Raw genomic sequence first — 113,319 nt, forward strand, 5'->3', positions numbered from 1 at the left:
TGATGGCTCTCAGTCTGAAGCTTTTGTTCCAAGACCTTACTCACTGTGTTCTTAACTCTTTCATACTAGACTGTTCTATTCTGGCTGAAGTGCCAATAAATAGACCCACCACTCTCCCATCCTATCTCTGTTACTGCCATGAGCTCTCCTCTGTTCTTCCACAGAGCTGTGTCATTTTAGCCTGCCATGCACAAGGTGCTCAGTGAGTTTTCCTTCATGTGAGTTCTCAAAACTCCTCTTTCTAGTGACAAATCCCAAATCTCTTTGTTTGCCTTGGCCGTCCCTCCTTTCCTATGCTGCAGTTGTTTTTCTGTGGTACCGATATCTTCAAAGCTCTAAACCAACTTTTTTTTTTTTTTTTTAACCTATCCATTCATTTCCCCTTGATTTGGACATCATCAAGATCTCAGTTCTCTCTTCTGTGTAGCTGTTTTGTTTTTGTTCCAATATTATCTTGTTTGTAACAACGCTGACTGTATTATTGGCTGGTGGCAAAGGAGGATGACACTTAGAACACTTACAAAGCAAAACTCGCAGCAATCAGAGGCCAGGTCATGTGCACCTATTTGCTTTACATATCAGTGTATAAACTTCCTCATTTAGATTGCAAAATCCATAGGCAAAGGCAGTTCCTCTGTGTACATTTAATAGTTTTTCTTCTAAAAAGAGACTATGAACAGAAACTATGATAAACCTGAAGAATGAAATGCTGAAAATAGGACTGATTTTATGTTTCAGGTGGGTGATCCTTCAAAAGAGGGAGGAGGAATACCACTCATCTCAGAACACTGCAGTAAGACTCTAGAGAAAGAACTGTATCTATTTCCTAGCTCAGCCATGGCAAGAATGACCTCAGGTGTTGTTATTAAATTTCCCCATGACTTAGCCTTCTATGCCTAAAGGATGATTGCTCTCTTTTTGACTTGCAAGGCTGTTCTGAGATGTTTTGATCCTACAGAGATGAGTCAGAGGAACACCTATGTAAAGTTTATTTTATTATAAGAGATGTAGTTACTGGTGAAATGTTAAAAGGCCAAAATCATGAACATTTCAAAAGTACCAAGCCCTCTGGAAAGAAGGGTGAAATTTTGTATGGAGTCTGTTTCTTGAAACCAGGGTCTTGTGGTTTAAGAAGTGAGGAGTTTGCACATATGTTTCTTCTGCTGCTTGTGATCCACAAGGATCATTTGCCTAAGTGGAGGAGGCTGGGTGGGTGTCTGTACAAAGAAGTTTGTTGTTCCATATCTCAGCTGAATAAAGCCTTTTCACCTAACAAAAGAGGCAGCACTGACATTTGGTGACTTATCAGTGCATTTCATGTTGACATGCAGACCCACAGGTACACAGCCAAGCAGGCACTGCTTTGTTTCTGCAGTCCTTAACTGGTGCAGCTGGTGCATCTTTTGAAGGTGAGGTAGAATAGCACAATGGCCAGGGCTTGGTTTCAGTAAAAGTTTCTGCACAAACCTAGGGAAATAATTTTCTTTTATTGTTCGTTTCCTCATTGGTAAAAATGAGTCTAGCAGTTCTCAACCTTGTATCCACAACACCTGGCACACTGTAGTTGAAAAAGGTTATATCGTTCATGATTCATGTACGTGTGTATCATCACAGTTCACTGTTTGAATGCTGTCTTTTCAGAGCCCCCTGAGACCTGTTCACATTTCACTGTGAACCATGAACATCTGACCCATATTTCAAACTGCCTCTGAAGCTGGCCCCTTTGGAGATGGACAGGCTGGGGCCCCTCAGAAGGATTTAGCTGCATGCTCTGTAAAGTGGCTCTGAAGGATCTCGGGATGGAGGTTCATGCTGGCTTTTGTCTTAGTCCATCTCTCCATCCTCAGAAAGGCGTCCGCAGCCAGAAGGTAGGAAACATGGGCCTGTGCTAGATCCCAGACTGCCTTCTCCAGCAGTGTGGGGAGAGGAGGCTGCTCGCATCCTGCCATCCCAGCAGCATCTCCCAGTCGCAGCTGCTGGATGATAAACAGCGGCCCCAGGTTTTGCTGCGAGAATTGTCCCTCATTATTACCACTCAGTGCCATCGTGTCCAGCCATGAAGGGCCACAAGATGACATGAGAGAGGTCAGACGAGGGGTGTATAAAGAGGCCTGGCAATCACCAGAAAATACGGGACGGCTAAAAAGAGAACAACTACCCAAATGATGATGCCAGAGGCTCTGTGGGGATGGGGCTGAAAGCGGCTGGGTTCACACTAAGTTTTCCCGAAGGTCACTCTGCAATATGGTAACTCCCAGCTCGGCTGTCAGTGCCCATAAAGGCAACTCTCCTCACAGATGGGGGGGGCGATGGGGGATGAGAGGGGGAAGGGAAGGAGGTTTGTTTAGAAGCATTAGCGTACCCCTCCCCCGGCCCCATTAGTGGCCCTTATTAAACCAACGCTGACAAAGAGCAAAGATGCCCTCTTAATGGAGAGTCTCCGATAATTACTCTGCTCTGCCGCTTCTTTTGGGGTCTGAATGGCCTTTGAATAATGTTTCTTTTGCTGTGGTTGCAGACAATACCCTCACAGACTGCTTTAAGCAGTGCCAATCCCATTAGCAGAAGAATAGCAGAGCTTTCTGGTTGTGTGGGTGTGTGTGCTCTCAGGAAGAGCAACGGGGCTCGCAGTGGGAACAGGGCTACGTTGCCCACTGCTTCGCTGCCTCTCCTGCCCTCCACGGCCCAAGAAAGCAAAGTGGGGAGGTGCTGGGCAAAACTCTATCACGGGAAGAATCTGCCTATTTAAGCAGCGCCTGAGACAGGGCTTGTAAGAGCCATGCAGCCCCTCACCTCAGCAGCACACAGACGGGCATGTCTGCTCACCAAAAGAAGGAAGAGCTGGGAGGCTCTACAGGACTGAAGAAGGGTCTTCAGCCTTTCTTCATCTTCCCCAGGCACAGCTCTCTCCTCTTGCACCCACACAAGACTGATGGATGCCCAACGGTCTCCAAAATGAGAATCAAGCTGTGCTGCTGCTTTACTGCAGGAAACGAGGTGACATCCCTCTGCATTCAGTTGAATATAGAGCATGAAAATGGTTATACCACCCAATTTTGGGAGCGTCAATTTTGTGCTGCACACCCCATGCACAAACCTAATTAGTGTGTTCAGTAAGTAGCTATCAACCAAACTTGGAGGAGTTGGAATAACTCTACCTGAGCCTTTCTCTTTCATCTCCCGTTCTGCATGATAAGTGAAAATAGTGTATTGCTAGGCTGGCTGCAGTGTTTAATTTAATCATCTGATGATATTTATTTTCACAAACATGGACTCAAGGAACAATTATCAGAAAGGCTTCATCTTGTGCTGAATGTGCCAGTTACAGCCTTTCTGAGAGGTAATAGCTTCTATGTTGAGAGTCAGTAATTAAAACGTGTGAAAAAGGCCTCTTCTTCACAGGCATTAGGAAAGACAGTGAGTCTAATGCTCAGCTGGTGTAAAATAGCAAGTCTGTCAATGGCCGCTATAAACTGGCATTGCTCCTTCCACATTATGCCAGCAAAGGATGTGCCCAAAGGGTTCTTGAGACTTTCCCAATATGAGGAAGGTGTCTTGATTCTTATCAGTAGGAGCAAAACTCAAAAATACATGGTACAATGATCTGATCTTTGGAAGATGATTCTGCGGTACTCATGGGAGATCACAGAATCACAGAATCTTAAGGGTTGGAAGGGACCTTAAAAGATCTAGTCCAATCCCTCTGACTAGAGCAGGACCACCTAGAGTAGGTCACACAGGAACTCCAGGTGGGTTTTGAATGTCCCCAGAGGAGACTCAGCAGCCCATATTGATGTAGAGCTTTATACTAACATGTGCTAATAAACCTTATACTAACTTATCGCAATAGTATAAAGCTTATTTTTCAGACAGGACAAAATTCACACAAGCTGTAAAAGGTCGCGCTTATCTCCTCACACAATACCTCCGGGGTCCTCCAACTTCCTTGAGGGCAGAAACCGGTTCTGCGAGGGGCCAAGCGATATCTGAAGATCAGGGGTGAGAAAGCCTCAGGACTTATCAGCCTTCATCTCCCAAGGCCCCAAAGACCATCACCGGCCATCACCGGCCATCACCGGGAGACATCACGCAAATGAAAGGAAGGAAAGACCTAATTTACATGCGAAAACGGGGACAGGTTGTGTCTTTGTCTAGGCGGATAATCTCATTATATGATTTTGTAACTTTGTAACAAATATAAGCCAAGCAAGTTGCCGAATCGGGTGCGCACGTTTGAGGTGGAGCGATCCCCCGTGCGCCCAGCGCCGAATAAACATACCTTCTTTATAACTCTTTGAGTTACTGAGTTTGATTCCGCAAGTCAATATGGGCAGCCCGTTCCAGTGTTCAGATCTAAAGAAGGGCACTGAGTGCTGCAAACTCTCCTACAAGGAAAGCAGCTAAATTCTAGCACTAACAGAATGTAATTTTCTGCCTCTTTTCATGTTAACTCTCTAGACTTCCAGAACCATAGTCTAAAATATAAGAAAAAAGTTGACATTGAGACATTCCAAGTAGAAAACTATTTCCTCTGTGTCTTCATCATATTAGCGTATAGGGCTAATTGTATGTTTACTCATACAATTTTACCACCAGATGCTCTATGCACTCTGTTCAGTTTTGGGCCGTATACTGATGGTTGGTGAACATGGGGGACAAAGCTGGAAATCAAGCTATGTGGAAGTTTCTATTCGATAGTCACCACCATGTCTTTAATCAGTATATCCTGCTTGAAACAGCTTAAACAATGAAAATTGCAAAATATGGAATTTGCATTCTTAAATAGCAATAACTAACATTTTTTTCAAGTTTTGTATTTCTTATGAATTAGAATGTGTTGCCTTGCAGCTTTGATGGGTATCATTGGTCATTTATTCTTTTCCACTGGCACATAGACTGAAGAAAGAGAATTCTCTACCAGACTAGAGGAATAAAATGTAGTCACTTGTGCTCTGATTCAGTTGTTTTAAGCAGTGACAGTGGAATATGTGATGGATCACAGATATAATAATGTGATTTAGAAAGGGGATGGTATCTCTTCCTCCTGTCAATACAATGGTGACTTTTTTTATTAAGTCCTTCTCAGTCAGAATGGAAAGCTAAAAACTTGAACCCAAACTGTTCCCTAGCTGACAGTGTAAGAAAGGCGCATGTTAATAGCATTTTGCCTAGGAAATTAAAAGTGTCACCATCCTGGCACATTTACAAAGGGTTTCCAGCAGATAAGAACAGAGTTGGGAATATCTAGAGCTGAGGAAAGTGCTCTTTAGGAGGCTGAGGACAAAATGAAGAGACCAGCATCAGCCTGTGTGTTCCCCTTTTTTCTTGGGGAATAGTGCACAAGGCAGTGCTGTGAGGATTGGGGCTTGGGGGTGGTTGGGCCTTAGGCTGGGCACAGAGCCCTGGCAGGACGTGCCTTTCCCATCTCCTGCACAGGAAAGTGCTGAGGATTAATGCAAACCACTGCAATGCCCAAATGTGTTTGGCAGTTGGTGTCCCAAGGAGCCCCATGGGACATGCTTGGGCTGCAGGAAGGAGAGGGGTCAGGAATAGTACCAGCCTGCACTGAATACCTGGCACTTGACTGCTGAGACAACTGGGATGGTTTTAGGTTTGTGGCACATTATTACCATCTTTCCAGAGTGATGGCTGCCAAGTGTCTCTGGGATTCTGTTTTTGAGCAGAAAGGTGATTGTTTTTCAATGAGGCCTCTCTGCTGTTCTCCCTTAAAAAGAAATTATATCCATGCCCTTCTGCAGCCTGAAATCGCCTTTCCACTACAGGTGGCAAACGATAAATGCACTACTTCCTAGAAAACTATCTAAGGATGACTGGCATGTTAAACACAGGTCTTAAACTACTCTTCACCACAGCAGTGAAATCCGAACCAGGGCAGGGAGGGATTTTTACACTTCTCTTTGAGTGCAGGGCAGGTTGCCTACCTTGCTGTCCTCCCGACATTAGTGTCCCCACAGGTGAGGGACCAGCATGCCCTGTGACTCCCATACGAGTATGCTGGGCCTGAGAGGGTAACTCATAGTTCACAGCTGGCAAAGAGCTACCCAGGAGCCCTAGAGAGCCTTTTTTCTTCTGAGGAACTAGAGAGATAAATGTCTCAGTACTGTGTGAGAAAAGGCTGGATGGCAATAAATAACATGGCAAAGTGGTGATACTGCTTCATCCTTTGAGGGATCATGGTGCCTACAATTAATTAGAATAAAAAGATCAAGCTTTTGACTGTCACCCAGCGTAGAAGCCATTAATCTTTAGAAATAGGACTTGAAATGTATGGTGCTCTAGTAATATCTTATTTGTAAAGGTCAAGATTAATTTTCAGTCAGATAAACTGGTATTTTTGTGTGTCAAAGGCTGTCATTCATCCTTGCTCCCACTGAAATGAGATAACCCATATGAGCACAACATAGTTAATTGTGTCAGTTGCATTTTGCAGTATATAACCAAATGGTTGGGGCATGAGGATGAGAAGAAAAACTGCTGATGGAAGTGAACCTAACACCTATCTTTTTTTGTACTGGATTGTGAATCCTCCTTATGGGCTCAGTTCAGCACCACATTTTCGTGCTGCTCCATTTCAGCACTACCTTTGTCTCTGCTGTTCAGCAGCTCTGCTGACTCCTCTGGGACACATCAGTGCAACAGCACAGCGTCCACGGTTTTAGCCATGTTTGCGGTGCTGCTGAAGGGCTGGTCTGTGCATGCCGGGCCTCCACGCTCAGGTACATCCCTAATCTGCACGTGGGTATTGTTCACCATGAGGTTACTTTTACAAGAGGTGTATTGCTGGGTGGGATGCCACGTTGCATACCAATGAAATAAGCTGTTTGTAATTGTCTTATAAAGTTGTCTTTTATTTGGGTAATAGGTTGTGCCAGAGATCTTTGTGCTGTCCTGTGGTGATATAATTTCAGTGCCGTGCTGTTCCCTGCAGACTTTGCACCTCGGTAAGCACACGTGCACGTGGGACTGGTGACAATCTCAGGATCTGCATTTTCCATCTTTCCTAAAGGCAAGTTTCAGCTCCCTGAGAATCTCAGCTGATTTAATCACGGAAAGGTGCAATTTTACCCCTTATGTTTATACGGGAAAACCTGAAGATTGTTCTGTTGCCGTTCTTTTAAGGGGATATAAGGAGCTGGCGGGTCCCTGTGACAGCCGGTGGCCGCCGAGCCACTCTGCCGCTGTTACTAGCGCCGGCGCAAGGCCGGAGGGGCCCCGCGGCTGCCGGCGCCGCACGACCGAGCCTGGCCGGGCCTCCCGGCTGAGCGGGCGGCGGCGGCAGGAACCTTGTTGCCGCGGCGCCGTTTCCCGCGGCGGCAGGGACAGCTTTGCGGCAGGACGCGGTCCCGCCGCCCGGCTGCAGCGCGGCGGCGAGGAGGGGTCGGGGCGGGCCAGGGAGCACAGGCGGAGCGCTGCCCGCGGGCGCCAGGTAAATACTCCCGTTGGGCTGTGGTCGGTGTGGGGTTTGAACGGTCTGCGAGGGTGCCGTGCCGTGCCGTGCCGTGCCGTGCCGCCCGCTGAGCGGGTACGCGGGCTGTGTTCCAGGACTCGGGCGCGGCTGTGCGTGCCTTTAGAGCAAAAACACGTCTGGAAAGACGTATCCATCTGGAAAGACACGTTTCTGTGTGCGCAGAAAGGCCCTGTGCTTTTGTTTCACCTCGCACCCACAGCCGTTCACGATCTCTGTAGGGATTTGAACAGCTCCCTGTCGGTAGAATCAAACTCCAGTATTTGTAGGCACAAGTGTACAACATCATTTATTTTAATAGCCCAGAGGATGCCATAATTCTGTGGTCTTCTTACATTGCAGTAAAATTGCCATTTTTATGGAGCAGGCTTCCAAACAGCCAGTGGACTTATGCCTTCTGGAATCAAAGAGGCCTGACAGGAGAGTACCTGTTGTGTGGGAATGCGTGCTAGCTGGGCTGGCAGCAGCAATGCTGGCAAGCACTAGCATTGCAAGGTAAGGTAAGAGAAGCTACTGAGAGAAGATTTGTGTAAGGAATCATGACTTGCTCCCAGTCTGTTTCATGTTGTGCAAATACATGCTTTCAGCCCCACTTCTGGAAAGATTTACAGACAAATCTGATTTTAGGCACCACATAATCTTCCTAAGTGACTACAAAAACTTACAGTATGTAAGAATAAGAAAGCCTCTGAATCTTAGCAGGACCGATACCTGTACACTTTAAGTAACAGTAGTTTTTATCTTTCCTATTTGGGATTAAAAAAAACCCCAGAAATCTAAAATGTGAAACAGAGCACTACGTAGTGGAATGAAGGTAGCTAACTATGTTATTTGTGCAGAACCTGCAGTCACATTATGTGTTAACATTTCAGCTTCATTGGATGTATTTCTGGTTTTAGTTAGGCTCTGCTGACATCTTCTGTAATAAAGTTATAGTTCAGTTTAGGAAACAGTACGTGTTTGTGCTGAGTAGTCACACTGCCTGCAAGGATGACCTGTTGTGGCAGGGCTGCCAGGACCTGGGTTGCTGTGGTAGCTTGCTGAGCTTTGGCGTTGCTTGAATCATTGCTTCTTTTCCTTCTTCTGCTCCTCTTTCCCTGATAATCAGTGTGGTAGACCACTGAGGTCTTTTCTGTTTGAAAGATAAGAGAAGGGTTTAGTTTGAGATTTGAATTGAGTTTGGTTTTAAACACTGTATTTCCATCAATGTCAGCATTCAACCACAAATAGTTATGGGAAATCCGTGTCTCACTGTAGAGAGAGTTGTACTGTCCCAGCTAGGCAATTTGAATACCACAGTTCCAGAGGAGCTGGCTGCAGTTGCTAATCAGGCCAGCTCAGAAAGCTGTGTGCTGGACAGATTTGGATGTCAAATGTATTTTTTTAATGGCTGTGCCATGATCTCGGGGAAGAAGTGTCTCCCACATTCTTGAGGGAGATGCTGTGTTTGTTACCCACTTTCCAGCCTCTGGGGCAGTGGCAGCTCATATTCTCAGTTGTGGGGTTATGCTGGGCTGTGCTGGAGCCTGATCATTGCTTCCAGCTTGGTGTGTCTCGGAGAAACTACCCTGCAGAACTCAGTGAAAATTGTGTAGTCCGGCGTAGATGGCAAAAGATTCAGTTATTATATTGCTATTTATACCAGCTAGTGCTTCATATAGAAAGGTCCCAAAGCGTCTTCTGAGTCCAAGTTATAACGAGATAAATGGCTCCATCTGACAACCTTCCTTCTGTATATCTTTCATTGCTTAAATGCAGCCACCTCAGGGTTCTGCAGGACATTGTTGCACACAACAGCTGAAAGCTCTGCAGCCTGATTTCCAGCAGTCTCTGTAAATAAGTCCTGGAGGAGCAACATCTCCAAGAACAAACTGAAAATGTCTTAATTTCTGATCTCCTTAAAAAGAAAAAAAAAAAAGTCAAGCTTTTAAGGGCTGTCTGACTCTTCCCTTCAGTGCAGTTCTAGAAAGCATGGAGCAGAGAGGTACTTGTAAAACATCAGTTTACATTAACCAGAAATTTTATTAAGAAAGGTTTTGTCTCACCTGGCATATACAAAGTTCCCCCATACCCTAGCAGGAGGCAAGCTGGTATGTTCTGGCAGATACAATTTAGAAATGTTAGACTGAGTCATGTTGTTTGTTGTTTCTTGAGTGTCCAGTCATGTACTGGGGGAGGTTTGTATTGCCCCTGTTCCCTGACAGTCTCTGTGCTCTTTATGCTGAACTCAGAAAGTAACAGGCTGTTTTCTGGTGTCAGTGTGCCTGTCAGAACAGACAGGAGTTCTTGTGGTCAGGGGCAGCGTGTAAAATCCAAGTTATACAGCCTGTCCACACAAAGCAAATGAACTCAAGCACAGAAATCATTCCCCCTCTCTTGGGTTTTTATTTGAGACTACCGGTATATTTAAGACCACACATCTGTGTGTCTGGCCAAATCACTGCACAGCTTTGTTCCATTTGTCCACACAGATGTTGTGCCTGAAGTGTGGGTTTGAGACATTTGCATCCAAAAGATCTATAGGGGTGGAGCTGGGACTCAGGAGAACCTCTGTGCCCTACACCCTGACATCCTTCCCTGGGAGGTCAGCCAGCCAGCAGGCAGCCTGTGCAAAGGAGTAGTCTTAGTCTGGATGTTAGTCCTGTGTAAGGACTGGAAAGGTGCCCACGTGCTGATGGGTTTGTCTGGCTGCAGCCTGGGTTGTCACCGTCAGCTTAAATGTCACCATCAACTGACTCCCCTCTGGTTAGTCTTCTTTGCTTTCTCTCCCTTTCCTTGCCAAGGGTCCTTTATCCTTTCCAGTGAGCCAGTCCAGTGGCTGAGATTTTAAATAGTTACTCATCCACGGGAAGTGATACAACTACTTGTTACTAGTGATATTCCCCAGCGGGAGGGATGTTTGTCAGATGGCTGCAAAGCGAAGGAATAGGTGATAAAGATCTCAGGAGAGCTATACTGCAGTCTCCAGAAAATGAAGAGCTTTCTGTGATCCGTCTTCCTCCAGTGCTGGAACCTCCTTTCCTCCAGTCCTGGATCCTCCTCACACTCTGGACTCACTTTGTTCTAGTGCAGCAGGCTGTTGTGTGCTTTTCAGCTTAGAGTTTCATGCATTTTAATTACTGTTTTCAAAGTGCAGTTAAAATTAAAAGTAATGTATACTATAAGCACTGTTTATCATTCATTACTGTGTGCTCATCACTGGATGAGCTGTTCTGTAGCTGTGATGTGTAAGTTCCCCACACAGGGGGGATGCCTGGGGAGCTTCCTTGTTAGAAGTATTGGGTCATATGAGCAGCTGGGGAAAACCTATGCATCACAGAGCGAGACTCATGTATCTTTACTAAGGCTCTGCTTCCCCTCACAGAACATGGCATTCTTCTTTCCGTAGCATGGAAGAGATCATTGCTGTCTTTTAGCTTAACTGCAATTAGGCACCAAGGTATTTGCTCTTGCTCCTCATCTCTCCCTGGGTCTAGCAGATGGGTTGTGGGAGCTCTTCAGTGATAAATGTTGTCAGTCGATTGCATCTGTAAGAGCAATGAGATTATAGCCAACAGATGGGTTTGCAACATGGAAATGGTTATGCTTACATTCATGGTTATCATTGCTAGCGCCTGTCCCTATGGCCAAGCATTCCTGAGCAGAAAGCCTGTTTCTCCAGTTTTCCTGAGCTTTCCCTGAATATTGTCTGTGGTTTTTTTGCAGGAATATAGATCAGAAGGTGTTTATGGGAGACTGAAAATTGTAAACAATTCATTTATCAGTTACATGTTGGGGCTTTAAAAATATGATCTAAAGAAAATTATCCAGGCCATGTTGAGTTCACTGTCTTATGTCAGCCTCTTTGAAACTGCGATCCTGTGTTCCATATGAAAAGTTTCTTGTAGTTTTATCTTCTTTGTTAGGATGAATCTAACAAGCTTGTGTGCTGTGTTGCTCACCAACATACACAGCAGTATGTCATCTGGGGCTTTGGAATCACTTGGGAAGAAGGCTTGCCTTGTGATGAGGGAAGAAAATACAGCCAAGACAAGAAAATGTGACTGTGCACAGGGACAGCATCCCAGCTGACATTTGCTCCATGCAGTTGTCCCTTGTGACATTTCTAGTTACTGGTTGCCTCTCCAAATTGAATGTGAGAGGCGAGCAGGAGTGCAGCTTGCAATTGCTGCTCAGGGAACGGGCATGGGATTTGTAGCTGCAAAGGACACAAGGATTTTTTGCCCGGACTGCTTTTTGATTACATGTGGATGCCACACAATACAGTGAGTCTCACTGGGGACATTGTATGCTAAGGCTTCAGTCACAGCAGCTATGATTCTGTGCTTCCTATACCGCTGAGGGAGACAAAACTTCTGGCTGGGGCATTGACCTAAATGCAGTTGTGCTTTGAAGGAGCTTAAGGTCATAACAAGATGGAGAATGTTTTCTGGGTAAGCCTTGCTATTCTGAAAATAAGCAGCATCTGTCTAGTTGCGGCAAGGGGAATGCTGGAAAGAGGACACTCCAAAATACTTTGCATTGGGCTGCCACTGTCAGTTCTGTAACTTTTTCTGCAAGCATTCTGTACCAGCAATGTATAGAAGTGCACAGGCAATGGTAAAGACTTTGTGTGTGACAGTCAGCCATCCTTTCTCTTCTGCCCATTCAGGGTACCCATCTGACAGATACAGCTCAACTTCTTAACTAAGAGGTAGTACCTAAGTTGTCAGCTTCTTCGCTTTGTTTCCTGCACAGCAGAGCCTGGTTTTCAGGGGCTATCATTGACCTAAGTGCATCCCGTTTAGATTCTGGGCTGATATCACCCACAGAGCTAGTCAGAAATCATAGCAGCAAAACCCACAGGCTGTAGTTGTTCAAGGTGCCACTAGAAGATGTTTAGGTCACAGGGAGAAAAGCTCATTAGGACCTAGCTGCTCTCTTCTGTTTAAAGAGACTCTACACCCATCTTTTCTTCAGATGACTCGTTGTCACAGCCCGTAAACCGGATTGTAATGGTCCTTGTTGGCATTGGAGTTTCAGCCCACAATTGCGATGCAGCGCAAGATAAAGAGTTGGTTCCCAGAGCAGGTTCCAGGGAGCTCAGAAGGGGGTAGGGCAAGCTCTACAGTGTCTGAGGCATCCCTGCTCTCTATCTGCTTACAGGTGACTTATAAAACTCCTCTTATGCTCTTGAGATAAAATTTTCAGAAACACATAAGTCTTTGCCATGAATTTGAGCCTAAAAGTCATTAAGAATCAGGGACCCTTGGGGGAGTTCTGATGTTATTACTCAGCTTTTGTTATCTTTTCCTGACTGAGAGTTCTTGTCATTTAAGAATTTCCTCCTGAACACATTGTTTGTGAACATCATTGATTAATCCTTTCTAATTATGTCTCCAAATGCAATAGAAAAGGAGAAGTCCTGGTTTATCTGTTGTGTTTCACTTATTGTTTTGTACATCTCTGTTACCTGTGTACTGAAGAGGAGGTCCTGTAAGCACCAAGACCTACAAGACTGCTTATCAAGTTGTGTGATGCCTCCTATTCCTCCTTTCTGCTTTCCCCATCTATTTCCCAGTGTGTTCAGATCCATCGCACACTATTTGTGCTGTGGCTGATTTGAAGAGACCCTTGTGGCAGCACTGGCCTCCTGGGAAGGATAAGGGACCAAGTTTTGCGTGCTTCTCCCTAAGCCAGAGGGTGCGTTTGGGCCTGTTTCCTGTCCAGTGTCAAACAACAGTTCAAGAACTGTGTCTTTAAGAACACTATTACTTTGTTACATCTGAAATTACCAGTATAGTTCAAAATAAAGAAGAAGAGTAACTGACACATAGGCAGGATGGTGGCACAGACCCTATTTCCTTAGGAAACCAAACTGAAAGGTGCTTTTTTTATATGTATACTTTTTGTGTGAATCGATGAGCTAAATGGATCTTTTCAGTCCTTGGTTCCTAAGCACATGCTGGCTCTAGCTTTCTCTCCTGCCTGAGCTAGAGTGAACAGTCCTGAATGTAACATGTAAGCTGTGAGTACACAGCGAGTGCCCATTGTGGTGGTGTGTATCATCCACATGACTGCTTTTTACCCCTGCCTTCTCCATCTTTTTTTGTCATGCAGTGCCTAGGTGTTTTCCCTGGGCATCCAGCAATATGTGTCAGGAGGTTAAATGGTCTCTTCCAGTGGAAGTTCCTGGGCATTTGCCCTCCATGATTTTTCTGTGCTTTCAGACTGTGCTGTCACCTAGGTTAAGTCCTTGTGGCTTCTTTAAGGGAAGCTGACTAAGCTAAACTTTTGTGTTTCAGGAGGCATGGCCAGCAATCCTTGCTGTTTACTGTAGCCATATGAATAATGTGGCCACTGTAGAGCTCGTCAGAGTAAAGACATTAGTCATGTTGTAAGTGCACATTAATTATCTGACTGCTGCACATTCGTGGATGAAGGCTCTGCGCTAGACAGACGCACAGAAATACATATTTTTCAGCTCCTGCCAGCCCTTGTGTCCAGCAGTTTTTGCCAAGTAAATTGTGCCATGTCCTTTCACCTTTTTTTTTCAGTAAGACTAGTTCCTAGGGACCTGGATGAACTGTTAGGTTTCTGCTTCCTGTAACAAATCCTCACTTACAGTTAGCTATAAATTTGGCACTCTTTAGTAGTTTGCACTGATGCTTCTCTGTTCCTCTCGTATTCATTGCATGTGGCTGAATGTCTTGGGAAAATTTCAGGTGTCTCCAAGAAACAAATACTTAAGGCAGTGCATTTTATAGTAATTTAAAAGGAGTTATTCCTCTCCTATTGTTTGCGTATTTTTTCCCTTTCACCTGAAGGAAGTGATTTCCCCTGCTTTCCCTCCTGGAGGTGATTGTGATGGAGCTGTTAACTGCTGTATCAAAGCTTGCTTTCCTTCAGCATCAAATCTGTGCAGAAGTCTGAATTAAATTTTTATTGAGTACTGCTGGCAGAAAATGCCAAATTGTGTTTGTAGAGGACATGTGATTGCAGAATCTCAGCACTAGTGAGAATTACTGGCACAACTCTTTCTTTGATCTAAGTTGGTTCTTGGCAACATAGGAACGAATGAGCCTGCCACCATTGAAGTCACCTTTCACATCTTTATTAAGCAGGGCAAACAGTAGTTGGGAAGGTATGAGTGCTGCAATTTGTGAACTATGTGATGCAGGGGCCTATCATCTTCTCATGACCTTGTGATTCAGCATCTTGCTGGATATGAGGTCACTTTGTGGTTTGAAATCACTACACTTGACTGCATGACACTAGATAGCTCCAGTCTCACAGGATCCAGAGAAACATGCAGCCATGTGAAGCCTCCATAATTTCAAAATTAACCTATTAAATGTAATTGTCATTTTTTTTCCCCCTTGCTTTCCACCTTTCTTAATGTTTTTAAATAAGGAACAGTGCAACATTGCATCTACCGCTACTGAAACGATTCAGTTGCATGTCACAAGCCCTTCTGGAGTGATTGTTGCTCCAGTCCCTTGAGTGAGAGCAAGGTTGTATGCACTGCCAACCCCTGTGAAGCATCATCTTTGAATGGGCCACCTGTAGCTTTCACTATTGGCTTATGATTGTGTTAGTACTGAGTATGTTCAACAAAATATCATTCTTGCTTTAAAGACATGCTGTAGAAGAGTGTAGAATAAGTAAACAGATTGCACCACATTGTGTCCTTTAGCCTGAAGCTCTCAAGCTCTAAGGTACCAGGGAGCAGAACCCTGTTCTGGGCTTGCTGGCAAGATTGAACTTCAAGACTGAACTCCATGCTGCATTAATCTGACAATACAAGTGTGCCCAGGGTTACTTTATTTCCCGCTGCTGTCAGTTGGCTCAATTGCACAGCTTTGCAAAGCGTCTGTTTCCATACCATCCTGATTCAAAACCACTCCAAATCACTGTCTTCAGTGTCTCTGCATTTACTTGCTGAAGCTGATCCTAGTCTACAGTGAGGTTAGTGAAGTGAATCCCTGCAAAGAAATAAGGAAGAGAAAGATCCCAGTGTAAACCCTTGATGTTTCCAGAGTTGTGTATGTGAGTATTTATTGCTTTGGTTATTTACTGGAGTGTGTTTGCAGAGTTCGTGATCTGAACCACTGATCTGTTAGGAGGAAGGGTGAGCTACTGCTTTTGAACATGACTGTGTCATGGCTGGCCATAATTGAGGCAGGGGTGAGAAGATTCCAGAGGATGATGGCAGAGGGTTCTTGGTTTGTGCTACATGATTTTGTGCTCTCTTTTTGGGAGCTGCTGGCCTCCGTCCTCTGGATCACTATAGGGAAGGGTGCCTTTTTAAACGACTTTGCTATTGGAAGTTAGGCAAATAGACTGTTCTGGATTTAAAAAAAAAACACCCAACCTTAAATAGAAGTATTATCTGTGTTTGATGCTTTTTAATAGATGTTTTTTCCTGCTAAGTGTAAATCTTCATGGGTCCTGGTAGCACTTCAGCAGTATTCACAAACTAATGAGCTGCTAATTATCAGCCCTGCCCAGGCTAAGTAGTTCTGAGTGTATTAACCCAGGCAGAGCTTTGAGCTAATGGAGCTTTGCTGCTTCTAGGACTTGAACTGATGTGGTCAAAATCGCCAGAAAGCTCTCTGACTTCAGGCTGTTTTGCATGTACTTGCTGTAGGTCCTGTGATTTCTCCTCACAGCCATGAGAGCTGTTCTCCTGCCAGCACAAGTGCCCAGTCTCCAGCTTCCAAGAACTTGTACACATTTGACTGATTTCCCCCATGTAAACATAACTACCATGCACTTTCCTTAGGCATGACAGTACCGTGGATGGAGCTTCAGGAGGAAGAGGTTAGAATGTAGCAGGCTTAATGCGACAGAAGGCAGCAGTAACACACCCCCTTATTGCACCACAGGGAATAACTCACCTCCTTTCTTCCTCCTCTCAGGTGTGAACTCAGCTGCATCAATACAGCTCTTCGGTAGTTCTGGCCTTGGCTACTCTTAAATTTTGCCCGATGAATCAATGGCTTGGAAGTAATAATCTGCAGATTTGTGGTGATGCAGGATATGGTTTACTTTGTTCTGCTGGCAGGATGCATTGTCTTTCTGAGGCCTAGGTTGTCACATGGTTTCACTTAAATTCCCAGTGGTTTTCTAGAGAGAAATTCTATGTGCAGTGCCCTGCAGCAGCCTAGTAACATTGATCAAATATCATGGTTCTGTTTGTGCAGGCAAGCAGGCGAAGTAGCTGCTGTAAAACTCACCTTGGTCTCCTCAAATTTGGAGTACAAGCAGTCTGGGAAAAAAAAGGCAAACTGTTTGAGACTGATTGGCCTATTTTACTTCTGTTTTCTCAACTTTTTCTTACTACCTCAAGAGAACCCGTACTAAGCATTCCCTAGCTGGCTGTGTTTGTGATGTTAGTCAGTATTCCCTCTTGGTGCAGCTTTCCAAAACTTGGTTATTAAATGGAATCACCTTGGTTCCCCTTTATCTGGTGCCCTATCCTCTTGCTCCGAACAACAGAAACCCCAAAGAGGTTCATCATGCATAATAATGTTGGTGCCAAATGAGGGAGACGGTAAAATAAAGGGGCCTATGGAAGAAGTGATGTGGTTAAACATGCTTATCTGGGAAAACGACCTTACTGATGTGATGTTTTGCTTTGCTTTACAGGAACTATACATCACCATGAGCTTATTTCATAGAGAGGCTGTAGCACACTTGATCGGGAGATGTTAAGTCTCCCATCTGAAGAAGCCTTGGTTTGATTCTTTTCTACCGCTAAGGTTAGAGAATGTATTTGCTCCACCACTTCTAAGTTTATGGTGTGTGAGGGACAGAGGTGAAAAGTTCTTTCTCTGGATATTGATGTGGTATCTTCTTAAGGCATCGTGACATCCCAGGCCTACTGGCAGCACAGGATATGGAGGCTCTTGAAGTTGATGATGTTAGCCCTGCCTTGGAAGTGACTGAAGACTTTTTCAATAGTTTTGATACTAAGCTTGAAAAGATTGCAGAGCCTTCTGAGGTGTACTGTGTTCAGGAGGTCCCTGAACTGGTGGGACACGAGGTATTTGATCAGATAACAGAGACCAGGAATCTAAGGAACGTCACCTCCGTAGCCAAAAGTAGCCTCATCTGGGATCACTGCAAAAATGGCCTCTTGGAAACCAAAGCTCAGACAACATTCCCTGCCAAAAACCAGTGTGTGGTGCAGAGGGGAACAGCTGCTGAAAACCTTGCTTGGGCAGGGGAAGGGGAGACTCCAGCTTTTAACGTCTTCAACATCTGCCAGCAGAGGAGAGACAGGCCTCGCTCAGTGAATGACATCCTGGTGCAGAATGAGGAAGCCTCCACGTTCAGGCCAGGACACAGCAGGTCACGCTCTGACATCAGCCATGTAAACTGGAGAGTGATCTTCACAGACACCTCTCTGCAGCAGCCACCTGCGCCTGGTCAGGACAATAACTGCACTCTGCTGTCTTACCTGGCGTTAGCCAAGGGAGAAGACATCCAGGGAAACACAGGTTTGTGCTGATGCTTTATTGTTTCTGTTGATATGAGGACTTTCTGATTTGTTTTTAATAGTTATCTTGAAAGCGGAGCTGCATGTTGAAAAACAAACAAACAAAACCCCCAAAAAACAAGTGTGTGGTAGCCCTTAGGAGGACAGAAATCAACGCAACTTTGTTGTCTTTTAATATAGCTCTGCCTGTTTGGCTGCTTGAGAAAAAGTTCTTAAACTCATGTTGACTTCTGTTCCTTTTATAATTTGAAAAACTAAACTTCTTTTACTTTTGACTTCTATTTCATTCAGTTTGACTCAGAAAAAAATCATTTAATTGTTGTATATTTCTAACCATTTCCTTACCAGCTATTAAGAAGAGGGTATACAAAGCTTTTCTGTGAGGTCTGAGATCTCTGCTCTGTGTCTTTAAGAAATGCTAGCTATTTGATCCATAAACAATTGACAAAACCTCAAGCATGCAATTTGTGCATGTCAGTATTAAGGCATCTCTGCTAGCTTTGTACAGGGTACAGGAAGTCTTGTTATCAGACTGAGGCAGGCTTCTCCAGTGAGCTCTATGAAGCCGTGTTTCAGCAAGTGGTACTTTTTCCCCTCTCAGGACCTGCACTGGAAAAGATTGTGCTCTTGGCTTCAAAAGTACTGACCCAGTGTCTCCATCTCCATGATTTGTTTTGTAGATGCCAGAAGTGGACTAATCACTTGTGGAAAAGAAAAGGAGTTTGTCCCACAAAGATTTTATAACCTAAATAAGGGCACAATTTAACAAAGGAATTTAAAAATCAAAGGATTGTGAGAGCATATGTGTGTGTATGGTGGAATGAGTCTGATTACAAATAGGTAGCCCATTTAGGGTTAAAACAAGACTTTTGGGTTAGATTTTACAGATAAATCGTGTACTCTTGAGCATGAAAAGCAGATGCCTAAATGTTTGTGTTTGTCTCTATTTACATACATAAATATATACAACTGTTGCTGTATCCAGAGGCAAGTCTATAGAAAGACTTCAGTGTCAGAATGACTTGATAAAAAATCTTCTGTGATATAACCATGAGAGGAAAAGACAAAAAGCATACTCTGTGCAGTTGGGTCAAACCATGGGATGCCTTAAGCTTGGTGTGTCCAGGATTCAGGCACACTATCATAGTGTGCCCAAGGTATGCTGCTTTGGTAGTAGCAGTGGAGTTCAGTTGTACTCTTTCCAGACGCTCAGCAGGCACTTGCACTGCTTAAATGAGTTAATCCAATGAAGTTTTTCCCCATGTAGAAAATGTGATCAAAATGTGTTAGAATGTGATATACTCTTTATCATTATGATTTCACATTAAATGGTTTGTAGCTACAAGTTACAGCTGTGAAGACCTCACAGCTGTGAAGACCTCAGATCTGTAGTTTTGTGAAGTACAGCAATATTAGCATTCTTAAGAAAACCAGAATTAGAGAGATTTCCAGAAAGAAAGCTGTTTTCAGACTGTCTGCAATAGAACCAGGTATCATATAGCCCATTTGTTCCACAGTTTCCCTATGGTCCGAGGAACAAGGCCCATTGCTGTGCTTAGTGCTGCTGTCAGCATAGATATCTTCAAAAAGGCTTTTTACAGAAGAGACTTGGTATGGTCAAGTGCCGGGATCTTGAGGTGAACCGAACAAAGGAAGGAAATGAATTTGTAAGATTGGCTGAACAACCTCCCCCAGCACTCATCTGTAGCCCAGTAGGAGTCAGTGCCTCTGAGGTGCTCAGCACACTTTTTCTGTTGCATTTTGCAAAAGTACAAGGCATTGTACCTTTCTTTTTTTTTTTTTTGGAGAGGTCCAAGCACTGACAAATAGTGCTTGCTGTGTGCTCTGCAAGAGTCTTTCTGCATGGGCTGTTTGAAGGCAGGGGAACTTTCTTTGAGGAAGGAGAACTTCCATGGTCTGAAAATACTCTCTTTTAACCTGTTTCCTTAACCTATTCTATTCAGCTGCGGTACAGGTTTTAGGAGGTGGCCATGGTATTTCTTCCCTTGGTATTTACAAGAATCTGCCATATAGTTTACTGCTACTGTGAGCTGAGCTTAGAAGAGAAAAGCAAAGGCAAGAAAGTAGGTGTTGCAGATATGTTTATCTGGTACTGTTAATTATTCTCCACAAAAGACAAAAAAAATGTGGTTTAAGGTTGGCTAAAAGCTGCTGCAGTGGGTCGTAGTTAAGGGGTCATAGTGGCTGCAGCCTGTGGAGACATCCCTTTCTGGGGCTTTAGCACAAGTTAAACAAATGTGTATGAAAGTGGGAACAACTTCAGCCTCTCCAGCCAGTCTCCTGTGCGGTGAAGGACTTCCCTCTGGAGCCTGCAGAGGTCTCACAGTGCTCTGAGGCTGGGGTGAGTTGCTGCACAGATTAACTCTTCACAATATTTTTCCCTGATCTTCACAGTAAATTTATTACTATGAGCTTATCTGTTCCTGCTGCTTGCTTTTTTATAATACAAATAAATTGAAACTGGATCCTTTCCATGTGCTGTGAAAGAAAAGGATCTGAAATGAAGCTGTGCCTTTTAGGCAGAACAGCTAGTGTGCTAGAAGTGAGCGCTGTTTGTGCTACGTAGCAGTGTCAAGTGGTTAAGTGCAGCTAGCAAAGACAGAAGTTGTAAGCAAATTCAAGGCAAGCTTTTGTATTTCTGGCAAACAAAGGGAGAATGCTGCTTCTGTAATGCATAGTGAAAGCTTGCTTAGATTATTAAAACAATGTGTGAGCAGTTATCTTCGATAGTCATGGGTACGTTTTCCTTCAAACACAGCCACTCCCGAGAGTGTGGGTGCTATAGTAGTTTTCCTGGGTAGTTGTTTTGTTTGCCTGCTGTGTCTGTGAGCTTGAGGAACTCCAGAGCAGCCATTGTGCTGAGCACCTGCACACTGACAAACTGTCTGCTGTAGAAGGCTGGCATCTTGTGCTTCTCTCCAACAAGCAGCTATGGAGGTACTCTGCCAGTTGTGTTGATTTTGGCAGTATGTTCTATCAGGAAGCTGAGCCCACAGGGTGCTGGCAGCATTGTGGCATGGCATCAGAGAAAGGTGATGGCCTTAAAACCAGCCAACAGGCCCAAATTCTACTGTCTGGTTGAGGCCAGGATTTCACCCCCTTCTTTTGACTGACTGGTTAAAAAAAAATCTCCCTCCCTCACATTGTTTTTAATCTAGCCAGGAGTGTAGCCATTGTTTGAGACAGTGTTGAAGGTATGATCTTGTACTCAGAATTTTTGCAGGGGATGTTTCAAGAGAGGCTTGAGCCCTCTTCTTATAGTTCTTTTACACATACTACATACTTTTCTAGTGTTTTTGTAGAAATACATCTAAATCTGTATTCATGAGCAACATACCACTGATTCACAGGCTGGGAACTGAGGATTCTTGAGTTCTGAGGAGTCATTTTACAGTGCTGCTTTCCCTGATTCTGGCAACCACACAGACTTCATGTCAGGGTGTTTTCTTTGTTTGCCAAATATCCTCACCTTCAGCAGCAGTAGTGGTGGCTGATACTGGCTCTCTGCCTGTGATGTTAGCTCGTGATGAGCAGGTTTGTGCTGGTGAGTCACAGAGCAGTGGACAGTGGTGCCATCAGTTACCACTGTTGTTGTCCTGCTCAGGGAAGAGCTGCAAAGACAACTGGAATGGGAAGGTGTGGCAAGTGTGAGAGCTACTGGACAGGAAATCCTGAGAGTTGTGAAATACAGAAGGTTTGACATGCAGCCTTCACACTTCTCCTGTGATGGCCAGCTAAAACCTAGCTCCTAACCCATCTACTAAGGAGGTTTCTGAAGCCTGATTGCCATTTATGATTTTGTAAAACATGCTTGTGCACTTTTTTTTGTCTGTAGTACGTAGAAGCTACACAGAGAGAGCAGTCTAACAGGCCATTAATTGCCATTGGCATGACAGAACATTGTAGATCTGTGGTGTGCAGAAGATACTGGTGCTGCCATATGAGAGGCAGATGTGCAGAAATAACACTTCTGCACTTTCCCATCCAGAGAGCAGGAAGCCTCAAACCACTTGGAAATAATCCCAGAGGTATCAAGCCATGCTCTCCTCATGACTAGTTATTTTCAGTATTAAAAGGCAGTCAAGAAAGAGGTAGCTGTACTGCAGAGATTTGGGGCATTTCAAGGTTTGAGGAGGCAAAAATGTTATTAAAGGTAGAATGCAAGTTGGATGGCCTCCACTGTGAGGATCTAGCAGTGCCAGGTGCTCTCTGTGCATCTAGCAAGAGATAACCCTTTCTCCCAGGAGATTACAGCTTAAATACACCATATGCAGTAAGGATGATGGGGGAGGTGGAGACAAAGAGACATGAGGTGCTTTGCCTGAGATAAAGAGTATGGATCAACTGATTTAAACTCATCTGCGGGATGATGCTTCCCCACTAGCCCCCTTGACTAATTCGGGCAATGTAGCACTTGTTCCCTGCCAACTCGCTCCTGATTGCTCCTTGGGCTTGGACACCCTCCGAGCTGGAAGGGGCATGGGGGGCTGGCAGAGAGCAGCAGCAGCGGAGGGGGCTAGGCTGGGCAGTGGGCAGCTGCCTCCTCCACTCCTTGCCTGGGAGGCTGTGGGAGGGTGCAGAGTGATGGAGAGGGGAGTGCAGTAGGAGGCAATGGGAGGGGCTCACGTAGATGGATAAATTCACAGTGCAGGAGGCTTACAGTAAACAGCACTAATGAGTTTGGTTGTGAAGCTGTTTTGGTTGGGAGAATTGTTTTTATGGAGATTTTTGCTCTGGAGTTACGACACAAATCTAATGAACAGAGTTTTCATCTCCTGGGGCAGTGCTGATTGCTTCCAGTGATGTGAAGACTTTCATAACTGAATTTTCAGGTTAGTTGCTATCATTTCCTTAGTGGTGTCAGCTAACTCTCCTAATGTGAACTGACCCTATTTTTGTAGCTTTGACAGTCACTTTATACCCTTTCTTCCATCTTTTTAAAGCTAAATTAAATGAATTTATTAAAAAATCAGCAAGTACGTATTTGTTTTGTATTCTCACTTCTCTTGCAAGTGTCACCATTTTATGCATCTTCTAGCTGGTAGTAGGTAACCATCTCTTTCGACTCTTTATACTTCTGTCTCTGCCAGAGTCGAGTCCTGTTCTAGGTTGGTCTTACACTTTGAGTCCAACCTCATTATCCACTGCTCCCTTCACAGAGGTGCTGTCAGCATGCACAAGGTGCTGGTGGTCTGCTCAGCAAACATTATATAAGTGTTGAACTTGCTGCAGAGGAGCAAAAAGGATTGGATGAAGTGGCTGGGCAGCCGGGATCCTTGAGAGTTCAGCAGAGTTTCTTGTATGTTTCTCATACAATGCCACACCTGAAGGGAAAGACACAAATAGCAATTTGTTCAAGTTCTTGGTCCAACTGTTTAGGCAGTTTATTCAGTGGGGAGCTTATTTTTGGTGAACAGCTAAGCCAACCTCACTAGCAATGCATAAATCTAAAAGTAAGAGTTTGTAATTTTGACATTTCAGGTTTTGCTTTCCCTAAGCACAAGGAAGATTAAAAAGAGTGAATGTCCTTCTGGTGGGGAGAGATGCTGTTTCTCTATATAAATGTAATGCAAACTGCTACCTAGCTACAGGTCCCATTGCTGTAGTGGTTCCTTGATAAGAAGTGGCTCTTGGAGAAGACGACAGATTTGGCACCATGACAGGCATCTGCTGGAAATGTGTGGCTAAATATCAATGCCATTATTTCACGACAAAGCAGAATCAAATATACTTGCCTGAAAGAGATATACCTGCAGAGTCAGATGGGAAAATAGATGTGAAGAAAAGACTATATTTTTAAGTAGGAGGGAAGTGGACATTGTGGATCTGAGTCACACCGCCTGAAGCACAGTTTGTCCTTGATCTAGCAAACCCCACCAAGCATGCGATTGGCCCAGCCTTATTTGAGAGTCTTTTAGGTCCCCAAGGCATCTGCTAAGTTCTCTGGAAGTCAGAGAGGAGGACTGTTGACAAAACCCTGTAATTGTGCTCATCTCTAAGCATTAGAGACTCCAGAGTGGAGTGCCACCTAAAGGGACAGACCCCTCAGAAACTAGTCATCTCTGCTTCTGCCGTTTTCCAAGTTTTCATCAGAAATGCTTTGGTGGTGGAAAGCAGGGTAGGTTTTCCTGCCATACCAGCACGGACATGAGTACCGTCAGTTGTTCAGGAGCATATATCTTCTGGACATCTGAGACAACATTTGGGCTCCCTTTCCTGCTGGTATTGGTTGCACCAACTCACGAGTGTGGAGAAGGGTAGGAGTGTGCTGGGTTCATGGTTCCTAGCCAGGATGAGTAGGCACTTCCCAAAGGAGAGGAGAGATACTGAGGAAGACATTGCCCTGTTCCCAGCTACTGAATCTCTCTTTGTTTCTCTCAGCCTTCTTCCCCCTCTTCCCTTGAAATTATAACTCCAAGTGACTCAGACATAGGCCATTTATTGTGATTATTTCCGGTTTTTTTTTCACCCTTCCTCAATTTACTCTCCACATCTTTGCTGGGGAGAAAGGAGTTGCAGTTTCTGCTTGTGAGTGGAGAAATGGTAGCATTTGCTCTCTGAGTGGAACACTGCATGTCAAGGAGGTAAATTAGCAGAGGATTGTAAGAGATGTGTGTGTGTTATGTGTAGCATATAGATTCATCTCATCTCTGCCAGCATCTAGTGCCCTGACCTATGCAGTACAAGGCATTTGAATTTTAATCAAGTTGGCTGCTGAGTCTGTCCCAGTTAGAGCAAGAAACAGTAGAACTGATTCATAGGAGCTTGAAGGGGAGTGAGGTGAAGAAGGGAGAGGGGTTGCTTCTGTGAAAAGCAGGGAAAGATAGCTTTCTGTAACTCAACAAAAGATGAGCAAACCTGTGTGCAGATGAAGGAGGGGGTGGCTGGGGGAAGGTTACGAGTTGTCTTATTAAGGAGAAGCTTAAACTATCATCTGTACTTGATGGAGGTGAGAGAGATTGCAGTTGTAGCTGCAGAAGAGCTGCCTCCCTGATTGGATTAATAGAAAGGGAAGGTGACTCTAGAACGGCTGCTCGTTATCTGCACTACAAAGGGATTAGTGTGGGTTTGAGAGAAATTAATGGCTTTTGAGTTAGCGCAGAAATACTAATGAATGTCAGGGCCAGAGATGTATGGGGAACAAAATTGGTTCTTTTTTAGAGTGTGTGTATGAGTGTGTGTTAGCTATCCATTTGGGCAACAAAAGTGTGCTTTTTCTGTACCATTTTGAGTTTTAGACTAGGTTTTCAGTTTTCATATTTAGCTGAAACATTCGAGTAGCTTATTTGTCTGCAAAGTACAGTTATATTGATTTCTTTTCCACCTTTTGAGACCTAGTGCCAAAGCAGCAATTTAAAAATTGTTATTATGATTTTAGTCATACGTGCAGGAAATGTTTGTAGGTAAAGTGTAGAGTACTTTGAATGTGGTGTTAAACACAAGCTTAGTTCTGAGTATGTGCAAGATGTGAGGAAGTTGAGGCTGAACTGGCAAGAAATGCTTCCTTTTTTGTTAATGTGTGTGGGAGGTAGCATTCTTGTGCCATTTTTAACCCCATGAGGTTTGCTTGCTCACATTAAGTGTATAAAACAATTAATTCCCGTTCATTAAGTTTAACTGCAACTTGTCTGCTTAATCCTTATAAATCCTTAAAGCTGGTCTTCACTAAAGAGCTAGCCATAGCTTTTACACTCTTGCTATCCTGAGTCCTCCTGCCCATACAAAAAACTCTTCCAACCAACTACAGAAGTGCTTTCAGCCAAGAATGGAAGCATCTCCTTAGACTGTAAGTTACAGGTCAAGTTCTGCTTTCTCACTAATTGCTATCAGGACAGTAACTCAGTTCCTCAAATACGCTCAGTTCCTGACTCTCCTTGTGCCCTGGGAGGACGGAGAGATGCACCCATGAGCAAGGGGTGGTGAGAGCAGCTTGGCTAGTGATCCTGGCTGTGTTAGCTGGAAAGCCCAGTACAGATCAGGATGCGGTAACATCTACATAGGCTTATTCTTGCCCCGTTTCCAAGCTTTGTTAAGACCAGATGCTTCTGTTCTCTTAGCTCTGTGTTGAAGGCCTAGGTATACTCAGAGGTGATTGTGTCTAAAACTTGTTACAGTGTGGCCTGTTACCATGAGAAATAACTAGTTAAGGGAGACACTGAAACTATTTTTTGCCTCTAGCTCTTTATCCCTCTTTCAAAAGTTATCAGCGTGAGGGCAGAAATCACAAGTGAAAGAGCTCCTGTACTACCCTGGTTTGTAACACTACATGTTAATGTTAATTGACGCTGATTTTGTTTTGACCTAATTGTGCTGGGCAGTGGATGAGGAGCTGTTCCCAGATGGCTACCTTGCTCCTGCTTCAGGAACAGCAGTCTCCCAGGGAAATGGGACAACTGGAAGCAGAAAACTTTTCACTTGTATCTGTTAAATCTGCCAGTGTTTGTAAGTCAAGACCCATCACAGGTACCCTTACTGGAAAGGTGAAGTACAAGTCAATTGGGATCAAGAATTTGTTCCACAGGTCTGGGTTGTTTTGCGGTGCCAAGTGTTAATGTTGATGTTAGAGGATAAGAGTAAAAGCCACTGAATTTATGCAGGAACCAGTAAAAATTGCATAGAGCCACATGTCTAGCCCAAGGTGAAAATACAACATTTGCATGTATTAATGGTGACTGAAGTGGTGCAAATCAGATTGGAATGAATTTTGCACTGAAACCTTTTTTTTTTTTTTTTTTTAAACTCAGAAATGCTTTAGTTAATTCCGTTTAAATCCATACCATTTTGGTGCTTGGACTGACTTGTATGTGGTTGGTTTTCTGGGAATGAAGAAAGTTCCCCTTGGTTTCACCTTGGACTGAGGTTTGTGAAAGGGTTTGTGAAAGGGTCTGCACTGAAGCACTTGAAGTGCTGAGGTGTTTAGATGGATGTGTTTGAGTCTTCACAGCCTCTTACTTCTCATTTTTGCACATGTCTGATGGTCCTGAGCCTCATCCTCATAAATCAGCAGAGCTCCTCTGTAGTAATCAGTGTTGTGCAAAAAATTCTGGTCCCAGTCGTGCTGAAATGTGGTAAGAAACTGTCGTTGGACACAGTTCTTCATTCCATATTGTACTCTTCAGGACTAGGTTCTGGGAGACTTTGCAGTGTTTTGTTGCTCTGTCAGTGTTCTTCTGGCTAATTTCAGGGAAATTGCTTTCTTCTTCTCTTCCTGTGTTTCTTGATCTCCTTTTTGTAAAGTGTTTTGGTACTTCTGGGTAAAAAAGTACTGTTTCTTCACTGCCTCCAATCTAGAGTTAGTGTTTATTTTTGATCATAATAAACTATTGGGTGAAGGCTATAGTGGTGGTCCTACCCTTGAGGTATATCATTTGTGGGTAGGAGAGATGGATAAGCCAGAATGATGTAGCAATTTGACACAATCATTTAAAAAGAATTAATGGTAACATTCTAATTTTGTTTCCTCCAGAACATAAGCCAATGTTTCCAAATATTCTGAAGAAGGGATACTTAGAAATTAGAAGAGACAATGACAGCTGCTGGCAAACCTGTTACGCTGAACTCTCCTTGTACAAACTGTACTTGTTTTGCTTGGACAGCAGTGGCAACCAGAATCTTCCCACCGTGTATCCGCTCCTGCATTTTCAAAGGGTCACTGTTAGCGGTTGCATTGAAACCAGGGTGGTGGACACTGTCCTGTCAGACAACTCGCAGCTACAGCTCAAGGCAGAGTCTGCATGGGAGGCTTTGGACTGGGGGCAGAAACTCTGGCAAGCAGTGCGTGCTTCTGTGCCCACTTTCACAAGACAGCAGGAGAAGCTGGAGAATGTGCCAAAGCCTGAAAATAATAGTGACCTTTCTCAAACCAATGGATTGTTGGAGAAGCCTATGGAACTCTTCCTAGCCATGAATTTGACTGAAAACACTAAAGAGTACCAAAATATTCTCAAGTCAGGGACTCTTTATAGGTTAACTGTCCAGAATAACTGGAAAGCATTTACTTTTGTCTTGAACAGGTCTTATCTCATGGCATTTCAACTGGGTAGGCTTGATGAAGATCCTCTGCTGAGCTACAATGTCAATGTCTGCTTCTCGGTCCAGACAGATACTCAGGATGGCTGTGACTCTTGCTTTCAGGTCATTTTTCCTCAAGATGTCCTTCGCCTGCGTGCAGAGACCCGTCAGAGGGCCCAGGAGTGGATGGAGGCACTGAGAACAGCAGCCAATGCTACTAGAAGTTTAACTCAGAACCCACAGGTCACACTTAGGAACAAACCTGGAGATCAACCCTTTAGAAATGATCTTCATAAAAGTAAACGCCAGTCTGTGACCACCAGCTTCCTGAGCATCCTGACCACGCTATCTCTAGAGAGAGGGCTCACAGCTCAAAGTTTCAAGTGTGCAGGTAAGCAACCAAGCTGCAGCATCTATACTCTCTCTCCTGCTGCAGGGAAAGAAAGTCGCTTGGAAGAATGTGTGTTTTAGCAGCACACAGCCATTCCCTGCCTCTCACTGTGGCCATGTTCGTTTTGGTGTGTTAGCCTTTTTTTGCTCTCTGTAAAAGGTGGAGAAAAGCCTGTGGTGTATTCAGGGGTTCACCTGCATTTGATAAGCAGTGCTGAAATGTTAGATCCTGCACATATGGGCCCCTATATGGGCCAAGGCTACCTTACAGGGTGGCTGAGCCACTTTCTTGATTCAGGATGCTGGAAAAATGGTTCAGAATTAAAGAGATTTGAATTCTGGATATGACGCAACTTTCCACGTTTGAGCACTTTTGTTTCCTTTTATTACAGTGTCTCCTCTAAGTTGTTTTTGGAACTCAGTTTCAGCTCTGGGCCTTCTGGGGAGATTCCTGAAAACATGTGCTTCACTGAAACACATCATTTGGGGACATGTGCTCTAGCACTGAGGTTCAGGCACGGGCTCATCTACTCGGTTCTTCCCTTGAGGCAGGGATGAAAACATGACCCTAAGCATCTGCATCTAATTGTAAATTTCAGTTCATTTGACTTCTGTCTCTAGTCCTAAGCAAGATCATTATTTTATCCAGTTTGGGAATGATGTGAAAATAGAGAGGACTCATGTACATGCAATTCATTGTCCTTTTACTTTGGCAAGGACACCTTTGTGGAGCAAATTTGCACACTTTGTGCCAAAATACTCTCTGGCTACCCTTAGTTGCTCAGAAATTATCAGTTACATCAGAAACAGCTTTTCTGAAGGATTTCCCTCTTTTGTTATGGGAGCTGTGAAGGTGCTGCCTCCTCTACACTCCGCTCTGAGATGGGGAAGTCAAATAAGTATCCACAAGATGGATCCAGCCCAGTGTGTTACCCAGCAGATAGCCTTGTGAAACTCAAGAGGACAGCAGAATTAACAGTTTTATTTTAATATTGTTACACACAACATAAAAAATTTATTCCTTTCTCTTATTTTTTTTAATTCAAAATTCAGGAGAAGAAAATTTTGAAATTTTGCTTCACCCTCTGACTGAGATCCAGGAGAGTTTCAAGTGAACATTTCTGGTGACCTCCTGAAAAGCAGGATCATGCCCTGGGATGGCAACAAAACACATCTCCAACGTGAAATAGATTTTAATCTTGCATTATATAATATGGGAGCAGACTTTTATGTGGAAATAGGTGGGTTTCCTCTCCCAAACATGGGGTGATTCCTCTGCACTCACTCATGTATTCCCCACAGAAGTAAGGTGCTCTGACTGTATGGGGCTTGCATGGATTCTTTTCCTGTTACATATGTGACATTGCCAGGACTCCTGTGGTCTCTTTGTAGTTTGAAAAACTAAACTATTGTGCAGAGAAATGTGGCTTGTGGAGACTCTGTGAGAAGCAGCCTCTGGGATTCCCTGCACCAGAGGATGAGTGCACAGCAGTTACTGTAGGAGCAGACCCTTTGTTGTGTGCCTCAGACCTTTAGAAGCCAGTCTTTGAGAGCTGGCTGAAACTTAGAGCTGTTACTATGGCACAAAGAAATGAATAGTTGTAAATATAACTGAGAGAAACTGGGGAAACTTGCCTGTCTCAGAAAAGTTTGTGCTAGGGAGACTTCGGAGGTACACCAGCAAGCTGACACTCTCCTTGTACCTTGCTCCCTGCAGGCAGTTTGTGCTGTTCCCTGGAATGGGCTGCTGTTTAACCTAAGGGGCCTGCTGTTGGTAATTACAGCTTGCAGGCATTGAGAGGGCGTTTTCCCCAGAGCTGCTGGGAAGGCTAAGCTTGGAAAAAGATGAAGAAGGGGGAGGAAGAAAAGTTTTGCTGTGAATTCTTCAGCCATTTAGTGCAAATTCCTGTAATTACCGTCTTTGCAGTCCTGTCCCAGTGGCACATAATACAGCAGAAGCCTTTCCTAATTGAGACCTTACAGGAGGTCCAAATCCCTCCTTTGTTTGGCCTGACAAATTAGTGCCAGAAAGTGGCAAGGTCTGAGTGGGAATCAAAGGCAAACAACACAAAGATGGAACTTAGGCTACAGTAATAACCCTCTCTAGTCCTGCAGGAGTGGGAGGGAAGGAACAGTAATGACCAATGAAAAATGAAGGGGTTTTTTGTTATAAATTCCCTTGACATGACAGCACCTCAGGGCTGCTTTATTTATTTAGGAAAAGTGATTAAATAGTAATGCAACAGGGCAGACTATTGTGTCTTGAGCTACCCCCCTTCCTACAGACCCCTGCTGCTTTGGCTAATTGATTGACAATGAACCTCTGAAAAAGAAGGTTGTTGGGAGGATCTGATGGGGACAGGGTTTTTTTTTTTTCATTTTCTCTTTACAGACTTTGTGGGGTTCCTCTCCCCGATTTTTTTCCCCCATTTGAAATGCCCTCTGCATCCCTCTTTCCTTTTCTCAGAAAAAGCTTTTTAAGGGATTACTCCCAGTGAAGCAGCTGACTGTCATAAACAGATAGGGAAGGATGTGAATGTCTGTGCCTTGCTATTGACAAGTTTGTCTTGGAGTCTGACTAGCACCTTTCAACTCTTCATATACACCAAGGCAGTGGTGTCAGATGTAGTCATGGGGCAGCAGGGACAAACTGTTGATACACTGGAGTCAGAAGGGCAGCTTGAAAAAAGTTTCTTTTGCTTGATCAGCAGATACAAAAGCTTTTCCACACAGTTCTAACTGTCTTACTATGGAAGGCAGGGCATTATTTCTCATAAATTCCAAAAATGAACAAGTATGCCACTGATTAACAATGGAGTGCCAAGTTTTTTATAAACACTTTTACCTTTCATGCCATTCTTCGTATTTTTGGCTTGGAACAGCAATATATTTTGGAACTAGTTAACTAGAAACTGCTAGCATTCAAATGGCAGCATTCTCTGTCATTTGCATGTTCATATAACTGCAGGCTTGATCTTCCTTGTTACTGGGTACAACAGTGTTCCCATGGCAAGTGTTTGGGGCATTTGTGACTTTTGATCTGCTCAGATGAGACTTTGGAGAGACCTGATGATCTGTTGGGGGAGTGTGTGGTGTTATTTTTTGTCTTTATTTGACCTGGAATCAAGAGAAATCTCCAAACTCTTAATGTTACAGTTCATCATCTAGGATGATGTGACTACTGTCAAAACACGTTTGGCAAGTGCAGCATCTTTCAGACCATGGTAGCTAGCTGATAGTGCTCCAGTGGCTGTCCTGTCTCCCTCTTGGGCTGTCTATGGGCTCCTGGGGAAACGCAGGCATTTCTCCTGGAGGAATGTGCCCTCATGGCCAAGAACGCCAATGACGTCCTGGGATGCATCAAGAAGAGTGTAGCCAGCAGGTCGAGGGAAGTTCTGCTCCCCCTCTACTCTGCCCTGGTGAGGCCTCATCTGGAGTCCCGTGTCCAGTTCTGGGCTCCTCAGCTCAAGAAGGACAGAGAATTCCTGGAGAGAGTCCAGAGCAGAGCCACCAAGATGATCAGGGGACAGGAACATCTTCCTTATGAGGAAAGGCTGTGAGAGCTGGGACTGTTTAGTCTGGAGAAGACGAGACTGAGGGGGGATCTCATTAATATTTACAAATACCTAAAGGGTGGGTGTCAGGAGGTTGGAGCATCCCTTTTTTCTATAGTAGACAGCAACAGGACAAGGGGTAATTGGATGAAGCTGGAACACAAAAAATTCCATTTAAACATAAGAAAAAACTATTTCACTGTGAGGATGAGGGAGCCCTGGCACCGGCTGCCTAGGGAGGATGTGGAGTCTCCTTCCTTGGAGGTCTTCAAGACCCGCCTGGGCATGTTCCTATGCGACCTGAGCTAGATGGACCTGTTTCTGCAGGGGGATTGGACTAGATGATCTCTAAAGGTCCCTTCCAACCCTACTATAAAAAAAAAAAAAAAAAAAAAAAAATCTCCTGGAGGTCTGTAAGGAGCCTGTGTCCTCAGATGCCCTTCACTATTGCTATTCCATTGGCATGTGCCTTCATGTTTCCATAGAGGAGGAAGACGCCTCCTGTTTTTGCATAGCTCATGGGGTTTTTGTCCCCTCTTCATCCTTTTTTTTTTATTCTATCCCTGTCCTTCATTAACACAAGCATTTTTTCAGAGAAGTCAGTTGTGTCTGCCAGCTTGGACAGCAAATCCTAATGGATGTGGGAGTTTCAGCCCTCTGCAAAGTGTGCACTACACCCCTTTAGTTGTCAGAGTGGCTTTCCTTGATTCTCTTGTGGGGCGCCTTCTGTCTTTTCCTCTCTGCTTTCTCCATGTCATTTCAGTTGCCAAAAGGATAAATACTGCTATTAGGGCTCCATTGACTTGGCTGTCTGAGCTGAATATTAGATGCAGAGAGGCCAAGGTTAGTAAATGGGCTTTATCCTGAGCTTGCAACTCTGACAAATTTCACAGCAGGTGGAAAGCTTTTGGCTTTCAAGAAGTCATTCTGCCTCTAGTGCTGTGATCCCGTGTGTAGATGGAGGACAGTCCAGCGCAACGTGTGTCTGCTCTAGCTCACTGCTGAAACCAGCCTCCCTACTGCAGTAAATGTCAAGTTCCCTTCTTTTTCCACATCAAAGAAAAGAAAATGTTTCACTAATAGCTTGCAAGTCAGCAAATGTGGTTTTAAAAAAAGTAAAAAAAAAATTAACCAGGTGTGATGTTGACTTTATTCAACTTCTCAAAAAGCCATATAGTTAAAACTTCTCAAAGCCAGATAGCTGAAAAGCATGGGTGCCTCTTCCTTCAGTTTAGCAAATACTTGGTGAACTGTTATCATAACCCAGCACCTATTTGTAGCATGTCACTGAAATAAAAATACTAGGAGACAAATCTTAGCAAACATAGCACAATGATAACATACCAGAAGATCTTTTGGAGGATTGTCAGCACTCTTGTAACATCTTTAGTCCCAAATAACATTTGTTTTCACCTGTCCTGGGCTTTTAGAGTTGTGCTAAGTTCTGTATATGAATTGTGCTTGGTTTCATTTCAATTATCTTGTTGTTCTAAGACTTGAGCAGCTCTTTGCCTTCCCTGTATTTGAGACTGTAAAATCCCCTGAGAATGTGTTTTGCACTGTAAAGGTTTTATTGTTTAAGTATCTTCACTTTAAACAACAGTCGTCCACTCTTGTGTGTGACTTTCAGGCCCTGTTTCTATTGATTCAAAAGTAAAACTTGCACTGCTAACAGTGATATTTCTAAACTTTTTTTCTTTGGTAGCCAAAACCAGATGAGGAGAAAAAACCCCATCGTTCATGTCTAAATTAGTATTTGGAAAATATACCATGTCAGAACAAGACCACTGACTTGTTGGGAAGAGCAGGGAGGTTTCCAGACAAGGGTGACTTGAATTTGTGTAGCAAGGAGCACTTCATTTGCAGTGGACCTACATTGTTTCAAAACACAAGGTCCACTGTGCTTTGGGCAGCTCTTGTTTGAGGAATGATTGGAAGATACTATGTATCTCTTTTACTTGCTTGAGTTGATTAAACTTATCAGTGATCAGTTACAGTCACAGAAACCATTTAATCTTTAGCCATAAGGTGAGTGAGCTCTTCAGTCCAGTTTAGATGGTTTGACTTGGGGAAGTGGCAGTGAAAACTTTTACCCTTGTCTAAGTTGGTAGAAGTTAAGTCCTTCACCTTCCAGGGATTTGGCTGGCACCTTCTTAGAGATTTTTTTTTCCCCACCACAAATAAAATATTTATGCTTATTTCTTTTACTGTTATGAGCTCAATTCTGCTGTCTGTGAGCATGACTCTACTCACAGCATAGGCTCTGTGTTTGTCTATGCTTTGTTTCTTCCTGGCTGATGGGTGCTAGGTACTAGTTCCACTGCTCCCAAAATGTTCTTGATTGCTTGGGGATTTGTGTGATTCATTTATTGTGTGAAGCTAGTCTTGGTGAATCTTTTGGCATAAAGTTCAAAGAACAGAGTGTCAGAACCAGGGAGTCCAAACATCCACCTTTGTTGGAATGGAAAGAACTACATCTGGACAAAAGGAAGTGTTTCAAGACCCAAAAGCTCCAACAGATATGTCCTTCTCCCTCTTCTCTGGAGAACCCAGAGGTTTGTCATGAATTACATGACAAGAGGCAGCTTTATTTGTTGAGCTAGCATCTTTAAACCAGTCAAGCCAGCTTTTACTAATGAAGGCCTTGCTTTCACAGAAAGGCACAGGGAGAATATATCTGCACAATGCTCAATACTTTTTCTGCAATTGCAGCTAATACCAGGTCCTTGAGCTGTTTTGGGACATGACAATTAAGTTTCTTAAGAAAACAAAGCTTATATTATACTGCTGTTCACTCACGGTTTTACCTTGGCCTCATAAGATTTGAATCTACCTCACTTTTCTCACAAAATTTGCTGGAGAAGAAGAGGTGGCAATGAAGTTTGAATCTCAGAAGTTTCAGGGAAGCTGGCATCATAGCAAGACTCGCTTAGCGTGGCCCTGGAAAGAAACCCATCACGTGCACTGTGCGTTTATCCAGCATCAGAGCATCCACGCATGTGTGCAGCCCTGAGGAACCCTACAGAAAGAAAAGGAGTGTGTGTAGATCAGAACGGGGAAATGTAAAAGAAAACCAGAGGCCACCTGGTGGGAAAGTTTCAGGTTCTGAGTCTGTCCTGCAGTATCAGTAGACTGTGATACATACCTGCGCTGTGTAAATCTGAATAGTGCATATGCTGTGGAAGTGCTGTGCAACCAAGAAGAATTCAGCCAAATAACATTGGCAAAAATATATAACCACACTGTAGTTCTTCATGTTAAAAAAGGAGGTAAAAAACTAGCTATGTATTCAAGCAGAAACAGAGATGATTATTTCTAGGTATGTTGACACCTGCTGTATCAAAGAAATGAAACTTAGCAAACCAGGTAGCCTTCAGTGTAAATCATGAGTAAGTGGTGCGGGGGTAAGTGGTCTTCAAACAAACTGCAGAGCAGTAATGAAAATGAAGTTGAGATGCTTTTTGCTAAAGGACCTGGCTACAGCTGAGGATATTCACATACAAATGTCACACAAATGTCTGTCCTGCTCTTTGGTCTCTTCTGTACCTTCTCAGGATATAAACCCAAGCATGAGTGTAATCAATTGGAATACCATTATTAATTATGCTTAAATTATCTACTTAACTCCTAGCTGACAGACTTCAAGAATTGTCCCAGAGGGTGTGTTCAGTCCTCACCTCCAACTAAAGAGTCAGTAAATTACCAAGTCATTCCAGAGGAGCTCCCATTCCCTTCTATTAGACAACACTTCAGAGTCTCAGCAAAGCACCACATTGCAGAGAATAATCCTGTAAGGGCATGGGAGGAAATAATAGCAAATTAGCTTGAGGTGCATGGTTTTCTTCCTTAGTGATGTTGCCCTGAGAGGGGGAAGAAAGGAACTGAAAGGATGCAATAGGAAAATGCAAACTGGCCACGCATTGAAGAGTTGACAAACTGTAACTGTGAGAGAAGTGTGTCTTCATAGCTGTTTGTAATTCCCCCAGAGCAAGTCCTCTGAGAAGAATGGCATCTCGGCCCTTCTCAGCATTTAACACAGAAGCCAAAAGAATCTATTTTCTGATGAAATTCAAGTGGAGACATCCAGTCAAATAAAAAGCTAATTTCCAAACACATAGTTTTGTTGTGGCCATTTGACACAGTATTTTTTTTTGTCCTGGTATATTGATGAAGTGTTATTCTTGACACCAAGCTTACACTTTGACTTTTTGTTTTTTCAGTGTTATATTTGCAGACTTAACTACTACTGGTTTTACTGGGAAGGCAGAATTTAGCTGTGTAACCTGCAGCATTCTTCTATGCTATCTTCTACACAGGATAAGCATAATACAAACATGCAGAATGTTACGTGTGCATGCGTACATACCATCACCTGGCCTGTTTCCACCAGTGAATTTTTTATCAATTGTTCATCTTCTTGGAGATGGTCACAACTCTGTGTGTTCGTCATCAGCATAAAGGGTGTTGTTTACTTCACCTACCACTAGCAGTCTAAAATATTGGATGTCCACATTAATCCAGTCCTTACTGATTGGAAAAAAGCTTGGATGCCTACGGGATGACTCATCTCGTGTTTTGGAGAGATGCTCTGCAGCAGGATGGGTCACTCTGCAGTGGCTTGTCTTCCCAGCCCTGGCTAGCCTGCACGCCTAGACTGGATTGGCTCAGTAAGCGGAGCTGGATTACACGTGACAGGAAAGATGGGGATTTGCTTTGTATCTTTAAAAGACACTAACAAAGACAGGAAGACTGTTGATTTAGGGCTTAGTCCTGGGCTCCAGCAAATAGGCAAGGTTTGCATTGGCTCAAAATGGTTGGCCCATCCTTTGGAATCTGTTTTTAAAAAAAACAGAAGTGAATCTGGAGGTTGGAGACTAGTGAACCCTTTATTTCTGGAGAAACTGATCCAACATGAAACTAAGGTGGAATTTGTAGATTGCTGACATAAATAGTGCGGGATTTATATGTTACTTAGATAATTATAACTGGATAAGGTCAAATGCATGCGACTTCAACAAAGAATATTTTTTACCTTTAATTCATTCATGTTTTGGTGTTTTTTTTTTTTTAAGTTGATAAGAAGCTCACAAAAAAGTAGGCAAGGTGAGTAAAGTGTCAGATTTTGCTTGGAGGTTTATGAGGTTTTGATTTTTTCTTTGGAAAGAGAATTTATTTGGAAAAAAAGTAATACTGGGAAAAGGACAAAGTGTAGTTGAAACTCAGACCTGGGTAGGTGTGACAAGTGAGCTGGATTGTTAGTATGTCTTCCTCTGAAGTCTGTGTTTTATCATAGTGGAGTGAATTGGAATAGATGATGTGAAACACAAGGCCACCAACTAAAGTAATTCTCACCACCTCTTTCTGTTTGTGCTGAACAGGTAGAGCAGTGTCATATGTCTCATCTAACACTCTGAAGGTTGTTTCTGTGCTCCTGATTAGTCTGCTTTATGGCTTATTAAACTGAAAGCCTTTTGAAATCTCTGGGTCATTTTCTTTTCTTCATATTGTATGTTGTTTCTAAATGAGTAAGCTTCTAAACTAATCTGTGACAGATTTAATTATGGTACACAATCACGAGGGAGTTGGCTTTTTCCTGATACTGAGCAAGGAACTTTATTGAATAAGTAAAACAGTTGTGTACTTAATTCTAGTTTGGTCTGTTTCAAGGTGGAGCTACTTCAATCTTTTCTGAAAGGATTATCTGGATAAAAGGAAGAGTTGTGTATGTCTTTCTTGACCATAAGAGTCAACATCTTGAAAGTGGCAGAAATGTTGATTTCCACACTTTGCAGAAGAGGAGTTGTCTTTGTCTTGGATTCCTCCTTCATTTTATTCTCACCATACCTTACAAGAAGAGAAATATGTTATGACTTTTTAACCCTATCTTCCTCTACTTTCTTCCCGAAGTCTTATCACTTGGAGATGAGCCTCTTGATGTTGGTATCTGTACTCTGCTCACAGGCATGTTGTTGAGAGAGGTTCATCTGTGCCCAGTAATACTTTCTTGCTGCTATTTTTTCTAACCCCTATTTTCTTTGCTTGATTCCAAGGTTGTTTTGTTATATTTTCTGTGATGAAAGGTTTGGAATTACTTCTTCCCTCACTTTGTTAACAGTATACCTACAGCTACTCTTCCTTCTGTAGCTTGCTCTATAACGTTCTTTAGGTAGGGATGATTTGGAGTAATAGTAAATATCACAGTATTCTTTTTGCTCTAGGCTCAGGGTTTGTCAGACCTTTGTACAGATTTTATCTGGATAATACTCTGTGTGAGCATTAGGAATAGATGAGAGAGGCTTGGTGAAAGTTGTACTGCTTTTTCCCCCATCATGTGGAAGGTGCTTTCTCTAGCTGTAGGCAAGTAAGTGTTTTTCTGCAAACATTAAATGGTCCCTTCCCCCATCCTGAACTATTTGTCAAGTTGTGTTGTCAGTCTCTGAGGTGGTGAGCTGCGTCTGACCGTCTTGCAGGGAAGAGTGCTCAAGAGTTTAAGGCCAGGAATCAGTATTCGCTTTGCTTCTGGTAAACATGATGAGAAGTTTAAGTACCCGAAAGTCCAGGTGCAGGATTTCCAAGGGCATTAAGCCACAAGCTATTCCTTCCTCCTCTTCTTTCTCTCTCACTCTTGCTCTATTTTTTTCCATCTTAAAAAAACAAAGTAGCGTAAGTGGTCTATGGCACAGAGATATGTTTGTCACACTACATCACTTTGAACTGTGTAACATCAAAGAAAATCAGTGCTTTGATAACTGGATTTGAAAAGATCTTAGAAATAGGCATCATTATGAATCACAACAGATAGGAATGGAAAAGATGGTGATTTTCAAACAGCAAACTTTGTAAAGTAAAATGTAAGGTAGGTGCCAGTGCCACATGCACATCTAAAATACCACAGCCTTACAACATTTTGTAGCTTTGCAGAATATTATTTACTTGAGGATATGAAGAGGAATGAACAATACTCCCTGTAAAAATGTGTTTCTGAGGAACAAGGAAACAAATGTCTCAAAGAAAGGCTGGAATAAGGAAGAAAGCAAAGCGTGCTGCTTTGAGAACTGGAGAAAGGCCAATGTCACGCCAGTCTTCAAAAAGGGCAAGAAGAATGACCCAGGAAACTACAGGCCGGTGAGCCTCACCTCCATCCCTGGAAAGATGATGGAACAACTCAACCTGAATGTATGGAGGATAAGATGGACACTGAACATATGAAGGATAAGATGGTTATCAGGGGGAGTCAACATGGATTCACCAAGAGGAAATCCTGTTTGACCAGCCTGATATCCTTCTGTGAGTGCATAACCGGCTGGCTAGATGAGGAGAGAGCAATAAATGTCATCTGCCTTGACTTCAGCAAGACTTTTGACACTGTCTCCGATAACATCCTCATCAGAAAGCTCAAGCAGTGTGGCTTGGATGAGTGGACAGTGAGGTGGATCGAGAGCTGGCTGAATGACAGAACTCAGAGGGTGATGATCAATGGCACAGAATCGAGTTGGAGGGCCATGGCCAATGGAGTTACACAGGGATTGGTTCTGGGGCCAGTCTTGTTCAACATCTTCCATCAAGGACCTGGATGAGGGGACAGAGTGTACCCTCAGCAAGTTCCCTGATGACACCAAACTGGGAGGACCGGCTGATTCCCCAGAAGGCTGTGCTGCCATTCAGCAGGATCTCGACTGGCTTGAGAGTTGGGCAGAGAGGAACCTCATGAGGTTCAACAAGGACAAGGGCAGAGTCCTGCATCTGGTGAAGAACAACCCTATGCACCAGGACAGGCTGGGGATTGACCTGCTGGAGAGCAGCTCTGCAGAGAGAGACGTGGGAGTGCTGGTTGATAATAAGCTAAATATGAGCGAGCAATGTGTCCTCGTGGCCAAGAAGGCCAATGGCATCCTGGGATGCATCAAGAAGAGTGTGGCCAGCAGGTCAAGGGAGGTTCTTCTCCCTCTCTGCTCTGCCCTAGTAAGGCCTCATCTGGAGTACCGTGTCCAGTTCTGAGCTCCTCAGCTCAAGAGGGACAGAGAACTTCTGGAGAGAGTCCAGCTCAGGGCTACCAAGATGATCAGGGTACTGGAGCATCTTTCATACGAGGAAAGGCTGTGGGAACTGGGGCTGTTTAGTCTGGAGAAGAGGAGATTGAGGGATGATCATATTAACATTTATAAATATCTAAAGGGTGGGTGTCAGGAGGTTAGGACATCCCTTTTTTCTATAGCAGACAGTAACAGGACAAGGGGTAGTGGGATGAAGTTGGAACACAAAAAGTTCCACTTAAACATAAGAAAAAGCTATTTCACTGTTCAGGTGAGGGAGCCCTGGCACCGGCTGCCCAGAGGGGTTGTGGAGTCTCCTTCCTTGGAGGTCTTCAAGACCCGCCTGGGCATGTTCCTGTGCGACCTGATCTAGGTGACCCTGCTGCTGCAGGGGGGTTGGACTAGATGATCTCTAAAGGTCCCTTCCAACCCCTAGCATTCTATGAGTCTATGCTTGGGTAGGAACTTCTTCCACTTTCTCATGTATATAAAATCACCCTTCCTTATGGGGAAGGCATCCAAGATTGCTTGCTGCAACCTTACTCCAAAAACCATCAGTTAGTATGGGCTGGACATAGGGATGAGAAGGGAAGCCTCTCCAACACTTCTGTGCTTTGTCATTCCTCTCCCGAGGAAACACTTTCCATGAGATGGAATGAGTTACTGGCTGCAGGAGGTTGCAAGGAATTAGGCTTAAAATGGTGACTTCTCAACTGCAAATATTTTAGCTTAGGATGATGACGTTTCAAATTGGAGTTCAGCTTATTCTTTCCTTTAGTGTAATGGATAGGAATTAGGGCACTAGCACACACTAATAGCCTATGGAGTGGCAGGGATTGCACAATGGCAGGTGAAATCAGTGTGTCCTCTCCCATCCTCATTCCCCTGTCAAGTGAGTGTTGGCCAGTTGCAGGGTTTCTTTTTCATTGTGCAGGGGTTGTTCTTTGTTGCGCGAGACAGGAGTGACCAGACACCAATATGATTTGCATCAACTCCATTTTATTGTCACATAATCATCACTTATATACCTTTTCCAAATGCTGTATACGTGCTACAAATTATGACACTTAGTTAATACTAAGGATCACACACTATGCATAAGGCCTCAAAGTTTCATTTTTGTAACAACTTAGACACCAACCTCATTGTGTAAAAACACCATCCTTATTGTACTTAAAATATCAGCCCTATTCTACTTAAAATATCACCCCATCTGTTCGGCCTTAAGTTAGTTTTCTCTAACACTAGACTATGGTTATGCTTACCTTACATTTACTTAACTTTATACTATTGTTAGTTACATATGTTACAATTTGTTAGTCAGGTGCAAGCAATCATACAATGCTAAATTGAATGCTCTGTTCAGTCTTCTAACAGTGCTTAGTTTAATGTCCTGTCCTATCTTCTTGCTTTGACCTTGTTTCTGTTACAATCTGCTGTTTTGGTTTTCCCCTTGCTCAAGCTTCCTACCACATAGGCATTCCTTTCTGTCCTTTTCTGTTGCAGAAGGCAATTCAAAGACAAACTGCTGACTTTCTCTGTTTCTGACTGACTCCATAACATTCATTATAGCCCAGGCCCCAACAGCCAGTGTGGAATGTTTATAAAGGTTTGGATGGCATTGAGTTAGGAAACTTCAGTCTCATACAGATGCAGCTTTACCACTAGTACTTCATTAGCTGATCTGATCACGTTGAGCTGGGAAATACTGCAGGTCATTTAGCAGGCTCTGTTCTATCCAATATGAGTTGATGGCTGTATGTAATGAAAGCTAAATGTGCAGCCAATTGAGGTGTAAAAATGGATGCTTCAATACATTTCAGTGAGAGCAAAATCAGAAGCAACTACTTCTCTGTTTCCTTTACAGAGGGGCAAGATTTACCTCTGTTGCGTTTTTAAAAACTTGGACTCCATCGCAGCAGTGGGAATATCTTCTGCAAGCATCTTCCAGGGCTACTAATCAGACAAATGTCATGTCAGGTAAACAGGACTGGTATTTCCTGTCTCATCAGCTCTTCAAAACCTTCAACTTTATGTGTGAATGCATTTGAAAAACTGAAAGAATAGCTGTGCATGTACTACACAGCATTGATACTGAGCATGCTTCCAGGTATGCCTACTGACTTCATCCATAACAGCACAGTGGAGCAGGACTGCACAGAAATTCTTTTAACTGACTAGTTGTGAAACTGCTTTTTTTAAAAAAAGGAAAGAATGAGAAAGGAAAGATGGGAAAATATGTGCTTTGCACTGAGGGAAATATGAAGTTGTTGCCATGTGAGTACTGATCCCAAGCCACAGTCATAGGTCATCTTTTTTTGTAACACACTCCTGAACTACTTCAATTGACTTTACCCTTACAGAAGGCATACTTTCATTCTTTCTACCCTAAAAATACTGTTTTGCAAAAAAATTGCCACTATTTACCATACAAAAGAAAATATCTCTACAATGATAATAGTGCTTAGGTTTTCTGTTTGATTATTAGCTATGATGAGATTGCATTTTTGCACTACGTATGTTGAGTTATACCACTTAACATATTTGTTTATACTTATGCTCTGATCATATGAACAGTAAAGGAGGAGAAATTAACCTGTCTCTTTCATCGACTGACCTGTTTATATATTTGACTTTTTTAAGAACCTGTATATCCTCACTGTTAAAAAAAAATAAAAGGGAGAGGCGAAAACAGGATGTGTCTTACACTGACTCACTTGATTGTGTGTACTGCCAAGAATGAGAGGCCAAATGACTCTGAAAGGTGGAAGAGGAGGAAGTAAACTAATGGTGTTGGTTGGGTTATTCCAGTTATTCTAATGCAAGCAGAGGGGACATCGCCTAATGGGGAGAAGGAGTTTGATTTATGCCTAGAGTAGTTGAGCTGCAATCTTTGCTCCAATCTGGATAACGTCTACTTGGAAAAAAAGATGCCTTCAGTGGAAAGACTTACATAATTACTCTAAACAAAATCAGTTATACTGATAAAACCACTCAATGAGTTGGCTACTGCCTGAAAAACTCTGTTTAACCAGTATACTTGCCATAAAAGTGATGTACAAGGATTTACTAATCAGCTTTACTAACCAGGTCCAGCAGAGCATACAGTACATGCTGGAGTGGAGCTCCGGTGGTAATTGTGTCTATAGCTGTATATGTCATATGACACTAGCATTTGAAGGAGAAGCAGAAATATTGTCATGTGTGCCGTGTCAAAGAGGTGTTAATAACAACTACAGACATCTCATTGTATCTCATCCAAATATTTCTAGCCTCGTTTACTGAGAAGGTTGTGTAATGTGACTGTGCTGTCTGTCTTCAACCCTCCACTCTGTATTATATGAACCTGTTGGCTTGTTTTAGATGCAGTTGAAGGAAAGACAGAAGTGTCAAATAGATTGAGTTTCTATGTGTTTTGTGAAAGCAGATGGTCAGGTGAAGGAGAGCTCTGTATTAGTTCTTTCCAACTAAAGCAGCAGCTTTTGAATACATTGTTTTACCCCATGAATTCCACACAAGAGAGCATGGGAAGAGGCAAGAGATCCAGCTGTGAAAGAAGTATCAGGCAGACCTCAGACCTTGTAAGACACAGGGTGATCTAATCATAAGGGAAAAAAAAAAAAACTGCAGGAAACTGAGTGGTGTCACTGATGCTAGTCAAGGACTACTCATTCTCAATGTGACTGCTCCTTCCAGTTATTGCTCATGGTCTGACTGTGGTTTGTCTTGGCTGTGCTAATTTTGTGGCCTAATCCTACCTGCCAAGTCAGCATCTCTCTTAGCTGGCAGCAGGAGCTGACTTGTGCTCCTCCAGGCAGCCAATTCCCATTCTGCTATGGGAAAATGGGAGCTGTCTGGAGCAAGCATACAGTACTTCTGTCGTCTGGTATTCCCTGTCTAAGCTTCAGATCATGGTTTTCAGGTAGCTATGCCTTTTAAATGCTCAGTTGGTCTTCTCAAAGTTGGTCTTCTGCCTTTGTTTCTTGAGAAGTGCCAAGTTCAGAGTGCTCTCTGAACTCATAGATGCCCAAGTTAGTGTATGCTTGCTCAGTGCTAGTTAAAGAATACTGATATTTATTCTTCTATTTTTTAAGGAATTAGAAATGATTCATTGGTAAAATAAGTATCTGAAATTCAAAAAGGGTCTCAGATGGGAGAATAATTACTTTTCTTACTGCACCTTGAGTATGTACCTATGGCATGGTGTACAAACCCAGACTTTTTCCCCTCTCTCTTCTTCAGGCTGTCAGCGCTCCATAGGCTTGTCCAATGGGAAAGCCAAAGTGTGCAGCTACAGTGGATGGTATTACTGCAGCACCTGCCATGTGGATGACAGCTTCCTCATCCCTGCACGGCTAGTTCATAATTGGGACACTTCTAAATACAAGGTAATCTTCCTGCAGATTGGCTTGCTAGCAAGTGAAATTAGTTGCTCCTTAGACAGGAATGCAGATAATTGCAACAGGTTTAAGGTTATAGGCATTGTCTGCTAATATTGTATTCTTTGTCCCTCTTGCCAGAATGACCCACACGCTCTCAACGAGACAGATGTTTATTTTTTTCTCACAGTCTCCTCAGCCAGGCCTAAGGCATTCCTCCACAGGAGCAGCCATGCTCCTCCTTCTTGGTAGCATCTTTTCCAGCATCGTCTATCTGGTTGTTCAAGAGACAGAGAGGGACAGAACACTGAAACCTCTCTTTTAGCCCTAATCTTTGCAGTTATTGGGCCCTTGAGGAACACCTGTTTCATGAGGGACTGTGGATTAACACTGTTTGGTGACAGATGCTAAATTGTGGAAGCCAGCACAGGAAACTGTCATACTCACAGAATCACAGAATCTTGGGTTGAAAAGGACCTCGAAAGGTCATCTAGTCCAACCGTAACTCAAACATGGTGTTTGCAAGGTCCAGTATGTCCTGTCTCTTTGCAGGAACATAGAGGAAACTAGAAGGACATTGCTATAGACTTCTTTGGACCAGACAGCCAAAATTAACATAAAGAGAAAATTACAAAGTTGTTCACTTGCCACATAAGCAGCTATTCTAAAACTCCTGTGCTCTGCTGTTTGCTGTTGCTTCAGTGGCCAGTTGCTAGTTAGGGGCAACTGATTACATGCCTCAAAGCATTATGACAGCAAACATGGTAGCAGTGTTGTTTTACCATCTCAGAGAGCATATACTGAAACAATAACAAACTCGTAAGGAATCCAGACCATGCTAGAGTTCAGACCTAGCAGCTACTGTTAGGAGAGGCTGTTTGATGTTTTGTGTCTGCGAATATTATTATTATGGGCTATTTGAAAAGGAAAAAAAAAAAACCCAACCAGTAAAAGCTCTATTAGAGGAAAAGCAGCTGTCTTGAAGTAGAAAATTTATTAGATGAGGGGATTATTAAAAGGTAGCCAGAGCCTGCCATCAGGAAAATTATAGTCTTATGCCATGAAATGCAAGATTCGTAAGTTACAAAGCTCCTATATTTGGAGGCAAAACTCTTTTCTTTTCCTAGAAATTAGGAATAAATATTTAAGAGTTCTTAATTTGGATGCATTTACCACGGACTGAACTTGCTCTCCCATGGTAGTGTAGGTAGCCCTGATATGGGCCAAGTGGATGGTAAGGCAAAGACCTCATATCAAGCTGCCAGTAATACTGCCAAGAAAATAAAAATTTGGTTTTTAAACCTGCAAAGGTACAAACTATGCTCTATGCTCTGTTTCCTGTGGTCTCGGTACAGGCAGCTGTGGCACAAAAAGAAATGGGACTTTCATGCTTAAGTGTTCATTGAAAAGATCATCTACTGTAATCTCACCATAATAGGGAGAATCATAGAATCATAGAATGGTAGGAGTTGGAAGGGACCTTTAGAGATCCCTGGGCGGGTGCAGGAGGTTCCTCCCCAGTTTGTCTCTTTCTCAGAGTGGTTTGCCTTCCTTATCTCCGCCCAGTGTGCAGATGAAGGGCACTTATCATTGCGTTCCCTGTCCTGCCCTGTTTCCCAGCTAGAGAAGTCATCAGTTTGCACTTTTTGTAGATGGACAGAACAGCTATGAGGTGGCTTGGGAGTATAAGCAAATTGTATGCAGATACTTCACTAGTCTTTATGCCAAAGTGCTCAGAGAGATGGATTTAAGAAAGGAACACTGTCCCTTAGGTAGAAAAATGCTGCAGCAACCTCAGCTATTAGAGCAGATCCTAAGGGAGGAAGGGTGAAGACAACATCATGAGCTGCAGTGGCAATATGACAGTTGAGCTGAGATCACTGACTGGATCTCCTGAACTCTATCCTGCTCACGTATAGCATTAAAATAACAAGTAGTTGTTGTTACTTTTATGAAATCTTTGGGGTTTTCCCCTTTCTGTTCAATTCTGCATACATGTGCTTTTGTTTCTGTCTCTGCTATAGTTCCTTGGGAACTAAAGCAGTACTTCTCTGAGGTAAAGCACACATTGCCTGCACTTATACATCAACATCTCCTTTCTGCATTCAGAAATATAATCTGCTGTTTGTTTCTTTTATATAGTCTGCAAGGCATCTTAGTGCTGGCCACTGCACTTACTAGTTATAATGAAACTGCATGATTCCTTAGTAGTGTATTGATTAAATGTGCTGATTTGGCAAAGACAGGTATCTTGTCCCACTTCCTTGAGGTGATCATGGTAGTAAGCTCATTTTCAAACTAAGATCACTTAATTTGTCAGCATTTCACCTTCCATAATTGGCCAGTGTGTCCACACAAAGCTGTACAGCAACATCCCAAAATAAAGCTAAACAACAGGGCTTCTCCTAACTGTACAGCCCTGCCCCTCACAGGTAGCACAGCAATGCCTGAGCGGTGGGTGACTTGCTCCTGGACAGACACACAGCATACCCCAGAAGAGTCCTGCAGGACATAAGCACATACTACATTTGATGGTTAGAACTGAAATAGGGCTTCAATAGGGCTTCGGTCTTCAAAAGCTTCTGTGTTTCACACAGTCCAAAATGTGCCTGTTGGTCCAACAAATGGAAGCAAAGTGAATGAAGAGTTTGAAAACCTGCACTCTTTCCCATTGCCACCTTTTCCCTGCCTCTGCCAGGGATATTTTGGGGTCTGTTCTATCTATCCCTCAAACCAATCACCAAGGTACTCTAGGACATGAACTTTTATGATGATACAATGTAGTCAGACATATTTCTCTTTTATGTTTCATCTGAGCAGCTACTGTAAACTAAACCATTGCATCAATTAACTAAGTTTTGCAAATGGCTCTAGAGGTTGTTTTCTGCTTGTGGCAAGACAGATAATAAAAAAAAAAAAAGAAGTGGCAGAAATCTGTAAAGTTGTCTCATCTCATACGTCTCATCTTGAAAAAGAACAATGCACTTAACACCTGAAAGCACATAGGTAGGAAAAGCAAAATCTCCTTAACTGCAGTAAAAGTTTTTTGAAGGGACTTGGCAGTTAGACATGTTTCTTCTGTCATAACCAAAGCATCAGTTCAGTCACCAGGTTCACATTCCTTGTCTGCTTACTGTTTTCATATTTGTGTTTTTCACATGTTTGTCTCTTTTCCCTTCTCACAATCTTGTGAGCATCCTTTCTTCCTTTTACTTAGGCTAACTGCTTTCCCCGTTTGCACACAAAAAACAGTGAGTATTGCAGTTTGGTTCGGGTGGCTCCCAGCCTGTGCAGTATGCCAGACAAACAGCAGGAAATGAGCTCCCTGTGCCAAAAGGCTTCAAGGGAGGAAGGATTCTGATAAATTGAATGCTGACCTGTAAGTTTGCAGCTTGTAGAAAAGAAAGGTCTGGAAGTGTTCTCCGCTATTCTTGTATGACATTTAAAGCTAAAACCCTGTTACACTTTGCATCTTCTCATTCCTCTGGCTTATTTAATAGGATTGTCTAGTCTGCCCGTTAAAACTGGGGAACTGTGAGTATGCGAGTAGATGTACTAGAATGTTGGGTGGTAGCAAGCTGAATTATTGTGACTGCTGGCCTCTTCCCATTAGAACACTGCATTTCAACTCCTTGTGATTTTTGCTATGGTTGGCAATGTGAGTGAAAGTTTTCCATGACCTGTGTGCCTGTGTCAGATGTGCAAAGTTTTCTGCTGCCTACCTGTCAGCCAGTGATGCTGGGCAAAGCTACTTTTCCTGCAATCAACACTACACAGGTGTGTCACATCAGCAAGGAAAGAGAAAGGTTTGCTTTGCTCCTCCTTCAAAGGCTGCATTCAGAACATGCAGCACCAGAGCCGCACAGTAATACTTCGTCATCGTAGTGCTCATGTATTACAGAGTCACTCAGATGACCCTGATTCTGGCTTTTGTTTTGTTTCTGTATGCTCAACATTGCAGCCTCAGGAAGGTTGCCCCATCCAGGGTATAAGTGTGCAGAGGCATGTGTGTAGTACTTACACAGTAATCACCCTCTGGTTCCTGAGACAGCAGGGCAGGCGGATGAGGAGCCTGGACCTTCCTCAAAGGTTTAAAGCAAGGAAGCAAGCCTACAAAGAACACTGGGCACCAAGTCCTCCTGGTAGGAGGTACTAGTTGTTGTACCAAGCATTCATGTGCCTCGTAGAGTATAACTTGAATATGTAGCTTAATTTGTTCATTGGTGGAAGAATAATAATATTTATTATAGATACAGCAGTTGTCAGGGGATGGCTGAGATATTGCAGCCAAGTAGTTTGATGATTGTAAAAGCAGGTGGCTTAACTGCAGTCTGTTTTGTGTGCTGCAGTTAGCATGTCTAACAAAACATCAACATGACCAGTGTTAGAAAAGTTGACATATGGGGATTTGTAGAGTTTGTTCTACAAAAAACAATTTGTCTGTGCTGCTCCTTACACAGCATGTTACCTCTGCTTCCATTCAGACAGTACAACTCCTTGTATGTGCATTATTTATTAAAAAAAAAAACGAACCAAAAAAACAGGAAAGCAAATAAGTTAGTGGGATGTTTAATACAAATAGGTGAGATATTTAGTACAGCTGCAGGGCCTGGGAAACCTGTAAAGTTATGTTCTGCTGCACTTAAAATTACACAATGTGTAGTTCTGGGTGAGAAAGCTAGCCTTCTCATTATTTCTTGTATTTTTGTTAGGCATTGTAGAAAGGTTACATTTAGGGCTGGCATTCTCTGCAAATACCTACTGACTTCTGTAGCTTAGGAAGTTGTGCTGGTTTTGGAAGTGATACTATTTACTACTTATACATTGCTTTTACCTACTTCCTACCTTACAGCATCAGAAGGAAAATATAATCTTAAATCTAAAGAGGGTATGGTGTGCCCTTTCTCCAGTTGTTAGCCTAATCAGTGTAAACAGTGGTATAAAGGTCTAGGGGGACTAATTGAACTGTGGAAGGAATAGTATTTCTGTAGCATAGTTTCAGGTGATTTCCAGCTCATTTCAGATAATCCCATCTTCTCTTTTCCAACTGTGATAAAATGCAGAAATAAAGAATGAGAGCGAATTTGGCCTTCTCACCTTGGAAACCAGGAGTATCTTTTCTAGTGGGAACAAAAGTCCCATTAATTTATCAAGATTACAGTAGCTCTTTGCAGGTGAAGATAGAACAGAGTGCTATCATGAAAAAGACATAAAGGAATTTCTTGAAGATGAAACACTGGGAGTGAACAAGTAAAAATCAACTTTATGTATCAGTATTTTAAAACTCACAACAATTTAATAGCCATGTTTCTGATTATTTTCTTTTTATGTGTTTTTAACCACACTGTCTGAGCAAGAAGCAAATGGGAATAGTACTTTACACTAGACTTCTATACTCTAAACACTGTCATTGGGTTTGCAGTGTGTGTTTCCTTTTCTGCTGTTGTACTTTGGCACTTATCACTTCCTTCTTGCCAAAAAGAAAATTATGAACAAACAGAAAAATATTAACAGCAAAGAAACTTGGTAATCAGTTTTTAGACGTGAAAAATGTAGTATAAGATTTTACCCTGCAGTGAAAATGCGTGTGGCTGCAAAACCTATACTTTACCTATACTTCAGGTAAAGAAGCAATTATCTCATACACTCAATTTTAATGTGCTTGATGAAGTTTGACTTGGATATAAGCAGAGAGCTTGTATCTTCCTCAGCTCTGTCTTCTTCTGTAATTGGTAAGAGAGTAAGTTTTCAGATGCAGAGAATAGCTGACAGATCACAGAGAATAGCTGACAGAGGGGAAATTCTGCTTAAAAAGAATTGAGGGGAAAGTCTAGCTGAACTGGTTACTTTATTTTTCAGGTATCAAAGCAAGCCAAAGAGTTTCTGGAATATGTTTATGAGGAGCCATTAATTGATATACAGCAGGAAAATCCCATGTTGTACAAGCATGCTGAACCACTGGCAACTGTTGTCCGCCTGAGACAGCAGCTAAAATCTCTCCGAGCCTATTTGTTCAGCTGCAGAGCAGCAGTGGCTGAAGATCTGCGTAGAAGGTAAGAACCACAGACAATGTACAGCACAAGGATGTAGTTTCCTGGTCATGTTGCTTTTCTCCTTCCTCTCCTGCCTCCCCAATCCAGTTCCGAAGGTGTTACTCATTTAGAAAGATACTGTGCTTCTATCTGCCTTCCCTGGGCAGCTGGGTTGTCTGCTGCCAAAGAAAATGGTTTTATAGGGTCCCAATATCTGAAGTTGCTCTTGACAACTGTTTGCCCAAGAGTCACACATTTTGGTGAGAGCATTTTTTAATCCTCCTCAGGCCATAAGCATTTTCAGTCAGGTGTGATACCTCATGCTCCTCAGCATGGCATTGCAGTGAGGTAGCCACTGTTGGGATCTTTGAAATACCTCACAGTATGGCAAAGCATGAGAGAGTCCAGAGTCAATCACCTGTCCAGTGCTTCTGCCCTGTTCTGTGATGTGATATCTCACACAAAGGCACAGGCCAGATGCAGTCCCCGGAACATGACCCAGCATATGATTTATGTGACGCCACAGCAGTTGTGCTCTTTCTCAACCACTATCTTTTCCATATATGTCATGGCTGTGCTGAGTGTTTTGTTTATTGAAAAACACGTGATCACAGCACAGCAGAAGGTGTTTCATTTTTGGTTTTCTGTGGTGGAAACAGTAGTATCTTAGTCCATTCAGCTGCTACTGCATTTTTCTAACAAGCTAAAAATTAACAAAACCATCAAGCCATCGTTGTGACTTCAATCAAGCCAAGTTACTTTTGCTGTGGATCTCCAAAAGAGATGGGGATGTGCCTCTGCCTACGCCATACTGTGACTTGAGTAGCTCCAGACCCGTGCAACTGGCCATGTAAATGCATTTGTAAGCATTTGTATCCCCCAAGTTTGTAAGCCAAGACCACAAATAGGAAAGCCATTGGTTTGAAGTTATGGGCTGCCAAAGAACAAAAAAGCAGATGTCATCACTGACTGTATTTTGAGCGTGGTATTTTAGGGATGGGGACTTGAGTTCTCTGGGAGGGAGTGGAGGCTGCTCTGGTGTCTTTATCCCAGGTATAAGGAGTGAGACTGTCTGCTGTTTGGTGTATAACCTATGTCATAGCTTTGATGAACAACCTAGAACAACTAAGGGAAGGATATAGTGACAGGTTTCTAGAGGCCACTACTTGTGTCAGACTCTCTGTGTGTTAATATGTGTTTGTTACTGTTCAATTACTGTTATTTAATAGGACATCTTACAGCATTTTAGAAGTTAGGAGTATTTCTCTTTTATTCTAGAGGATGCTATTTTCTTGCGTAGCTGTTTTGCTATTCAGTTACAATAATTTTCCTATGCTGTCCTCTCCAACTGCAATAAAACTAAAAAGAGAGTAAGATTTGTGAAGGCTGTTGTTCAGAAAAATACAGAAGATAAATTCTGATTAACACAGAATAAAAGAATGCCCTGATTAAAACAGACAGGAGGAGGCACAAGACTGAATGGACTTCTGAATGGACTTGCGGAAGAGATTGAAAGAAGAGAGATCAAAGGAGACCTAAGCAGAGAAATCAATGGACTAGACACAAAGGGATAAGGGAAAGCCAGAAGAAGGAGGAGATTCAAAGAGGGAAGGGATCTCAGGAAATTAAGAGTTAACAAAGAAACCAGGACAAAGAAGGAGCCCAAAAACCTACCTCCAAAAAGGAGAGATGACAGGTGGTAAGGAAATGCAGAGAAGAGGGACTTGACAGAAATATGTGCATGGTCTTTTTTAGGGGCAGGGAGGAGAGAGGAAAAACTTCCTTATATCAAAACGAAACACCCAGAATGACAGAAGGGGAAACTGGAAAATATTCTAAATATTCCTTTTTCTTATCTAAGGGTTCTTTCATACTGTCTCCAGTTAAAGCTCTCTGTGTTGGAGAGGAGGACCTCAGCCCAAAAAGGGCTTGCTTTTGTACTAGGGAAGTATCTCCAGTTTGGTACGACTCGTTAAAAGTGCTGTAAAAGCCACTGAAGGAATGTACAAAACACACCTTAAGAGGCTGAGCTCCTTGGTCTGTGAAGTCTCTGTTGGGGTGGGTTTGGTGTTCAGCTTGTCTCTCAGATCTCAGAAGTTTGCAGAGATGGAAAGAAAGAGAAGTTCTTTTCCCAGAAAGAGTTATTCCTTGCTCAAAACTAGTCCCAGTGGCTTTTCTTTTTGCATGTAGTATCACAATGTGCAGACATTCACTATCAATGTGATGGCTTTATAGAACACAGATGAAAAGTAAATTAAGAAAATATGTGATTTAAATTTCCCTTTGGCTCATCACATGGGCAAGTTGCAAGAAAAGGAAGAGTTTAAACAATAGGATGAGACAGCATTCCTAAATTTAGTACTGTTTCCTAGTTAGAAGTAAAATGCTAGAGGAGAGAATCCAGTTATCTGTCCTGATTTAAAAACATTCTTTTTCTGCTTGGTCTTCACCTTAGTATGTGAATGACTATTAATCACAAGAAAGTGCACACAGCATCTGGAAGACCTGTCAGACCCACATAAACAGACTGAAACAAACTGTTACTGTTGCTGTCTAAGGAGAACTAAAAACAGACTGATTCATTTTTTTGGCACCTTGCTGTCTTTGGGACACTGATAGTGCCTGCTTTATTAGGGAAAAGCAGATCACTGTGAGATTTCTTTTATTAATACTATTTGCATTATCATCTTCTTTAAATCTATATCTTGCTCTTCAACCCAGATCTCAAAATGAAGATGGTATTGAGGTTGGAAACTCTTGATGTCCTCTGGGAAGACAAAACTGTTTACAGTGCTTACAAGTCACTTTTTCTGAAGAATTACAGATGGCTATAAAGCAGGTTAGCTCAGGATCCAGTTGGCTTGAATATGGAAATGTTATTTATAATGCTTGGTGTGCACAGATAGGTAGGTACTTTAGTACCTTTGAAACTTGGCATCTAGCAGAGAACTTGGCTGAATCATACTATGAAGAAGCAAGTGCCTAAGTAAAAAGAAAGGAAGAAAACCAGAAGAAAATAATAGAGAAGAGTTACAAGAAATCCTAAAAGTAGCTGGAAGGCTCACAATAAAAGTGATCTTCATCAGTGACAGTGATTTGTTCTCACTTATTGCTCCACTGGATTCTAAGCTCTTTTTAGAGGGAGAAAACAAGAAAGTAATTTGGACTTGTCCGGGAGGAGAAATAAGGCCCTCCACCGGTGCATACCAGCAGTGAGATTAGCCAGCTGAGACTCTGAGCTTGTTACTGAGTTCCCTGTTTTACAAGGGACCTTATTATGCCTAGTTTGCCTGGCTGTCACCTCAGTATTGCAACAGACATAATTGACTGCAAATGTCTTTACTCAACAAGTTCTTGCTTGTTTTGGTTGCCTTACTTGTGAGGATGCTGTTCAGGCAGAAGCATAAAAGTCTGAAACTAGAGCCAACATAGAGTTGTAGAAGTGGAGTCATACAGATCTCATCTCTGCCTGCAGATTATGAGATGGTGGATGATGAATGTCAGAGGCAAACAAGATGGCGTAAATAAAGTTGATACCTGGGAAAGAGCAAGAATCTTAGAGTCTGTTAAATACTGAGGTTATTCTGTGAAGTTTATTCTGGTTTTGCTTTCTTCCTTTTATTTCTAGACATAAGACGCACTAGCAATGCGTCCATATGCCACAGCCTCTTTTCCTTTGTTCTTGTCATGGTTAAAGGTCAACAAACTATCAGAATAATTTTTGGGGGAAATCTTGGGCACCTCCATATCCAGTGTAGGGGAGGCTAATGCAGGTCAGCCTTGGAGCTCTCTCTGGGCTTTCTGATATCTCAGCTGTAGACCTGAACTTGCAGATCGGTGTTGCTAGCCCAGATATTTTAGACAGATGGCAGTGACACAAGGCACATGCTCTGCAGCACTTTCCCCCACACATTAGTGCTCATTGCAGTGCCTTTGCTTGGTAAGCAGGTCTTATTGGTGATGAGAAACTTTATGGAAAAAATTTCTCTCTTGTTACTCATCTCTGATGCCATTTGTCTACCAGTTCCAGAACAGCAATACATCAGTTTTACACTACCAAAATGCCAGTGCTGGCTGCATTATTTAGCATCTTACAGGAAGGCCAAATCAGAGCTTGCTATTGCAGGAGGTTAAAGGTACAGTTCCAGTGCTGCAGGTGTGTGGTCCTGGCTGAGCTTGACAGTCTGTCAGCACGATGCAAAACAAGCCCAAATTCAGTTATGCTGAACAATAGAGTCCCGTCAGTTCCTTACAGTGAGGCCTTAGACATATCACTTCTGACACAGGAGTAGATTACTTTCAAGATATTTGTGTGGCAAGTGGGGAACCCGTCTAAACACGTCACAGGAATCCTAATTGATCTTATGCAATCACTATACCACCAAATACGTCACATATGTGAAGCTGGGGCTATGTCATCTTTCAGACCAAGGACAACAGAACGTCATTAAGTCATGTCAAGATTGTCAAAGGAGATTGTTTTTTCCATTTTCTTTGTGATGGGTAGGCCATTTGGAGAGTGGAAAATCACAGAGCAGAGAACAAAAACACAACTCATGAAAGCAGACTGCACAAAGAAAGTTCGAGCAGGAAAGGAGCAGAAGGATGTGATTTCGTATGACCCAGGGCTCTGATTTCACACTAAGACCAATAGAAGAAGAAAATTGGGGTGACTGGAAAGAGAATGACAGAGAAACTCATTCAAAAAGAATAATCTGAATATCCTGAGCGGATCCAGTGTTTAAGACCAAACAACACCCCGAAGTGAGGAAAAGTGAGAAAATAGTGGCAGAGAAGTATGCAAGAGCCATTTGTTGGTTTGTGTAGATGCTGCATGCACGTAGTCATTGCAATAGCCAAATAATGCATGCCTGTTGATGGAGCTCTTATAAACAGACCACCTCCTTGCTTCAGTGCTGTGTGTTTTTGAAGAAGTGACTATGCATATAGGGTCCTTGCAAGTTAATGTCTTAAAAAGCATTTGTCTGAAAGTGTAGGGGTTTGAGGTAAGGTAGACTTCGAGCTTCCAATTCAGCTAGGGGTAACAAACAGCTAGAGCAGTGTGCCTGTTTGCCAGGCTGGAGGCAGTACTGCTGCCTGTTCAAGCCAAGGGAAGGTTAAAAACACAAGCCAGTACGCATCCAGCTGAGGAGCATATCAGAGTATATATAAGTTTTCCAGAAGACAAGTCAAGCTTTCAGTTCATGCTAGTGTCTTTCCAGTCTAGAGGCACATCCGCATCTGCTCGTTGAATAGATCTGTAATATTAGACACTTTTCAAAATGGTAATTTCCATTCATCTTTTGAGACTAGTTTGCTTTAAAACCCCATAATGACTTAAAAAGAAGTTCCTACTAGATGTGAACACCACATTAAATACAATTTGTGTTATTTTTATCCTGTGTTTTCATACCAGAATTCCAGCGGCAAACTGTAAGGGCCTGACAAGAGAACATTTTCTTATTCTTCATTTCAAATTATTTGGTAGGGGGGATCTAAGTTACTTTGATTTCAAAATGAAACTGTGTGCCTCTAATTCTCTACATTCTAGTTTTAGTAAACAGTGGTACTGAGTTTGACCTGTAATAATTCTTGTCTTTTACAATGTTTCTGTAACCTTGCTCAAGTAGCCACAGAGGAGAGAGTGCTAGTGTACTGCATTTTAGTTGCAAGTTTATATACTGGGTCAAGATTGCTGATCAATGATAAGAGTAACCATTTTAGCATAGTGATGCTTCCGGGGTGCGTGGGCTGAAGATATTTAGGAATGGCTGCTCCCAGAACGTACCCAGAAGAATGTTCATACCTCTAAACATACATTTGTGAAATTTGAAAAAACTCCACAGTGTTCATCTGGTATAACACCACAAGAATTAAATGCATACTTCATGTTTTGTTTTAAATTCATTAATTTGTTATTCCCTTTTGACTTTCAAATCACTGTTTCACAGGGCCCCACTTCCCTGAGTAACGATTTTTGCTGGAAAATTGAGGTTCTCCTCTCCTACCATGCTTCCAGGAGCTAGGATTTAGAAGGAAATACAAAATCAAAAGCCTAAATAAAATGATAAGAATTAGTAAAACTGGAAGAAATCCTGCCTTTCCCCCTCACCCCTGATGCTGTTCTCTGCCTTAAATTAACAGATTCCATGCCAAATAAACTGCAAGAGAAAACCTAGCAAGAGATGTTATTTACCCTGCCACATATATGTGGGATACCTGGCAGCTCACTGATATTCTTATCTACTTTTCAAATAAAACAGTAACTCTGAAAAATCTGAGCTGCTATCAATGAAATCATCAGGAACTGCATGTGCTCTGGCACAGCTGCAACTGTTGATGGTGCAGGATGCAGGGGCAGCAGAAGCCCTCTTACCCGTTGCCTAGAGGGCAAAAACAATATGGAAACAGCGGTAATCAGCATGTGCCTGCCTGTCAGCTGCTTTAGTTTGCAGCTTGATGCAGTGTCTTAAACGTCAAGTGGTGCTGTAAGTGTCAGGGAACGAAGCGCGCTGGACGAGGACGCGCGCACTGCGGCGCTGTGGGCGCAGCCGCTTCCTGCGGTGGGGCGGCTGCGGGCGGCGGAGCGCTCTGCAGGCGCGGCTGCGGCTCCCTGAGTCACAGCTTGCTCATACCGTTCGCAACCTAGGCAAACAAGCCCTTCCTGGCTGGCACATGAAATCGTGGTGCCGGCCTTCACTCCCCACTCCCCTCCGAAGTGTCAACAGGCTTTTTGGTGCAAAAGAGACTTGGTTGTGCCCACCTGCTAGCTAACTGGATTTCTTTTGATTGCCTGTAAAAAGAAGAGTTCTCTCTGTTTATCACGGTTGTGCTTTGGTTATAGTGTCAGGGTCGAGCAGATTGATTGGTTGTAGCTTTAGCAGAGCTGTCAGGGTATTTTAACCCGTTGGAGAAAAATTACCTAAGCTGATGATAAACAGGCTTTAAATGCAGGGCAATTACTTAGTGCTAACAAAGCACCATGACTACACACTTTGTCCAAATGCAAAAAGCAAAGTCTTATCAGTGGTTCTGTTTGCATGAGGACACTAAAAGATAACCTTTGTTAGTGCAAATACTTACCTGATAACATCATCCAAAAAGGAAACTCTGATCCAATCTTGCCTGAAGGTTATGCTTCAGATTACAAAGTATCAAGCAAACCGGAATAATAATCCCAAATCAAGAATGCTCAGTTATCTGTTTTAGTTGGATGGAAAGTCTCTGATGGTGGGAGTTTTTCCTGCTTGCATTGATTTGTTTTATTTCTAGCATATAACAATAAAGAAATGTAGAGACCTTTAACCAATAGGACTTTGGATTTCATTATTCACTGGAACGGGCAAAGCTGGAGTTCTAGTTAGCATTGAACTTGGTTTATTCAGTACAGGCTTAACCCTGACTGGTAGCCAGGGTTTACAGCAAAGCAATCCTGTGACTCAAAACTGTTCTGTTTTGCATTGATGGTGAAACTGGTACGGGAGTTTCCAAACTGTGAAAGCTTAGGAGGTGCTTTTAGTGGGACGTGCACTCAATACCATTTGCCTCTAAAGGGTTACAGGTCACATTCTGAAGCAGCAGAGGTTTGAGTTTTTATTGTGATGAATCTCAACATTTGTGTTTGACCTCTGTCTAGCTCACTCCAGGTTTTTTTCCATGTTAAGATTTGACTGAAAGGACAGTATTTATTGAATTCTTTTAATTGACTAACTTCTAAAAAAAACCCAAAAACCAGTTCGTTATAGCGCATCAATCAAAAGATTTACAAACCTGACATCTTTAATTTTGCTTTCAGTAGCTTGTCAGAGATTCCCCATTTGGTGTTTATAAAGGACCTTTATATCAAGGGCGAATTAAAATGCAAGTGCATGTTTTCATCTTTTTTGATCAAGGCTTTATATTAACCCAAGCATGGTCAAAGCTCCATCTGATGCAGAAACTAAATATGTATTTTCCAGTATAATTTTCCTAAGTGTGGTTATCTTAGCCTGCTCTGTGGTCTGAGTCAGATTTTTAGACATGAATGTGATTTCAGTTTGATTTGGATGCCAAGTAGTGCTTTGTGGGCACTAATGCAGTGACGTGGTCTCTGTGTAAGCCTCATCTTGCCTGCTGTACTCTGATTTTAACTTCCTTTGGCCAGTTTCAGGTGCAGTTGACAGAGGGATGGAGGTGGCAAAGACGTTATGTTACTACTAGTTATGTGAGAGGAAAGGTCTGGGTAGAGAAGTAAGAGGCACTGAATTAGTCCTGTGTCCCCCCTACTGAAAAAGATTTTATGTAGGCCATCGCCTCATTAGGCTCAGAGAATGTGTGCAGACAAGACAGCCATTGGAAACTGGCTGTTATTTTATTGCTCACTGGACTACTTGGTCTCATTTCCTTGCATTTTATGATGAGATTTTTTTAAAATGTATTTGAGTTATTAAAAATGTGTTGAGATATTCTGATGCCTCTTACACTCTTGTTCCCAAGCCAGTAGAGCCTGACAGAACTGGTGTATTTTGATTTTTCTTTCTGAATGGGACTAATGGAATTTTTCTGGAGTAGATCTTTAATTGCAAACATACAGCACAGCAAGATGTGTTTCTGAAACAGCTGCTTAGCTCACCACAGGTCTGGTGAGGGCGCATCATTTATATTTTAAATGACTGGTGAATGAGCTGCCTGCTTTCAGGCGATTTCAGTAGTTTCAGAGCTGTGTCTTCTCCACCTTTGGAGACATGGGCAGGTGTTGAGGGAATGTTTTGCATCCTTACATGTATTGGGAACCGTAAAGGAAGCGGCCTGATTTCTTCATAGGAAAATTTGTAAATGTACACGTGAGCTATGGCTGCCCAGCTGTTTTTCTGTGTCCTACTACAATCAAATTGTGATTTTTTTGACTCCACAGAAGGACTGTAAAGCAGAAGCTGGACCAGCCTTATTTACTGAGGGCTTTTTAATGCCTCAGTTTCCATAACAATGGAAATAAGCACTCTCCTCACTCCAGTACTGGGAGTGTGTGTGTGTGTGTATGTGTCTTGCATAACACTGGGAGGGCAATGCCTACTTCTTTTCCTGGAAATAGATCTGGAAGGGAAGAAAAGTGTTGGATGCTGGCTCTGCAGAGCTGCTATAGCAGACTAACATATCTCAGGGAGGGGGACAGGTACAGAGAGAGGGTGACTGTCAGCAGGACCTGTGTGGCTGAGACCTCCCCTGACGAAAGAAGTCCATCGATCATGAGTTTGCTATGCATTTGCACATTTATTATTAGGACTTATGCCCTCATAGAAGGCTGTCACGTAGGTCCTGTTTGATCAACCTGATGCCTTCTATGAGTGCATAACTGGCTGGCTAGATGAGGGGAGAGCAGCAGATGTCATCTACCTTGCCTTCAGCAAGGCTTTTGACACTGTCTCCCGTAACATGCTCATTAGAAAGCTCAGACAGTGTGGATTGGGTGTGTGGATGATGAGGTGGATCGAGAGCTGGCTGAATGACAGAACTCAGAAGGTGGTGATTGAGGCACAGAAGTGAGTTAGAGGCCTGTGGCTAGTGGAGTTCCATAGGGATCAGTTCTGGGGCCGGTCTTGTTCAACATCTTCCATCAAGGACCTGGATGAGGAGACAGAGTGTACCCTCAGCAAGTTCCTTGATGACACCAAACTGGGAGGACCGGCTGATTCCCCAGAAGGCTGTGCTGCCATTCAGCAGGATCTCGACCGGCTTGAGAGTTGGGCAGAGAGGAACCTCATGAGGTTCAACAAGGACAAGTGCAGAGTCCTGCATCTGGTGAAGAACAACCCTATGCACCAGGACAGGCTGGGGATTGACCTGCTGGAGAGCAGCTCTGCAGAGAGAGACGTGGGAGTGCTGGTTGATAATAAACTAACCATGAGCCAGCAATGTGCCCTCATGGCCAAGAAGGCCAATGGCATCCTGAGAAGCATCAAGAAGAGTGTGGCCAGCAGGTCAAGGGAGGTTCTTCTCCCCCTCTACTCTGCCTTGGTGAGGCCTCATCTGGAGTCCTGTGTCCAGTTCTAGGCTCCCCAGCTCAAGAAGGAAAGGGAAGTGCTGGAGAGAGTCCAGAGCAGGGCCACCAAGATGATCAGGGTACTGGAGCATCTTCCTTATGAGGAAAGGCTGTGGGAACGGGGGCTATTTAATCTGGAGAAGAGGAGACTGAGAGGGGATCTCATTAATATTTACAAATACCTAAATGGTGGATGTCACGAGGTTGGGGCATCCCTTTATTCTGTTTTATCTAGTGACAGGTAATAGGAAGAAGCTGGAACACAAAAAGTTGCATTTAAACATAAGGAAAAACTATTTTACTGTTCAGGTGAGGGAGCCCTGGCAAAGGCTGCCCAGAGAAGGTGTGGAGTCTCCTCCTTGGAGGTCTTCAAGACCCATCTGGAGGCATTCCTATGTGACCTGATCTAGGTGGACCTGCTGTAGCAGAGGGGTTGGACTACATGATCTCTAGAGGCCTCTTCCAACCCCTACCATTCTATGGTTCTGTGATTCTATGAGTTAGAACTTTAAGGAAATAAAATGTAGTCCTTGAAGGCAGGAGAACATGATATTAGTCATCAATATTAGTTGTTGACAGTTTCTGCCTTATGGGCCATTCAATCTATTTCCTGAAAAAGGAAATCTTTCATTAGCTAATCATTTTCCTTAGCAGCATACTATAAGAGCATCAGCAAATAACACAGTTCCTGGCAAAGCTGCTGCGCTGTGTAGGGACTGCCTGTGTGATCAGGAGAGGATGATGGGGAAATGTTAATGAAAGAAATTCTGTCAGAGCTGAAAAGTACTCATGGTTTTAAAGTGCTGTTCAGAGTTGACTCGTTAGCAATCAGTTTTAATAAATCTATGTGCAAAAGAGGAATTCCAGTGTCATATGTTGACTGATACCTGGATTTTAGGTGTTTTCTAGTGTTTTTTGATGTTGTGCCAAATGAAGGTGTGATGAAGCAGAGCCACTGAAACATGTTTACCTCGTAATAGGAGTGATGGTAAAGCTTAAAGAACTGAAAAAGGAAAATGCAGCATCCCAGTGAGACTGCAGCTGAGAATTAGGCAGGTACCATGACCATACCTGGTGAGTCAGAAGGAGCAGTGGCGCAGCCAGTCATATAATGTGCCAGAAGGTTGGCAGTGCCCAGCTGTCAGCGCCTTGCTTGCAGCCACTTTGCTTTTATTGAAAAATACAAAAAGAGTATGAGACACTGTACCATTCACCTTAACAGCAGTGAAAAGTCCTAGTCCCTCCAAGACAGCTTTCAGAGCATCAGTTTATGATGGTTAACACAACTAATGGAGTAGAATGAATCAAGGTGCTTCCATTATTTCTTAAATTAAGTGTTCTGTCAAAGATCCAATTGGTACCATCTCTGCTCTTCTGTGTATTAGCTAATTATGTTGTTGCAGCTTCTAATATCTCTTCTTTGATTTCCTGTGTACTTTCTTATCAGTCTCATATTATGATTATGTGAGCTTATGTCAACCTTTAAGTATCTTTGGTTTTTTGAGAGTATTCAATGATCTTTCTGTTTCTCGCCATTCAGTTCTACCATAAATTTCTTCACTGTGAGGGTGATGGAGCACTGGAACAGGCTGCCCAGATGGGTTGTTGAGTTTCCTTCTCTGGGGACATTCAGAACCCACCTGGACAAGTTCCTGTGTGACCTACTCTAGGTGGTCCTGCTCTGGCAGGGGGATTGGACTAGATGATCTTTTGAGATCCCTTTCAGCCCTTAAGATTTTGTGATTCTGTGATTACAAACCAGTCTGTGTCAGAGCTTTTGTTCATGCCTTTAATAATATCAATAATCTAATTTCTATATTGCCTTAGAACTACATTATTGTGATGTAGGAACTGAGTTTACATTTTCTTCTCCAGTCAATGTGTCGTGTAAAATAGTTGCAACTTTTGAGTTGTTTGGTTGCTTTTTTGGCAAGAGTGATGTGATTCTCTGCTCCTCCTGATACCTTTGCATGGTGTTGTATTTATTCTGTGTGGATGAAAAATAAAGCTGTCCCACTGGTTGTTTCTCTGTGTGTGCATACAAAGACAGACACTTTAATTAGATGCAGTTTTTCTGACATCTTTATGGCAGGTACATAGGTTTTCAAATTTTCCTTGCTAATATCCGCTTAGCTTTGCAAGGTCCATTTTTCTCTGTAGTGTTAGTGTTACTTTAATTGAGTTTTCCATTTTAGTGTAAGTCACTCTAATTAGGACATGTCTTCTCTGTTCAGGTTTCTGTAATTTAGCTTTACTGGACCAGTCTTTCAGGGGATAATCAATGGTCTTGCCTGAGACCTTGCTTTATGTAAGGGAAATACATCTTTCTCAAATAAGTCATTATAATGTCTATACTAATACATCTATTTCTGTATGCAAAAGGGAAATTATATCAATCACTTTGATGTTGGAAGAACAGTATCAGTATTTTTCCCAGTATAGTTATTTCAGTTAGAAAACCATAAATCGCATCTGAAATGATCTATTACAGTTTTCTTGCAGACTAGGAGTCTTGTACTAGAAACCACAAGAAATACTTTTAATGTGTAGCGTGAGCTATTTGTTTTTATTACTGGATTAATTGTTTAAAGGAACACTTCTTTGCTCAAGATGTGCTTTTAATGGCTGTAAATGTCACAGTATATGCTTACTTGCCAATTTGAAAATGACACTGGCACAGCATTCATTCTTACTGTGGAATTGTGCCCATGAGGAATGTTGTAAAAGTAACTGGTGCTGACAGGGTGACACAGTTCCAGTTTCTGACAAGCCCCATCGCTTGCACCATAGTTCTTCAGTCTTTTGGGGAGAATACAAAACCTTTCAATTTCCAAGTAAAAAGGTGACACACATAAATTTTTCTCTTTTCCAGGACCTTTCCCAGAGAGTATCTTCTCCAGCACATCCATCTTTATTCTCTCGCAGACCTTCAGCAGGTAAGTTTCTTCAGCTAATTCTACCTCTTACACATCAAGTCCGTTCTTGTCTTCAATGCTAATTCTACATTCTTCCTTCTAGCATAAATACCTTCACTTCCAGTTTTAAATAAAAATAGTATTATTGTTAATTAATAATTTATATTTAAATATCGATATATTAATATATTTTAATTAGTATATGTGAAAACAATCTATCACTTTAAGAGATCATCTAGTCCAACCCCTCTACTACAGCTTCTGTGCCTCGATCACCACCTTCTGAGTTCTGTCATTCAGCCAGCTCTCGATCCACCTCATCATCCACACACCCAATCCACACTGCTTGAGCTTTCTAATGAGCATGTTACGGGAGACAGTGTCAAAAGCCTTGCTGAAGGCAGGGTAGATGACATCTACTGCTCTCCCCTCATCTAGCCAGCCAGTTATGCACTCATAGAAGGCTATCACATTGATCAAACAGGGTTTCCCCTTGGTGAATCCATTTTGACTCCTCCTGATAACCATCTTTTCCTTCGTATATTTAGTGATGACATTCAGGATGAGTTGTTCCATCACCTTTCCAGGGATGGAGGTGAGGCTGACTGGCCTGAAGTTTCCTGGGTCATCCTTCCTGCCCTTTTTGATGACTGGAGTGACATTGGCCTTTCTCCAGTCCTCATTCACCTCACCTGTTCACAAAAAATGTTCAAAAATGATGCAGCTTAGCAACCACATCAGCCAACTCCCTCGGCACTCTCAGATGCATCCCATCATAGTTATTTAATATAAAATGTAGTTTTAAATATAAATTATAGTTTAAATATAAAAATGGATGAACAGGGACATTGGTTAGGGATGAGAGAGAGAAAGCTTAAAGTTTCAGTGTCGATATGTGTCTGGAAAGAGGCTGAGAAAGAAAACTGTGGTCTGCAAAGAGGACTTTGTTATGGCAATTTTGTCTGATCAATGTAGGCTCATCTAAGGTTTAGCCTATAGGTAACAAGTAGTATTTATTTCTTTGCTTTGAAAGAATAGTTATTCAGGAGTTTAGTCTACTAGGAATTTAAGTCTACTAGGCATTACCACAAGAGAGGAAAATGAAAAACACCAAAGCACAAAAACCTCAGCAAGCCTGCTACACAAAGTTAAATCATGCAGTGTTACTATGATAGATGTGACCACAGGACAGGTGATGTGTCAACAAAATGTGTCTTTGCCTTGCTACTGATTGAACTGAGCAAGCATGTTGCAAAACGTCTGCCTGAACAGCAGAATTTTATTACATACCAGGTTAAACAAGAAGAATTTGGCACAAAGAGCTGCAAAAAGAGAATAGGGAATCTAAGGTGAATGTGCTGCAGAGCTCAGGTGCACACTGCAAGAAGCAATGAGGTAAGATGCACGAGCTGACTTGGGCATATCTGTGTTCATGCCCTAATGCTATTGTCAGTGATATGTAAACCACATTATTTTAAGCTACTTTCTTGTCTAGTGGTGTCTTTTCTGCAGGAAAAGACATAGTCAGTTCTGGATGTTCAGTTTGAATGGAAGTGTTTCAGACACCCTTCAGAGCTGGAGACTACAGAACTGCAGGAAACACGGCTTTTATTGGCCGGGGAAGTCACAGGATAGAAATGATTCCATATATAAAATAAAAAGGCCAGTCATCTGAGGTCTAAAAGTGTTTCCACATCTTTTTAGCATGTTCTGCTATCTCATCTTTAATAATCAATCCATGATAAAACAAGCTACTTAACTCCAGAGCTGCAATCTCCCTGGTGGGCCTGTCCATTAGCCAAAGCAGTACTTTGTAAGCTGCTTAATCAGTTCATAACACTGGTAGTAGATGTTTTAGAAGCAATCAGCAGCTTATCAAGCACCCTGTGGGAGGGAGGGTAGAAGTCACAATTCATCCCTTGATTTAGCAGTTCCCTTTAGCATATTTCTTTGTGTTTGTGTTTGCAAGACACCTTTTCTTCCCCTGAGAGCCCCAGCCCCAAACTTATCATATTTAGAGGCAATAATTTGATTACCATTTCTACTGGGATGGGTTAAATTGCATTTACCTTTTAATCTATCTTTATCCTTGTTGTCAGCCTGGAAAGGGTTTTCCACATTTCAGAGGCTCCAGGTTTGAAATTGGATTGTCTGTTTTTGTTGAAGTGGAACCAGAGTGGAAAGAGGAGGAGGGTCCCATTAAGAAAATTAATCCAACAGCCAGAGAAACGATAATACCCTTACAGCAGCCCCTGCCTCCTCTCTGGTTTGTCCCTTACCTCTGCTTTCTCCCAGCTGCTCGTCATTTTCTACTGACCTGCAGATTGGGTGTTTTTTAATCCTAAAAGTTTCCCCTCCTTTTGATTCCTCCACTTCCTGTTTCCTCATAAGCATGGGCTGCTTTTGCACTGTATCCTGCTGTCATGTAGATTGCATGTGTTCAGGGAATTAACTAAAAGGTTTATTAAAGATTAATGGAAAGATAAGGCATGGTGAGTGAATTAGGAAAGCAGAGAGGGGTAATCTTCAGATATAAGCAACCTTTACCCTGGTTAGTCCCAGCTCAATTCTGATTTGGTTCCTAGCCAAGTTCTGTTTAAAGATCCTAGAAAACATGAGGCATTTTCTACCAAGGAGCTGAGTTTAAAACGTATGGTATAAATGTCTTTTCTTAAGTGAAAAAACATTGAAATGCCTCTTTGCCAGTAGATGAAGCAGCATATAATACTATTTTAAAATGAAATCCAGTTTAAATCTCTTTCCAAGCTTAACAGAGCTCCATGTCTAGACTTTATGGATGTTGCAGAGTCCATGCTTGAACTATCTGATGGTCTGGGAATGGTTGTCACTTGGACCCATTTGGACAGGGCTCCACTAGGGGAGACCTTAACTGTGAGGTTAAAAGCAGAGTAGAAAAAAATGTAAACAAAATGTTCTTAATTTTAGAAACTCACCAAATCTTGGTAGGGTAGTGGTTTTGTTAATGCTTTATTAATTAACAAATGCTCATAGTGCAGATGTGAGTAGGCCTGATCTTCAACCAAAGAAGCAGCAACTGATGGTCTTTATTTGTATGACCATATTTATTTAAAATAAACACAGATGCACACATGTGCCCCTGCAAAGTTGCACTGCAAACCAAGGCCCCAGGGCCTAAATGAAAGTCTACAGCAAGTCTATCTATACGCATTCCTATGGGATACATATTCTTAGAATCCTCTTGTCATTGTTATCCTTGGAGGTGTTAGCAGATGAGATAACTGGCTAGGGGCATTCAGATTTAACAAGCAGAAATGCAAAGTGTGACAGCTTGCCTGTTCTGCCCCTTTCCAACCTTCACTTGCATCATCTGCCCAGAGGATAATCTGCCCTGCGTCACATAATCTGCCCTGCGTCACCCATAACGCCATTGCATCTCTGTTAGCCAGTTTATGCAGGGATATTCCAATCAATTAAAGCTTTGAAAAGGGGAACTTCCAGTTGTTAGGAAGCAAGTATTCAGTCTTGAAATTTCTTGGTTTAGCAGACATAGTACACTGAAAAAATGGGTTACTCGTGTGCAGTGAAGTCCCTGATGGTGCAATCACAGTCCAAGGTAGTTCACCTTAAACCTACTGGAGGTGTGGACTCTGTTCTCTGCTGACATTACTGATGGACATATCACTAGTTTTGTGGACATGCAGACATAGTTCATGCAAGCTGAATTTAAAAACTGTCTTCTTTTTGTGACTATCAGACTGCTTTTGGTGAGACTGACAGATTTTAGGATTGTTAAACGTTAATTGGACAGGAGCTGACTCAGACAAGACTCTTGCATTTCTTAGGAAGAGTAGTTGTTACCACTTACACTTGATTCCATATTGATCAGAGCTTTTAAAGTAAAAGACTTGAAGTGGTTATTGTGATGAGTTCAAAACTCTGGTGCTTATCCCACACAGAGAGCCTTTCCTGTTCGGGTTTTTTTGTTGTTTTGGCAGTTTTTTGCTGAACAGCAAGATACTCAAATGTACAAAGGTTATTGTTGTAAGAGTTTTTATTGCAGAAACACTCTTAATCATGGCAATTCTTTTGTCTTGGTTATACTACCTCCAAAAGATATGGTAAAATAAAAAGGATTCACATAATGGCAAAAAAATGACTGAATGAATTGTGAGATGGATTTTAAAAGATGATGATTTAAAGACTTACAGGGGAACAATCAGGAAAAGTAATCAAAATTACAAAATATGATAATTTAAAATGATAAATTGAATTACATTGAATCACTGTGTAAATATTGTTATTCAAAACCTAAGTGGCTTTCATTTGGTTTATCTCCATTTACTTTGTAAGCAAAGTGAGATAAATTGTATTAAGGCCATTTTAATTCTGAATGTGTATGTCCATAGAGGGATTTAATGTAGTATAATTTATCCATTTTAACATTAAAGATAAACTAATCCATTAAAATTTAATTAAAATATCCATTTACTTCAGATAAACTTTCCTGACTATCTACCTATAGATGAACCTACAAAGAATGTGAAAAACAGTGGAAAGAAAGGATGAACAGGAGAGCCCTCTTCTCGACAATAATATAGCACAGGTCATACAGTGAATGTGAAATAGGCATTGAAAATCCTTAATGGAAGTGCTAAATTCCACAGGAATATTACTGAGGCCAGAAGTTTATCATCTTTGAGAGGATTAAGTGTCCCTGTTGAGAATGTCCACAGTAACACTACATAAAATAAAGAGATTATAAGATTTCATGATAGACGTATTATTTCCTGAGGGGATTAGGAATGTGTCTTCCCTGTTGACAGACAGATCAGTGATTTCATCTTCCTCTGACATATCTAGTACTGACCACAGTGTCTGATAGGGTTTTGGACTAGGTGAACAGTTGGTCTAACAGAAGCATTCTCAATATGAAAATTTCTCTCTGTTCAAGTTTTTGCACATATAAGGTTCCTTAACAAAAATGTGGAGAATAAAAATAAACTTAAATGAAACGTAAGTTCCTCCTAATTTGAGCCTAGTATATTGTTAGATCAGGATTCGGAAGCCTTCAAAGAACAAAGAAATTGTTAGGTCTCATTCACTTTTCCAAGCTTTTAACCCCAGTTGTACTTTATTCACACCTCCTTTTCCAGTGGGAAATTTGAATCCTCCCTGTATTTTCCTAGACTGAGATGGAGGAGATTGGAGATGCTCTTTCTAGCATTTTTGCATACGCAAGACTTGAGGTTGATTTAGATGAATTGTTTCATGGATCTCAACAATAGCAAAGACTGCAAGGGGATGTGGACTCTTTTTTGCTGTTTGCTTGTTGTGTTTTTTTTCCTTTCTGATCGCTCAGTCCTCATACAATTACTGAGAAATGCTCAGTTTAGATTTATAACACAGCCTGAGGACTTCCAAGCCCATCAGTGATGGTGTCATTGCCCAGCAGTTCCTTTTCATTCATGCACAAAAAGGTTGGTGCTGGTGAAGTGTGCATGTGGCTATATTGATTGACAAAACTGGGCTTTTGCTAGCATACTTTGGGCTTGCTCTGGTTTTAGAAGTATTACTGGGGTAAGTGCATGTCAAACACCTACCCTACACTCTGCTCTTTATGGATATAGCCATACCTGTAAAAGAATTAGTGCAAACTCAGTTATATCAATGAGAAATTGTTCTGCTGTCATTTGTTTCATTCAGTGATTTAATATAAGCTGTATCAGTTTAAACTTTTATTTACCAAAGAGGTTTGTGCATGTAGCTGTACCAGCAGATGCTTTTAAGTTTAGGCAAGCCCTTTTTTAGCTTGAGGGGCAGGAGGTGTCAAATGAAGAGAATTAGGGTTTGGCAGGCCTGGTTATGCTGAGATAGTTGAAGATTTTGTCTGTCACAGTTCTCTGTGGGAGTTCACTGTGCTTAACAAGTGCAGCAAAATGCTGCTGTAGCAAGAGTTGACATAGCATATGTGACAGATATGGAAGTCCTCTAGCACATTTCTGCCAGCATTCAGTTGACCACAGGTTGTATGACATTGCTCAGAGCAGGTCTGGTTTAAAACAATGGTGAGTTTTAACTGACATGTCATGTACAGCCCCCTGTTCTTAAATATTTGGTAGGAGGTAGACAGGAACAGACGGTTGTGTAGGGAGGTGAGAGGCATACACATTGTTAATTTGTACAGTGGTTCATTTCTTTTCCTATGGCACCTGAGATCTGAACTCTCTTTCCAGCTCTGCTGCAGGCTTTGTCTGACACACAGGACAAGTAATTTCTAATAGGATTAAGGTAAAATGGATCTGATTTTACTCTGTGTATGTTTAAAATAGACATCCTAAGCACAGTTAAGTTCAAAAGAGGGAAAACAACATTTTGGAGAGGTAGTCTATCAGATCTATTTTAAGTATATTGTGCAATTTCAATACATTAAGATTGTGAGGCACTTAGGTAATCTTGTACAAGATGCACGTTTATGTAGTTCCATAACAACATCATGCAAATAGCCGTCTTTCCATCCTTCCTTTACAACTTGTGCCTATGTGACGGTGGTCACTGCATTAGCAGAAGAATATGAAAATAGTCTTAGGATGGGAAAGACAGTCAATACACATTTCCATAAATATTAAAGGGTCTGATAGCAAAACTGCAATTAAACAGCTTGTATACTTTCCTGTAGCTATGGCTCCTCTATCACTCCATTCTGTCACAACCTGGAGTTTACTAGCACTGAGCTGCCTTTCAGCAGAACAGGAAACTTCAGGTTAGCTGATAATCCAGGTGTGTGTATAATTCCCCAAAGTGCTGACAGCTCTGCTTACAATTAGTGGTTAATAGCAATGATTTTACTGGCGTTTCGTTTTTACCACAGCTCTGCTGGGGAAGGGAGTTGCTGTCACTGAAAATGACTGATGGTCAGGTGGAGAGTATGGCACAGTCAGCCAGACTCGTGGGGGAAGAGTTGGCCAGGAGCATTTTGGCAAGTGACAGCCAGGAAGATTGAGTTAGGTGTGTTAAAGTCTTGGACAAAGTGTTCAGATACAGAAAGATTTTTAATAGTTTCAATAACAAGACTGGTTTTTGCACGGTATGAAAACAGTTTTCAGCAAGGCTTGTTAAATACATGCAGTGCGTTTCCATGTGAATGTGTAGTCTAGGTTGCTTGAGCTAAGTGTGGCTTTTTAGGATGAAAATGTTTAAAACAACCCAGTAGTGGTGCCAGTGGCTCACAGGAGCGTCCAAGTTGAGATCTCCAGAAATACTTTAATTTTTTTCAACCCCTAGAAGAGACAGCAGCAATATAAGCTACCCCTTTTTCTAGCACTTTGTGCTAACCAGGTTTCTTCTGTTCTGTTTTGGCTGTGCAGAATGAAAGGCACAGTGCTGGAGATCAGGGTTAGCAGTGTGAAAGATTGGGCTCTAGCCTCATTGCTGTACTTCACATAAAATGTCTATTCAGGAAAGGCAGCTGGGCACACCTCAAGAAAGAACATCCCAAGAAACCAAATTGCTCGAGGAAACAAAATAGCGTTTCAGGGTTACCTGCTTTGATGAGGGAAGAAAAATTTTTAAATAATTAAAAAATATATATGCTTTGTACTCACAGAGTTTTTTCAGAGTAACCCTAGCTGTTTCCTTTGTCTGTTGCTTTCTTGTTCTAAAATCCTTCAGAGCACTCCTCCTTAAAATGCCCCGATCCAGTCCTTTGCGAAGCAGGAAAGTTTGTAATTTTTTTTGTATCATTCATGAAGTAATGTCTTACTCAGTGGGCATGTAGAGCTAGTTAATATCTCTGCATGTAACTGACAGCTTCAGCTTAAAAAAAAAACAAACCAGCACATATATACTTTCTGCTTGAATGCATATTTGCTTTTCTGTGTATGTAGAGTAATGTCTGTTTTTAAGCTAAGGAAAGTGCTTTCTATTCTCTGCTAGCCAAATTCCTGATACTCTTTCAACCTTTAACCTTTGTTCAAATACTCTTTCTTAAAACAACCTATAATTCATCCCTGCAACAAGATTAGGAGGACTTGGGGTGTTAGAAAATTGACATGTAGCCACCTGGAAACCTTGGAGTAGGAGAAAGGAGCAAAGACAACTGAAACAGTGTGAAGGCAGAAGTTATGGGGCTGGAGTCTTGTTGCAGGGCTGGCTGTGGAGCTGGCACAAGTGATTTCCGGGCATGTTATTTATACTGAAACAATTCTATTTCTTTCTCACTTGCATCAGCTTGCACCCAGAGACCAGAGATTTCAGACTTTTCTTCCTTTCCGTCAGAGGAGTGGGGGAGGCTTGGAAGGACCTTGTCATCCTCTCTGCCTCATGCTATAAATTCACTTGGACTGTCATCAGTTTGTTTCTGTCCCTCAACCAATGTAAAACTGTCTTCACTTTGCCTCTTGCCTATATGTGCTTGTCACAGATTAGCAGCATTTGCTCTTGACCCTGTTTTGTTGTCCCTTCTCTTCCCAGTGCCTATAACAGTTAGTGGCTAATTTGTGGAATATCCCTTGAAATTGAAGTGCAACATGGTGAGTGGCCTGTTTTGGGATGACCATGAACAGCAAATGACTTTGCTACCAGTGTGGACTCTCTGGTGCACAGAAACTGAAGGGAGCTTGTGATCAAATTCTCACACATTTTTTTGCTTTCGTTTGATTTATTTGGTGGTTGGTTTTGTGGGGTTTTTTGTTCTTCGCAGTTTTTATTGCCAGGTTTCCTTTCAGGATGTCCCCTGCCCTGTGTGATGATGAGTTAGCACAGCACAATGTGTGGCTGCACAGAATTGCTTTGTCTGTGTCAAGGCCAATGATGGCAAAATGGTGTCGAGTGTGTACCTTGCGCTGGTGTCAGCAGTGGATGAACAGAGTCCTTAGCCTCACCTGCTCCTGTCTGCCCTGCTGCCACACTTGTACCATGGGCTCAATGGCCCTTTGGGACAGATGGAGACCTGCAAAGGCTGTAAAGGGGAGAGAAGAGAGAGGATTAGGTGGTATCGCCCTTACTGGGATTGTGGCCCATGGCATGGCTGTAGCAACAAAAGATGAGGCTCTCCTGAAGTTTTGCATGTGTTCTTTTAAAATTTGTTGTACAGCAATGCAATTACAGTGACTGGTTCTAGTGTGTGTGTGTGCACACAAATATTGAGAAATCATTCTTCCCTTTAAGTCACTTGCAATGTAACTAAACAAGGCAGGCAATCTAAAAGAGATGACTGGGAGTCGAAATGGAGCAAGGAAAGCTGACCAGACCAGTGTATTGCACAAAAGATGGGTCAGAGCAGATATCTGCCTCCCTAGGGCTTTTACCTCATGATCATCCTTCCTTCTTCCATTTCCCTTTCCTCTGAACTAAAGATTAATTGTGCATTGAAATCGTAACAAGAATTCGTGATGTTAAGAATCTGGTGAACGGAAGAGAAAAATGTCCTAAAGGAAATTAGCAGTCTACAAGCATTGTCTGTTCCCTACATATAAATGACAAGGAATTTCCCAGCCAGGGAGTATGTTTTCCCTTTCTTTTCTCTGCAGCTGGCATCACCCTTAGGCAAGCATATTTTAACATACTTGTCTTGAAGTTAGTATTTTCATCACAGAAATCCCACCACTGCTGAAATCTGTTGTGGGGCAGAGATTCCATTTACCCTTTATGCTTTAGTGACCAATCTCCATGCTTAATGAATGTGAAAAATACCTGCTTTAATAAACTGCCTCCAGTTTAGCAAGTGGGTAGAGCACCTTTCCTGCACCCTAATCTACTTCTGCCCCTCCTAGCTGCTGACAGAGATCACCTGTGACAGAGAAGAGAATGTGTCCGAAAATTATTTCTGAAAAAGATTGCACCATTTAAGGATACGAGGTAGAGCGTGAAAGGAAGATAGTTGACTGCAGCAAAAGACAGCTGAGGCAGACATTAGGAACAATTCTCCAGCTGTTTTGAGCACTGGAGAACTATGAGATCTCTGTGGTGGGAAATACTTAAGGTTGTGTACAGGATGAGGAATAACTGGAGATTTCTAGAGGTGTTTCTTTTAGCCCTGTTTTCTTAAATCATTGATAATTATTTCAAATGCATATTTCTCATCAGTCCTGAAGGTGAAGAGAGGTTACTGTTTAGTCCTCCTCCACAAAGCTTCCACCAATGGAATTTGGAGAGTAGTGATCACAGTGGTAAATCCAAGCCAACCAGTTCAGGTTTTATTTTCCCTTTCATTCAGTGCAGGAAGTACTCTGAAGTCTAGGTGAAGCTGGAGCTTACTTCTAAGCTCACTAGCAAAAGGCTTGATTCAGACTGTTTGGTTTTGGAGAAGTAGAAAGAAACCAACCAGGAAGAAGCAGAAACGTTATCTTTAGAGGACCATGGCAAGCCGTGCATGACTGTTGACTGCTCCTTCAGATAGCTTCCTTCTGCCAGACATGCTTGTGACACTAATCCCAATAATTAAAGTACTTTCTATCCCTTCAATGTATATAATTGGGAATGGTGAATGAGCTTTATGTCTACCCACCCCTTCTATTTTCTCGGTGCCTCTTGGCCTTTTCACATCTCTTCAGCATTGCGTCAGTGCCTCTTGGCAAATTCTGTGTCTGTCTCTCAGACAGAGCCAAGTGTGCGTCTGGCCTTGAGAAATAATCATAAATTTTGTCCTGTGAGGAGGAGAGGCCACGACAATCTAGTTGAGATTTGAACCTGTAGTTCAAGGTGGTTTAGGGTTTTCATATCACTTAACCCATCCCCTCCAGGCGTCACTTATGTCTGACACGTAAATCAGACTGGAGGAGTAAGTGGAACAGATTGCTCTGTGCTCCAGAAGGTTATGAGGCAAACCTGTGTCTTTAAAGAGAATGCCTTCTAATAAATGTTATCTGCAAAGAAATACACCAGCTCCTACATAAGTAGTTAATGTTACTGCTTCACTGTTGGCTTGTAAAACAACTTAATCACCTCTATGATGATAATGATTAACAAGTTGATTTACAAAGGCAGAGTCACAGACCCATTTGGCAAATTTAGCTTGTCTCACAGTGGCAATGATACAGAACCTGTGTTTTACAGTAATTTCAACACTTTACCTGGAATACTAAACCCTGGTAGTGGGACTGTTAAGCAGAGCAATATCAACAGATATGAGGATGATAAAGACGGTTTCCTTCTGTACTTCTGATACCTGAGGAAATTACAGGTCCAGGTCTGAGGATTCAGGAGAATTGAAGGCATTTCTAGCTTCCTTCTCAGTGCTTATTACCTGGTCACTAAGCCACAGCAAAGTGACGATGTTCCTAGTCATGCTGCTACATGATGCCTGTGGTTGTTTGCTGTCCCTTGTGTCAGAGCTGGAGGAATATACACACATGGGTAGATTTCTCTTCCTTTTCTTAGATTCTGGATAGCTTCTGTTAAAATAGCCTTCATCTGTTGATTCTCCATTATCTTGGATCTTAATTTAAGAAAAAGAAATGTTTTAACTGCTTCTGATTTTACTTTCATTATCACATGTTGGAAGTTACTCAGACTAGCAAATTTAATCTAACAATTATTTCAGTCTAGAAACTTTGATGTAACACTTCAAAATTTGGACTTCTAAAATTTGACACTCACATTGAACAGAACAGTGTATCTGAAAGCTTGTCGAGCTATATTCCTTTTGCTGCCTGTTTTTGATCTCCATGCTATGTAAACATCTGCTGCATGGTAAATGTTAGTAAAAAGGCACAGACAGGGTAGGAGATTTGATTTGATGACCCCCACTCAAATTCCCAACATAGACTCCTGCAGGAATAGAACTCTTACTGCTCACCTTTTACTGTTTAGCAAGCATTGCTGACAGGAGCCCTGTCCTCAAAACACTCATAGCCCCGAGAAAAGTTTGAAAACTGTATTGTTTTTTCTCTGCTGTCCAGAAAGTTCATCATGTCTGGTAGATTTAAATCGTGATTTATGTGGCCATGATACGAAGTTTTCTGAGTACTGAGTGTTTCTGTGGACTTGATCTAACAGGTGGGCAGAAGGGTACGGAGGCATTACTTGAAGTGATAGTGGGTTACAGCTGACTCATTTTTCCTCTGTTTCTACATATCCCTCCTCTAGTTCCCCATAAAGCCCTTGTAATATTACCTCTTTGGGAATAACTCAGACTGAGTTTGGAGGGAACTTCTATTCTTACCTTGTATAATCAATATTTGATTGCTTTTCAGTGACATCCAGACAGAGGCTTCTGTTATATCTTTTCTAATCTGAACAACTGTCAGAGACTGGGATAAACTCTAACTAATTTTGTATTAGGGGAGGAGTTTGGGCATTATTTTTCTTTTATTCTGTTTTCCAACCAGAAAGTTGTTAGAAACCATGAGTTTAGATTGCCATCTCTCTGGGTTAGAACTTTCAACAGATGTGGTAATTTCTGCCTCTCCTACACTGGCCACTTTTCTAGTTTGGCTTTTAATATGAAAGCATGTATATTGCAACACTGGACTCACTACGTTGCTCTCCCATTGGACTAGTTTGTGCAACCCTCCTTCATGCAGGTAAGTATGTTCTCAAACAAAGAGTCTTTATTGGCTGAAAAGGAACCACAAAGTTACTTGGCTTCTCTCTGCTGTGTGTAATGGGCTGGGATTTTGGATGCCCTGTCCTGTGCTGCATGGGAGGAGGAGGTTTGAGGGCAAGGTGAGGGCTAGGGAGCAGGGGCCTTTGGAGTTGGACTTCTGCTAGCAGTTGGACTTCTACTGCTCAGCCTGGAATTCTCAGATGAGGGATGGGGTCAGGGCAGAACTGTACCTCAGCATGTGTTGTAGGCACGACTGTCTCTCCTCTGGTGAAGGGCAGCATTGTGGGCTCACAAATGTGTTGCAAAGGTAGGGCACAGGGATGCTAATGAGAGTCCCCAGGCTGCTTGTGGTAGTTGATTGTGAGCAACAGCCACTATGTACATAGTGGGTCACTGAGGACAATTTCTCTGCCTGTGTTCTATGCTCTTCCCAGTTCTTGTTCTCCAGAGATAGTTGGCTATCTACTTGTTTCTCATCTTGATAGAGTGAGGGAACTATGAGTAATTTTCAGTCTTTGGATAGAAGGATCAGGAAACCTCTGAGGCCAGCAGCCCTCCTGAGAAGTAGTTAAACTTTGGCTTATCACACATTGTCCTCATGCTCACATTAATGTGACATATCCAAAGGGATTTCAACTTGTACCATAACTACTGCTGCCTTTCATCTCTTCCGTCTTCCTACTGAATCGGGAAAAACATCACCAAGTGCATGTGTGTCATGTCAGCCATTGGCAACATTGGCTTGTCTGCAAGCATTTGCCAGTCCCCATATTTCCCCTCCACCTCACTCATACAGAGCATAGGATTTTTTTGGATTTATACCATTACTCAACTGAACAGTAGCACAAAGATATACAGAGAAAAACGTCTGATTTACCTTTATTCATAACTTTGACTTATATGAAAAGCTTCTCTTCTAGAGATCAGCTAAAATAATTGTCCCAACACCCCTATAGCATGTTTTTGGATACTAGACACCCCTTTAGTTTCTCCCACAGATGCAGAGAAATCTGCCTTGCCCTCTCACTTGCAAATACCACCTCAGCTTTATTCAGCCAAGTGCAGGAGTCTGGACAATGAGGTGGGTTGCTGTTCCTGATAGCCCTCCCTGGCTTCTCCTCTCCCCTCCCGAGCAGTCTCAGCACCTGCAGGCTGAGTTCTGGCCACAGAGATGCTCTCTGCAATGTGGGCAGGGAGCCTGTATGAGGGCTCTTGCAAAACACATTTTGTCCCATTTAGAGTGGAAAGTATGTGTCAGTTAGTGTCAGAAGCAGTGTTTTGTTGGTTTCAATTGTAAGTACTCTGAGGGCAGGGCCCATCTTTTATGTGTGTACATGTGGGTGTGTATTCTTAAACAATTCCTCATGTGACACATGCAGTTTGGGACTGCAGTATGCAAAACCATGGCTTTCTGTCCTCTGGTAGCTTAGAGAAGTGTTTTTCCACAGAGGTGTACAGTGATTCTGGTCTGAACGCTGGGGCTGTTGAGAGGCATAATTTGCTTTGGGCCTCCAAACACAAGTATTTTCCTCCCATTGTCACCAAGCAGCATACCCCAATGTATTGCAAGGTGCAGCAGTGGTAAACTAAACTGTAAAGAGCATGGCCACATGTCCAGAATCCTCTTGGGATGGGACCAGTTTAGGAAGAGAAAGCTGCATTACACCCTCTGTCAATTGATGACCAGGATGCCGCCAGTCACCTTTCAGCCTTAATTTTGGACAACAAAAGAATTGCTCGCACTACAAAGAATTTGGATTAGAAAACAGACCTTGCTCTTTACGTGCTGTAGATAGAAGAGAATCTGAACTCAGCAAAATTTTAATTTGTTTAATTTGATGCTTTTTTTCTCCTTTTTAGGAGGCAGAAATATATTTTTAAGACTTTGCAGGTACTTGTTGAGTCTGAGATAAGTCAATGGTGAAAGTTTTGGTTTCTGTTCCTTTGGTGTGATCTTAACCTAGTTTTGTGCTAAATTTCCACATTTCTTATGAAATGTGATAGACAGTTCTGTAGCTCATAGTGTGTGGTTTCACAGTTTCTCTATTTTGTAAACTTATTTTATAAGCTTATTTTGTAAACTGAAATGTCCTTTAGGAAAAGTTTGGGTCAAAGCTTAGGAGTGACTCCAACAGTGAGAACAGACAGGTGCTGGGTTACGCTCTACAGTGGTTGTGGAGTCTCCATCACTGAAAGTGTTTAGTAACAGATGCAGCTGTAAAGAATGACACAGATGTTACCGGCTCTGCCAAGGTGACTTCTTGAGGTCTTCCTTCCTGGCTCCCACCTGTGATTTCCATGATACTGGTTAATGCATTACATGTGTTTAACACACTTCTGTTCTTCAGTTGCTTATGTTTCTTTGAAACTCGAGATTTCAGTCTCAGTGGAGAGGACATCCTGGGAATCTGCCATTGTGATTCTGGGATGTTTAAACTGACTGACCCAGGGTCTCTAGCTGTCATAAAAAAGTGCTTAGTCACAAGAGAAGTTTTGACACCTTTGATTACATGTACCTACACTCCTTTTCCCAAGCCATAAAACACTCACTGGGGAAGTGTTACCATGAAACCCCTCTTGGGGACAGCAAGTAGAAATCTTTTTTTTTTTTTTTTTTTGCTTGCCAGGGTAAATGGAGATGAGGATTTTATTTTTACTACTACAAACACAAATGAGAGAAGGCTGTAAGGAAAAGGCATACCCTGTGCACAGTCTTGATCACTGATGAAACAAAATTACACAAAATTTACAGATGCTAAAAACAGTGATAACAATTTGATGTTACATTTTATCTTCCTCCTGTAATACAGTAAAATGACTTGTAATTCACTGAAAAATTGGCATGCATGGCTCTTTGAAGATACTGTCTTCATTGTGTGTCAGCAGTGGCCAGAGTTACAAGCCAACCCACTACAGTGCTATGACAAGCCATACAGATAAATTAAAAAATATGGACAAATAACAGCTGCTCCTCAAGGGCAGCTGCCCACTCTGTCTGTCTTGATTACGTTGCTAGCTTTTCAGCACAGGAAAATTTTGTGTGTTGTACAGACTTAAGTCACCTCTGGTACTTGGGAAGGTAATAAGTCCTGTTAATTTTGTTTATTACATTATATAAAACGTTATTTGAATATGTAGACTTTTAAGTCCTTGCTGACAGTGAGTTTAGTACAGTCTAAGAGAGTTTGTTTGCAGTTCTGTCTTCAGCCAGGCATTTTAAACTGAGCCTATGTAACCTGACAGAAGTGATTGCTGTAGCATGAAAATGCTATGGAAAGTATGTGTGTATTGTGATTTATTTATTTATTTATTATCTAAGTCACAGAATCAGAGAATCATAAAATGGTAGGGGTTGGAAGGAACCTCTAGACATCATCTAGTCTTACTCCCCTGCTCAAGCAGGTCCACCAAGATCAGGTCACACAGGAACATGTCCAGGTGGGTTTCGAAAACTGTGCCAGGGCTCCCTCACCTGAACAGTAAAGTAGTTTTTTCCTTACACTTAAGCACAACTTTTTGTGTTCCAGCTTCTTTGCATTGCATTACCCGTAGTCCTGTCACTGGACACAACAGAAAAAAGTGCCACCCCATCCTCTTGACATACACCTTTCAAATACTTGTAAGTATTAATGAAGTCCCCCTGCAGTCTTCTCTAGAGTAAACAGCTCCAGATCCTGCAGCCTTTCCTAACAAGAAAGATGCTCCAGTCCCCTGATCATCTTGGTGGCCCTGCTCTGGACTCTCCAGAAGTTCCCTGTCCCTCTTGAGCTGGGAAGCCTAGAACTGGACACAGAACTCCAGATGAGGCTTCACCAAGGCAGAGTAGAGGGGGAGCAGAACCTCCCTCGACCTACTGGCCGTACTCTTCTTGATGCATCCCAGAATGCCACTGGCTTTCTTGGCCACGAGGGCACATTGCTGGCTCATGGTTAGTTTATTATCAACCAGCACTCCCAGATCTCTCTCAGCAGAGCTGCTCTCCAGCAGGTCAATCCCCAGCCTGTACTGGTGGTTGTTCCTCCCCAGAGGTAGGACTCTGTACTTGCCCTTGTTGAATCTGATGAGGTTCCTCTCTGCCCAGTTCTCAAGCCAGTCAAGATGCCTCTGAATGGCAGCACAGCCTTCTGGTAATCAGCAAGTCCTCCCAGTTTGGTGTCATCAGGGAACTTGTTGAGGGTACACTCTGTCCCCTCATCCAGGTCCTTGATGAAGATGTTGAGCAAGACTGGCCCCAGAACCGATCTCTGTGGAACTCCAGTGGCCACGGGCTACCAACTCCATTCTGTGCCATTTATTACCAACCTCTTAAGTTCTGTCATTCATCCAGTGCTGGATCCACCTCACCATCCACTCATCCAAGCCACACTGCTTGAGCTTTCTATGAGGGTGTAATGGGAGACAGTGTCATCTAGCCAACCAGTTGTGTGCTCATAGAAGGCTCTCAGGTTGGTCAAACAGGATTTCCCCATCGTGAATCCACATTGGCTCCCTCTGATAACCATCTTTTCCTTCCTGTATTTTGAGATGACATCCAGGGTGAGCTTTTCCATTACCTCTCCAGGGATGGAGGTGAGGCTGTCTGGCCTGGAGTTTGCCAGGCCCTATTTCTTGCTCTTTTTGAAGACTGGAGCAACATTGGCCTTCCTTCCTCAGGCACCTCACCTGTTCTCCATGATCGTTCAGAAATTATGGAGAGCGGCTTAGCAATAATGTGAGTCTCAGCACTCATAAGTGCTCCCTCAGCACTCATGGGTGCATCCCATCAGGTTAAGCTTGTCCAACAGGTCTCTAAGTCTATCCTCATCCACCAAGGGAAAGTCTTCAATTCTCTAGACTATTCTACAATCCTCCAGGGACTGGGCTTCCTAAGGGCCAGCCTTGACAGTGAAGACTGAGGCGATGAAGGTATTCAGTAGTTCCACCTTCTCTGCATCCTCTGTCACCAGGACACCCACTTTATTCATCAGCAGGTTCACATTCTCCCTGTTCTTCCTTTTGCCGCTGATGTATTTGAAAAAGCCCTTCTTGTTTTGCTTTACTTCCTTTGTCAGGTTTAATTCCAAAAAGGCTTTGGCCTTCCTGGTTTTCTCCCTGCATGCTTTGATGATGTTCCTATACTCTTCCCAAGCAACCTGGAAGAGTATGTATGTGTATTCCATCTATTGGTGCTGAGTGGCTTTTTGGAAGGTGATTGTAGCTGTCTCACTAGCTGGGTGGCTTCACTATTTCTTTCCTCCAGTTTATTAAATACTATCAGCTTTTTTGTCTTTCCCCTACTCCCAACTTGTTTGATTTTCAGATCCTCTCTAACTCTGGAGTGGTTTTTTTGCAATCTGTAACTCTGGATTTTTTTCCAGCAAAAAATTTTTTCCTTTAAAATGAAACCAAACCCCAGTCTAGGGAAGCTGAGCTAGCTTCCAACTGTTTATTGGAAGGTTAGTAAAATCACCACCTTGAACTATGGCTTCATTTTCATATGTCATGCAACAGCTTCTTTGCATTGTTTATATTCTGTTTGAAGGAGATCTTCCTATTCCAGGATGCAATAGGAATGTCATTTTTCCCCTAACATGAACAGATGCTCTATCTGCAGTACTAGCAGTAACATTGACACTTCCTGTTGTTGCAGATGTTAGCAGGCTAGAGCTGAAAGTGAGAGGGGGCACGTTTCAGCCTGTGCCATTCGATGCTGTCAGCATCAGTGCTACCTATATACCTCCTTTTCCACATGTACCCTCCTGTAGTTGCTTTCTTTGCTAGTGGGCAGGTGGTTGCCCTGGAGACACAAGTTTCTTTTCTTCCTGCTTTTTGTAGAGGAGGAGTACTTAGAAAATCTCTGTTCTTCTCTGCCTTGGTCCTCACTTTCCCCAGATTCATTTACACTAAACCCAAATTACAGGTGATGTGCTACCATATTTATGGAAGGGGTGCCTGAACTGCGTCTGGCACATTTAAAGTGTAAATCTCCCCGCTCTTAGGTTTCAGGGCACAGACTTGTGCAAGTCTTCAGTCACCAATTATTGCATTCATTTTCCTTTTTATGGGAGGTCACTATCAAATCCTGTGACACGTTTCTATCTCTAATATGGCAGGCTGCCATTCAGACCACAGGAAGCCAGGCAGAGAAGAATGCATACTTAGGGCCTTATTCCATCTTCATTATTCCTTACACCAGCAGAATTCCTTAAAGTCTCTGGAAGTTCGATCTGAATGGAACATATTCTCCTTGAATAGCACCCCTTATTGAGGCATTGTCACCGAGTCACAAATTTAGATGAGTGTTGTGGCTAGTGGTTTAATCTAGACTGCATGACTTTCACACCAACACAGGGAGTGGTAATCACGTCTAGCAGGATTGTCTGGCAGTGAGGAACTTCTTGATTTGAGAGCTGGACACTGAAGGGAAAGAAATAGTTCCTATTTAAGACTTTATCTGAGAAGTTATTCATTTTGGCGATTAGTGGAATGTTGTATTTTAATGATTTTCAATGAGAAAAAGAAGGAAAGCTGGGGTGCTGTGCACAAAAAATACGCAAAAGACTTGTGCTTGGGAGGAAAAGGAACAAATAGAAAACTCTGATTTGTTCATAAAAAGTAACAAGAAATGAAAATCATAAATGTAAGGCAGTATCATAGCTGTGAATTAGATGATAATATGGAAGCTTTAAACTCTTTTTCTACTTCTTTCTGTGCTAGCATATGAATGCATTTCTGTACTTAAAAACCACAATTAGTGTTCTATATTTTTGCCGTACAGAGATTCACAGAGAGATAGTAACTTTGGATTTACGTTTGGATCATTGCCAGTTCATTGGTTAGTGCTATCACTTGTGTTTTCATGAAAGTATAATTTTTTGAAAGTAACTTGGCTGTTGTTTTAACCATCAACATTTAGCTTCATTTCTGTATTGATAAATATTGTTTCAGTCCTTCAAGGAGTTGTAATAATTTTTTTTGAGAGTCATTCAATATTGTCTCCTCCTCTTTTCAGGTTATTGAAGGAAAGCTGGCTCCTTTCTTGGGGAAGGTGATCAAGTTTGCCACCTCTCATGTGTACAGTTGCACTCTTTGTAGTCAAAAGGGTTTCATCTGTGAGATCTGCAACAATGGAGAAATCCTTTACCCCTTTGAGGACATTTCTACAAGCAGGTACTGCAATGTCAGTCATGTGTTTGACTCACATACCACATATCCTTGTGGATTCTCAGCCTTGTGACATGTCATTTAAATTAGGGACTGGTTCCCACCAATGCACATTGTGGCAGGGAGGCCACCACAAACAGACTCAAAATAGATGGGAAGAGCTACTTCCCAAAGCCCTGTAAGTCTCAGAACAGCTGTTCAAAAAAGAAAGAGTCTCCAGTAGCATCACACAGTGTGATTTATCCAAAGCTCTTCTGAGTTTACAAATTGTCCTGAAAAGCCAAATGGATTCTCTGGAGTGATCACAGACATCTTTCTAGTATCTGACGTCACTGGGCCTGTGTCGTACTGGGATTGTCTGTTATAAAACAATAACCATCTATTCCAAAGTGTTTCCCCCATGAAATGCTATGGCTTATTCTCTGCTTTCTGTGTGCATACTCCTCTGTGCCCATGTATGCAAGATTGGTTTGGGATTTTTTTTTAGTGACATTGTTATTCTCAATTGGCTACAAAATAAACATAAGCATTTACCAGTCCTAACCTAAACAAAAGAACATTTATTTCACATTATATGGAGTACTGGATGCCAGTCCAGGGACAGGAGTTGCATGGAAAACCTAGAAGCAGAATGCAGGACACCAGAAAAGACTTGGGAACACAGCAGTGTTACTACTCTTTTTCAAAAATGTGAGTTTTGAATAAAGAAGTTTTTGGGTTTTGTTTCCTCTCAACAGAAAGGCAGTAGATCTGACAGCACAGCATTCCTCCATAGATAAGTACCTTTCTGGCTGTTTCAAATACATTCATTTTAATTTGTTCTCCAAAGTGTTCTATTGAAGAGAAAAAAATTTAAGAGCTACCTTTGGAAACAGGAGCAGCCTGTTAGAAAGGCTTCATTAAGAATCTGACTCCCTTGCATGCACAAAGATGTTAAATTGCAAGTAACCAAGGACTCCTCTTCAGGAATTTTCAATCTGACTTGGGTTTCAAAGACCGTTTGCACATTCTTTTTCCAGACTCTCATTCGAATAAATGCATTGACAAATCAGTGGGCATAAGCTAAACAAGGTGTGCAGCTGAGCTCCATAAATGGTGTTCAAGAAAGAGTGTATCTGGGGTGCATGGGGAGGTAGGCTAAGGTAAAAAGCAGAGAGTAGGATGACATAAAACATAAGATGTCTGTTGAGACTGTATAAAAGGTGACTGAAGATACTCCTGAAAGATTGATGAAAACATATTTGGGAAGGCAGTTGTGCTTGAAATATCTGTTAATTTCATTTATCTAGAGGTTTTTTGGTCACAAAAACATTGTTGGGTGTATATTGTTGTTCTGCCCTTCAGCTGAGATCTGACATGCCTTGCAATTGTGGAATTTAAAACCTTCTGGAATCAAATGGTATTTCTCAGCAGTTCAGTGAAAGCCAAAGGAAGCTGTTGTAGCTCCTGTTTTTTATGAGAATTAGAAGCCAGAAAATACTTCCGTTCATGTTTCCCGAAGGTGAAGTTGTGGTTGATGTCATGCCAAAGACAGCAGTCTTTGTTAATGGTTTTAATTAAAACACAATCAGCATGAAAGGTTCTCCAATACTTTTTTATTTTGTCAGAGGTCATTCTGTTTACTCTTTTTGTACTTCTTATCACTAAACCTTGCTTTTATCCTCAGCATTTTCCATTTCCCTTCCTTGTTAGTTTTCTCATCTCATTACTGCCTATGTGTGCACATTGCACCTCTGTGAAACTAACCGAATTATTTCAATTCCATATTTTTACTCTTTTCCACCTTCAGACTGGAGGCAAGTCAGGCCAACAGAGGAGGTTATCTGTTTACTGTGCAGCTCTATCAGCTGCAAAGCAGTGAGGGAGAAAGCCAGGTAGGGGAGGGTTTGTGTTTGTTTCCATGTCTTACAGATGAGAGAGATTTCTGAGGTAGGTGAGAAGGCTATTCAGAAGCAGGTAGATGTATAGAGCAACCTATGGCAGATGGAATGGCAAGTCACAAAAGGCTCATATGAAGACCTGAAATTTCTGGTGACACGTGTTCAGCTGAGTCACACAGATCTCTGAGTAAACAGCTCAAATTTGTGATTTAGTTGTGCTATTCTGAGTCCACAATGTGCAGTGAGAGTTGACTTTCTCCATCCTGGTTTTCTGGAATTGCTGACTAGAGCACAGTATTCACATTTTGTCCTCAATACTGTACTGCCAAGTACCCTGGCTATAGCTGCTGAGTTAAGGAGGGAAGAGCAGCTGAGCTCTGGAAACGTGGTTTTCCTTTTTGTTTTTGAATGTCGCTCATTCACTTTTGAGTATGCTACCAACTCTACCAGCAAACTGAGCTAGGTTAGAAGTGGGTGCATGACAGCTTTTGCAAACTTCACCTCTCTGTTGAATGTTTAAAAAATGAAATCTGTTTGTATGTGGAGGGGAGTGTGTCTGTGTTGAGCTGGCATTTGCTTTTCTGGTTACCTCCCTGACGTTTCTTGCTCAGAGAAGAGTGACAGCTGTCAGTGAGGCTATTACAATTCCAAGGTGGTTCTCAGCTGACTGTTACTTTTCCGTCTTCCTCATCTCTCAGATCAGCTTTGAGGTGGAGAGATTGTTTCTCTCCAAAATATTATCATCAGTTTCCGGAGAAGTCTTCAGTAGGAATTTTTGAAGGATGAGTCTTCTTCAGGTAGATCCAGCTGAGAGAAAAGGAGGGGCCCCTCTTGAGGGTTGGAGTTTCTCTTTGGTCAGGTTATTTGCCTGAGTAATTTTTGTCAGTCCTTGAGCAAACAGAGTCAATACCTGGGTTATGCAGTCCTCAAGATTTGAATACACATATATTACATACCCTTCTCTCACTAATCAGCATGACACATTCCTTTGTTGGCAAACAGTTCCAAAACAAACACAATCAGTTCACTTAATTAGCGGGTCTGTGGGCTGTGCTTGGCAGGCTCTTTACATCTTGCTCAACAGCGCAAGTTTGTTGCCTAGAATGTAAGGGTGGGCTCACAAAGTCATAAGCTTTCTAATGATATTTCCTTTCTGTGGCTTTTCTTGGGAGGCAGCCATTCTGTACAGAGCTTAATGAAAGCCACGATTCAGTATTTAACCAATTTCTTAGAAACCGTGTCATCCTTTTGGATGCCTCATCGAGTTAGTTTGATCCCACATTTTTCTTTTTTCTGTCTTATCCGTATTTATGTAACAGTTCATCAGGGTTCTTTCTATATTTCACAACTTCAGCATCTTTTTAAAGGCCTTTAAATCATGAGAACTATATTTAGAGCCTCCTGTGTTAATTGCACATTTCAAAGAACAAATCCCTGGTTATAAATTAACTTAGAGCTATCCTGATACTGCTTTTTTATTATTAGCATTTTTTCCTTCTCCTAAATTTTTTTGAAAGAAAAGCAAAAGCAAGAAACATACCTATGTAGTGGTGCTGTTGTCTGTAATATGTGGCTACATTTGTTTTGTAATCTATAACAATTGTTAGCAAGTTTTAAGTCTTAGGCAATACTGAGAAAAATACCATTGGAATGAGAATATTCATTTAAAAGGGATTTCTGTCCAATTCGGTAATTAAGTAATTATAGTTATGGTTAGGATTACGTGCTACCTAGTTAATACAGTTTTGGTCTTGCCTGTGTGTCAGCATCTGGGTGACTGCTTTCACAGATCATTTGTTGTGTTTTGCTGGTAAAGCTCCTTTCTTGGTTAAGAATTATTTAGCCAATTCCTTGTCTTTTATGAGGTAACTATAGATATATGACACCACATCTTTTGTGTTTGTATTCATCTATCAAGGCTAAACTGTTTTCACTTTGCAAAGTTAATTTGTTCTGCAGATCAGTTAAGACTTGTAGACCTTCTAAGATACAAACCAGAAGACCCAAGTTTAAAGTAGACGTGCCACAGAACAGGCTTGACTATATTGGCCAACTTGGATGCCTCTATAATCTTTGGCCACCATCCTGATAAGACCTATGAATGTAGTTAACTTTAAACATAGTGAGAAGTCTTAACTAAAGGCTCTGAGGCTGTGCTTAGCTCTATGTGCATGCCAAAGTCTTTGCAAGATTACAGCTCAGTGTGTCACTGGACAAAACCAGCTTTGGGCATTTGGGAGAATGTTAAAGACAGATATTAGGCAGAGAGACTGAAATACATTGTATTAGAGCATTTCCAGAAAACATCTTGGCACAGGTCAAAGGCATCACTCAAAGCAGATAATTTTCCCTCTTGCTTTGATTTGTTATTTTATGCTAGATAGCCTTTTCCTCAAGCCCAGTTCATCTGAACTCAGATAGTAGTTTAGTACCTAACTTTTGAAAGAGTCTGATTTATCAGATGTTGCTAGTTGGGTCAAAGCATGCCGAAGTGATCTGCTCAGCACTTTCTTTAAAGAAAATTAGTCACCTAAGTAGATGTTAAGTTCTCTTGATAATTTCACCTGAACCCATCAAAACTGGTCAAAATCTTCCCACAGAGATCTTCTGATTTTTCTCTGTGCTGAGTAGGGAGTAATGTTATCTAGGATACATAAAAAGAAAGGGATGAAATATACTGCTTTTTTCAATCAAGCATTGTATTTTGGAGTTAACTTTAGTGAGTGGTTTTACCTGCCTCATGTCAGAATGTTCAGCTTAAAGGCAGATACTTATTTCAAGTAGGAAGATTTCTGCATTGCAGCCTTGTGCTCTTCCTCACTGGCTGACCATTCTTCCACTTTCTATTTTGCAACTTCCCTGCTGTGTCTTTTTGAGACTAGATATTTCCAACTTGCCAGTCCAGGCTTTTTAATTTTTCCTCCTCCTTCCTCATGCAAATTGCCCCTTTAAGATAGGCTTCTCCATCTCATAAATATGATTCCTCCTAGAGCAGACAACAGCTTTTCAACTGCATTTTAGCCCATGAAGGCCAACACTGCCAGCTTTAAGTACTCAGAAATATAATCTTAATAATATTTTTCTTTATATACTTATTCTATTTTTTAATGGTAAGTTCCCTTCTTCTGTCTTGGGTCCAGGTAAGCATGTCTTCAATATTAATGGCGAACTACAAAGTCCAAGTGCCTTTTCCTTTCTCTTGTACTAAAAACATAAATCCAGACTTAATCATAGGATTTCCAGACTTGAGATCTGAGAAAGATGAAAAAGAGTTGGCACTGGGGTTCCCTCCTGCCGATGGATCTTTCCTCTCCAGTGAGCTGCCTGCTTTTCCCCTCATATCTCTGACCACTTTGCACAGCTGTTGGATGTAGCTGACCTTGGAAGTAGCTGCTGTCATGATAGGATGAGGGCCAAGAGATGGCACAGGTAGGGAGGCACCCAGTGGCAAGGCCTGGCTGTCTGAGTCAGGATAGAGGCTTATTCGTCCTTCTCCTTGTCTTCCTGAGGTGCTTTTCCAGCAGCTCTGTCTAGCCCATGGCAGGTAGAAGGGAGCAGACACTGCTCTGGCAGTTTTCATTCAGGTAGTGTGTTGTTCAGCCATGCTGGGGTGGCATTACTAGAGCAGCTGTGGTGGTGTTGGTCACAGGCACCATGTCGGGCTGTGCTTGGGCTGATCCCTGCAGCTGCTGCAGAGGTGTGGGCCGTGGCTTGGGGAGTCCCACCAGTGCAGGCTGATGGTCACTGCACACCCCTTGCTACTGCCACCTATGACCAGCTCACCCCTCTGTATCGCTTCCCATGTGCTGGTATGGTGGTTGGCAGATACAGTTATTTCCACTGTCTCTGTACCCTCCAGAGCTAGCCCAGGATCCAGCCATGAGTTATAAACAAGGAATGGGTTCAAGCTCTGATGGCATATCAAGAGTAACCCCTATCTGATGATCAGGTATATGGAAAGGAAAAGTATGATTATGCTTTGAATCACCGCTGGCTCCCTGAACACTGAGTTAATCATTTAAAGTGAATTTCAGGTCTGTAACAATTTGAGGGACTGGGTTGTGCGCTCTGCTCTGGTTTTGTTTGGCCTTTTTATTTTTTTTTTCTCCTCAGAGGCAAATTTTTCCAAAGCAAGTCTGAAGTATTCAGTTTTTAATTATGATATTATGTCTAGTAAAGACCATAAGTGTGTCATACATGGCATTATTAACAAGCTCCTTATAGGGACAAATCAATGTCATATTAGTGCCAAGTTTCTTCCATTCATTTACTACCTGGGTGTCCCTCCCTGGGCAGGCTCCTTGCATTGGTTCCTAGGCAACTGTAATAATATTGCTGGATGTGTGTTAGGCGTTGATTGCCTTTGGGGCTTTTTTGTGTTGTAAGTGAACACAGGCTAGTCCATTTCCCTTTTCTTTGTGTTCTGCTGAAGCTTTTTAGAGTTTTGAAGGGTAGGTCTATGATAGTCACAGCTGAGCAATTCAGGAATAACTGCAGACAGGCACAGGTGCATAGCATGGGGTGATGATCATGCTGGAATCCCTAGGCAAGGCTTACTTCAGCTAATGTGGTTTATTCCTTGGGATTTTTTTAATTGCCAAGTTGCAAGTGGTTTAGTATTTTGGATGCTTGGTGAATTTATAGCATCATTTTAAGAAAACATAATGAAAATCCTATTTTATCTTGTTATTACTCTGCATGGCAGGAAAGAAAAAAAAAATTAAGAGGTTTAGTCAATGAAAGCTTCAGACCTAAATAAAATCCTTACTGAAATTCCTTTCAAGGAATTGCTCACTTGAACAAATGTGCACGATGTCTGACACAGAGAAAGTGGTTTTCTTTAAAAAAAAAAGAGTTAATGTATAAAATTACAAGAGAAAGAATGGTGGGTGAATATAGCATTGCAGTGAGACAGATCTTTGCCCTTCTCAGCTGTTGTAAGAGCTTCCGGCTGACCTTGAGCAAGTCAGTTCAGCTCTTGTTTCCTGTTTGTGAGGTAGAAATGGCAGTGTTTCTGTCATCCAATTTCTTGTTTCAGGGCTGAACAACATAACCATGAACTGCTTTGATTCCCTGCTTGTTTAGAAGCTAGACAGGTACAGCCCATGTACAGCATGATACTGAAGCTGTTCTAATAAAGCTTGCTAGGTCCAGCAGCTTCATCCCAACATGTTCATACTGGTCAGTCTGTCAGCTTGTAAGGTTCCCAGGAGACCAATGGGCCACCAGTTGATCATCCCTGGTCTATTTTATCTGCTTAAGGTAGAAGATCTTTGAGGGCTCTTAGAGGAGAAATAAAGAGTGTAATCAATTGGTTGTGCAGAACCTAGAATTACTTTTGAGCCATAAGCCTATGAAATACGTGTGGGAAGCATGAAAATAATTTGCTAGAATTTACAATTTACCAAACATTGTTAAGTATATGTTTCAAATGCCCAGACTTTGCAGGAGATCCTAACATTGGCATTTCCTCAACATACAAGGAATGATTTTATGCTTCTAATGTAGAAAGGCTTTTCTTTTGTAACCAGTAATCATGATAATAAGAGCATTATAATGCCTGTCTGGCTGTGGAGAGCTTTGCCCTTTCTCTCTCACGCTTTTCAGTGCAATAGAAATTATTTAGAGGATTGAACAATTCTATGCATTTTTGTTACTCTTGTGTTCAAACAAGTAAACAATCCTTAAAACATAAAACACCCCCTATAGTCTTAACAGAAATTGATTTGGTCAGGAAAGAGAAAAAAGAGAGATAACACTGAAATAGGGATGAGGCTGTTTCAGATGCCTCCTTAGAAGACTGAAAGTCTGTATGAAAAGAACATGCAATGTTCACCAATTTTTCAAATAATGTTTGAAAAATAACAAGATACTGTTAATGTACAGTACAATGTCATTCATTAAAGAAGGGAACGTGAAGGGTCTGAATGGCTACAGGCTCATCAGCTTATTATCAGTAGTGTATAGATGTCTCACAAAGGATGCAGGGACTTTTTGGCCTCTAGCCAAAGGAGAAGTCAGGATTCAAAAATAGCACCTAAACTGTGAGTTACTTATGACAACAACAAGGGTTAAGGGAGAGATAACTAAGTGTAGTGAACTATTGTGTGAGCCTTTTATAGACTACAAAACGTGTTTTTTTCTCCAGAGAAGTAAAAACATTCTGAATACTGAAGCTTCAAAACAACAGTAAAGGAAAACTGTGACACTTGCATGTGAAGATAAAATTAAATGTCAGTATTCCGTAAGAAGCAATCTGTTTGTAGTATTCTAAGAAGGAATATAATTTGGGTGGGGGTTTTGATATAACTGGAAAAATTCTAGCAGTGAGTGGTCACCCAGTTGACATTCCAGAGTCAGTTAAGACTGAGTGCATTTGATATGATGAAATGCAAAGCTGAAGGTAGTTTGTGGTAGTATAGTTCCATCACTTTAAAGAGAGTGACTTACCGTTTGCACAAAGGTTGAGCAAGATCAGCATTGCTCCCCCAACCACGGTGACTGAGTTTCTTTAGCAGTGAGGGGACAGAAGCATGGAGTGAAGGCTGAGCCAGGTGTCCTCCCAAGGAGCACAAGAGGCAACTTTGTTCTCCGACTCAGAGCACTGTTCTTACAGGCTGCTCTTTTGCTGTCATCTGCACCGTGCAATTGGAGCTGGGAGTACACCACTCTTCACCAGAAAAAGCAGAAAACAGATCTTCAGAGCATCAGTCAAGGTTGGGGGCACCAGAATGGACCAATGATGGTCATGATGGCAGACAGTGCCGCTGGCTGTTGGTGCTGCCTCTGGTTAGTGCCTGACTCGGGAGTCCTGGTCAGAGCTATTGCTCCAGCTCTAATAAAGAACAGTGAAGACATTCCTTCTCTCTCTTTTGGTTCTGAGTGATGTGGGAGAAGTTTAGGGGTTTTTTTCCACAGACTTTACTTCTGAAAAATGAATTCATATTAATTTCAATACCATCAGTCTTTGTTTTCTCTGCTGATGGCCTTTAACTGCAGAGAGCAAGATTGCAGTCTCCTCTCTCCTGCTCCATCCATTTCAGCAGCAATTTCTGATAAGTTTTGTCACCTTCATGTGTATTGTGGAGAAATATTGAGTGAGCATAGGGAGTGGCAATGTGAGAGGACAAAATTACACTCCTCATCAATCATTACCCTCTAGCAGCTTCCACGGTACTGTAAATTGCTAACTAACAAAGGAGAATTAGCTTGATAAAATCACCATTAATGTCAGTTCAGAATGATATAAAGTTTTAAAGACACTACTGTCCTCTCTGTCTCTCCCTCATCCATTATTACATCTGTTCTTGGAGATCCCAATCCAGTGAAGCATGTAACTATATGCTTAATTGTAGGCAGATCTGTAATCCTAAGGAAATCACTGGGATATGAGTCCTAAGCATGTATTTATGTGGTTCACTGAATCAAGGCCATAACACTCTCTTGGAGGACAGAAATTATAAATATCTCTGAGTGAACCAGTTTCTTGATTCAAAAGCAGATTTAGACTTACTAGCTGGACTTAGAAATACAGCATTTAAGTTTTACTGCAAGAGAGCATAGAGGCTAGTAGATACACAGCATTATACTTAGCCTCTTTAATCTTCCTTTCCATGCATGTTATTTGAGTTTTACCAGTTTATGCTAGCTAGAAATGTGCCTCTCTAAACATCTGCATAGCATTCTCAAAGCTCTGCAGTTACTAACGTTTACACTGTGTTGGGATCCATGCATAAAACTTTAGGTGCAGCTGGATCAGGAATGGTTTTTTAAAAGTTACAGGTGAGATGCAGATGCAGCTAATATAGCCAGCAGGTTGTATTAGCATATGGGCTTCTCTCAGTATTACCAAACTGCATACCAAATGCTACAGTTTGCTTTATGGCTTCTCAGTGGGTTATTTCTTCATGTTTTCAAATTTTTCACAGTCTTAAAGACAAGAACTTATTTCTAAGAAAGAAGAAACCACACCCAATCCCACAACAAAGAAAGTTGAGAGCAAACAAATAAAAAACCCCACCAAAGATATACCAGTGGACACTTGGATCCTGATATGATCATTTGCGTACATTTGCTGCAAAAAAAGAAAAGTGCAAGGTGTTTCAAGACTTCCCACAAAATCACCAGGATGGCCAGTGCCTCTCATTTTTATTTCAAAATTTCAATGTTTTGATGTTTTGTTGCTTTTATTATTTGATTATCCAGCTGAAATCTATGACTTTGCATCTCTGACACTGTCGTCCTTTTTTTCATTTGGTTACAAAGCTGTGCTGATTTAACTCATCACTACAGATAGTTATTTGCACTGAGAGTGTTCAACTCTTTTAGTTGTAGCCCGCTCCATGATCACCAGATGTTTCATTGCTCCACGGCCATCTGGAACTGGGGTTTGATCTGCTATGGCATTAACTCCATTTCCTCAGAGTTTCCCCAAAGTAATCCATCTTATTTGAGCAGTTGATTTGTTTGAAGTTGTAATAGCACATTTGTGAACAGAATAGCACAGCTTTGAATGCCAGAAGCTATAATTGTGTTGATATAGTCTAATCTTCCACAGGACACAGAGCAGAAAAGTATCACCTACCTCTGTTTCATTTTTTACTTTATGGAACTACTTCTTCTGGTTTTGAAGTGGAATGTACTTTACTATTTCCAGGACAGCTGACCACTGGAGCTTCAATGAGGAAAATGTCATATCTTGTTTGTTACAAATGCTGAAATATATCTTAATGGAAATTAATATTGTCACTCTTCTTTTACAAACCAAAGCAGCAAAGTTGTCTTTCATAAAAGAAAATTGGTGTCTATTCTGTGGTAGGCCTGGATGCTAGTTAATAAGAAGATAAGTATCAATCCTTCTGAAAACTCCTGTCTGTGAAGCAGAAGTGCTGGGACAGATTCTCAGCAACTGCAAATGGATGCAAGCCAACTTATTTTAGTGGTCCTGAGTAGCTTTACACCAGCAGAGGTGTAGGCAAGCCAGTGTCTTTTACAACTCCACTCTTTTAGACATAGTGCTCTTTGAGCTAGTAGAACTGTTTGGAGAAACGTCTACTGCTAACAGTTCATGTGAAGCCCATTGCATGCTCTGGTCCTATTTTGTCATTGATTTTTGACACTAGTTTGTGTTTGCAGGTGTGAATGCTGTGGTGCTGTCTTCCACTCTGAGTGCAAAGTGAAGGCCGTACCATGCCCCAGGTGTGTGCGTAAAGAATTGCAGAAGAAGCAGAAATCCTTCTGGAGGCGACTGAATATGGATGAAAACTTTGAAGAGTCTTGCAATACGTTTGAGCTGTCTTATCAGAACACATGAGTTCCTTAAGGCAGTGGCCAGCTTTAAGAAAATCCCTTTTCCAGCTGCCAGCTCAAGCAACTTCTCAACTAGGCAGATTTTTTTTGCAAAATAATATTTGACCTTCTTCATGTGTGAATAGCAACTGCCAAAGTGGCCATAAAGCCCTGTTGGCTTTGAAATACCAGTGGCTAAACTGCATTTTGCATTGATGTCCAGCTGTTAGCTCTCATACAAAATGTGGTTTATTTGAAATGCTTTAGGACTAGCTAATTAAGCACCCAACTTTTTCTTTTCCACCTCTGGGGAAGACTTCTTCTCAAGGCAGAAACTACTTGCTGCCATGACCACGTTATTTTTTATGGTATTCATTTAGAATTGATGAATCATCTACTTATTTATGTGTATTATTTATTTATTATTAGCCTCAGCAGAGGTTCTGGTGAAGTGTTTCACAGAACTCAGTAGTGCAGCAATGATTTTAAACCTATGTGCTCTGCTGATGCAGACCTGTGGTTCCATTTCCTCATTTTTCCAGAGAGCTATTTTTAAAAGATCAATGCATTTAGACATCACCTCCTGCTTGAGGAAAGAATCTCACATTGAACCTTATTTGGGGTGCTTGCAAATGTAAAACACAATAATTCCTTCAGCTGTGTTTATATATTTTTAACCACTTCAGTGGAGGCTATACGCAGATAAGCAGGGGACTTGCTACTGGTTTTGTTCAGGTTGGATGTATTTGTTAAGCTCTGTCACTGAAATCCATGGAGTGACATGCAACTGTGTGAGGCCATGTCATCATGTCCAATAATGTCATGTTGGTTCTGACTTCCTACTAGTCTCATGTTTTAAGACATTTTAAATGTCCTCCAACCTGAACTTGTTAAGACTGATAGTTAGGAAAGCAGTCTTGCCCATGTTAGTTAGAAAATACTTTAAAAACTGAGAAACACTAGTTTACTCTGTTCATGTGCAACTTGTGTCCTTCACTCTCTGTGAGCTCTAAGGGATTTTGTACTTCTGCAGTGACTTCTGTGGTGGAGAGTGAAGTTCCTCAAGTTATAGTTCTGCTCCACACACCTGGAATACAGAGAAGTATTAAACAATATATTGTGAATTAAACATATTAAACATATATTAAACATAATTAAACATATATTGTGAATTACATATATTGCAAAGGGGAGTCCATGATGGATTTAACTGGGGAGATGTGTGTGGTCACTGGCAATATGATTAATACATTGTGGCTTCACCTCCAGTGAGTTCTTGGAGATCATCCTCATTCCAGTCCACATTGTTAACACTTTCTCCAGACCCTGCAGTAGTATATGTACTACATACATTTGAAAGCATTCACATATGTATACACACACACATCTATATAAAGAAAGCAAATATGCTTTCCAGTGAAAAAAACCAGTCACATGCATGTCTGTCTTTCCTCTCCTCTCGCATAGGTTTGTGAAAATGCAGAATACTGATCTTCAATCTGCAGGCTGTTGTATTCAAGGCAGAAAGCAGTCTTCATCATAGAAGCACCTCACTAATTTTAAAAGTATTTTAAATTTATCATGCCTCCATTAAAAGGGAAAATGCTACAACGAATTGCCTTGTACTGGAGTATAAGTGGTTGCCCTTTCCAGCCTTCATTCAAGGAAAGTAGCTGAGTCTGAGCTTTCTCAAATTTGAGTTATCAACTCTATCTATATATATAAAAGCATGTTTATATCTGTGTACATTAGACAACCAGTGCCTTTCTTTTTCAGGAGTCCATCCTTCTCTCAGTGGGATTTTTTGGAAGGAAGTGAGAATTTTTCCATGTTCTTGGCAAAGTAGTATAGGGATTCCCATATTTAATAAACCTGAGTCATGCACCTTTGTCACTAAAATTAATACTTCCCCTGCACAGTGGTGTCTCTGTCTCAGCTCACTGTTCCTCATGTGGAATGAGTTGCTTTCAGCTGTCATCCTTAAAGACAGAATGTTTCTTCCAAGTCCATTCCCACGTGAAGAATTCTCTGCATGTTCACAAATGCAAACACTGGGGAAGTATTGTGGAATTAGTCACGCAAACAGGAACTGCAGTGGTAATGGCTGAATAAACAGTACACTCCCATGTTTTTAAGCATGTGTCACTACAAATAGTACTGTGGCAAAACCAGTAGCTCTGAAACTGTCAGTATCTGGCAGGTAGTATTTTCAGTTAGCTCTAAACATAATGGTCAGTCATTAAAGAAAAAAAAGATAGTGTTCTTTGTATCATTGTGCTCTGTTATTTAAGATACAGCACTGGTTCGTGTCCAGCTCAGTTTAGCGAAGGCTGTTTGTGTGCTCTAACAATAACCCCAAAGAATCAAGGTTCAGACAGTGAAAACTGTTAGTTACTTTGACTGATGTCTTGATCTCCAAAGTACCAATCATGAGGGTGGTTAGATATTCTAGGTGAATTCTGGAATAACAACATAGGCAGCAATGGAGTTACTTTGAGTTTGTACAGGTATCACAGAACAGTTTCTTTGTTAACAGAGATTTACAGAAAAAGATTGAATGTTATTGGCAAAATGGCTGGAATTAGTCCCGGGTCTGGAACCACTGCCATTACTAATGGCAAAGAGGACAAGAGTGTCATTACTGTCTGCTGGCAGCACCTGAAGGTTACCGTACAACGCAGATCAGATCCATTTCTTTGAAATACAGTATCAGTGTAAACAAGCCAGTTGCTAAAATGGTTATGTGTTCACTTCTGCTTTGGAAAAGTAATGTACCTTGTCACGTTAGCTGTAGGAGCAGAAGACGCTTCCTCTCGGGGATGCCTAGCTCCTATCCAAAAAAAAGTTATTCCATGTGAATGGGTAAGATAAAGTCTTCTGTCACCACCTTTCATAAGAGTAATGAAAAGCTCGATCCTGCCTTTGGAAGGTGCAGATGCAGGAGGAACAAGCCCTGTTCATTTTCAGGACTGCAAGGCAAAGGAATAAACTGAAACTCCTGCTCACATTACTAATTTTCAAAAGACCCCCACCCTACAAAGGACAGTTTTCCTACAAGAACCATCTGCTAGCAGGAAACTTAGGCTGGCATTCTGTAGGTGGTTTGGATTTTGGAGAATGCTGTACCCTCACGTAGTTGTCTCTGCTCTAACGCCTGTGCTGCATGCTGGTCCCCACTGCTACTCCTTTCCCATTCTGCAGCCCATAGCCTGCACGTGGCTCTGCTCTGCAGACTCCTGGGTGGGCATCAGCTAGAAAAGTACCTGACATCTTTCCAGATTACACAACTCTACTCACACACAGAGATGAAGTTATATATTAGTAGTCCTAGTCTTGTCCTACCCATGCATGAAAAAAATTGGAACAGTAGCATTTCATTGTGAATCAAGAATAAAAATGTTTGTCTCCGTCACAGAGAAGGTGCTTTCATAGCTGATGGAGGCAAAATTGATCTGTACATTCAGTTACTGCTTTTCCTTGTACAGAACTTGTAATCAGTATAGAAATAGGGTTCTTCACTGCAGTGGACTATAACCCAACCCCATATAACTACTTAGAAACTGCTCGTCTAATTTTAGTTAGTCTGTGGTTGTTTTAATCTCAGATGCTGTAGAGATCCTTATTCAATTCTCTTTTACTCTTTACCCTAACCCTCTAGCTTTCCTTTAATGGGAGGAAGGACCTATCTAGGGGATACAAAATCCAGCTTTTCTTTTTAATATTATCAACCTATAAAATGAGGAATTTGGACCTCTCGTGTTTCCTTTTTTTCTGCTGTCTCAGGTGGTGAAAAATGATGGTTTTGTGATGTGGCATAATACTGTGGCTGGCACATACCCATATGAACTCATTGCTGGGATGATGGGAATTGGCAGTTGTGAAAGTGAGAGGAGGTACTTTTTGTTGAGGAACTTGAGTTTTTCACAATACTCCACAGCAGGCTGTTTGTTAGGAGTGAATCATCAGGGCACCTCTAGAGCTCCTCTTGTCAAAGCTTCCCTTAATATGAGGATACTGCATGTATTAGAACAGATTGATGATAATGTCCTGAAAGACTTAAAAAAACCCCACAGGATGACTGCTTACAATGAAGTGGGAAAGCAGCACAGTTTTGCTTTTTCCCTATAGCAAGAGAAGCCACTAAGTTTCCAGGGCTTCCCAAGGTCATGGCCTCAATGGCAGCCAACTGTTGATCTGTATAAAGTAGATGTAATCAAATAATCATCATAATCTTCTCTCTTTTTCTTCTGCTCAGCTGCCAGCCAATCCCCTTTCTCTCTCACTGTCTCTGTCCCTGTCCCTGCCTTTTTGCAAGGTGCTGAGCTTACAGCTACACTTTGAGCCAATTGTGTTGCTTTTGAACCAGTCGAGTCTGGTCATTTTCTCCTTCATAATTTGCCTTCCAGTTTTCCCTTGCCAGTAGAGTGCCTTACAGTACTGTATATTAGTATATCTATCTTCCTATTTTGGATTTCCTGATTGAATCTGCTGTTTGATTAACTTGTAGGCTTAAACTGAAACTCTCCTGTGGCTGCACATGCTCTGTGGTAGGGGCAGCTGAGTAGATCAGTTTGCTTGTTCTGTGCTCATGAACAAAGCCTGTATATACCAGCTCTGAAGACACCAGGCTACGTGGAAACTCCTCACTTTTGCTCAATTTGGTGCCTTACATTTTCAAAAGTAAAGAATTTTGTCAGGAATGCTCTGCCATGATGCAGTGTGTTTGGCATTGGAGCTCGAAACCCTTGCTCGTGACAGTTTCCATCTTACTGAGTGCTGATGACAAAACTCATATACTGTCTATGCTTTTAGAGGGAAATAGGAAAAAGAATGGCATGGAGATGGTGTTGGTTTTTACTACCTGTGTTTTGGAGGCTATCTGGGCTTTTCTTCAGCCAGAAAGGCAGTTGTGCTTATGTGAGACCTTCAGGAGCTGTGCGTATAAAGGCAAGCATGGCGCATTAGAACAGGGTTAGGTCATGTGCAGTTTGGCTACTTCTGGAAGCAGTGGGTAGCGTGTGCCATGTGGTGAGGGGCTCCCAGCCAGTACTCCCGGTCCATGTGCCCAGCTGGGTTCAGTGCTGTTGACATGAAGGCATTTTCTCAAAGCTTGGCTTTAATGCAGCCTGGTTCCCTGAAGGGTAACCCAGGGTTTAGTCAGCATTACCTTACAGAGAAGGTTAACCTGCTTAAATTTTAGCATTATGTGTCTAACTCTTACAGCGTATGCCAGTCCTGGGCACATGTCCGTACTGACTGTGATCTTTTACACTCACTTTCAACACCAGTAGCAGGAATCCCATTTGACAGTGGCAGTGCCCTTGCTGCATATTAGTGGTGTAGTGGAGAGACAGCCTGGATGGTAATGTGCAAAGTCTTTCTTTACTTGAAAGCCCTGGTGTGCACACACTGAATTGAGTCATATCTTAAAATGCCGGTTTTGTCCACATTCCTTAGGGTGGCCATTAATCCAAATCGTAACGATGCTACTTGTGGGCAACATCAGAGAAATCCAGGCCTGAAAAGCAATCAGCTGTCTAGGACTAAAGTGTATGAGGCCTCATCTATGTGCCCAAGTGTCAGTGGCTTAATTATTTATCTGTCTAATCCACGTGTTAAACCAATCTAAATCTTTGAATACGCAGCATTGTTTTGGTGGAAGAAGGATTGCAGTTTTGCTAATGCACTTATCTACAAAATTGATCCTGCTTAAACTAAAATGTGCTTTCAGACTGATTTTTAATGGCATTGATACTAAGTTAGTTTATACCAGTCCCATTGGTACTTGAGCTAAGCAAAAGTAAGAATTTGTGAGCAAAAATGTGTGTTTGAAGGGCTTTAAGTGATAAAGGCAGCTTCCAACTGGAGTTCAGGCCAGCCAAATGCAGCTGAGAGGTGGGGGGAGCCAGGCATGCACAGCGGGGCACAGGGGCCGGTGCTGCCCCCGGCAGCCTATGCCTTCCTCCCACCCCAGCACCAGCTCACCTGCAGCACTTCCAGTGGGTCTTGGCATCACTGGCAGCACATCCTGTATTTTTGGAAAACCATTAAATGTGTGTGCTACTCTGTTAACTTATTTGCAATGTCATTATGTCTCTTTCATTGTTCTTGTGTTTGCATTGTTTGGGGATTTTTTACTTTTGACAAAGATTTTTTTTATCAAGGCTTAATTTATTATTGATGTGTAATGATGTTATAATTTAAGTTCAGTGAGCTGAATTGTTTGTTGACACTTGAGCAGGGTTTATTTGGGTTCACTTGAGACAGCATCAGAGCACCAGTCCCTCATGTATAAAGGCAACTCTCAATAAACACTAAAAAGAAAGCTACTAGTCCTTTTTAATTGGCTTTCTGGTGAGTACTGCACCTGGGTAGGACAAGCTTTGAAAGAGTGATATTTTCCTTAAAAATGCTGATCAGCTGGTGAAAGTCCTCCAAACCTAAGAAAATGATTATATTTACTGTTCCTAGGTCTGAGCCAGGAGATGTCTGATAGTATTGTCAATGACTGCTTCAGGTTTATGGGTTTGGATTCCTAGTTAAATCTCTGTGTTTTCAAAGCCACAAGTGCCAGGGTTTTTAATTGTGCTGACCCCCAGGGACTGTTGAATGCACAGCTCTTGAAAGGCCTGTGAGGGGCATAGGGAGGCACCTTCCTCACTCCTTTGTTGACATGTGGACCTCTGCCAGAAAGGTCCAAGCTCAAGGCTTTGAATCCTAAGGAAGGGAGAGGCATCTTCCAGCTGGACGGAAGGGACTGACAAAGGGCTGGAGGGGTGGGATTTTGCCCACATTTTAAGGGCTCTCCAGCTGATGGCTGTAGGAGCAGTCATGACGTCTGCTCTTCTGGGCTGCTTCTTCCAGTGCACCAGATGAGGAACTTCTGCAGCTCCTTGGACCTGTGGACTTGGTGACTACGAGGATTGCAGCACTGAGCCATGGGGCCACAGGCCTAAATCCACTGCCTGAGTGGTGGCCTGAGAGCCACCAGATAAATCCATGCCTTGCCCCATGTTCTTGTGGCCTTCAAAGAGAAGGCTGTATCCCTCCCTCACTGTCCTTCTGCTCCTCCTCAAAAAGACCAGAATTCCACCAGGAATATCAATCCCCTGTCCTGCGGGAACCTTTGGACTTCATCGCTGCGATGAAATCAGCTACAAGCAAGGAGTTAATGTTTGACTGGGACCACACAAGCTGCATGCGAAAACCATGTGCAAGATTTTCTCTTCCTCCTTATTCGCTTTACAAGGTGAGCAAATTCCATTACGACGTCTCCTTTCCCTTCCACTGCCACCTCCCTTCCTCACTTCACCCTGTAAGAGATGGTGAGGAAGTGCTTCACACAGACCAGAGGCTGTGGTGTCCAAGGGAGCCTTGGGAGGAATACAGCTTCCTCTCTCTTCCTTGCCCCTTCACAGCCTCCCTCTTGCACTCTGCTACAGTGTATGACCCGTTACTGAAGTGAGTTGCTGAAGGAACATACTTCAATAGCTGTCATGGGCAACTTGAGGCTGGAGTTTCATGGAGTGGTTGCCTTGGTTTCAGTCAGGAGATGAAGTATTGGGATTTTTGTCCCTGTTACACATTGTAATTCTGTGAAAGCTATGCCCTCCATTGAAGCATTAACTGCCAATAAAGTTTTGCATTGGCAACCTTAGTTCTTAGTTCCTGCACAAACACCTTCAAAAGCCATGCCTTTTGGGTTGTTCTGTTAGCCATTTATGTTAATTTATCAGCTAGCCTTCAAGGCAGCAGGCCTCAGACAATACCAGTCAAGCTGTGATTCGCAGCAGCCCTTCCAGGCCCTTGGGAAACGGGAGCACAGTGGTATTTGTTTCTGATGCTGGACAAGCATGATGGGCACCCACAGAGTACCTACCCACTTTGTTCATCTCATGGTCCATACTTTTTATGGTGGTGAGACAAGTCAGTGTTTTATAACCATAAAAGCTTGTGTGTTTGGGAATACTAGTTCATGGGCAAATCTTCTAACCCCTTAGGTCTAAGAACCAGTCTCTTGGATTTTGTGCTTTCTTGTTCTTGTTGCATGTTAAACACTTCACAATAGGTTGAGCCAGCAGAGTTGTTCCTCTCCTATGACCAAGTCCCAGAAGTGATGGTATGGTTCATATCACCTAGGCATGCCAAGCCAGACTCCAGCTCTTCTCTTAAAGGTCAGGACTTCATTTTTAAAAACTTACCCTTCTAGCACTTAGACTCAAATTGATGGTATTTGTTTTAATATGGGAAGTTGGCTAGTCTTCTAAAAGGTGGCAGAATTGGAATGTAGCTGCTGTTCTGGGAGTAAGGGACAGTGTCCACAAGTTTAAGAAGTCCTGAAAACACTGTCTAAAATAAATAACACAAACTCCTTGCCCAGAACTATGCTCCACGCTCAAGAAAACAATTTTTATTTTAATTTAATTTTTTCCATAAGCCTGATACAATCCCAATTACAGTACAGTAATAAATTGACCAAAATGGACCTAGTTTCCTCCTTCTTTCTTTAGGGACAGAGAGAGACTTTCCAGTTCTGAGGCGTACCATACCTTTTCAGTGAAAGGCATGCTGAGGGCAAATTAAAATTTGGGGGGGGGGGGGGGGATTTGTGTGTGTACACACATAGTCCCTGAGTATTACCACAATGAGAAGGTGGTGAAAAGCATCTCAGATAATCAGGTGTCACAAGTAAAACCAGACAAGTCTCCAAGGCAAGCAGGAGTAAATTCCAACCACTTTAAGCATAGACAAATATAAAACTTGGCATTGAGGCTGTAATCATGCTAAAAAGTCAGTCTGCTCTTTATAGTAAGTCACTTTTTATTTTCTATAATTGAGTTTGAGGCATTAGCCTCAGATACCAGAAATGAAGCTGTGAGGTTCATCTGGAGCTCAAGAGTTAAGTCAGATAAGAGCTTGTGTTAGGGCTGAACTTTCACTGTCTAGAAAGTTCCCAGGTGTTTATCATGTAGGTACAATATGATTTATTTTCAGGTGAATAAGAATGGTTAGTAAAGTTTTGTTTAAAAATAAGAAAGTGCAAGTTACTGAAACTGTGTAAGAAGCTAATAGATGTAATCAGTGTGCATGGAGCAATTCAGTCCAAAGTGCTTTCATAGTACTATAAAGATGATAAGTTAATCTCGCTTGTGACTGACACTGCAGGCAGGTACCTAAAGTGCAGCAACTAAGTTGTGAAACATGATGAGTGTCTCTCCACTGGATTGTGCCTTGCCCTGCAAGTAATCCCACTGAATTCTGAGAGCAGGGAATACAGACTCCCATGGGAGCAAGGTTAGGGTGGAAAAACTGAGACCCCAGCACCATTCTGTCATCAGACATTGGCACACAATTGCTTGTGACACTAGTGAATGTTTTTTGTTGTGTACATATTGCAAAATGTCCTGTTCTGGCTCGAACTCTGTACTTCTGAGGAACATTTGCCTCTGATTTAACAGACAGCACAATCAATCCTTTAAGCAGATACAAGTAAGCAGTGCTGACTCTAATGAAAGCTGCATTTAGTGAAAGAACCAAAGCTAGGCTCTCAGTGTTTAGAGACATGAGCTGTAAGCAGTGTATAAAATTGGCAGAATCCTTGTAAAAATGCATGTGCATCTAGCACAGAGTTAACCCTGGGTGATAACAGGTAACAGAGGACGAAAGCATAATAAAATATGAGTCTCTACTGTAGGTATTTAGGCAGCATTGACATTGTTAGCTGCGCTTAGAGATTTATGTCGTTACTGTGCTGTCATAAAACAATAAAGTACTTCTGTGAAGGGCTTAGGGCAAAGGGGAGGCAGAGAAGTCTCACTATATAAGGCCCTCCTTCAGCACCCATGGTAATCCATGGGAATGTTTCCATAGCTGTCGGGCAGGAGTTCTGTGGAGGCCTGCTAGGGGAGGGCAAGCAGAAGCAGCACGTTTCCTATGTTTGGAGCAGGTAACTAGTGATTTTGTCTCAGGGCATATTGTCACCACCAAATTTTAGGAGCCTAATGCGGCTGACAAGTCCACCTTGCAATCGATGGAGAGGGGTGGGGTTTCCTCCCAGGAGCAGGGATGTATCTGAACTGAATTGTCCTCTGGTGTTTCGTACAAATATTGACATGGACATATAAAAGCAAACACGACATTAAGGAAAACATTGTGCTCAAGGTGGTCATGACATGATGGGGGCAAGAGTCCAGTGGCCCCGGGGTTTCTACACAGCATACCCTGGACTTACACCCTTTCTACTCTGGACTGTAGCAGCTCCGTTTCTCACACTGGGCTCACAGTAGGCTTCCCTTCAACGTTTTGGCTGCAGGACCAGACTTTGCAGCTGACCTCAGTGTTTATATGTAGTGGACCAAACTGAATGCCAGTCCCAGTCAATCAGAGGACATGGGAGTTTAGATCCAGGCACAGTGCCTGCCTGTCCATGGGCCTGCAGCTCTAGCTTGTCTTCCCTGCTCATTGCTCTACTCTTCATGATGTTATGGCAAGATTTCTTCTCCAAGCTGTGGTGATACACGTGGCCTGTTAGTCTTGCTGCAGAGAAGTATTGGTCTTCCAACACAGGTGGTTTCTATGTAGCTGTTCCCTGGTTAGATGCCACTGCCTGGGAAGGTGTTTTCCTGCTTCTTTCCAAATGCAAGAGGGTATTTCTTTTCCATCAAAGCACTTAGCTGAAGTGTCCCACAGCTGTCCTGCGAGGGGTGGGGGAGTTACCTGCTTCCTGACCCTGCTCGGGACAATGCTGCTCAAAAATCAGTCAGCTTCAAAAAAAGGAAATACCTCTGTCAAGGGGGAATATTTCAGAGCCAGTGCTGGAGGTGTGGCCCAGGTGTGTTCCCCTACTCCCAACAGCACCACAGGCTCCTACTCCACAGGACCGCTTCTTACCCTAGTGGAGCACTGCAGGACACTCTGTCCTTGCATCTAATTGTCCTTGTGCAAAAAAGGGTATTATAACCTCAGTTCAGTAAGAGATAAACATTCTCTCTGACGTGTGTACCCAGAGCAGAGTGCTGCTGCACTAGTGTCCCTTTGGTTTTGTGTGTGATATTTTCCCATGAATATCTCAGTGGTATCCTCATCATATGAGCTCTTCAGCCTCTGGGATGGTGAGACAGCCTGGGAGACTAAGATAACCCTATTAGTTTTCACACCTCTTGCTCTTCACAGCCACCCATTAAAATTATTTGCTTTAACCTTCTCCATAGGAATTTAGGGGGGACCCTTGAACAAACAGTTGCAGACTGGCAGGGACATGCACGCAGCAGATACATGGAGCAGAGCGCGTTTCTAGCTCCTCACACTCTTTATTGACCTGCCTCACTGATTGGAAAAGACTCATGTCCCCCCCAAGGCCCCCTCTTCCTCCCCAGCCACACCATTGTCACAGCCAATTAGTGCATTGTTAGGGCACACAATGGCGCTGTGGCCACTGGAATGGGCTGCTTTTGTGCGTCTCCAGTCGGCTATAGGGGCAGTCAAGATTCATTTAGAGCCTTACACAACATGGACAGAAAATACTGTCAGAAAAGCAAAAGGGGGAAAGAAAAGGGAGGAGAGAGAGAGGTAGCAAGGGGGAGGGGGGTGGGAGGTAAAGTCCGCTATTCAGGGCTTGGCCCAGCCGCATGAAAGGCCCAAGAAGCAGTGCCACATTGAAGACACCCCTTGGAACAACAAAAAGGAGACAGAGCTTAATAGTAATTAGTGGGCAAACTGCAAAGAGCACGGTGGCTCTCCGGTGAATTGTTCCTGCACTTACTGCCACCACTGCCCCTTCCCCCTTCCCTCCAGATCCGGCCAGGAGGGAAGCAGCTCAGGGATGGGAACTGGCAGCCCTCCTTTACCCACCATGCTCTGGGGAGGCCTCATCTAGCTCTTCTTTGTGACAGGTAAATTGGATTTCATTCTCTAAAGCTTGTAGCCATTTACAGGAGGTACTGTGCAGCCAGAGCAGGGCACAGGGGCATGGTTTTGGGATCAGCCATTGTGCCAATGGAGAGGGCCTTTAAAGCAGCCCTGTCCCTTTCTGCAGCTTGGCACAACACACCTTTCAGCTGGGCTCTGTTTGTCCATGGCCTCTCCCTCTTTCCCCAACAAAGCCTTGGAGGTCACTGCTGTTGTTCCCTTCTGCTTATGTTATTTCCCTCTTTGCTCATAAAATAATCACCTCTACAGGGTTTTTAACGATCTGTTTAGGGAGAGGCCTGATAGCAACTCTTGTCAGCTCAGTTCAGGTAAGGAATCTGCTCAGGCTGAAGAGCAAACCCTGACCTCCCTTCTCAACAAAAGTCTGCGCAGTGCAAACAAGACTTGCATCCACCTCTTTCCTCTCATTTCTGTGCCAGCTCTCAGTCATGCTAAGGCCTTTGTTGGTACATACAGAATTTCTTAAAGCATGTTCTGGCCCAGCATAGCTTGGGCTTGCCTTGGGTAGCTGCATGTGTTCAGCTGAATGTGTTCAATCTCTGATGCCACAGAGATCAGCTTGTTGCTTTTATAAGCCTCAGCTCATCTCCTGAACTGCTTGTGCTAGGTTTCGTCAGGAGCTGATGTGCCCAAGTTAGCTGTGTCTCAAGAATACGCCAAGACAAACCATCCATAAGGCAGGTTTGACCTCACATATATGTGCTCAAGTATTGAGAAGAAGTTCAGGGCATCTTAGCCCAAATGGAAAGTACACAGAGATAAAAAATTATGGATAATTCATTTTGTGTTGTCAGGGAATCTAAATAAAATATATGGAAGAAAGCCACAGGGCCTGGTGGCTAGTTTGTTGTTCCTTCTCAGCTAATTGATGTGCATTTCAGCTATCCTTGGGTACAGGGGTGCTGGAACAGGTGCTGATCTCAAGCACAACCACATAAAACCCCACAAACTTTAACTTGGCTTTTGCAGATTCAGCTTTGTATAAATTAAACCAGACACCAACTGACCAAATTTAGTAGTCTTTGCTGGAAACACTTCCAGACTGCAGTGCGTGAAAGTGATACATGTACACACACACATACAGTTCTGGACTACTGTCTCTCTTCTGGCAGAGACTGCAAATACCTCATTCCCTCTATTAGCAACTGGTACAACACTCTTGTCTCACTAAGATATCCAAGCAAGCTTAGGAAATGCAGTTGCTGCTCCAGTACCAGTCTTCTTCCATGACTTGGAAGCCGCAGCCAGTCTATACAAAAGAAGTTTGACTGTATTAAAACAGCGAAAATAAGATTCACAACCAAGACTTTTGGTCTGTTCAAAACCCCATCACAGATTTCACACGAGGCTGAGGGCAGCACAGCAGGCATCAAGGACTCGGATGGCAATGGTGAGATGGCTCCCGCAATGCAAACACGATCAGAGTGTACATGTCTCACAGAGCTGGTTGAAGGCACTGTCTCGCAACACGGAATGTGTCTGTCTCTCACCAGCCATAACACATTTTCTCTGCTAATTAGCAACATCCCTGACAGAGTCTCAGCTGACAGGATTACACTGTCTTCTCACCTTGCCCTCTCCCTTCCTCCCTAAAAGCAGGATGTTCAGTCCTTTCAGGATGCAGCCTGGCTGGCCCAGGTGAGGAATTGGCCTTGTTTCCCTCCAGACTGCCCCCCTATCAGAAAGGGATTTTGTCTCCAGGACAATCAGCCTGGCCCTGACTGAACAGGCACACAGCACAGCCTTGCATCCCTGCAGCGTAGCACTGGAGGTTGTCAGCCTAATGTGCTCCAGTGGAACAGAAACAGTGGCATCTGTAGCAGGAGCCAGAATGCTTTTTCTAGCTGAGGACTGAAGGGCTGATTTCCCAGCACTGTGTGGCCATAAGGGCAAATCACAGAGCTTTTCTGCCTGCAAAAGCAAGGAGAATTATCTCTGCATTCTTCCATTTTTTCTGTTCCTTGGCTGCTCAGCTTGAGAGCTGTTTATACTGCAGGTACATTCAGCACCTAGCACAGTGAGGGACAAATAATGAAGTTGTGTGATGGAAGCTTGCACAATAATTTGTCCAAGTGCACCCAGTGGGATCTTGTCTGACTCATAACAGTCATGGCTGGGAGTCTGGCAATGACAGCCTGTGGTAGACATGGAGAAGGGCTCAGATGCTTTCTTGTCTCAAATAGTGGAAGAGTTATTTCACCAGCAAAATAGAAATAAATGCAGAGTGAATTCTGCTGCAACTGGGCAGACTTCTCTGAGCAAAAAGCTGCACCAAGCTACTCTACCCTTTTCATGCCACAAAGAAGGTGCTGGTCTATACAAACCCCAACTTTGCAGCAGCTGTACTACCTGTCAGCTTGTTGCTTATGTAAAATCAGTTTGATTGTATCAAAACTGGATGAGTAGGCCTGCAGGACAAAGCTTTCAAATGTTGGGTGACTCTGAGTAGGCAATGTGGTGTGTCATAGATGAGTCCAGTTTCTGGAGGACAGGTCTGTAACAATTTATGGAAATAAAGATCCCTTAAGGTGGCCTCAAAGAAGGTCTGTAGTCACTGCATCCTGAAAATCTTGCTCATGGCATCTTGAGAGGTTAGTGAAGAAATGCAGTCAAGGTGGCACATGTGTTTGAAACCTATTTTGATTGTATGAAGCCATATTTGAAGGAAGGGCCAGGCTGAACTTGAACTACTCTGAACACAGACAGAAATTGCTCTCTCAGCAATAGTTGTTATCATATGTTTTTCACCAATTCACAGAAGTTTAAGACCAGGAGATACCAGCCATAACTGCAGATGTTCATGCTGACAGCAGTTTCTTGGAAACATTTCTATTTTGACTGACCAACTTTCTCTGAAAGCCAGACAGGACCTAAGGGACAAGTGCCCACTGGGCTGATTCCTGGCTGAAATGTACTCTGTTTTCCATCAAGCTCCTGGCACCCCAGTGTGAAATGTGTTCCCTTGATTCGTGTCAATGTGGATCAACGAATATGGATGATAATTTTTGGTAGCTTATTTGTTCTTGTGTAACTTGTTCTTGCTTTTCGTAACGGCAGCTTGACAGGTGTCCTGGAAGACTAGCTTGAACCAGGTTTTGAAAAAGAGGGTGTTTCTGCTTCTTGTAACAGCAGCTTGACAGATGTTTTGGGGAGATTAGCTTGAACCAGTTTTGCAGAGATATACACACGGAGGTCACCTGGGGGACACCGTGAGGAAGACTACTGACTTCCTCCAACAACCACCTAAAGAGGGTGAAAAAGACCCCCAAGATGGAACAAAGCATGCGCGAGAAGCAGAGGACCCCTTCCCAGAAATGATTAACATTTTTCAGCCCCTTCGAGGAAAAGTCATGGATACGTATAAGGCCTTCCCTACTTAATGCGAACTCGGGATGTGACGGGTGTGCGTCCTGATAGAGCAGAGGCTCTCAGCACACCCAGCGCTGTTTGCTTGCTCTTATTCATCCAATAAATTCCTAAACTCAACCGGAATCCTGTTCGGGGATACTTCATTTATCACACCAGCATTTCTGTGTCCCCCTGTTCCAGGACCTCCCTTGTCCGGTGCTACCAAGGTCTTCCTGGGCTGGGGGCTTCTAGGATTTCTCCATGGTGCAACAGGAACCTTCCTAGCTTTTCCTGATGGTGCAGGATTTCTGAGAAGTATGGGCACAAACCGATACAAAACAGTAATTGCAAGTTTCATCCACCTTCAGCCCAGGCTGTTCGGATGTTGTCTCCAGAGGATTTTGCACATTGGCCATTACAAACTTGCATCCTAGCTCTGAAGTATTTGCTACTGCATTTCATAGAATCATAGAATCATAGAATGGTAGGGGTTGGAAGGGACCTTTAGATGTCATCTAGTCCAGCCTCCCTGCAGATGCAGGTTCACCTAAATCAAGTTGCATAGGAACATGTCCAGGCGTGTCTTGAAGACCTCCAAGGAAGGAGACTCCACAACCCCCCTGGGCAGCCTGTGCCACTGCTCCGTCACCTGAACAGTGAAATATTTTTTTCTTATATTTAAGTGGAACTTTTTGTGTTCCAACTTCATCCCATTACCCCTTGTCCTGTTGCTAGCTACTATAGAAAAAAGGGATGTCCCAACCTCCTGACACCCACCCTTTAGATATTTATAAATATTAATAAGAACTCCCCTCAATCTCCTCTTCTCCAGATTAAACAGCTCCAGTTCCCGCAGCCTTTCCTCATATGAAAGATGTTCCAGTCCCCTGATCATCTTGGTGGCCCTGCACTGGACTCTCTCCAGCACTTCCCTGTCCCTCTTGAGCTGAGGAGCCCAGAACTGAACACAGTACTCCATATGAGGCCTCACCAGGGCAGAATACAGAGGGAGAAGAACCTCCCTTGACCTGCTGGCCACACTCTTCTTGATATACAGCCAGAGGTTCTTCTAACCTGTCACACTCTTTGGTGGATTACAACACTGCTTAGTAGTTTTGTCTCTGGAAATAAAATACTGCAACTGTAACAGGTGTTATTTTCATTTTGGTATAAAACAAGGAAGTAGAAACAGGTTTTCAAAAGTTGTAACCTGAGGCAGGGTAGGGAAAGCATTGTGCCACAGCTAGGCTGCTTTTTGCAGTTTCACCAAGAAAGTCTCTCATGGAAAAGGAGAGGGCAGGAAAAGCAAACACCTGTTTAGAGATGATGTTGATCAAAATAGCATTGGTCTGAAAATAAAGCAAGTAGTAATTGGTCTGTATAATTAGTATTTCATAGAGGAGGCAGTTGATAGCTCCCATGTATGAGTTGAGGTTTTGCTTTACTTATGTCGTCAGAGCCAGAGCTGGTGTAAGACAGTGCTGATCTATTTGGTAGGCAGTGAAGCCACACTCCTCCACGCCTGCACAGGAGACTGACCAGGGGTTAGGCTTCTCAAATCTGCACACAGTGCATGCTGACCTACTCAAGGTAGTCTTGCTCTGGCAGGGGGAATTGGACTAGATGATCTTTCAAGGTCCCTTAAGATTCTGTGTGTGATTCTGGCCTCCACTGGGTTACAGGGAAGTGATGGCTGTCCCACCTTACATCGATATAGAGAGTTAGATGCATCATGGTGGAAACCACAGCTTCATGGCTGTTCAGGTCACCTCTGCTGGATGTTTAGATAAGACAGGGCAAGGCTCAAGTGGTATGTGGGAGATGCCCTGCTCTCTGGGCTGAGAAGTGGCCTGACCTGCACAGACCACTCGAGTGGCAAGCACTGGCCCCTTGGTCAAGGAAAAACATCACATGTCATGCTTCAAGGTTGCTCATTTGGCAGCTTTTCTGAGAGCTGGAAGCATACAAATGTATGTGCAGTAAAATCACATCACCCTGCTTGGAAATCCCAGCAGAGCAAAGTATTTAACTCTGAGAAATACTTGGACTAACTTCTTTGCAATGTATCGAGCAGTAAGCTTTTCAGAAACAATCTGTGTATTTAAACAGTCATTATAACCTGTGTAAATAACACATGTTTTTAAAATGGTCTCTAGACACAATAGACACTAACACAATAAATCCTAATTGCTCTGAAGGACCCATTAGGCTCTATCAGGTCAATACATAGCTGAGGTTTTTTTGAAAGTCACTCACCCTGTTGTTACATAAGCCACAATCTGAAAGTCCATAAATAAGTGTTTGCCAATGAAGAGTGAGGGCTTTGCCAGAGCCATACTAATTTATCATGTCAGCTTCACTATGGGGACTGTTTTCTTTTCAAGGCCCCAAGTAAGGAAAAAAAAAAGAAGGAAAAAAAAAAAAACCAACATGATGTGTTTCAAAAACTACCTATCTGAAAAGTTTCAGTGTGCAATATACACTTCAAGAAAATCAAATGTAAAGTTCGCTGCCTCCTCCTCATCTCAGCATTGTGTGAATTACAGCAAGGGGATTTGAAGATCAGCAGTGCCTGTGGGGCTGGTGGCCAGGCTGTGGCCTCTGGGACCCTTCCTCATCCCCACTGACCCTCCTGTGTCTGTGTTGTGGCCCTGATCCTGCCTCTGCCTTCTGCCTGCGGTGCTGGTGGCACCTTGGGATAGGAACACCTCGCTGTACCAACCTTCTGCCTTGCAGAAAGGAGTCCTGGTCCTTGGGGAGACCAGTGGAAATGAATAATGTAATTTTTATGGGCACTTATATACAAATACTACCAAGTTACAATTGATGAGTCTGGCAAGATTAATTTCAAATGTAGCCACTCTTCCTGATTTCCCTTTAGACTTAGGTATCTAAACATGCGGTAGCATTTCACAAACTGCAGCACTTGTGTCAAGTGTGCCTGAAGTCTGTGCCACTGTTAGAAATCAAGTTTTGCATTAATTCACTCAGAAATTGTCAAGTTCCATGTAGCTTTTTGAATATGACTACAGTTTGGCATGGTTTTGTGTTCCTGCAGTATGCTGAGTTGCAGGTATAAAACCAAACAGTATTGATGTAGATTCGGATTTTCAAGGGAATTTCAACAAGGCATCCATGGTGAAAAGCATTCAAGTGACTTAAATCTGAATTCCTGTCCCCAGCCTACAGCTTTTAAATCATTTGGACACAGGAGAAACCATTTGCCCTGCACCTCAGTAGGATTCAGGTGCAAGGGTACCTCTGGCAAATGCCACTAGCAGTTGTCATTCTGCTCTGCCTGGTTGTTAGGGGTTAAGAGCTGCCCTGTCTGCCTACCTGTCAGGTCTCTTTGCCTGAGGGGCAGCAAGGACCTCAGTCTCTTATTTAGGAGCTGCCATCCAGGTCCAGTCTCGTGAGGTCAGTCTGGGTGCTGGGGTTTGCAGTGCTGGCAGCCCACAGCATTGGGACTCTGAGGTGGGAAGGCAAACTCTTGCCACGGGTGGACGCAGAAACACTCCTGTCTCAATACAGCATGCAGTTATGTCTTGTGCATAGAAGAAATGCTCCTCTCCTTTTGTATCTATACACGATGGGTCTGCTGTGCTGGAGCTGGTGGGGCTGCATCACAGTGCCAAGTGTGGTGACTGTCTGTCCCTGTGCCTGTGGCATGCAGCCTTGCCAGTCTTGTACTGCTGCAAACCACCCTGTGGTCTCCAGCACCTCCAAGCAGTTCATTTTCAGGGTTCACTGCTAATTCGAGTAGAGCCTCCGCTAGCATAGCCTCCAGTTGGGGTGCTTGGCAGGCTGCCCATGGACACCAGGAGCCCACAGTCACCTGCGCTGGGCTCCCACTGCTCACTTCCTAGAAGCCAGCAATGCAGACA

The 113,319-nt window shown here is 42.6% G+C and overlaps 1 protein-coding gene across 3 annotated transcripts; it reads left to right on the plus strand.

Moving 5' to 3' along the window:
* Window positions 1–7,367: 7,367 nt before the first annotated feature.
* On the plus strand, window positions 7,368–100,282 carry PLEKHM3 (pleckstrin homology domain containing M3). 3 transcript variants are annotated; one of them, XM_062002818.1, is made up of 9 exons: window positions 7,400–7,447; window positions 7,829–7,986; window positions 17,117–17,970; window positions 27,457–28,392; window positions 44,221–44,366; window positions 50,217–50,410; window positions 63,280–63,343; window positions 82,840–82,997; window positions 94,007–100,282. In XM_062002818.1, exons 3-9 carry the CDS (start codon window positions 17,367–17,369, stop codon window positions 94,182–94,184), a joined length of 2,280 nt encoding a protein of 759 aa, XP_061858802.1. In that variant the 5' UTR covers window positions 7,400–7,447; window positions 7,829–7,986; window positions 17,117–17,366; the 3' UTR covers window positions 94,185–100,282. The 3 variants fall into 3 exon arrangements, with proteins under 3 accessions (XP_061858803.1, XP_061858802.1, XP_061858801.1); XM_062002817.1 differs by having other exon boundaries at window positions 7,829–7,981; XM_062002819.1 differs by lacking the exon at window positions 7,829–7,986 and having other exon boundaries at window positions 7,368–7,447.
* The last annotated feature ends 13,037 nt before the right edge of the window (window positions 100,283–113,319 follow it).

This window comes from Colius striatus, chromosome 9 (genome assembly GCF_028858725.1).
Source record: "Colius striatus isolate bColStr4 chromosome 9, bColStr4.1.hap1, whole genome shotgun sequence".
In the NCBI taxonomy this organism is placed as follows: Eukaryota; Metazoa; Chordata; class Aves; order Coliiformes; family Coliidae; genus Colius; species Colius striatus.

Excerpts from the sequence above, each read along its gene's own strand:
- PLEKHM3 (XM_062002819.1), top strand. The coding sequence starts at position 17,367 with ATGGAGGCTCTTGAAGTTGATGATGTTAGCCCTGCCTTGGAAGTGACT. Across the intron at positions 28,393-44,220 it reads TCAAAGTTTCAAGTGTGCAG|GCTGTCAGCGCTCCATAGGC; the intron begins GTAAGCAACCAA and ends TCTCTTCTTCAG. Across the intron at positions 50,411-63,279 it reads GCTGAAGATCTGCGTAGAAG|GACCTTTCCCAGAGAGTATC; the intron begins GTAAGAACCACA and ends TCTCTTTTCCAG.